The sequence below is a fragment of the Euleptes europaea genome, chromosome 10 (assembly GCF_029931775.1).
Source record: "Euleptes europaea isolate rEulEur1 chromosome 10, rEulEur1.hap1, whole genome shotgun sequence".
In the NCBI taxonomy this organism is placed as follows: Eukaryota; Metazoa; Chordata; class Lepidosauria; order Squamata; family Sphaerodactylidae; genus Euleptes; species Euleptes europaea.
Window position 1 is genome coordinate 33,381,897 of NC_079321.1, and position 144,179 is coordinate 33,526,075.

The 144,179-nt window shown below is 41.3% G+C and overlaps 2 protein-coding genes and 1 non-coding gene across 21 annotated transcripts in view; all 3 read left to right on the top strand.

Moving 5' to 3' along the window:
* MYT1L (myelin transcription factor 1 like) overlaps positions 1-2,432 on the top strand; it is a 175,797-nt gene extending 173,365 nt beyond the window's left edge. For 16 of the 17 annotated variants that reach the window (XM_056856104.1, XM_056856113.1, XM_056856107.1 and 13 more), the window contains 2 exons: positions 897-1,040; positions 1,369-2,432. In XM_056856104.1, coding sequence (XP_056712082.1) covers positions 897-1,040; positions 1,369-1,509 — 285 coding nt within the window. In that variant the 3' untranslated portion in view covers positions 1,510-2,432. Of the gene's footprint in view, positions 1-896; positions 1,041-1,140 lie in introns of all 17 variants that reach the window. The other variant, XM_056856101.1, reaches the window with a different exon arrangement.
* A 9,526-nt stretch (positions 2,433-11,958) lies between these two features.
* PXDN (peroxidasin) lies at positions 11,959-112,699 on the top strand. 3 transcript variants are annotated; one of them, XM_056856563.1, is made up of 23 exons: positions 11,959-12,090; positions 43,953-44,024; positions 48,732-48,803; positions 58,044-58,115; positions 65,996-66,067; positions 67,200-67,271; positions 70,980-71,149; positions 72,283-72,400; positions 72,849-73,018; positions 74,667-74,939; positions 76,940-77,056; positions 78,816-78,974; positions 81,367-81,479; positions 83,296-83,452; positions 84,266-84,374; positions 85,798-85,955; positions 91,448-92,951; positions 95,819-95,953; positions 97,670-97,878; positions 101,131-101,251; positions 107,472-107,604; positions 110,181-110,294; positions 112,205-112,699. In XM_056856563.1, exons 1-23 carry the CDS (start codon positions 12,038-12,040, stop codon positions 112,322-112,324), a joined length of 4,293 nt encoding a protein of 1,430 aa, XP_056712541.1. In that variant the 5' UTR covers positions 11,959-12,037; the 3' UTR covers positions 112,325-112,699. The 3 variants fall into 3 exon arrangements, with proteins under 3 accessions (XP_056712541.1, XP_056712540.1, XP_056712543.1); XM_056856562.1 differs by lacking the exon at positions 58,044-58,115 and having other exon boundaries at positions 11,981-12,090; XM_056856565.1 differs by lacking the exons at positions 101,131-101,251; positions 107,472-107,604; positions 110,181-110,294; positions 112,205-112,699 and having other exon boundaries at positions 11,981-12,090; positions 97,663-97,817.
* On the top strand, positions 79,211-79,282 carry TRNAT-GGU (transfer RNA threonine (anticodon GGU)). Its single transcript has one exon. It is a non-coding gene; the product is annotated as a tRNA-Thr (tRNA).
* Positions 112,700-144,179: the final 31,480 nt, after the last annotated feature.

Here is a 144,179-nt window from a genome sequence, read left to right on the forward strand (position 1 = left end):
CAGCACTCTCATAGGCTCGGCTGAGTGGCTGTTTTTTTCCCTTCAGGGGCAGGACAGCCTCCCATGTGTCACATCCTCCCACCACCCAATTCAGTTGATAAGCCCTGTTTACAAGTTTACAGTGAACAAGTTACAATGAACACAGGTTACATTCAATGCATGTGATTTAACCCCCCATTTATCCAGGTACTGGTCCCCAGTTTTATCTGTAAAGTGAATGTATTCTGAATCTTTCTTACAAAGAGATGTATGAACGTACATGTAGGATATAGGTGCATTAACTGTAACATGTAACTAGGGCTGTAGTGAGGAAGCAGGGTGTTTGGTTGGGGAGAGAAAGGATTGTACTACTTTGGACTGTAAGTGGGGGAAATTACATTTTAAACCTTTCTCTGTAATTACAAAAATTAGGAATAGAAAACTAGCAGAACAGGTGACAGGACAGGGTTGGACTAAAACTTGCTTCCCTGTTGTACTAGTGTTCTGTGTGTGTGTTTTAAGTGCTGTCAAGTCGCTTCCGACTCATGGTGACCCTATGAATGAAAGTCCTCCAAAATGCCCTATCTTTGACAGCCTTGCTCAGATCTTGCAAATTGAAGGCTGTGACTTCCTTTATTGAGTCAATCCATCTCTTGTTGGGTCTTCCTCTTTTCCTGCTGCCCTCAACGTTTCCTAGCATCACTGTCTTTTCCAGTGAAAAGACAGTGTTCTACTTGCAAGTTAATATTTGTATGGGGGCATTCAGAAAACATATATTGAATATACAATCTATAATACTCCAGTCTGCTCCCTGAGGATCCTACCATCTCATTTTCCATTCCTAACATACTGTCCACATTGGTATACATTTCTCGCTTTGTCTTTTATTTCATTGTGCCCTAATCTGTTCCTTTTAGATTACCACAATGGAGAGCAACCTGAAGACAATAGAAGAGGAGAACAAAGTAATTGAACAACAAAATGAATCTCTTCTTCACGAATTGGCCAATTTAAGCCAGTCTTTAATTCATAGTCTAGCTAATATCCAGCTACCACATATGGTAAGTGACTGAGGGCACAAGTTAAGGGATTTGGCAGTCTCCTCCTCTTCCTCATACAGTAGATGTCTTTTTGTTTTTATGTTTATGGCTCCTCAACCAGGTGGAGATTTGCGGTATCAACCCTGCAACCATAAAGATAAATTTAACTTCTAAAAAAGACACGGTGGGCCAGTTCCAAAGTCTCCTGTAAAATTAAGTATGCTCTAACATAGGACTTTTAAAAGTGCTAAAAATGGTGTCAATGTTCTGTCGTAGTATGTTATGCATAAATGAATATACAATTAAGCAAATAGAAGATGTATATGAACTACTATTTAATATCTCGTAGGAACCAATCAATGAACAAAATTTTGATGCTTACGTGACCACTTTGACGGACATGTATACAAATCAAGATCGTTATCAGAGTCCAGAAAATAAAGCCCTACTGGAAAATATAAAGCAGGCTGTGAGAGGAATTCAGGTGTGAACAGCTGCTGTAGTGGTGAAAATCTTACCTTTAAAAAAGGATGCCTCTTGTTTTTTGCTGCTGTAATTTACCAGAAAGTGTTATATATTTCTTTCTGTTTGAAACAGTGTTATGCTTACAAGACTTCATGATGATTTTATGTCTTGCTTTAAAAATAGTAACTGCAGAATAGTTTTTTTAATACATTCACATTTTGTACGTTTTCATATAAGCCGACATAGTGTGATATGCCATGTAATGTTTATAGCTGCTAATGTATGCACATTTTTGAGGTAAATATATTTCTGAAGAGGTAAGCTGATCAAAATAAATAGAGTGTAAATTCTTTTTAATGCTTTAGTGATTAAATGTTTTAGTATTTTGAACTGAAATGAACAAAAAAAATCCCCGCTTTGAATGACAATGTTGCAGTCAGCGGCCACTTTTTAGACACTCTCATTTTGCCTCGTGCTGGAGGATTTTATGGGATTTAAGAAATACATTTTGTGTGCATATTGTTTCATAGCAAGAATTGGTTGCAAAAATGCTTTATTTTTGAACAATGCTTGAAAATATTGTGTGACTTTTGTTTTCAGAGGATGGTATGTGGTGGGGGCAATAAGAGGGTTTTTTGGAATTCCAAGCAAAGGGCATGAATTAGATGTGAGATGTAAAAGGAGTAATTTATTGTAAGACAACATCAAGCCATGGAAACTTGACAGAAGATTCAAAGCAGCTTAAACAGCACTTTTTAATTAACTTCTAAGCATTGCATGGTATGAATATGGGAACTTCCATAATGACAGGAGCTCTTTCAGAGGTGGACAACGTGAAGATTTCAGCTTTTCTTTTCAAATATACTTTGGAGCCAACATCCTCTTATCTCTCCAGGACTCTTAAAAAGTGTCCCTCTGAGTTATCTGTTACAGCAATGTAGTTTATTTATTTTTTCCAGAAAAGCAGTCTTTCCTTCTTAAGACAAAAGGCAATAGTTTACAACATAGATTGCCTTTTTAAAAAAGTTTTTTATTTGGGAATAACCCCAGATGCTTTTCTTCTCAAAAACAGCTACTGACCTGTATCCATTGCTACAATGGCATGCAGCGCAGTTCAGAGTTTGATCCAAACCTTTCACTTTGTTCCCTTTTTTTCACTGTTTAGGTTCTGCCTTTTTTTGTTGGCGTACAATCATTGTTATTGTGGCATTTCCATATGCTATCTATTTGTTCTTCTGTTACCTATTGCAAAAAAAAATGAATGCAATCAAAAATTTTAATGTAACTAAATATACTTTGGCACTTTTTTTGCTTTAAATTGCATCATTTCAAGCTTAAAAACGTATTGTACTTTTTTCAGATTTGATTGTTATTTCTTCAAAAATAACTGCACTATATGTATGCATAAGAACACTTTTTTTCTCGGAACATTTTTGATTTCCATTGAAAGTAGTAATTCAGATGGCGTGTTGTATTTTGTCAGATGTTGAATTAATTTCAATTTGATAGCATATCTTTTCCTTCCATGTCTTGATGTTATGCAGAAAGTACAAAAGTACTTAAAAAATTTTGTTATGAAAAAGATGGGTTTTGTAAAAAAATAATAATAATAATAAAATAAAATATTTTTAGCAGAACAGGACTTACAGGGTCATTGTCCCCACAATGTGCCAGTTGACTATTTGCACTTACCTTGCCCTATATATCCATACGGAGGTGTGCAATTTCTCGTGTCATTAGCTTTGTGACACTAAATTTGAACAAATTAGAGTGGAAGCCGTGATGGCTAATCCAGTAATATTGCTAAGGGGAGACTACAGGGATCTCACAACAAATATTCTGATACAATACTCAACCTCGGTATATATATATATGTATAAATATATGTATATCCCAGCGGCACTTTATACTATTCACTGTACAAAAAGCTTACAGTTTTCCACGAGGACTTTAATAACTAGCTGGGAGAAGATTATGTAATTACTTTGGGGGCTCTGCAGGATCTTCTCTGTATAGTGCCCTCCTTTCTGTTGTGCTATTAGTTGTAGCTGCCATGCTCAGAATTGCCTTTTTGAGAGCTGAAGCAAGGTGCTTGTTGTTCACCTTCTGCCATATATATATTGTACTTTTTGCCCTAGCCTCCTTTTAGGGCTCTCATTGTTCATAATGGCATATGCATTTTTCCACTGCATTGTGTCTGCAGCTTCTTTGCCAATATAGTAACGCTTTCTGTAGAGTAATAGATAGTATCAGTTTTGGATTCTTATTGTTATCACCTATGTACAATGGAAAAGGGATTTTAAGCACAAATCTGCGCTGCTCATCTAATGTTGGTACATAATATCAAATCAAAAGTTATCTGTGACTATTATATAGGGATCACAAAAGTGTCACATATTAGAATGCTGACCTTTTCATCGGAAATTATTGTGAGTCATCAGAGTTTTATTTATTCTAACTTATTCTTCATATTCATTTCTAAGTTTAATTTTAAGTGATCATTTATTAAGACAGAATTTTGTATAAACTACTTATTGTGCTCTCTGTGGAACTGAGGTTTGATTTATTTTTGTACTACACGGCATGGGTTTGTTGACATTTTAATTTTGCTATAAATGTGTGAAATCACAAGTTGCTGTGATAACTTCATTTTTAAATTGTGAAATTTGTACAAATTTTGTCATGCTGGATGTGAACACATCTTACTCTAAATAAATAAATAAATAAAATGTGTTGCCACATTTGTAGCACAGTGGTTCTCTGGTCAGTTGTTACCATTCTTTCTTAAACCCCAAAGTACTGGCAGCTGCATGGAATCAGCTATTGTATACAATGGCAACTTTATTCATCCTTGTTATTCACTGAATTTCCTCACAAGGTTTTCAAGTGTTTCATTACTTAGCTAGAATTAAGTTTCATTCCTGAACTGGCTCATGACCGAGCCAATGTAGAACAGTAAAAAAAAGGTAAAGGGCCCTTGTGCACAACCCATACCTATACAGCTTGGGGTGACATGAGAGGGGCACCCCACAGAGTGAGCCAGCCGAGCCTCTGGATTACTGGCAGTGTTGTCCATTTGGTAACTCCTCTTTCTCCCTTCCCATCAGGAACTGGCGGTCTAGCCAGCATCAACAATCCTTTGCTCATTCCAAATGCCCCCTATTTTTTATTTTGCACTGTAGGTAGTATTAACTCAACTGAAACTCAGAACTGTTTTCCTCAGTGCTATTTCTCACATATCTAATAGTGATAGATGGCCCCACTATGTTGTTAAAAAAAAATCCACAAGGTTTGCAGAAAAAAATACGAAAGGGGAACGATTAAAAGCTGAAAAAGTAAAAAGTTTTTATCTGCACATGCATATATATCACAGGGAGGAAATGAAGTTTGGATGGCATTTAGGGTTTCTGTAGAAATTCAAAGTAGTATCCAGCATAGCATATCCCCTACTAGAAAATGAAGGGAGCTGGAGTAGGGGAAGAAAGAGAGGCCACGAGGACTGTGAGGGGGAAATGGAAAAGTCACAGAGGCTATGAGCGGTGGGGGGTGACATGGAGGCTATAAGGGGAGGGGGGAAGAAGAGACAGGAAGGAAATTGCAGTTGGGGGAAGCAGTAAAGGTAGGTGGGAAGAAGCAAGGGAAACACAGCAGGGAGAGGGAAATGGAGGTCAACAAGAAGGGCAGAGTAAATAGGAGGAAGCAGGGACAAAATGAAAGGTGGAGACAGCATAATTACAGATGTTTACCGAAAACCACACATACACAGAGACATATATAAGGTAGGATGTTTTAGTGAGTGTGAAAGAGAGAAGGAAGCAGGAAAGGGTAAGGATATGGGAAAGAGGAAATCGTGTGGGGAGGGGATACAGAGGAAAGTGAAATATCCCTGCAAGTTCTTGCAGGATCCCCATAGTGCAACTAGGCCCAGCTCAGCTGGCAACATGCAACTGGGCCATAGTTTTCCTAGAAAGAGGTTGTCAAGGAGAAGGAAGGAGGGAAAGCTGAAGATGGGGCATATAAAGGGAGGTGGGTGAGTGGGTGATAAGATAGAAGCAGGAATGGGGTGAAGTTATGGGGGCTTTCAAAAAAAGGAAAGAGGCTATAGTGAGGGAGTAGGAAATGAGATCCCCCCCCCCACATCCTTGGTGGTCCCCTACTTATCATCATCTTATATTCTAATATTGAAGTTGGACAAACCTTTTGGACCAGTAACATACTTTCCGTCTAACCTACCTCACATGATTGTTGTGCGGATTATTTATATACTTCGTTTTGTCCCACCTTTCCCACTGTAGGGAAAGGTGGGATATAAATGAAGTACATAAGTAATAAATATAGCTGAAGAAGGGAAAAAACGAGGTAGGGAAAGGGAAGAGGATATGGCAGTTGCCAGGAAGTTGAAAAGCTAGTATTGTATAGTGGTTAGAGTTTCAGACTAGGATCTGGTAGACCTAGATTTGAATCCTGATTCTTCTGTGGAAACCCACTGGATGACTTTGAGCCAGTGACACACACACTTAGCCAAATCTATCTCACAGGGTTGTTGAGAGGATAAAATGGAGGACGGAAGAATGATGTAGGCTGCTTTGGGTCCCCATTGGGGAGAAATGTAGGATATAAATGCAGTAAATAAATAATAAACATACCGAAGATGGGGGGCAGATAAAAGAAGAGTTGGTTTTTATTTGGCGACCTCTACCATTTAAGGAAGAATCAAACCAGCTTACAATCACCTTACCTTCCCCTCCCCACAACAAACACCCTGTGAGGTAGGTGGGGCTGAGAGAGTGTGACTAGCCCAAGGACTAGCTGGCTTCATGTGGAGGAGTGGAGAAACAAATCCAATTCACCAGATAAGCCTCTGCTGCTCATATTGGAGGAGTGGGGAATCAAACCTGATTCTCCAGATCAGAGTCCACCGCTTCTAACCACAGCTCATAACCACACCATGCTGGTAGGTGGGAAGGAGTAAATGCTGGTGGGTGGGAAGGAGTAAATGAAGTAGAGAAGGATGAGGACATGTTGGTTGTCAGGTAGAGGGAAAGAGGAAATAGTGTGGGGAAGATGATACCGGGAGGGGAGGAATAAGGTGTCCAAGTCCTTGCAGGTTTCCCACTGTACAACTGGGCCCAGACCAGTGACCAGCACCATGTTACTGGATCATAGTTTTCTCGGACAGAAGCTGTCAGGTATAAGGAAGGAAAAACTGAAGACAGGAGGGCAGATAAATATAGGTTGACTGATGGGTGCAAAGGTGAGAAGGAGGCAGGAAAAGTAGAGGCAACATCAGCGGAAGGCCTTGGCCTCTGTCGACTTTCCAGGGCGACTAGTTAGCCGCTGCATGAAAGAGGTTGCTAGAATGGGTGAACCACTGGTCTGATTCTGCAGGGTTCTCTTATGTTCATCAGCAGGAACCGGAAGCTGGAAAATCCCACTCTGGTAAGTCCACAGGTGGTTGGGTACTTGCCTCTGTGTATAGTAACAGACTTCTAGATATGAATCAATACAAAGGAATACCTCTATCCAACTACTCTATGTAACGAAAAAAAATTGTCAGCATTTTAAAATGTCAATTTAATTAATCCTGAGGTTGTATGCAGGTTTCAGAAAATATTGTTTGCTGCCAGAACATACCTGAAGCATATTTTGTCTCATATATTTTATTTCTGAAATGTTGTCCATACAATGGCAACCATGTAAAATTAAAACAGATGTATTTTTAAAGACAGCATTTCTACAGTAACTTTTAAGAGTTGCTAGAAGTAACACCAGCAAGGGGCAGTGTTTGACAAAAATCAAGATGAGGTAGGAATATTTGTAATTAAGACATACTTTCAAGCAGGATGCCTCAGACCTTTTCTTTAACGAGAGCTACTTCAGAGTAATTTTTTTTAAAAAAACAGTTGCTTCCTCTCCCAGCATATTACTAAATTATGTGATGACCTAGAAACAAAACATGGACTCAGATGAGAACCAGAAACAAAACTACTAAGCAGCACAGAGAAAATTCCTATGAAATAAAAGGTTCTTTTTCCCCTTTTGTTTTATTTTTAAGATTAAATCAGATATTTTCACCATCTATATATGACCTACTCTGCAGCAGGCAGTGAGCTACTAGTACTTAATGAACTGTCTGTTGGAGATCTCTACTTTACAGTTTATTACAATACAAAGTATTTTATCCATCCAGCGTGGTATAGTGTTGCAGACTCTAATATGGAGAACCAGGTTCGATTCCCCACTCCTCCACATGAAGCTTGCTGGGTGACCTTGGGCCAGTCACAGTTCTCTCAGAACTCTCTCAGCCCACAGCCAATGGCAAACCACCTCTGAATGTCTTTTGCCTTGAAAACCCTACGGGGTCATCAAGCATGCCTTGACAGCACTTTACACACACACAGCTTTAAATCCATCCTGTATTAACTATTCTTTACTTGCCAGAAATTAGCAACAACTTTACTGGCTTTGAATCAGGTCCTCAACTACAAGGTGGAATAGTTTTTATCTAGCTTAAAAAAAGAAAAACAATGTAGCAACACTTTTATGAACATTGATTAAGGAACACAAAAGGAAACATTCATTAGGATTTCTTTGATTCCAGATTCTTGTGAAACAAGGCATGATATGTAATGCAGTTGTGAAAGGCTGGGGAAATCAGCTTTTGGTTGCTGCAGCATCCTACAAGGAAACCTGACTTTTCCCATGAAATTTACCACAGTGCAAAAAACACACCTTTTTGTTGCTGCAAACATTCACATTGCAAATGCTAACATCAAACTCATTTTGAGATTTAAAATCATACTTCTTGTTTGAGACTGTTGCCCCTGATCACAATGGATTATCAGATCTCCTGTTCAACACTTGTTGGCAGGACCCAAGCATTCCACTACTCTGAAGAATGATCAAACACAAATGAAGGAATAACATAAAACCACTGATTTTCTTTTGAATTGCTCTAGGTTATTTATCACACATTTCCTTGGAAGCAGGACAAAACCCTGCCCTTTATCCAAGGATTCATCATGTTCATTGGCAGGATGCCTATATTTCTGGTACTTAGAAATGCAGTGGAATGTCTTGCTAGTTCTTGCTTAATGACCTCTTTCTCAAACGCAAGTTTAATGTGTGAAAGCGCTAGATTTCCCTACTTTCTGGGGAATCTGGGCAACATCGCTTTGTTCCTTCCCAGCTGAAAGTGGTGAAATTCTAGCTCCTTCAAACTTTCAACTTGCCTTTGAGAAAGAGGTCTGCCAGAGGCATTGCGCAAGAAGGAGGAAGAAATTCCACTGGCCAAAAACATGCCTAGACTGCTGGGGCAGCTCCTTCAGCTCCGGACTGAGCTTTGGCCAGTTGCAGAATAAGCTTCCAGATGCTCTGCAAGATTTTGAATAGCATGCCAACTTTCATAAGTAGCAATCAGCTGATTACTTCCCTTTAAGATTTTCTGCTCTGAAAGCCAAAACTCCTTTTCCCCCTAAAGCTAATGAGATGGAAGCCTGAGCTAATAATTAGCAATAGCAGAATTCTGCTCTCCAGACTTTTCATTCCCTGGTTCACCATTATCTCACCATCTTTCTTGACACAGAGTATCTGGTTTCAGGTCACTGACAAATTTAAAAAATGAGCAAACGTCTCCAGACTCCTTGAAGCTCTTCTAGTTTGCATGATTCACTTTTCTGACCCTTGGCACCCATAGCAATTGGCAAACGTCTATTTCTCTTTGGTCACTGCCTGCAGACATTTAAAATGGCATGTATATCACTAATTGAACACTCTCACTATTTTTCAGCAGTGCACTTACACAAATATTAAGCATTTGCAGCCCTAAATGCTACAGAGCCCAGAGGAAGAAGGGCTCAGGGTGCTACCTAGGGTTGCCAACCTCCAGGTACTAGCTGGAGATTCTTGCTATTACAACTGATCTTCAGCCGATAGAGATCAGTTCACCTGGAGAAAATGGCTGCTTTGACAATTGGACTCTATGGCATTGAAGTCCCTCCCCTCGTCCCACGCTCCTTAGGCTCTGCCCCAAAAATCTCCAGGTATTTCCCATCCCGGAGCTGGCAACCCTAGTGCTACCAATAGTACTAAGCTTTGTGGCATTTATGTAAGCATTACATACACACAGACCTTTCTGATGGGTAATCTGCTAATGGGTTATACAGTTTATCAGCTTCTGAATAAAGTAAATATATGTACATCATTGGTTCTGATGTTGTTTAAGCATTAGGAAGTGTGCAGGTTGGATCCATCTCCCCCCCCCTCAGATCTATGCCCTATGCATCAGTCACACATGAGTTGAGGGTTTCTCTTAGATCCCAGTATGTGGAGAAGGGCTTTCCCTCATGTGCCATTTTCCTGACCTGAAATGGTCCTGAGGGTTGGTGTTTAGCCTGTTGGGGAAACACATAAGTGTACACAGTCGCTACCATTGTGATCGGAGTCAGATACCAACAGGATTAAATCTACAAAGTGCCACTGGACTCCCGTTTTATTGAGGACACCACAGATGTTGAAAAATCTTAAAACTGAAGAACTGTTAGGGTGCCCTCCTCAAGACTTCTAGCCATGTACTGTATAATGTTAAAAGCAATTTTAAAAATCCTACATCCTTGGAAACTTTAGGTTATTTTCCATGAGTCCAAGTTATGTTGTTTTGGAACTAAGAGGCACAAGTGTGTGTGGTGGCAAAACTATACTTTGCTTGGGATGTTAAAAAGCCGTCAACTGCCCCTGGCATTGTTTTGAGGGCTTAAATGTGGGATTTATGGTAGGCATAAAAGTTGGGAGGACATTGATTCATAGGGTCACCATGAGCTGGAAGCGACTTGACAGCACTTCACACACACAAAAGTGTTCAAGGGTGTTTCCCCTTTATTCCTGAATAGCAGGAGCACGTCTAACAGAGAGAAAGAGTATCCGAATCAGAGACTTCCATTTCTGCACGGGAGGTTTTCGCCTACCACTTTTCCCCTCGGAAAGTGAGCCCTCTGCGTGTGAACAAAGAGCCGGAGACATCTCTGGGTTGTGGCAAGAAAGGTGGCGCGTTCAAAAACCCCTGGGGCAGTGGCTCTCAACCCTTTTTTGCTCCGTTCCCCCCTTTTCACCATTGTTAGGAAGAGTAATATATAGTCAGAAAGGGGTTGGGTTGAGCTGAATCATTGTCCTGCAAAAAGTATCAAAGGTAATGTGCTAATCATTGTCCTGTAAGTATCAAGAAAATGTGCTAATGAGTGTGGTATGTTAATGTGGAACCAAGACTACAGTCAACAATAGCCATGCAGATTAGCTTTGGATTTCACACATTAACAGATCACTTCAGGATACAATGGTTCCATATTAACATACCACACCCTCATTAGTACATTATCTGGATACTTACAGGACAATGATTAGCACATTACCTTTGATACTTTTTGCAGGACAATGATTCAGCTCAACCCAACCCCTTTCTGACTATATATTACTCTTCCTACACACTTGACACTGAGAGACACAGTCCTTCAGTGTTACTCCTCTGAAGATGCCTGCCACAGCTGCTGGCGAAACGTCAGGAAAGAAAATACCAAGACCACGGTCACACAGCCCGGATAACCCACAAGAACCAACAATAGCCTCAGTTTAGTCATTTTAGCCTCTAGGGTCAGTTCAGGCTTGATTTGATCTAGAACCCAGTGGTTTGTTTGTTTTGGGCAGTCTCCGGCATCTGTAACACTCTCCTCCAAGAAGTATCTGAAGAAGTGAGCTGTGGCTCAGGAAAGCTCCTACCCTGCCAGAAAACATTTTTGTTAGTCTTTAAGCTGCTACTGGACTCTGGCCCTTTCCTACTCTCCTCCAACACTTTGTTGAGTAGTGGTCCCAATTCTCCCCCTGGAACCCTACCCCCCCCCCCCTTGTTGAGAACCCCTGCCCTAGAGGGCGAGCCCTGAGGTAAATGGAGCTGTTGGGCCGTTTCCCTCAGCCCGGCGCGGGTCAGCAAGGGCAGGGAGGGAAAACAGTTTCTCACTGGTCGTTCTCGCCCCTCCCCCCCCCCCCGCTCCCCAGCGGGCGGGAAAATTAGCGGCGGTTTCCACCGTTGGGTTCTCCTCCGCCCCTCTCGCGCCGGGACTTTCTCCGGGGGGGGGAGGGGGGCGAAACGGGGCTTCTCTGAGCTCAGCCGGCCGCCCTCCTCATGAAGGGGGGGAAAGGCGGAACGGCGGCCCGCGTGCCATTGCTGCGGGCTGGGCGGTCCTCTTCCCCCGTCGCCCACCCCCCTCCCTCCCTCTTTCTCCACCCCCTCCAAGGCCGCGCCGGGGACGGGCTCGCCGGCTCGACCGAGAGCTCAAGCCGAGGAGGCGGAATCTCCTTGCTCGGTCTCCTTGCTCCACGGTGTCTCTCTCCCCAGTCCCCCGGGCGGCATGGCCCGGCGCGAGGTGCCGGGGCTTTGCTTGGGGGTGCTGCTGTGTTGCGGGAGCCTCCTGCCCTTCGCTTCCCCGCAGCCGCCGCCGCCTCCTCAGCGGGGGAGCGTGTGGTGCCCCAGCCGCTGCCTCTGCTTCCGCACCACGGTGCGCTGCATGCACCTCATGCTGGAGAGCGTCCCCGCCGTGGCGCCGCAGACCACCATCCTGTAAGTGGGGGGGGGGGGAGAGAGAGAGAGAGAGAGAGCCACGTCCGCCGCGGGCCAGAGCAGGGGGACGGAGGGCGGACACCTGGCCGGGGCGAAGGGGAGCCAGACCTGCCGGCGCGCTCCTGGGGCTGCAGCCCCCTCCTCCGCTACGGGTGCCTGGGCGGGCCTCCTTCCCTCCTTCCCTCCCTCCGCGAGTTTCTTTGTTAGCACCGCCGCTGAAGTTTGCCTGCAGGCAGCTTGGCCGCGGTCCGCGAACTTGTTAAGCCGGGATGGCTTGGGTAGATCCGTAATTATGAAGTAGGGCTTGAGTCGGTTTTAAATCCAGGGAATTCGGACGAGGTTTACAAAAAAAAAACCCCGACTCTGATATATTTATATATATTTTTGCAATAACCCTGCTTGTGGTTGGAGAAAAGAGCAAGAGTCCAGTAGCACCTTAAAGACTAACAAAAACATTTTCTGGCCGGGTATGAGCAAAGCTCATAACAAAAAAAAATGACTCTGATATATATATATATATATATATATATATATATATATATATATATATATATATATATATATATATATATATATATATATATTTGTAATAACCCTGCTTGTGGTTGTAGAAAAGAGCAAGAGTCCAGTAGCACCTTAAAGACTAACAAAAATATTGTTGTTAGTCTTTAAGGTGCTACTGGACTCTTGCTCTTTTCTACTACTGCAGACAGACTAACCCGGCTACCCACTGTGAATTATCTGCTTGTGGTTGACTCCCGAAGTTCAGTAGCAAAACAGTGCAGCGTGCCTTCGTTTTTTTGGCTCTTGCTGCAGAGTCTTCCAGTGAGATTTCTTTGTTTCCCCGCGGATTGCCCCAACACCTTCGAGACCTTTGTGTGGCTTTGTCCTCTTCAGGAATGCAACCGGTAGCATGAGCTCTGTGTGGGTTTTCCCAACTGGCTGGTCTACCCCAGGCTTCTTTGTTATAGCAGCTTTCCATACAGCTTTGTTATAGCAGCTTTCCATTCATTCTGCACTTCTCTTCAGTTTCCAGGATGTCTGTTGAAAGGTGTTGGGGAATATGTTTAAAATGCGGTGGTATGGGGGGGCAGTATTACTGGTTTTGGTTCTTGTCTCGGTTTTAGGCAGCTAGGGAATATTTTGGATAGGAGATTGTGGGTTTATATGTTTTCTTAAAGGAAATCCTGGATGATTGTGCATGAGTTTGATTCCCCCCCCCCTTTGGTTAACTGCAACCACTTTCAAAAAGGCTTTTAAATATGATCCTTATTAGCAACTTTAGGTGTGGCATACTTCATAAGAAAAAGAGGGTCATTTGGGGATAATTTCTTCTGTGTTTAACTTGTGTAGACATAAAATATACAATAGGGAGCCTGGGTTGAATCAGACCAGTAGAATATAAGCCCCTGATCTTGTAAAGATTTATGCACATGCCACGGTGACATCACTGAAAGCATTCATATTGGGCAGAAGTCTTACAGTGCACGAACTTAAGCAAATATAAGGCACAAGCCCTTGGGTGGTGATCACACCACTTCATTTGTGATCTGAAGCTGCACGTTACTTTGCTTTCTATTCACCAGGTATGTAGAAGTAAAGCATATGCCACAGGGTGCATAATCCCATCACCTGTGTGTCTTTACTCCTGTAGATGTGAACAGTTCCAAGGTATGTTTACTCTTGGATAATCCTTACATAAGTACCTGCTGGGATTTCATACTTGGAAATACTTTTATGTAGCATATGCTTGAAGTATTGTCACAGAAAGATGTCCCAAAGATAATTTGAAATGTGTGTGTGTGTGTGGGGGGGGGGGGATTCAGATTCCTAGAAGCCTCTGTGAAAACTTGTAGGAGCCAGCCCTGAACAGGGCTGAATAAACATTTAAATTTCCATGCAGCCAGGTGCCTTAGATTTTCCATGGTCTGTCTTTTAGCCCTATTTTTTGCTTTATAAAAAAAAACTTTTCAGCTCTCTATTTTTGAGTAAGAAAACCTGTACAAATGTATACCTCTGATATATTTGTGGTATTCACGTTCTTGTATTAAAGTATTTCAACAGTTCTGCTGACTTTTTTTGGTGAGTTATAGAAGTACTCTTGAGGGGGGCATTCTGAGCCTAAACAGATTTACTGAGAAGTCAGTCCACTGGATCTTAATGGGACCTGCTTCCGGGTTAATTGTGCTTAGGATCACAACTTTAATTTTAGAATTCTGTGTGGGTCAGAGCATTAAAATGATTCAGAGACTTTTCAAGGCCCTCAGGAATGGCATGCTTTGTCTTAGACTCCACAGACTACAAAAAAAGTGCAATTATTTTACCATTTACTTTGGCTTGATGTACCACCTTTTGGCAGGATCTGATTGATTAATCCTGCAGAAGTTGTTTAAAAAAATGCACTGACTTGCACAGAGGAAGAGGGTGGTTAATGTTTGTTGCATTGTTTTAAAAAAGTACACTCACAGAGTACTTCTGTATTGATAAATGCGCATTATACCATTTCCTATCATTACTTCCTGCAAAACAACTCTGAATGTAGGTTCGTGTTGTAATTCTCAGTAATGCAAACATATTTTTGAAGATTTGAATTGATATGAGAAGTATTGTGAATCTTAAGAATAAAATATCCAGCAAGTCTTAGCAGGGTTAATGTCATTGCATTGTTACTGCATTGGAAAAAGTAGAAGGCTGCTATAATTGGGGTGAGGGTGGAGTTTCCGCCCCATGATTCCAGTCACATAGGCTTGTGACTCCTGGTTTAGCTGACTGATTTGTAGCTTGGCTATTGATTGATTTCAGTCCTCAGGAACCATCATGATGTGTGTTGTGTGGTCTGAATTATGTGGCTTAATCTTAAAAAGACTGAAGTACAGAAATAGCTGCCTTAGGGAAGGGAGCTGCTCTGTACTTCTTAATAAAAGCTGATTAGCTTTCCTAACGTACAAAGTCCAGTGGTATCCCCATATTTTAGTTAATTGTAGTCTCCAGCAGGAGAGAATGGCCACTTCATATTACCTTGTCACAAAACAATGATTTTCAGAAGTTATTGAGGTACCACATGAAAGGATCCTTCTCACCTGGTGTTTCTTTTGTTTCCATTCTACATGTTACAGACACTTTCAGAAATGTAAAATGCTATTTTTCTTGTTTTACTTGTCTGTAAATATCATCTAAGTGTGGGCTTGTGGTTGCAGAAGTGATCATAGTATGTCTACAAAGGATTGGATCCCTCCAATAACTTCTTCACCTACATGCGGGAGGTGACTTTTGTAAGCCCATTCTCCAGCAGACTCCCCCCCCCCCAATGCTGTTCCTGGGAGCCTCCCCAGGAGAAAGCATTTCAGGGGGCATTTGGGGAGGCAGAGAAGTTGGTCTCTGTTGTTGGAAATCCTTCCACCAGTGGAAATCTTCAGTGAAATCCCAGCCAAAGTTAATAGAGGACATAAAGGACCCATCATTCAAGCATTTGCTTATAGAAAAATATAGTTATATCAAAATACACATCTATTGTATATAGTATATGAAAGATATGAGCTCAAGAATTTTTGGTAATTGTACAATATCTCAGAAGGTAGCAAAACATATATTGTTGGGCTGCAAGGAGGCATTGTTTCCCCACATTGGGGTGGAAATTTACAGAATATAACCAAAATAACTGAAACCTGTGTGAGTTTATGTTTGCTTGCACTGCTATGTAAAAATAAAGAACACCTGGATGCAGATCACCTCATGCATTTTTCAGAAGCCGAGCAAGGAGTGATGTACATAACTGAAGATATTTTTTGCAAGTATGACCTTTTTTGAGGAACGGCAGTTAAAGTGTCTTCTGGTTAAAGTCCTAATTTCACAAGTGGAAAAGTGGCCAAAAGGGAGAGTGAAGAATAACACTGGATGAATGAGCTCTTCTTCCTGCCTCATGTGCAGGGAACCCCAGCATCTGAACTTTCTTCATGTTAGCCTTACGTATGACACGTGTACCCATGCAACACACACAGAAGGGGGGAGTGGGATTGTGCTTGTTAGAGCCAATTTCCACCTGTGTGTGTTTGTTCGAACATCAGGAGTGATATTTTCTGTGCACCTACAAAGGGTACGTAATAGGCTTTGTCCATAAAGGGTGGCAGCGGTTCACGTTGAAGTGAATAGAGCTCTTTGTACGCAGGTAGGTTTTGTGCTGATATTAGTCTGAGTGTGTTTGAACAGGATATTGCTAGTATGCAAAATACCATTCCCATATAAGCACTTTGCCTATATACAAACATATGTATAGCACTGTAGCATGCATAGAATAGAGAACCCAGAAGACTAGGAAATGCCAATACGCCTATTATTACCTAATGGGGATGCCCCCTAGCTTATCTATTACTTGACTTTTCTCTCTGTTGTATTTCTTAGTATAGTATTTCTATTTGTTAATATTATATTTGATTCAAAGTCTGTCCAGTGATCTGTCTTCATAGCTTGACACCATACACAAAGAAATATTGCATTTTCCTAATTTTAGTGAACGAGTGTTTATTGACTTAAAGGTTAGTTATCCTGCTTTCCAGCAATGCTCTTGAAATAGCTCAAAATACAAGCACATACATGATGCGGTTAAAAAGTGTGACATCATAATTGTCATGATGTCAGTGAATTAGCAGAAAGAATTACAAAACTAAAAAAATATATATGTGAATGTTACTAAAAAAAAAGTTCTGCAGTGGGTGAGCCCAATTCAGGAAGGCAAAAAAGTTCTCCTAGATAGGATAGTCATCAGCATCCTTAGAAACATGGACAGCACAGACAAGATGTTGGGTTGGGTCCCATGGAAAGAGTTGGCGGAACTGCACTTCCTCTTTTCTCAAGGCAGTTTTTTTCCCCAAAAGTAAATTATACCAGTGGTTCTCAACCTTTTTCCGACCGTGGCCCCCTTCCGACCTTGTTTTCTTCCTGAGGCCCCCTGTCCTACCGGTAGAAAGGTAGCTATTTAAATGTTTTGTTTGTAAATAGCCAAGGATCAAAGAAGCATAACCAGCCACACAAAATGCACACAGCAGTTTTCACCTGTGGCCGCCTTGGAATATCCTGCCCCCTCCCGGGGGGGGGGCCAAATGGCCCCAGGTTGAGAACCACTGAATTATACCACAGGGTGAAGTGCTGCAGTGACAAGGGGGAATGGTGTCCATCCAGTCACCTCCCTTTCCTTCCTTCACTGACCGAAGCTATGAGTGGAAAGGGGAGGAAAATCGCCTTTTACCTGATTCCCTCTAGTCACTGCAGCCCCCTTTCCTGTGGCACACTTTGCTTGTGTGTCTCTCCCCATAGTTAGAGAGGAGTTTTGGGACAAATGACAGGCAAGCTGAAGAAAGGGAAGATGGGGAAAGATCTGCTTTGCCAACTCTTTCTGTGAACTCTTCCTCTGGATCCAGCCCATTGTTCTGAAAGTCTCCGTGGCATGTACAGTAGCATTAATACATTTGTGTGAGAAAATTCAACAATAAGGCTGCCATCTTAGCTTTTCCTCTTGTACTGTGTCATATACGTATACATAGATAAAGTGCAAGATTGTGTATAACAGGAAAGAACACATGGAAGGAGAAACTGGGATTGGTGAGTACAGCTTTCTGACTTGTGCACATTGATCAGGACTTGTGCACAGACATCTAGGAACATACACCTCAAGGTACATAGACTTTGAATGCTCGATATGTACCCTGTAACAATGAACAGCACAGATTGCACATTCAGAAATCTGTGGGCTTTGGGGTATATCTTCAGAGGTTCTGATCAGCATGTGGAGGTCAGGATGAGGCCAGGGAGCACACGCACATTTTCCTCCTCCACATGATCATTACTGTATGGTTTACATAGGGCTTATGATTGTATGCCCTTCCTATTGATATAAATTTCTTTGGGCCTTTCATCGGGAGGCTTTTGGGGTGGAGCCTGGGGAGGGTGGGGTTTGGGGAGGGTAGGGACTTCAATGTCATAGAATCCCATTGCCAAGGCGGCCATTTTCTCCAGGTTAACTGATCTCTATCGGCTAGAGATAATTTGTAATTGTAGATCTTCAGCTAGTACCTGGAGGTTGGCAACCCTGGAGACACGTTTTCAAAGACACCTTTTTATGTTTTTATTTTTTCTGATGAAGATTTCTTGCTTGCCGTTACTGTCAAAACGCTCTGTGCTTGGATTAATAAGTGGTGGCATTTTTTATGACCTGGTTCCTTTCGGAATGCGTTCCTTGCTGTTGATCGCCAATATTCCAGAAAATGGAACCAGTCTTCTGTAATACATCAGGGCAGGGTGAGTACAGCATGCATCTTTCTTCATATTGCATACTGGAAAAATGGAATTTATTGCTACAGCGCACACACTAACGTGCATTGGAAATACAAGTCTGCTGTGCAGCACAGTGGCATTGTGGAATTGTCTTTTCAGGAAGACCCATCAAAACTTAAACCTATAAAATTTTAGGTGGAAAGTAAAAACTTTGTGTGTGTTTAAGGTCTTTACAGATTATGGTGGCTGGTTTTATGATGATTTTATAATACTGGTATTTTGTTAGTATTGGTTTTAATCTGGTTGTTTTATATATTTTTATTGCATTCTTATACCTTGAAGACATTGTTAGCTGGTCTGGATCACCTTTTTGGGGGGGAAGGAGGGGAGTAGTAAAAACCCTTAAAATAAATGCGATGAAGAATAAAGCCATTCTTTCATGTTGCCTGTCATTTGTGAACCCAATGTAAAAATTTACTAGCAAACTAAGTATGTATGATTATGATGATGCCAAATGAAATCCTTTTAGGATGCACAGGGATGAAGTTATTTTCATCATGTCCCTGCCATGAATTGCCTCTACAGTCCACCATTGCATCTCTTCTACAATAAACTGTTCAGATCATTTCAGTCAACGCTTACTTCTGCTAGAAGGATAGGGTTGCCAGGTCCCTCTTAACCATCAGTGGGAGGTTTTGGGGGTGGAGCCTGAGGAGGGTGCGGTTTGGGAAAGGGAGGGACTTCAATGCCAGAGTCCATTTGCCAGAGCGGCCATTTTCTCCAGGTGAACTGATCTCTATCGGCTGGTGATCAGTTGTAATAGCAGGAGATCTCCAGCTAGTACCTGGAGGTTGGCAACCCTATAGAAGGATCAGTAAAACAACGTAACTATGTTGGCTGAAACTGTGGTTTTTGTTCTTGTTTCGGCATATACAGCCTATTTCATTACTTTGCGTATGGAGGAACCGTTGTTTTAAAATTGTCATCACTGCTTCCCTAACTTCCACCTCATAAAACTATTTTTGGCATTCATGGTTCCATTCTCAGTCAGTTCCATGTCAGAGGTAAAGTATGTCAACATTTCCAGCACATCTGAGGCTTCTTTTAGAAGAAAATAGAGAGACACCATAGACCTGCAACTGCTGAACCCTTTTGGAATACAAAGAGTGGTTATGGGTAACTTACAATGACTATGGGCCTAAAATTCAGTGCACTACAGAGCAGTAGGAGAGCAAATGCTGGCTCAGCTAAAATGGAATGTCTCAAATGTTGGGGGAGAGGATTTGTTCATTCTCATCTGCTGCCAGGTTTGGATTCTTGTTACTGTGAGGCTATTGCTGTTGCTAAGAGCCAGCTGATTTCTTTGAAATGAAAACTGAGCGTTTTAGGATCTAGCAGCTAATGGTTTGGAAACTGGAGAAGTGATACTGTTTCCTGACAGCTGCGGGAATTCTGTTGTTGCCATCATGTACTCTGTTCCCCTATTTTTTCTGACCTCTAAAAATATTTTTATATATAAATAAATGTTGTTGAAAATCCAAGTCCCTAACAGGAGTATGGTGTGAAACTATGTCGACTTGTGAAGTGAAAACCAAGATTATTGCAATGGACTTTTGATGTTTTGTTGTGGGTCTCTGAGCACAAACATTTAAAATAGGTTTACACAAGCAAATGAAGAGGGAATAGTTGCAGCATATCTTATTTCTACACACAGACAAACAAGAGGTTTCCAAGCAAACCATCAGTGCAGTGTGTACAAGTGTAAATGACGAAACTACACAGGACAGATTTGTCTGTTTCAGTGTGTCAGTTGTGGAACTCCTACTGGAAAATTCTAACTCCTGACTGTATCAGTATTGGTATAAAGCCTTTTGTCTTTGTATAGTTAACCATGTCATATTAACTTTCTGTATATTTGCTCTGCTGCAGAGCACATTGTCACTTGGTCTACTGTACAAGGCCTAAAGCAAATGGAAACCCAACTAAGCACAGTTTTAAAGATAACATTCTTATTATTATTAAGTGTCTGACATGGATACATGCGAGGACTATATGAGAGATAAATAATAACACTGTTTCGTTGTAGAATTCTTTGTCCTAAGAGTAGTTTCTATCATAAAATATAGGGAACGGATGCTCTGGGGCTGGTCACTACCACCATAGCACAATCAGCCTGAGTTCTACAACCCAAATCCTATTTCAATGTTTATTGAATGTCCCATCTTGTTGATTGTATTGACTCTCTCTGTATAATCTGCCTTGAGTCCCAGTGAGAAAGGAGGATTATAAATAATGTCAATAAATATAGCCAGGTGCTGCTACAGGTAGGACAGCCACCCTCACACTCGCATCAGAGATCTACCTGTATAAGGGAGTAATCCTAAGCAGATCTTCTTAAGAACATCATAAACATGCTTAGGGTTGCCAGGCCCCTCTTTGCCACTGGCAGGAGGTTTTGGGGGCAGAGCCTGAAGAGGGAGGGGTTTGGGGAGGGGAGGGTCTTCAATGCCATAGTGTCCAATTGCCAAGGCAGCCATTTTCTCCAGGGGAACTGATCTCTATTGGCTGGAGATCAGTTGTAATAGCAAGAGATCTCCAGCCACCACCTGGAGATTGGTAACCCTAGCCATGCTGGATTAGACCAAGGCCCATCAAGTCCTGCAGCCTGTTCACACAGTGGCCAATCAGATGCCTCTAGGAAGCCCACAAACAAGATGACTGTGGCAGCATCTTGCCTGTGTTCCACACCACCTAATATAACAGGCATGCTCCTCTGATACTAGAGAGAATAGGTATGCATCATGACTAGTATTCATTATGACTAGTAGCCATAGATAGCCCTCTCCTCCATGAACATGTCCACTCCCTTCTTAAAGCCTTCCAAGTTGGCGGCCATCACCACATCCTGGGGCAGGGAGTTGCACAATTTAACTATTCTTGAAAGCAAGTCCCATTTAATTCACTGGGGCCTACTCCCGGGAAAGTGTTCTTAGGATGGCAGCCTAACAGAGCTGTATGGCTGAGGAATGGGGCCTCAGTAGGCACTTGCAGGGCCAACTGAGAAAGTGGCTAGGTGCAGTTCTACTCGGAAGAGTCCTCAATGTGGAAAATGGCCTAGAGAGGGTTCCTTGGGCACTCTAGCACTGGAGCCGAACAACACCAGTCACCTGGTGGTTGCTGTCTCCTGCAGTATGTCACATATATAAGAAATGGTGATAACTTAGAACATATTTCCATTAGAACTGTTGTGCTTTTACCTCCTAGAGCGCTGCTTCATACAGTGCTCTGTTCCTAGAAACATATCCACAGCATTTTTGGAGTTAATACTGTACACTTGCCCTTATGTGAAGAACTTGATTTCTTGTTATGTTACTAATTATATATTTTTAAATTAGAGCATGTTGTTTTTCCTCACTTAGCACATCTGGCGTAGAACTGTTGTAAGAATGCCTAACATGTTAGGGATTTCCATTGTGCAGACTGAGGCGAATGGATGAGATCTGTTAATGAACTGGATCTCTGCAAGCCCATGTTTCATCTTGCTTAGATGCCTTTCTGTTTAAATCTGAACTTAAATTATGAAATTTTCACCCCACTTTCCTGCACAGGGCTACTTACAAATATTTAAACAAGAGAAAACATTTAACAATGACAGTTTAAAACTAAAACCATCAACAGCTGTGGATCATGTATGCGGCAGAAGGCTCTGTTCTGACTTATGTACATGCAGTGAACTTTATTACATAGCCGTTCCATCAGAATACAAATACAACCTTGGCCTTTCTCCATAGCTGTTGCCCCAGTTAGGCAGTCTCCGTTTTTAGATGGAATTAGCATTTGAAGACTAAGCTTAATGAGAGGTTTGGGGTACAGAATCTTTTTACCAGCTTTTATGGAGATAATCCTCCTTGGAAAACTCTTAAATAAAGGAATGTTGTTTCTAAGTTTATGGTTTTTTTATTATAGTTGAAATACACACACAGCAACAAAACCACACACCCGATACACACAAGAGCCTAAGAAGTAAAAGGGAAGATGGGTTGGATGCAAGGATGTGAGGGTTGAGGGCGATAATTACCTATCCAGAAGCATGGGACATCCAAATGATAGCAGCGCTGAGAGACAGAGAAACAGACCAGCTTCTCTAGGAAATAAAAGGACCTTACACACAAGTAAGGGGTGGGTGTCAAAAAAAGCACACATTTGAATGGCAAAAAGGCCACATAGCAAAAATGAGCCCTGAGGCTGCATGAGGTAACTGACAAAAACAATGGATTTTGCCAGGACAAAAGGTTTAATTATTTCTCTAGTGGCTGAGATATTAAAGTATGAAAGGGCATGAGGTAATGGCAACATGGAAGAATTGCCTTAGTTTGCCTGATTAAGTACTGGCAATGACTTCAGCATAGAGTTTTTAGATATATGAAAATATCTTCGAGGTTTTCCCAGGGAGGAATGAGTGGACAAGAGATGGCTGGCTTGATTTACTCTGCAAGTGAGATGGGGCTGGAGGGTGAATTAGATATGCAAAAGGAACAACTGCTTAACTGGAACAATTTTTATTATTTGGAATAAACATGGCCACAACTTGAATTGGCAACAATTGGTAAGATGCATTGGTGCCGCATGCAGGCTAAATCAGGGCATCATTCGACCCCAATGCTCCTGATGTTTCCACCTACTCCCAACGAGACTGCTGGAGTAGCTAAAGGATGGCGGTACAAGGGATTTTACCTGGATGTGAGCCACTTGGTGCTTCCCCTTCTACTTGAGAGGAGGCTGTCCTGGACTGCCCCCGAGCTGGACCTGGACTGCCCAAAGTCCCTCCTTTTGATGAAAAACTTGAAACTAATTGTTTTCTAAATAGGCTCTTTTTACTAGATACTTGACTATTTATTTTGTGCATTTTAATCCCACCTTTCAAAGAGCTCATTCTTCCCTCCATTTTATCCTCACAACAACCTTGTGAGGTAGGTTAGACTGAGCCCCAAATTAAAAGAGATGGGTGCCCTGAGTTTGACCTGGGGATGTGCTGCCATTTTAAGAGTGAGTTCCCAACCGAGAATTCTTTTAAACTGCATCTTTGAAGCTTGATTCTAGTCGGGACCACCATAGTGCAGGCGGAGGTGGGAATCCTGCTTTTCCCCCACACAATTTTTCCAACCTGAAGAAGAAAAATTGGTTTTTATATGCCAACTTTCTCTACCACTTAAGAAATAATCAATCCGGCTTACAATCACCTTTCCTTCCTCTCCCCACAACAGACACCCTGTGAGGTAGCTGGGGCTGAGAGAACTCTTAAGAGAGCTGTGACTAGCCCAAGGTCACCCAGCTGGCTTCATGTGTAGAAGTGGGGAAACCAACCCGGTTCACCAGATTAGCATCTGCTGCTCATGAGGAGTGGAGAATCGAGCCCGGTTCTCCAGATTAGAGTCCACTGCTCTTAACCACTACACTACGCTGGCTGTCTAGCCTGGTTCTGGATCATGGTGCCATGGGTGGGTACAAATAAATAGTGCTGTCTAGCCTGGTTCTGGATCAGAAACATTGGCATGGGATAGGCAGGATCCCTTACACACACACACACACACACACACACACACACACTCTCTCTCTCTCTCTCTCTCTCTCTCTCTCTCTCTCTCTCTCTCTCTCTCTCTCTCTCTCTCTCTCCCTCCCTCCCTCCCTCCCTCCCTCCCTCCCTCCCTCCCTCCCTCTCCAGTGGTCCTGACCAGAATCTCCTCTCCCCAGTGCAGTTTAAAGGAGTTCTGGGATGGGAACTTGCTCTTTAAAATGGCAGGTCTGAGGGATGAAGTTGAGATGCCTTGTGTAGTTTGGTCCTGAGAGTGATTGGCTGAAAGTCAGCCACTGAGCTTCCATGGCTGATAGGGGATTTGAACCTTGCCTTGGTCTTCCCACATCCTAGTCCAGTATTATGTAATTGCTATACCATGCTGGTTTATAAAATACTGATAAATCTAGAATACGAGCTTTCAAGCAATAGCTTTTGGTTGCCTTTGAATAAAAAGGAAAAATATGTCTGCATTTTTAAATAGCTATTTAAAAACGAATATATTTCCTCTTTTGTGTGCTGGGTTTTGTGGTACATTTTAATCTGTTCAGCAGGGAGAAAGTCTTTTAATCCCTTAAAAATGCATCTTCCTTTAAGTGGTGAGGCCACAGCTCCATCTGTAATTCGTGTTGTTCAGGCACCAAGCCTCATTCCATGAATAATATCACTTTTATTCTATCCGTCACATAGACAAAATGAATCAAGACACACACACAAGTTGTCCCTCCCAGGCTATGACTTGCACAGCTTGTATTCAGCTACTGCACTTGGGCTGTGCTCCAGAAGCTCTTGAAATCCTCATTCCTTTCCTCAGTATCCAGAAGCTGTCATTTCTCTCTCTTTTTTCAAAAATCCGAACAATACGAAAGATTGTGCAAGGTTACACAGCTGCACCGTCCTGCTCTATCAAAGGCTGTTCCGTTGCACAAGAATGGCAAGAGATTACTCTTTGCATTTTATAATGTAGAGGTTTTTTGTTTTGGATTCAGAAGACTTGAGTATTATCATAGTTGTAATTGTTAATCAGAAGAATGCGCTCAGACCCCATGAATTTAATGGCCTTAAGGCTGTTAACAAATATGTATGAGAGTAGCAAAGCAAAGAAGTCCTGGAAATGACTGACACAGCTGTGGAATTTGCAGCAGTCAACTTTTCCATCTGGCTCTTTTCTGGGGCTAAACATTGTAGATGGATTGGGAGTGGGGATTTTTAATATATATAATATGTGTATGTATACGTATGTATGTGTGTATATATATATGTGTGTGTGTGTGTGTGTGTGTATACACACAGAGTACACATATTGATTGCTCAGTTAAACAGTGATTCAGTATTTTCAGTGTTATTAAAATTCATGTTTCTTGTTCCTGAAGAGGATTCCTAGACATAATAGTTATTATCATGTTTTCTATTATGTGGATGGGGTCTGGTTAAAAAAAAAAAACAACCCTGACATAATACTGCATTATATAATTAAATTTTAAACTATGTCTTGTCCATTTGTTGAATTTTAAGATTTAAGAAATTTAGAAGCATATAGTTAAACGGCAGAAGCATCTTAATTTTAAAACTGGCAATTCCATTTAAATTGTGAACGCTTGCTAGAACAGAGAAAGTGACTGAATAGCACTTAAACATGCCCAGATGATACAGGTGGGAATGTGGGGGCAACAGAGAGGGGTAGATTGTAGGCTATTGTTTCAGTGGCATAAGGGATTATACCACCAATGTGGTTTCTGTGGCATGGAAAAGATTCTGTGGATTGGGTAAGTTGAGGTTTTTTTTAAAAAAAAATCCTCTCCACTTTAGTGGAGAGTGTGTAAACAGCATCCTTTTGTGATTTTGCTGCTCAGGGGTCTGTTTTAATCTGAGGCCAGGACATATTTTCGGACAAAAGGAAATAGATCTGTGATCGTTGTCGAGATTTTTTTTTTTAAAACACTCCTACGCAGGAACTAGCTGTTCCTTTCTGTTCTGCACAGGGATGTTCATTGGGGCCAAAACGCTAGACTTCACAAGTACATGGTTGGGATTTGAACTGGCTGTGGCTGTCCAGGAAAGAAGACTTGGGGCTTTGGTCAACAGCTCAGTGAAAATAGCCAGTTTATGAGCACTAGCAATGAAGAGGGAGAACTCCATCCTCAGTTTTATTGAAAAAGGGATTGAAACTAAAGGATTGCTATCATAATGCTTTCGTTAATTTGTAATGTCTCTGCAATTGGAAAATTATGTACAATACTGATCATTCCTTTCTTTTATAAAAAGATGTCAAACTGGAAAATGCAAAAATTAAAATCATTACCTTTGCTATGTGGAAATATTAAAATATCTGACATTTTATAGTTAGGGGGAAAAGTTGATTGGAAGGGGATAGATGTATATAATAGAATTTTCTTCAGGTGAACTGATCTCTATCGGCTGGAGATCAGTTGTAACAGCAGGAAATCTCCAGCTAGTTCCTGGAGGTTTAGTCAAAACAATTATACACTTGAGCTGCCAATGTGGTATTGGTAAAGAATATTGCAGCTACTATGGCTAAACTATCTCCTGAAAATGCCCTAAATCACAGCTTTGATTGGTTTAATAACCAACCAAAGCTGTGATTTAGGACATTTTTAGGAGATAGAAGTTTAGCCATAGTGGCTGCAATATTCTTTACCAGTACCTGGAGGTTGGCAACCCTATTCGTATTATATGCCCCCTCCAACTTACCTATGATCAGACAGGGCAGGATATTTTCACCATCATCTGGCTAAGAAGTCCTAAAGCACATCTACCTCACTGTTGGCAAACATTAAGAAGCCTGCCAAATCTGGCCCACTAGTTCAGCATCCTGCTTCCGACAATGGTGAGTCCGACATTTCCTTGAAGCCTGCAGGCAGAGCATGACAATAAGCCCTTGTTACAATATGCATTACCTAAAGCTCCAGCCCTGGTCATGGCACCCACACCAGAGACTCCCTGAGCTGTTTGAAACGTTGCATTGCCTGACCCTCCAGCCCTGGTTGTGGCAACCACATCAGAAACTCTATGTACTGTCTAAAGCACCATCAGCCCGTTGCCCTGGGCTAGTGCTCCATTGCAACAACAGGCTGTTCCTGGACAAAGAGACCGGATCGCCTCTGCAGAACCTGCAAAAGAGAAGCCATGATTCCTGATTGTCTCTTGATCCTGTAGAAGCCATTATTGCAAGGCGAAAGCATCACGTCGCCTCCTCCTGATGCTCATTCCCCTCCCTCCTGTATCCTGTTGTATCCTGTGGGAAAACATCCTCAGCTAGCTACATTAAAGGATTCCCCTGCCGCCTCCCTGGAATGTGAAGATTTACAACCTCCGGAGATTCTGTCAAACGTGAGAAGATCCGAATCCGACCATCCCCAGGATGTGTGTAAATCATTGATGCTAGCTTAGATTGCAAATTGTCACTTTACCCAAGTCTTTGATCCCTTTTTTGTTTTAGGAAGGAGCCATCTGGAGAATCTCACTCCCCCGCCCCAGAGAAGGGTATATTTTGCCCTACCCAACAAGGCTCAGGGCAGATCTTTCCCTTCACTCTGCCCTGTCTCCACGAAACTCCCCCCTCCCTTTCGGTGACTTGACTAGGCTCAAGTCTCTGATACACCCCTCCCTCCCCCGCCCCGCTGTATTCTGTCTCCGTACTTCTATGCCACGGATTTTGGAACATCTCCACTTCTAGAGATTGGTAAAGTATCCCCTAATTAATAACTCCCTCAACGTCTCTAGCTTACCTCCTTTGTTTTCATTCCTAGTTTCTTGTATGTATGTATTTACAACATTGAATGAATGAATATACATAAACACCTTTTTAATCTGGAAATCTTTGCTCTGTCTTTATTTGGGAGTCACGGGAAACAACCCTTGTAGACAAAGGGCGATTTCGCTATATAAATACATAGTTACCGATTGCTCAAGCTAATTCCCCATCCAAGGAGCAATTTTGATAACACCCTCCATCACAAAATGGCTGCTTTGGCAATTGGACTCTATGGCATTGAAGTCCCTCCCCTCCCCATGCCCCACTCTCCTCAGGCTCCGCCCCAAAAACCTCCCGCTGGTGGCGAAGAGGGACCTGGCAACCCTAATATAAAGGGGTGTGCTGAGTGATATTCCTCACCATTTGGGTTGGATCCAGTTGATGAGTAAGGAAGGAGTTGGTATAACAGGTATTTCCCTACCTTCACCTGCCTAAGCAGTTTGCGGTTTGATCCGAAGCTCCTCGTGGAGGATTGGGTGGGCCATGTAAGCAACATCTCTTTCACCCTCTGATGGCAGCACCTCCCTGAATGGGTCATAGTTGTAGGCATGTCAATGACATCTTTTTTTATTCAGTTTTTTAAACTTCCCTTGATTGTCTTGGTATAATCAACAGTGAAGGGAAGCATACTTTTAGTAAGGTATTTGGCACTCTTAATAGCAGCCATGTGAATAAGTTCACGAAACCCACTCCCCTACAAAATGCTTTATTTGCCAACATAGTCCTTTTTGAAAAACACATAGCTTCAAAGGGGGGGGGGAGAGAACCTATACTCTTTAAAGCTTACAAAAACTTCCCTTGCTGGTCTCAGGGAAGCCTTTTTTACTAGCCACAGACAAAGACTATTTAAAAGCCTACTTGAAATTTTAAAAAAGGTCTGTGGTAAAATAGAAGCTTAAGGGGAGAGTTATCAAAAGCATGTCCCATATGGGCTGCCTATAACAATTTCAGCACTTGAATTCAATGGGATTAGCTTCTCTGGCAGCACAGTGTAATAAAAGTGGGCAGGCCACCATGGTGATGTTTCATTTCTATAATGTGATCTGATTGCCCAACTGTCCCTGGGTGGAGCTACAACAAACCAAACAGTGATAGCTTCAGTTTTTACTAAACCTTCTCCCTGTCTGCCCAGTGAACCTCTGATCTTTCCTGAATATATTGCAAGAAGGGGAAGGAGTTGAGGATGAAGAGGCATTGAAAATCTTTGCCGTTGCCTATTGAAACTCCTGCCAAAAGTACAAAAAGTGAAACCTCCCAATGTGAGTTTGAAGAGCTGGGGAAGAGGCCAAAGATGCATAGTTACAGGCAGAGGAGGACTGAGAATGGGCTCCAAAGGCAGTTCTGGCAAACGTCTGCAGTGTTTTACAGGCGTTTGAAATATTGGCAGGCATTATTCTCCAATACACCACCAAACTCATGCTGTTTTATGTGTAGTCTACATTTATTTGTTTGCACCTGTGTCCTGTTTTCATAACAAGAAAGGAAACCCTAAAGAATTATCTGGTAACATGAATGACAAATTCTTTCCCTCTCCTAGTTTTCTTGTTTTTTGTTTTGTTTTTTTGGTCTGGAATTGACTGTTCTTTTTCACCATTTGTTATCTGCATAGTGTTGAAGTTGTGTCTGAGCAAGACTGCTATTGTTAAATTAACCAGATCCTTCACAGTACTGAAAAACGTGAACTGCACAAAATCGAAACTGGATAGTATATTATTTGCTAAGGCAGTGAGATAAGTGAAACAAGATGGAAGCAAAGATGTACTTCTTCAATGTTCCAAATAAGAGAAGATGCAAGGAAAGTACTGTTTGATATCTTGTAGCCTGTACAGGCATAATGCACCACAATTGCCTAACCTTTGTTAGTTGACTAGAAGCACACCATCAGCTCACACGCTCTTTCCCTTACTCCTAACTAACCATTCTTCTCAGGCATGTGTGTGATCTTTGTTTAAATGTTACTTATCCACTGATGTTGGTGCTAACCATAGTACCCTTTTCTAAGAATTATTGCAAACCATGGTTTGGAGCTGATAGATTTATGCATGTAGTTTGAAGGGGTAGAGAAATTATGGAAGGGGTAGAGAAAGTGGACAGGGATAACTGTTTCTCCCTCTTCAGTAATACTAGATTTTGGGGTCACCTGAGACATTGGTGAGCAATAGGTTTAGGAAAAACAAAAGGGAAGTAATGAGCAGTGATGCAGGTTTTCATGGAATATATTCAGGAATATTTTGTGATTCAAATTTAAATTAATCTAATTTTTGCTGATGTTATTTAAATAATGTTAGCAAAAGGCAAATAGACTATGTACCAGCACTTGGGTTTGTCTATGCTTCATATCCCACATTTAGCCTTCCTAATATGATTGACTGTAGCACAACACTACCTGACCACTATAGAAAAACGATTTATGAACATGTGGGGGAAAATTTGCCCTGCATCATTCTTGGTGTTTAATTAAATGGTGGAATTTGTTGCCATTGTTTATAGTGATGGTCAATAGCATTGATGACTTTGAAAGGAGTTAGGCTTGTTTTTAGAGGATAAGTTCATCAGTGGTTACTAATCAAGACTAAAGTCCAGAGGAAATACATTTCTGTCCAGAGGAAGTACATTTGTGAATACCTGTGCTAGGAGGAAACATCAGGGGAAGGCTTCCGTCCCCGGTTTGTTCACCTTCCAGGGTAACTAGTTGGCTACTGTGAAAAACAGAATGGTGGATAAGATAGACCACTGGTTTGATCCAGCAGGACTTTCTTATGTTTAGTACATAGTAATGCGGCAAGATATTTTGCTCCAATAATGGAAGGAGGGATAAATTTGCACATCTGTTGGGAGGGGGAGATTGAGGGTAAAATAGTAAAAAAAAAAATTCTTCTGATCTCCTAAGCATGTCAAGAAGATTGGCTGGCATTATGTCTGCACTGGGCCATGTAGCCATGTAAGAGGCTGAATAAAAATAGCTATTTTTAGTCATTGTTGATTTATAAGCATTTGGGGGGAAAATCAAAACTAACCTGTGAGGAACATAGACTAATTGCTAAAATGGAATGATGGAAGGTATAGTGCATTCTCTGAAGATGGTGATCTATGCAGCTGTTTAAAGTTGGATAAATTGATCTGGATACTCCATTAAGATGTCCTTCCAGAGATTTGTTTAGAGATGGATGCTGTCTGAGAGATCGCCAGGCCCCACCTGGAGGTTGGAAACCCTAACTATAAGCCTGTAATGTTAGGAAAGGAAGAAAACCTAACCATATCATGGCTGGCAGGGGTCTCTGCTGATGGCTAAACTGTATTTTCTGGTCAGCTGTCTGTCTCCTGATAAATATTGAAAGGATAAAAGAAAACTGTAAATGGGGTAGGGACAGAATAAATTACTGGACCAGTGCAAACAGAAAACACAATAGGGGATTTGTGGTTTCAGTTCTTATGTTGGTTTATGAATTCTGCCCAGTAAGCATGGTTAAAGCATGGTTTGAATTGGACAAAGTAAACCCTTGATTCAAACCAGAGTAGGAAGCTTTTCAAAGTCTGCTAGGAAGCCTTTTATAGTTAGTTTTGAGAGAAAAGAAAGAGGATAAATTAATTCATCTCATAGTATTTATCCTATGTTTTTATAAACTGAGACTTTTATTGCTCTTTGTAGTACTTAGGAGTTTTATAACTGGTATATTCCAGAAACACAATGATCTGAAAGAATTATAAAAAGCAGGAATGTAGTTAGTGGGAGGATAGTGTGTGTGATAAAATGATGATCACAGTTATGTTAGAAGTAAACCAGACTTAAGAGCCCATTCCTGAAGTGGGGGGGCGAAGCTCCTTAGGAGCCGGTGTGACCCCTCGCCGGCGTAGGTGCCACTTTATCATAGAATATCCCAGCATGGGGCAAACATGCTGGCAACTGGGCGCCGCTGGTCCCTGCCACCAGTGCAGCCATGCCGGCAGTGCTTTCCTAGAAGGGAAAGCCCGCACTGGGGTGGGGGTGGGGTGTTCGCGGGGCATTCCTGGGGGAGGAGCTGCCATTCGGCAGCTTCCTTACCCCTTTCGCTCCAGGAAAGCAGTTCTGCACCACCTTTTTGGGTGGCACAGCCCCATTGGAGGCAATGGGAAAATCAGTGGGCTGGGGGTGGTGGAGGCGGGTATGTTCTGTGCTACTGATGAAAATTCCTTAGAGGAAAAATTAGTTTGGCTCTAACTGTATGATTTCATGTGAGCCAAATAGAATATGTGGAATTAATATCTTTAGTAGTTGGAAATAAACCATGATTGATTCAGTTCATTTACATATCTGGTTGAATTGCCTGAGATTAGCATGGTACTGGACGTAGATGTAAAAGGAATATATATATATATATATATATATATATATATATATATATATATATATATATATATATATATATATATATATATATAATATATATATGAAATTTATTATATTTATAATATATATTATAAATGTTTTGAAGAAGAACTAGCTCTACAGCTACAAAAATTGTTAAATGACATCCCACCAAAAAAAAAAGACAATTATGTTTTTTCTACTACATTTTAACCAAAAGAATACATACCAACTCGGTTTTTAAATCAATGGGCGACAGACTATTCAACAGCAACAATGCAACAGCAAGAGTAAAATCATCAGCAGGGTAGGGATGAGGTGCCCTGACCTGGATGACCCAGACTAGCCTGATATCATCAGATCTTGGAAGTTATGCAGGGTCAGCCCTGGTTAGTACTTGGATGGGAGACCACCAAGGAAGTCTAAGGTTTTGGCAACACTTCCACAGTTTCTAGATTCTTCAGTAGTGTATTAGAAATCCAACACATATCAATTCGTGAATAAGAATTATGTCTCTGTGAATAAAATGTATATCCTTTCTTTGAATTATTTTTTGATCTCCATGCATCTTGAATTTGCAGAAAGTCCATGTTTTGTTTTACTAATTTTGGCAATTGGCCTCCCTTGTGATTCTTTGATCTGTCATTCTTCGGGTTTAATAATGCATTCATATCTCCGACCATAATTATTTCCCCTTCTTGTTCTTCTAAAATAATTTGAAATATTTTTTCAAAAATGTTTTGTCTTCCATTGCTGGGTGCATAGATACACATCAGCATCAAAATTTTACCTTCCGGCAATTGCAGCTTGACTAGAAGGTATCTTCCGTCTGGGTCTTTGATCTCATTTATTATTTGAAGACAGGGATTCCTTACATAAATAAGAACGCCTTTCTTTTTCTCCTTAGCTGAAGCAACAACTGCATGTCCTAATTTTTTGTTTTTTAATAGATGTTCATAAGTTTGTTTGATATGTGTTTCCTGTATACAAATTATATCCGCTCTTTGTTTAATCAATTGATAAAATATTTTGTTTCTTTTTATAGGGGAATTAAGTCCATTTACATTCAGAGAGATTGATTGTAGTTTTCCATCTCAACTTTTAATACGCTGACGCTGATGCCTCACTTGATTTAGATGATTCTCCTCTTTCTGGATCTTTTCTTTGGCGGTCTGGTGTGTCTTTCTTTGTAGGGCTTGATGATCGAGAGTCTTTCTTTTCACCTTCTGCTTGTAAATCTTTCAGTAAGCTATCTGCTTGTTGTTGATTTTTAACTGTTTTTCTTCCTGTCGGGAGAAAAATTTCCAGTCCTGCAGGGATGGTCCAGTGATATCTGATTCCTTTATTCAGTAAAACTTGTATAAGCTGGTTGAACTGGTTGAAAAAACATAATTGTCTGACAACAGTGTCTCCCATCCAGACACTGAACAGACACTTGGTCTGGTTTGTTTCAGGAATACGGTTGTATCATATTCTTGTAAACTGTAGTCTGAGAACCATGTTCCAACAGCAGGTGCAGTGTATCAAAATGGCAGCCTTGAACTGGATTGTGCTTTAGTGGTCTTGCATGTGCATGTACACTTGGGTCAAGATGATTCAGATTTTTGTCGGGTAGTAAGGTGAATCCCAAAGAACTCCTAACTTACTACTGATAAAACTTTAACAGTGCATTGACAAAGCCAAAAAATGCAAAAAAATAGGGACCATGCTTTATATGGGACAGGTACATTGTAAACAGAAATAACTGGGGCATATATCAGGTAGAAAAAGCCATGGATTGTTCTCATTCCAGGAGAGGGAGAGCACAAACGACTTAAATAATAGAATCCAGTACCACTGTGGCAGTGCAAGCCCCACAGAAGTAATGTCAAACTGGAGAATCACAGCAGAACAAATCCCAATGCGGGGGCGGGGAGAGGATGACAGAAAACAACTCTGGCAAATAAAAAAAGTCGTGAAACTGACACACAGACTTGTAATAGATGGAAGCAATAGTGGGCAACCATTATTCATTCAGCAGCCACGTGATATGCTGGCCAGTCTAGTCTAGCTCTACTATGCTGTCTTAACATAACCAACACTCCAGCTTCCTCTGTAGGGCATGCTGGGAGAGATCTCAGCACACCCTTTTTGCATACTTACATTGGCATCTCTCTATCTCCAGTCACCACCTGGGGATTGGCAACCCTGTTTCAAACACCATCTCTGTACCAACTTTGCTCTTTCAGGGATATCTCCATCTAGTCTGAAGATTGCACAAAGAGAGGTCTAATGCCTGTGGAAGGGTGGAGAAAGAAGATGAGCATATGTAGAAGCAGGGAGAAATTTGACAAGCAATAAAAAGGGAAGGAAGACAGCAGTCTCTTGCCTAGTTTGTTGTCCTTGTGAAACTTATAAAAGGAGCTGTACAAAACATGAAAGATGCTTGTATTATTAAATAAAAGAAAATCTAACTGCTGGATTTCAGGGCAGGCACAGTTTAAGGATGAACACAATTCTTATCCCCCTCTCCCCACAGAATTTTTTTTAAAGTGCAAGGCTTATGTTTGCCAAATGTGCAATCACCACTGGATGGTATACTGCAAACTAGTGTTTTAAAGTTCTGACTGAAGCACTGTTTAGATACAGTGGATTAGAAAGTGATCAAAGAGAGCTCATTTGGAAATTTCTCAGTAACCTTTCCTTATTTACAGTTCTGAACAGAATATATTTAATTTGTGTGTGTGTGTGTGTGCTAAAAAGAGAGCTTTTTTGGTGTGTGTTTTGAATGGAGAACCCTGATACTCTGTTTCCAAAATACACCATGAAACTGTAAAACAATCAAGTTGTTTTAAAATCTGCAATGTCCGTGAGTAAAGCGAATAACGGATTTGTGAAGAATCGCTTTTGTATTGACCCCCCCCCCCAGGAAGAGGACAAAGTCAGAAACAAAGGGAAGAAAATATATATCATACCTAAATCTTGGCATATGCATAGGGTTGCCAGCTCCTGGTTGGGAAATACCTGGAGATTGGTGTGGGGGGGATGGAACCTGAGGAGGCAGGGTTTGGGGAGGGGAGGGACTTCAGTAGGGTATAATGCCACACAGCCCACCTTTCAAAGCGTCTTATTTTCTCCAGGTGAACTGATTGCTCTCGCCTGGAGATCAGTTGTAATAGTGGGAGATCTCTAGCCACCACCTGCAGGTTGGCAAACCTATATATGCATAAAGATAAATTTGCCCTCCAGGCAGTTTTTTTAATGGAAGAACAAAGAGTGTCCAAAGAAAACATAAGCTCCTTGATTTACTTAGTTCCAAGATTTTGGAGATATTATATGGAAAATATGTTGGTGCTTTCCAGCTGTCTGTTCCAAAAACTACATGTTTTTCTACATTTTGTGTTTAAATTCCTGGTTGTGCCTAAACTAAGTAGATTAATAATTATGATTTTTCCCTGTTGTTTCGAATGTATATTTTGTCTGTGATCTTTGCATGATTATCCCGCCTACTAAAATGTGATTACTTAAGTTATCCATTTGTGAAATCAGCTTCTTCTAAAGTTATCCATTTGTGAAATCAGCTTCTTCTAAAGCATCCCACACACTATGTTCTGAACAGACATTTTAGCTCGATGTATGTTCAGACTTTCTCAGCTTTCAAGTTTGCCACATGACTGGTGGAAGAACTGAGTATCTGTTAACTGTTCACAGGTAGGGTTGTGAATTCCATGTTAGCAAATTCCTGGGAAGGGAGCTCAACAGGGATGTTATGCTGTAGAACCCACCCTTTAAAGAAGCCATTTTCTCCATGGTGAACTAATCTCTGTAGTCTAGAGATCAGTGGTAATTCGGGGTTTTTTGGCACCTCTGTTCACAAGGCACATTTCCACATGGATATCACTGTAAGCTGTTGGGAGTGGTAGAGGGAATCTTGCATTGGGAGAAGTGTGGCCAGGTGAATAAACTTGAAGGGCATTACTTATTTTGCTAATAATTGAAATTTGGTATACAAAGCAGTGACAATATGATCCTAAGTTACACTCTTCTAAATCTACGGGCTTAGAAGGGGTGTGGCTGTTTAGGAATGCACTGTGATTATTTTTTGTTCGATCACTTTGTTATGCCCTAAGATTCTGTACTATAACAATATGTAGTATGAATGGGTGTATAGAAGGTAGTCCTTTTAGAGAAATTATTTGACAAGCACAGAAGCTGACTTTGCAGTGTAGAACCTGAGTATATTTGAGTATATTAACACAGTGACTTCATTCACCATTAGGGGTCCTAAATCTTTGGAGCAATATGATTGTAGGAAATGTGGTCTATGCATAGAATGAATTACAGCATTTTTTTTAAACACACTGTGATGTAAAGTGTTTCATTATCTTGCTTGCCTTCTGTATCTCCTTATTTATAGCAAGTCGTAATTTTGTGTGCCCCCCCCACCCCGTGTAATCTTTCATTCAGTCAAATAAAGTTTTTTAAAAGCCCTTTAAAAGGGGTTATTTTTAACTACCATCTGACTTTTTTTATTTATGTCACTTATAGTCTACTTCTCTCTGAGGCTGAAAGTGAGGAGGCTGTGCATACTTCCCTTGTTGGCACATTCAACAGCCATGGCGCTGCTACCCAGAATGCCCTTGTTCTTGTAATCACCCACACTCCTATCATGCTGGAGACAAGGACACCATGACCTCAGTGTCTGCGTGGTTTTATGTAGAAGTCAATTATTACAGCACTCTGGTCCCAGACCATTTATGGCTTTTAATGGGTCCATGCCAGCACTAAAATGGCCCATAAAGTAACTGCCATAGATCAAACAAAATAGGTGAAATAGGCCCCTGACCGCTTGCTCCTATTAAAAGGCTTCTGGAAACTTGCCCATATTCTGCACCAACTGCAATTTCTGAATCTCTTCAAAAGCATCTCTATGTAAGTCCAACAGTAATCTCGCCTGGTATCACTAAGGCATGAGTAATCACTGCTGGTTTTGTCCTGTCAATAAGCAACCCACTGAGGACGTTTGTGACAACTTCTGCCATCAGATTGTCCAGTAACAGCCACTGCCAGCTATATCCTTTGCTTCAAACTTGGGTTTTCACAAGATTAACCCAATTTCCTAGGATTGCTAAATCCCTCTTCGCCACTGGCAGGAAGTTTTTGGGGTAGAGCCTGAGGAGGGTGGGGTTTGGGGAGGGGAGGGACTTCAATGCCATAGAGTCCAATTGCCAAAACTGCCATTTTCTCCAGGTGAACTGGTCTCTATCAGTTGTAATAGCAGGAAATCTCCAGCTACTACCTGGTGGTTGTACTCCCAGTGCTAAGCTAGATGTTAACAAACATAAAGTGGGGGAAATAAGAGAGCAAGAATAAAATACTTGAACTTAATTGATGATAAATCTAGAGGAGGTTTAAATTTTCCTGACTTAAATCTTTATTATGAAGCAGCTTGTTTGACATGGGCAAGAGAATGGATTACTCTAAAAAATAAAAAGCTACTTAATTTAGAGGGAAAAGGGAAAGGTTTGGTTGGCATGCATATCTTTTCGACGACAAAATTCTGGCTGACAATTTTTTTAAAAAAACATTTCATTAGAAAAAGCTTACCGTATATACTCAGGTATAAGCCGACCCGAGTATAAGCCGAGGTACCTAATTTCACCCCCAAAATGGGGAAAAATTAGGCACCCGCGTATAAGCCAAGGGGGAAATGCACCCCCTCCCCCCCGCAGGCTTACCTGACTGGGCTCCAGGCGCGTAGGCAGGCAGTGGCGGCGGCGGCGGCCCCCTCCCTATGTGCAGGAGGCCCCGCAGGGTCAGCTGGCAAGTGGGAGGACTGGCCCGGGTGAGGTGGGGGGAAGAAACCGCCACCGGCCAGCAGAAGGTGGGGTGTAGTGGGGGGTGATGAAACCGCCGCCGTACAGAAGGCGCGATCACGCAGAAGGCTCGACAATCGTGCAGAAGGCGCGATCGTGCAAAAGGCGCAATTGGGTGAGGTGGGGGAAAGAAACCGCTGCCGCCGCGCAGAAGGCGCGATTGGGTGGGGTGGGGAAGAAGCCGCCACTGCCGCCGCGCAGAAGGCGCGATCGGGTGGGGTGGGGGATAGAAGGTGGGGCAGCCCGCCCATCAGCTGGCCGGCGGGAGCACGCTGGGAGAGGGCCTGGCAGGCGAATTACCGTATTGACCCGAGTATAAGCCGAGGTGAGTTTTTTAAGCCAAAAATCATGGCTAAAAAACTCAGCTTATACTCGAGTATATACGGTATTTAAAATTTGGGATAAATATAAATTAAATTTTGAAAATAAAATACCACTTTGTACTGATACTATAGATAGGATAAATAGATTAAATATATATCCCACCTCATATAATCTGAAATACAGAGACATACTTTATGTACATAATAAATAAATTATCCTAAAAATTAAAGAAGATATAATTTGTTTCAGCAAAGATTGGTACTTATACAGACAATTTCAGGAATTATTCAAATCAGATTTAAAAAGAGGCATTAACCCTCAAAAATCATGGTTAGAAAAGGAAATAATTGAAAAAGACAAATTTCTATCGAAATTTTATAAATTTCTTCTTATGTTTGCGACAGAGCAGGAAGTAGTAAAAGATACCATGGTGAAATGGGCCCAAGATACAGGGCAAAATATAAATATGTCTCAATGGGAAAAAAGCTGGAATCAAACACAAAAATTCACTCCCTGTATTAGCTTAAAAGAAAATTACTATAAAATGTTTTATAGGTGGCATTATTTGCCAAGAAGACTACATAGGTTTAATAATACAATTCCATCGCACTGCTGGAAATTCAGAAAAAAAGAAGCAAATTATATACACATGTGGTGGGAGTGTAAAAAAGCCAAAAAGTTTTGGTCAATGATTAGTCAAGAATTAAGTAAGATATTAGAAATTAATATTAAAAAGAGTATTCCTTTGTCTTCTGAATATTATTGATAAAACAATATATGCTGACAATATGGTCTTTCTCATGTATGCTACAACAGCAGCAAGAATAACTGTTGCTCAGAAATGGAAGAACAGCAAGGTTCCAAAGAAGGAAGATTGGATCTTTAAACTTTTAGATTACAAAGAGTCCGCTAGATTGACTGCTCTTTATGAGGACAAAGATTTGGACAAGCATGAGTCAACATGGATGCCATTCCAAGACTATGTCAAATTAAAATATGGTATGAAAATATGATTGGACTACATAAATTTATGAGTCTTAAGACAAATATTATTTAGATATTGGTTTATTATGACAGTTTTTTACATTTACAATTGTTTTAATATAGAGTAATTTACAAAATGTGGGACAAAATCGAGACAGAAGAATATCAACCAGAATAAGCTTGGGAAGTCAAAATAAATTGAGTATACATGACTATTTTTTTTGTATAGTTTGAAAGTTTCAGTGAAGAATTTTTGACATGGTTGGATTTTGGATTTCATTGTTTAATTTTGGATTTCAACTGTAACTTAATTTCTTTTCTTTTTTGTATTTCCTCTATTGTTGTATCTTATTAAAGTTAATTAAAAAAACCCAAAGTGGAGCATTGTCACCTAGCAACACATTCTGGGATCATCCCCAGTCTGTGCTCTAAAACCAGACTAAAAATGGATTTAGGTAATTGCTGTCTTCTAGGACTCTGTGAAGCCTCACTGCCACCACACATAACCCCAAAGGGGAATATTTGAGACTGGGCAGAAGTTGTCAAGACAAGATGGATCAAGCTAGAGCTGTTTCAACAGTAGTGTCCCCATAGCCTCTTTCAGCATATTGGGTGCTTTACTTTCCCTTAAGAGACATTAATACCCTTTCTCAAGTCAATTGTTTAGACCTTTTCTGGTAGCTCCAACGAGTCCAGAGGGCCATGGGTTGTGTGTAGTAGGCTTCACTTCTGCAAGGGCCCTGTTCACATCCTCAGGCTGGGCAAGCTGAAAGGTATCCAATTAAACTAGATAAAAGAGAAGCCTAAGGGATACCCAGTTTCCTATTTGCATATAATGGGATAGACATGAGTAATACTTTTCACAAAATGCCTTTCAGATGAGTCATAACAATCTAACAAGGTCTCTTTCAACTTCTGTTGTAGACTAAGTTGTAAAAAGCCTCACATGGAAAAACAGCTGGACAATTTTTGCAGATACAGTTGCATACATTTTTGCAGCACCGCAGAAAAGCCTATAAAATCTAACCAATGTTTGATAACGTTCATCCTGAATGTTCTGCTGCTGTTGTTGTACCTATAACTCACTATGGTAACGACTATAGCTGCCAGCACAAGCCTGGCAACTGGTGGGGGGAGGGGTTCACCATGACATTACGTCAGGATACTGGCAATCACCCCCCATTTCACCCCCATTTTTCTCCTGCTCAGCTGACCAGCAGTGGGAAGGACCTAGGGAAGGGGAGATCTCTCACCCCCAGTGGGAAATGGCAACCCTAGTAGTGATGTATCCATGACAACGAAACTAGCACAAACTAACCCATTATCCTCAGTTTATCTTTTCCCCATCTCTAACAGAGCACTAATATGTGTTACTAAGTGTTACTAAGTGTCTGGGATCAGAAATAATTTGAGAAAGATCTGTAGCTGTTATGGTGGCAGTAAAGCCCCAGATCTGGACCAAGCATCTATTCAGACACAGGCGAAATGAAATAACCCTACGCATCTCATATGACCAGTACCTGTTCACTGGCATGGCATTTGCCATCAGCCATTTAAAATAATTAAAAACCCCTATTACTAAATTTAAAACAGATAAATTATTAACCCAAACTGTTACACTTGGAAATGTCACTAAAATACTTAATAGCTATCATCTGAATTATGTTTTTAACCTATGGAATTGCAGTTTAATTATGCTAATTTGGTGTTAATTTGAACATTTTATAAATTTCTGAAAACAGTAAATTCCAGAAAGTATTAGGCATCTTCATTATGTTTCCTTAACTGAAAGGTTCCTGGGTGTAGGGGTATTCATGCTGAAGGCTGCAATCCTAAGGGCCCTTTCCCATTGAATAACATGGGTCATCTGAGTAGACCATTTTGGGATATCCCAATACACTTAGTAACTTCTCAGCAAGGGGCATTTGCTTAACTCAGAAGAGAACATCTTGAATTTTCTCTCCCCAGTTTTAGGATTAATTGTGTACTAATGTTTTTCTCACATTTGAATTTGGAAAATGCTGTTTAAATGTTCATTCATATATTTTGTTTAAAGCGGAAAGCTGCTGAAGTCCTAGAGGAATCTTTCATGGAATAGTGACTTTACACATTAACATTCCACACAAAGATTGACTTAACAAGCCATAGATAATATCACTGCTGCTGATAACCGAATGCCTGGCTCCCAAAGTATGCTATAACTGCTGCTTTGCCCTCCTCACTTAAGTTGTGGGAAGAGTTTTCATCTCTATGTTAATAGCCCCTTTCTGGGGGTAACATAGTCTACAGTATACTAGTTTGTTTTAATGATGTAACTTGGAACAGTGATCCCTCAACTCCTGTCTCCAAATGCCTCTTTTCTGCCTAAGGTACAATAGCGTCTTTATCATCTGGATTCACAAATAGAACTGTAAAGATCCCATCATAGTTTCAGCAACTTCCACCCCACAATCAGCCTGAACCTGGACCAGTCCACAAATCTGGATCCACTGTCTTGATTGCAACATGTTTCTGTTCTTCATGATTTCAGCGAACACCCAGAGAACTCCACTGTGTATAGCACTTTTTCATTTCTTTGAAAAGCATACACAGCTGAAGGGTTTGCATCAGACATTCTTAAAACTACAAATACCCATCTAGTGAAGCAGGAAGCAGATTGATAAAGCCGGGTGGCTCCTTTGAGTTCTTCTCATTGGTAGAGAAGGAAAGAGTGTTAATTATTAAGAAGCTTTTAAAACAAGACTGGAATTTATTAATCCAAGATGCCAAATTGAAGCTTCCCCCTCTCCATCAGGGAATCAAATACTTAGCTGAATTTGAATTCCTATCCTACCTTTATATGGTGAAGATACCTAAATTAAGACGGTCATATATGCTTGCATTCTGCAATGTGGTATCTACAGCACAGATAAAGGGGCATCTTGCTGGGATTCCTCCAGAACAACACTTTTGCGATTACTCCTTGTCGATGGTTGATTCGTTATTGCATGTTTTGTTCCGAAGACACCATTGCCAGAGTGAAATTTTCTTGCGAAATGGTTGTTAAAATATCCAGCCACTTCTGATACCCATAAATTAAAATTGTTTCTGAGTGGCTTTTGTAAAATGTGTATAGTTGATGTGGCAGATTTTTTTTTCTTTGCTGTTGTTAGCTCTTAAATATTTTCTTGGGGTGTGGCTTATGGGCTGTTAAACCCAAATAAAGTGAAAGTCTGATGGGTAACCAGAAGTAGCTTACTACAAAGCAGGCCTCAACATTTTCTTTCTACTTATATAAAAGACAGGTGGGTGGGGGCATGAGGAATTATTTGGTAGGTGCAATTTGGAAATTCCAGGATTCTCTGATTTCTCAGGGACTGGAGTATGCTGGTTTCTCTCCCTCCTATTTTTTTCTCTTTCACTGATGCTCAATTGTTTTCACTATTATTCCCCTTTTGGAGCATATTTAGTCTGGCTGACTTTTGGATTTTTAAAAATTAATTTACAAAATGTATTTTTATGCATAACTGAGCAGCTTGTAGAGCCCCCTATCTTGATGTAAACATGTTGTGTGGCTTTCATTATTTCAGTGCACAGGGACCAGGTAGCATATTATTCAATATAGTGATGGTATAGTAGAGAAATAGTAATCAAGACCATTATTAGTTAATCTAATGTTAACAGCCAAAATTGAATTGGCACACAAATAGAGACTTCAAGGAGTCATTTAACTGAGCTCTGATTTGAGAAATTTTTTTAAAAATAGTTTAAATATGTAAACACCTTTCACAGGAAGTAAGTTCGTTTACTTACAGTGCAATCCTAATCAGAGTTATATCCTTCTAAATCCATTGATATCAATGGGTATAGAAGGCTATAACTGTTTAGGATCACAGTATTAGGTATTTGGGAGATGAGGGTAGAGAAAATAAGAAAAAAGTGAGGATGTCTTGAGAACTCTTTTTAAGCATATTAGAATATGCATTTTAGTCAGAGTGCTCATCTTAAGACATAATTTGTACCTGTGGTATATTTGTGATTGTTATCTGTGTGTGCAGAGTTTGTGCTGTAGAGTAGTCGTCCCCATTCTGAAGTGGTATGGTCCCAGGAAGACTATACCACCACCACCACCACCCGCAAATGTAGATTATTGCTAAGAAACAGTGTTGGCTGGGCTAAATGAACCTTAGCACTGGTTCATCATAGTAACTATTATGATCCTGGGCAAAATAATGTCATATTTGCCTACACTACCACAAACATTAAGTGGTTTTCAGGTTAATTCTTGGCTGATTTTTAGATTCTTGGGTACATTTTAATTTTGTTTTCACTTTAAGATAAGCTATTGTGACTTTTCACCGTAGATTAACCCTAGTCCTTCAGAGATCACTGTGTTGGAACTAAAAAAAAAAAAAAAAGAGGTGTCTTGTAGTTCATAGCAAAGTTCTGTTTTTTTACTAACAAAGATTGTAATTGATTCTTGTGGGTTATCCGGGCTGTGTAACCGTGGTCTAGGTATTTTCTTTCCTGACGTTTCGCCAGCAGCTGTGGCAGGCATCTTCAGAGGAGTAACACTGTCCTTCAGTGTTGCTCCTCTGAAGATGCCTGCCACAGCTGCTGGCGAAACGTCAGGAAAGAAAATACCTAGACCACGGTTACACAGCCCGGATAACCCACAAGAACCAATGAACTCTGACCGTGAAAGCCTTCGACAAAGATTGTAATTGTTTGAACTAATGCATATACTTTTTCTTCCAACAGGGATTTGCGGTTTAATAGAATTAAAGAAATCCAGCCTGGAGCATTTAGACGTCTTAAAAATCTGAACACACTGTAAGTTCAATTTCATCCTTAAAAAAAGCATTCTTTGCCTTTTGTTTTAAGTATTTCTTGTTTACATACTATATAAGTTATTTACAAAAAGTTATTCTAATGAAGGCTGGTGAAAATTTATCCAATGTTGATTCCAAGTAACTTCCCTGTTCTGCCTGTTTTCCTTTCCTTTTATCCCTTAGAAGCTCCTTGATCAATTGATCTTGAGCAGCATATATCTAGTGTTGGAGGCATATAAGGACTGAAACAAATCTTGCCACTGACAATGTAGACTTGGGGTCCCTGTCGCTTAGTAAAAAAGGCATTATGTCAGTCACAGAGGCATTGGATTTGAATATTAAAAGGGGGAAATATAGTGCGATCGAAGTTCCTCGTAAAAGCGGCATTCCAAAAGGGCATGGGCTAATGTGTCAATAGAGCCAGAAGAGCAAGGGCAGATCCTGTCTGAGTATGGTATATTCAGAATTCTGCCCTGCATTACCATAGAAGGGTTAGCATTCAATCTAGCCAAGCAAAAAGCTCTACAGAGACGAGGAGTTGTCAGATAATATGTATAGGCAGGCAGACCACGTGGAGGGGGTATTCCGAAGAACTGGGATGAACAGAGCACGAAAAGTAGTGCTGTTATAATCGAGCTCTTTAATGCGCTTTTTAATTTTGGCAAAAGCTTCAGTTTTCCCAAGATCTGATAACATATCCTGCGAGACGCCCAGCAACGCCAGTTTCTCATCTAAGATTTTTTGCCATGAGGATTTGAAAGGGTCATGCTTCAGAGAAGCTAGGAACCCCTCAGTGCTAAAGCACAGTTTAAGGTGGAGTTTAAAGGCGGCCAACCACGCCCTAGCTTCAAGTGACATTTGGCCAAACTCGGAACGAAGAGTAACGCCAGCAACACATATAGGGGCATTTAGGAGTTTTCGTAAGAACTGAAGCAGTGGACGATCTATAGATTCATTGATGACTGTAATCCAGATGGCAACACCAAAGAGGATAATTGGGGTAATTTTCAGGTTAAAAACCTGAACAGCCCCTGGAATATATTTGCCACCTTTGGTGTGAAAAAAATTGACAATAGCACCAACCCCAGGTTTAATTTTGTTGGACACTGCTTTTTGATGGGCATTCCAATTTAGGTTATGGGAAAACAGAATGCCAAGGTAAACAAACTCCTTGACTTGGTCAACCTCAAAGCCATCTAATACCCAGCGAAAAAGAGGCATTTTTCTCCTCTTAGTGAAGATCATGATCTTAGATTTATGATGGTTTATTTTAAGACCTTCCCTAGAGCAGTACTCAGAAAAAGTTTGCAAAGATCTTTTCAAACCAATTCTTGTGCGGGACAGGAGAACTGCATCGTCAGCATAGAGTAGAATCGGGGTGGAATGGCTTGCAAGCTTTGGGGGGTGGCAAAACTCTGAGAAATTGGTTGCCATATCATTCAGGTATAGATTAAACAAGAGAGGAGCAAGGAGGCAACCTTGTCTAACTCCCTTGGCCAGTTCAAAAGGCTCGGTTAGTTCTCCTTGGTTGCCACAGCGAACCTGAGCTGTGAGGTCAGTATGAAATTGCTGAATAAGCCATAGTAACCTCCTATCCATAGTAGAATGTGATAGTTTCAACCATAGCCTCTCCCTCGGGATGGTATCAAAAGCTCCCTTAAGATCCATAAAACCCGCATAAAGGGTGCCTGCACGAGGGCGGCCCACAGAGCTCTGCCTGTTTTCAGTTTCTCAGTTCTTTATATGCTTGATACTGTCGAGGAGGTCCGGCCTGCTCTCCAGCAAACTGGTTCTTCCTTGGGTCAAAAGTTGCCAAACTTCCCACTGGGCTTCAGGACTCCCCCTAAAGCACAATGCGGGTAGACTCTGCTACCTTGTCGAGGAGACTCGGTCTGCTCTCCAGCAGGCCGGTTCCTCTTTAGTTCAAAGTCACCAAAGGTTTTCCTAAGAAAACCCAAATCCCTTACTGGGCTCCAGGATTCCCCCTTTGAGCGCAGTATAGATATATTGCCACCAGCTCTCAATTCCAAAAGGTTGGCTTTCCAGGGATGAGCTGAGAGCTACTCTTCCCCAGCCAGTTTCCCAAAAGTCAAAATAAGCAAAAACCGTCCCTGCAGAGTAGAGCTTCTGCTAGGGGAGGCTTATTGCCACAAAACACTAGGGTAGGTGGTTTCACACACACACACACACACTCAGGCACTTGGATTTAGCCCTGAGACCCAAAAAAGGTTTCTCAGACTTCAATATAAAGTCTATAAGTTTATTTAATAAAATGTGCTCGTTACAGAAAGGAAATTATTTGTGAGGCAGATAGCATAAAAACAAGAAATCTTAGCAATCTCTAACTTCACAGTAATTCTTTAAGTTTCAGGCAAAATAGGCAAAGTTTCCAAGAGAGTAACAAATGCAAGGTTTTAGTTGTTTTATAGTTACCAAGAACCAGGTTTTTGGTCCTAACACGCAGAGTGTCAATCCTTCATAGTTGCCAAAAGATGATGATCGCTTGGGGACATGCCAGCATGTCCCCTTCCCAAGCTTCATGATTTTGATTAGAACAGAGTCCATATTTATCTCTCCCATCTCATTGGGTGATGGCCATTTCGCCCAATGAGATGTTGGGGACGCAATAAACTTGTAAGATATTTGGCATGACACCTCTAGGCCTTTTGAAGTTACAGATGTATTTGCATCTCTGCAGCAATGCAAAACATCTGGGCTCCTTCAAGCTTTTGAGATGTCAGGCTTCTAACAGGATTGTCACCAAAAGAACAGATAGCTGATTTACAATAGGAAGGCTTTGAAATGGAGGTGCTTTGAAGTGGAGGTGGCACCCCACACCTTTCCCCCCAAACTGAAGTGGCTTTCCATGGGAAATGGAAATGGTTTCCCACAGGAATGGTTTGTGAGAGAGCTGGTCAAGACATAGTAGGCTGCAGCCCGAACCAAAGTTTGGTGATCAGAAGAAGAGCAAGGTTGCTTTTCTTTACAGATACTTATTGTGTACTTTATAGCCCACACAGAAGACCATAGGTCTTATCTTGGTGGAAAATGTTTTGTTGGTGTTTAAGGCAGGCAAACATAGATTTAAATAATTATCTATAATTTTCCTTACAAAATCTAATAGAACAGAGCTGATTGAAATCAGTCTTGCTTGGTTTTCTTTTTCACAAGAATGCCCATGATTAAATATGTACAGTCTCTTAACATAATATGTACATATCTCTGAACATGAAGCCATAACTAATCTGCTTTAAATATTCCTCTTGTTTAAGAATGTACAATGTGTTTTTGCAATCAGCAAATACCAGTTGATCCACCAGATATTGGCTAATGGTCCATCAGTGGTTCATGATCTGTTTTTGCCATTTCTGAACTAAGACATATTGGGCAATCCTTTGGAGTTAATTTTAATGCCATCTCTTTAGTTCTATAGAGATGTTTGTAAAAAAAAATGCACATCTGCTTCTGAATGTTGCTCATTTGGAGTTTTGGAAATGCACTTATTTGTGGTAGGAAGTTTTCCTCTTCCTGCACCTTCCTCAAATATGTATCATAGAATGCTAAATATTTAAACTAATAATTCAATATAAAATAAAGTGGTTACTGTCGAAGGCTTTCACAGTCAGAGTTCATTGGTTCTTATGGGTTATCCGGGCTGTGTAACCGTGGTCTTGGTATTTTCTTTCCTGACGTTTCGCCAGCAGCTGTGGCAGGCATCTTCAGAGAAATAACACTGAAGGACAGTGTCTCTCAGTGTCAAGTGTGTAGGAAGAGTAATATAATCAGAAAGGGGTTGGGTTGAGCTGAATCATTGTCCTGCAAAAAGTATCAAAGGTAATGTGCTAATCATTGTCCTGTAAATATCAAGATAATGTGCTAATGAGGGTGTGGTATGTTAATATGGAACCATTGTATCCTGAAGTGATCTGTTAATGTGTGAAATCCAAAGCTAATCTGCATGGCTATTGTGGACTGTAGTCTTTGTTAGTCTGGAGGTTTTCAGGACAGGAAGCCAAGCCTTATTCATTCTTAAACTCTTCTTTTCTGTTAAAGTTGTGCTGATGTTTATGAATTTCAGTGGCTTCTCTGTGCAATCTGACAAAATAGTTGGTAGAATTGTCCAGTCTTTCAGTGTCTTGGAATAAGACCCTGTGTCCTGTTTGTGTCAGTCCATGTTCAGCCACTGCTGATTTCTCAGGTTATATTACTCTTCCTACATACTTGACGCTGAGAGACACTGTCCTTCAGTGTTACTCCTCTGAAGATGCCTGCCACAGCTGCTCGCGAAACGTCAGGAAAGAAAATACCAAGACCACGGTTACACAGCCCGGATAACCCACAAGAACCAAAGTGGTTACTGTTTCTGCCTTAGGTTATATGAAGAATTCTTAGACTTCACTCTACATAGTTGAAATTTTCCCCTGTGTTAGATGCTGATTGCTGTTCCCTTCCCAGAGTTTTCTAGCTTGGAATCAGTCAGGACTGTAGGTAGCCTCTTTCTTTAGGTGGAGTTGCTATATTGCCACTGCAGAAATGAATGGAGAATTAGTAATTTATTCAAATAGATTTGTATTTTAGATGTATTTTGATGAACTGCCTGTATTCTGATTTTGGGGCTTGACCTATAAGTTTAGCTATTGTTTTGGGTTGAATTTAAGAAAACGTGCTAAGGGGAAAAAGTAAGTAACAGTTTTCATTTACTTTCTAGACTTCTGAACAACAACCACATCAAAAGAATACCTACTGGAGCATTTGAAGACCTTGAGAATCTAAAATATCTGTAAGTTGATGTGTCATTTTTATCAGAAGTGGATTTGATGTTAATGTCATGGTGTTAGATCCCATGGAGGCAGCATGACTTTCTCATCTGCCTTTGCAGCCCAAGTTGCCCCCCTGCTGTTCCTGGGTGTCCCCTGTCCCATGCAAGCAGCATTTTGGGCTGCAGGGAGAGGAGGGAGGTGAAAAAGTAATGCTGTATGGATGGAAATCCTTCCACATGTGGAAATGTTCAGTGGGATCCAAGCCGTGGTGTGTAAAAAACAAACAAAGCCACCCCCCCTAATTTTTCATCTACAAAGAACATGTACATACAGAAAAAAACACACTGCTGGTACACACTATTCATATCTGTAATGTTCATTTTAGTTCGGCTAGGATTGATAATCAAAACATTTTAATTCCTTAGCTAAATTACTCTGTTGTGGATGTTAAAATATGTCTAGGAACCATTTGATCCGAGACTTGTAAACATCTAATACAGACTCTGTATGGTTAGTATTTAATTTTTAGTGTCACTGCACTAGTCGTTGTTCTAGTATTTGTTTATGTATTCTAAGCTACAGTTTGCTGGTGGTATTTCAGTCAGTTCATTTGGACATGAAAAACACTGAATCATGACCACTGACACTATTACATATGAACAAACTAGGAAAGTAGAGTACTACAAGAATTCTAGACAAGAGTGGGAAAATAATATTTCTCCTGATGATCATTTGGAATATTTGAGAATGTTTTGAGTCCTTTCCTGCAACTATGTTTTCTTTTGCTGGGCAGATGCACAGGGAACCAAGACCATTGCAGACACATCCCCCACATTCCTGCAGCTCATTTGGTACACCCACGACCTCTTCTGCACAAGGGTTCGGGTCTGGGGGAAGGGGCAGGATCTCCAGCCTTTACCAGGCAAAGGGGGATCACCCTTTCATAGAAAATGTTCTTATCATTTCTTCATTATCTTGTTGGGGGAAAGTACCCATGAGACAAACAGGAGCCAAGCATTCACATTCCACCAAGGAGGATGTTGACAAAACTTCTAAGCTTCCCTTTGGGCCAGCGTAGCATCTACCCACTCAGGAGCAGACCTCTGGCCCCACACTCAACTTGACCGACGGCTGATGTAGCATTAGAAATCCCACAACATCCATGGTGGCTAAACCCACTATGTATACCAGGGTGGGAAGAATGGTAGAGAAAGGCACAGTGTAATGGACGTGCCAGAACTAGGGTACCCAGGGTCACCAGTTCAAGCCCTGAATGAGGCTAGCTACCAGACAGTCCCAGGGGAAATCACAGGCATAACGGAAGTTTAGCACCATGAAATAGAATCCCTTGGGACGGGCTCTTATGCTGATTGGTTATCCCACAGAGCAGTCCCCCTATGCATGATATCCCTCTAAGCATTCTGGGGGTTAATTCTTGCCACCTGCTCCTATTAATTCCAACCACCGTCCTGTCCTGTTTCCACACCCTGTCACACAATTCATGACATGAGCCGCTCTCGGAGTAACCTGAGGAGTCTTCCCCATACCCTTATTAGAAGATGATTGTGGAGACAGTGGAGGACACCCCTACCCCCTTCCCAGTGTAAGTCATTTACTGAAGACAGCCAAGGTCAGGAGCAGCTGGTGGGAAACTTTCCCTGTCTACCCAAACTCAGTCAAACAGAGACAGAGCCGCGAAACTGTCCACACATTCGTCAGACATTGAGTTCTGAAAGCAGGACAGGTGAATGGGGTTGTGAAATCTCTTCATTCTAGAAACACTCCAGTGCCTTTGAAAGTTGCACTTGAAGTCTGCAGAATCACAACTGAAGCTGCCCTTGTTGCTGCAAGAGAGGCACAACTGTGCTGATCAAACAACTGCTTAACAGCTTGAAGGAGACAGGCTAGAAGAAGACACTTGGCAACCCCACAGCAGAGCAGCTAGGTGTACACTGGTGATGTTGTTGCTGTTGGATATGTCATAGACGTGGCTGTGAATGGAGTCCATTCTAGCCCCTATCTCTGTTGAACAACTGCCTATATAGATCCAAAAGATGCACAGGAACAATAATGAGCAGTGTTCCGCAGTAACAACAGCAAAAAGCAAAGGGGCTCCAAAGCACTGCTCACGGTTGTCTTGTGGTTGCCTCGGGTCCCCCTCTCCTCTTTGGAGCTCCCACATGGTTGGATACATATGTTGTGGGGGGGGGGGAGTGAAGTATGGCCACTGAGCCGTCATTTAACTACATCTTGTAGGGAGTTGCAGTGGAATTGTGTCAGCATGTCATGCTGGTGCTGCTGCATGGTGTTCTGAGGGGTAGGAAAGGTTAAGATAGAGTGGCTAGTCATCATCCAGGATGGCAGTCGTGCTCCTTGTATTTCCTATTGGCTGATGGTGGGGCATGGTTTACACAGGCAGGAATGACAGGATGGTGATATACTGCTGGCATATCTATTAGTCTTCCCCCCTCTTCTCTTTTCTGCACTATTTACATACTTACAGCTAGCAACTGTTGAGGCAATGCAGAGATTAGGTATGGGGTGCATGGAGATACATTTGCAACTGTCACAGCTCGAGGTGGTGCCCCCCACCTTAACTATGCGCGGGTGCATTTCCTTGTATCCCCGGTTGAAGGTGCAGATACTCCCATTTGGGCTTTGTGTACTTCAAGGGGTCTGAGCAGAAGTTTGTTAGAAATATGCTTCAGCAGTGTTTGTTTTCTTCCTGGGCTTTTTGCTTGATGTGCTCTTACTCTAGAGTTCCTGCCATCAAATCCCTCTGCTTCTGTCTGTCTTGAGGTCAGAGAGATATAACCCCATGCTGCATTGTCTATAATCGGAGATAAAAGGGTCCTGATTGAGATTTATATCATGCTTGGCAGTGCTGTGGTTAGTTTCAGGCTTAGTTGGTATCTTAAGATACATCATGCTTTGGGAGTGTGGCAGGAAGGCAGTTGTATTTTCCTTCTCCATGACTTGTATGAGGATTTTTTCACTCACATAAGAGTTGTTGCTGATGTAATGTTGCAGTGGGCACAGGACCCAGATTGGAAAGTCTTCGGACACCATCCAAGCTTTGTCTCCCCACCCCCCACCCCCATACACACCCGTGATGCTGCCTGCACTGGGGTTACACTGACCCAGTACGCTATCACATCTGCATATCTCAGGATGGCACTGGTACTAGGGCTTAGTCAGTATTCTAGGCCATGTAGAGACATGTTCCTTTAAGTTGCAGTTCTTGAGAATGGTTTGTGAGAGGAAATTCCTGCAGCTCTTACTATTTGAAAAAACTGGAATTGCCAAAGCAGCTGTCAAGTTGAAATGTGGCAGAGGTCTCTGGGTTTCTCTCAGAAATTAATTACAGAGAGATTAGTTTCCACTGAATAAAGGATGTGTACTCTTCATAACAGAAGATCTTAAGTTGGGGGATAAACTTTATTTAATGTGTTATCAGAGGTCTACCTGGTTGAGGGCCCAGTAGAGTGGTGCTGTCTTAATTTTCCAAAGTGAAAAGTTCCAATGGTAGACTATCAGCTTATTCCTGAAGCTCCTTTGGAGCCAGCGTGACCCCGCGCCTGCATAGGTGCCACCTTATCACAGAATCTGCCCCACTTAAGAGTGCAGTCCTGAAGGGGGGGGGGTAGATCCATGGAGGCCAGGAGTGGCGGACCCACATTTCCTCCTCAGAAGCTTCCTGGCCACCGCACACACAAAAAAACCCTTTAATTTTTTTTAAGGGGGAAAAGCCTCATTGAAAAAGAATTGAAAACAGGTGGCGCAGCCCCACTGCTGCTTAGTGGGTGATCCTGGAGCAAAAGGGCTGTGGAAACTGCCTAAAGGCAGCACCACCCCTGGGTATGCCCTGGAAACGCCCCCCCCCCCCTTGCCGGCATGGCTGCGCTGGTAACGGCACCCAGACGCCGGCATGTTTGCACCGGCACAGGTGCCACCTTATTCTGTGATCAGGTGGCACCTATGCTAGCGTGGGGTCATGCCAGCGCCAAAGGAGTTTCGGCCTCCTCCTTCAGGAATGGGCTGATACGTATAAATTGTGGTCCTTAGGTAGAGACGTAGTTCATTACAGAAGGAAAGGAGCAGGAAAGGACCAGCTCTCAGCCCAGCTTGCTGGGAATGAGGGTGGCCTATGAATCGAATGAATGAATGGAAGGAAGGAAGGAAGGAAGGAAGGAAGGAAGGAAGGAAGGAAGGAAGGAAGGAAGGAAGGAAGGAAGGAAGGTAGTTAAAGGCAGGAGATGCAGAGCCAACAAATCTGGAATAGCAGGACCAAAGCAGATTTATTTGCTGTATTTACAGTATTTATGTTATTCTAACTTTCTGTCATCACATCACAGATAGATTGTCATAATCAGGGGATTCTCGACCCAAGAGACTTGCATAGGGCTGTCAGAGAAGCAAAAGAGCAATGGAAGTCATAAGAAATTCCAGCAAGACCATAAGATTCAGTCACCATTCTGGCCTTCCATGCTTGCTAAGAGGCTGAGGCCTCTCTGCTTCCGGACTAAAGAGAACCATCTGTTACCTGGCAATTGTTCTTTACTACATGCTTGTGATGTTATAGGCTGTAGGTAGTCACTAGAAAAAGGAACAATTGTTTGTACTTTTATACCAGGATACAATTTATCAACCTGTATTACAATGATTGCTTTTATTGTGCATTTTAGTTGTTTTATTTTTAGATGGTTTAATTAAGTTTTATAACTGAGATGAGATACATACATAGAAGAATCATATAATTCACAATATTGTACTAAGTGTACATAAAGTATGATCACTAAAATTGATGCACCAGAAAGCAGTACATCTATTCTGATAGAAGAGAGAGACATGCGAAGCCTAGGATTGTATGTTCATTTCCCACACACACACACACACACACATTTGGGTGATGACTTACCCACGGCGGCGGGGTGTGTGTGATTGTACGATCCTTGGCTTTGCAAGGCTCTCTGCAATTTTGAATAGTATTTTGAGTGATTTGATGATATATCAATATTACATCAAAGCTGCAGAAAGAAAAATTAAATACACAATGAGGGAGCCCAGTGGAGGCTTCTTTTTTAGTGAGTTTCAGCAAGTTTGTGTGTACCTGCGTGTGTGTACAACGGAGAATCTCCCTCCTTTTGTGCGATTCTCAGACTCAGAGACGAAAGGAGACCTTGCCTCTATACCGTCTATTCTAGTCAGTTTTAGCAGTGTGTGCGTGATGGAGAATCTCCCTCCTCCCCTTTACTTTTGTGGATGCAATTCTGTACTTCATTTTGAGAGAAGGGTTGTGAAATAAGCCACTCAAAGGGGAAAGGGGCAGGGTGACATTTTTTGAAGAGTAAGCACTACTGCCAATGACAATGCAGTGTTTGAAGGGGCGGGGACTCAAACACGTCCTGATTTCTGCATGTGATTATGCTTTGCTCCTGAGACTCCCAGGACTTTCTTCACAACAAGCAACTACCATGCATAAGCTTTTCCAATCTTGGGATATAAAAGTGTGAGTCAAGAGAGGGACGAACCTGGGACATACTAACCATGCATAAACGACCTCTGTTAGCCCCTATTTACTTTATTAGTTACTCAGAGCACCTGTTCAGAAGCTATGCTACCACACCTGGGTTGCATAACAAGAAATAATTTGGGTCTGGGGTGGGGGTATTTGAAAAACTATCTCCTCCCATATGTTCCTGCCTGGGAATTAAGATCTCAGGGAGAGGCTCATCCAGAGAAACTCATCCAGTGGGTGCACGGGAGAGGGCCTTTTTGGTGGCAGCCTCATGATTATGGAACAACTTCCCCAGGGAGGTGCACCTAGTCCCCTCTCTGTTGATCGTTGAAGACTTTTATTTAGGACTGCATTTGACTGATTTAGTTTTTATTTATTGGCAGGCCAAATTGGAGTTTTAAAATTGTGTCCTTTTATGTGTTTTTATAGTTGTTGTTTTATTTATATTGTTTTTATTGTGTCTTTTATAATCATTTCATTTATATTGTAAGATACTTGGGTTCTGCAACAGAGAAAGGTAGCTTATAAATGTTTTAAACACATAAATAAATAAAATTGGTCATCAGCGTATCGGCAGCACTGGGTGCGAAGCTTCCTCTCCCAGCAATTTAATGTTGATGATAAAAGGCATAAGATAAAACAGACCCCAGAATGCCATGAAGTAAAGCAACGTTATAGAAACATTCTGACATGTAAAAGTGGAAACATTGGAACATGGTACCTTCTACTCCTGTCCCTGCCTGGTGATCCAGAAGGATACCATGCTTGATTCTGTCAAAACGCACTGAGAGATCTACAGTATTCCTAATTTAGAAATTGAAATGGAGCAGTGTTTCTTAAGCGATTAAATCTCCCTAATAAACTGTTGTCCTGAAGTCTCCGTAGAGAACTTTCTGTTCTTCTTTTGTGAATGTACAGGATTGTGAATCATAAGAAAGCAGATCGGTAAGAATGTATGTTTACATTAATGGAAGTACAGTAGTTGTTTATCTTAAAGAGAAAGAAGTGAGAAATTAGTGAAAGTAATGGCTTTGGAGGAAGCAGGCAAAAAGAATGACATTAACATTCAAGTTCTAAACAAGTTAATTTGAAGCTGCTGTTACCAGATTGAGACAAAGAACAATGCAGAGGATAAGGACTTCTTGCTGGGGGTAAAGGGAAGATGACTGGGGAAGGCACTGGCAAACCGCCCCATAAACAAAGTCTGCCTAGGAAATGTCGGGATGTGACGTCACCCCATGGGTCAGAAATGACCCGGTGCTTGCACAGGGGACCTTTACCTTTTAAAGGTGGAATAATAGTAGGATAATTCATAGGATTGTTACTATGATGATGATCAACAACAATAAAACCTTTACAGTTTTCAAGTGTTACGAAAGATAAATCGTAAGTATCCATGATTTTATTAGAAGATCACTGTTTGTACATAGGATTCCATTGGCTGTTCGTAAACACGCATCAGACAAAAATGTTAAAAACCAGTCCTAAAACTTTTCTATTTAGGAGGATTTCATTTAACTCAAAGTCTTGTGTTTTAAGGGAATTCTGAAATATTTCTAGGCTTCTACGAAATAAAGTCATCCCGGAACTTAATTTATTCAGCCTTCCAGAGAAAATAATTGCTTAACTTCAGTGTATGGTTCACTGTAAGGAACATTTTAATAAACTGTAAACATCTTTGCAGTGTTAGAGAGAGAGAGATGGAGATCTCTGTGCAACAAAACAAGCTGTGAATTCCATTTTTTTAAACAAACAAACAAACAGCAAGACAAGGAAAAACAAAAACTAAACTGATTGGAGACCACTGTTTGATGTGCTGGAATACCACTTTTATGCTCATCCAACATACTGTGGCACATTCTCTGTCTCTCATTTATTGAACAATAAATCGTTAGCAAGTAAAGGAAAAGCTTCTGTGGTTTCTGTCATGTTGCCTTCTTTTATGCATTTGGAATAGGACTTTGTGCCTTTTGGCTTATGTTTGGGAGCGTTTACTTCATGCTTAGGAAGAGATTTGCAGTTATTATTGTGATGAAAATAATGTCTGTTAGTACGATAGAACTCTGATGTTTGGGGGTGAGCTTGATAATTTTTTCGCAGTAACACTTCTTATCTTGCTGCTTCTTAACCTACAGCCTCAATAGCTACTTAATCTTAGGGAATGTTTTATGTATGTTGGTCATGTTTTTGTTTGGATCTAAATTTTTGATTCCCTAAAGCTCTGCTCACAACCTGAGTTCGATTAAGGCGGAAGTCAGTTTCAGGTAGCCGGCTCAAGGTTGACTCAGCCTTCCATCCTTCCGAGGTCGGTCAAATGAGTACCCAGCTTGCTGGGGGTAAAGGAAAGATGACTGGGGAAGGCACTGGCAAACCACCCCGCAAACAAAGTCAGCCTAGAAAGCGTCGGAATGTGACATCACCCCATGGGTCAGGAATGACCCGGTGCTTGCACAGGGGACCTTTACCTTTACTTAATGCTTTGGGTAGAAAGCAGCAGAATTGCTTTGGATGAGATAAAATATTTTCTGGATGCTAAATAGCAGCAGAAACCTTGCTGAAATGGATCATAATACATTGTCTCAAACTTACCAGTACTGACTCTGATGGACCAAATACCTGAGACCCTGGAGAGCCACTGCTAGTCTAAGTAGACAATACTGCCCCGATGGACCAGTGGTCTGATTCAGTATGAGGCTGCTTCATGTATTTTGCTATATCCATGTATACTGTCGTGACTACCACCGTGATATGGGTAGGCTTGTCAGGTCCCCCTTTGCCACTGGTGGGAGGTTTTTGGGGCGGAGCCTGAGGAGGGCGGGGTTTGGGGAAAGGAGGGACTTCAATGCCTTAGAGTCCAATTGCCAAAGCTGCCATTTTCCCCAGGTGAACTGATCCCTATCGGCTGGAGATCCGTTGTAATAGCAGGAGATCTCCAGCTTTGAGTTCCCTCTACCACAAGAGCAGACATTAACTGCCTTGAACATATTTTCTGGTGAAGACCTCGGGTTGAAACTGGGCGTTAATCCGGACCCCTGTTATGCACCTTGGACTGTGAAATTTGTATGACCCGAACTTCATATTGTCAGTGCAATCAACAGGATACAACTCCGTGATGCACTTCAACAACAAGGCCCCCAAATGTGGCAACCTTGAAAGGATTACTTATGGACAATGACTCCAAAGACACTGGTTCTAAAAAAGAACGTTTAACTTTTGTATATAGTTCTATTTGTTTAGCTAACATCACTGTATATATTTATTCACTGTATTTGACTACTGCACATAGAATATAGCACTCTTTTTACAGTATGATTTATGTGTTTTGTTGTCTTATGCTGCTGTGTTTATAAGTTTGTAACTAACATTACAGCAGGCTGATTACTTATTTGCCAGTACCTGGAGGCTGGAACCCTAGGTATACCACTGCCTGTGGAGACAACAGTTAATGAATTATGTTTTTGAAATACATTTCCAAAAAGGGCAAACAGACCTGGAAGTAATTTGATCTGTAATTTGAAATCCTACAGGATTTCCAATTTTCATTTTTATCCCAGATAGCAGGACAGACAGATTCTCAAATAAAAGGGTTTTTTTTCCCCTGGTGTGTATGTATACATGTCTTGTTTTGTTGCCTTTTAATGTGTATTTGGAAAACTGTCCTCATCAATGTGTCACTTTAATTCCCACATTAATGTAGGTCTTGTTTGTATATACTAATATTACTGATTGTTTCTTGTTTCAGCTATTTGTACAAGAATGAAATCCAGTCAATTGACAGGCAAGCATTTAAAGGACTTGCCTCTCTAGAACAACTGTAAGTGCCTTTTCTCTTCTGTGCTGTCATTTGCTTGGTTGCCTCAGAGGAAAAGTGCACGTTTTGGTCAACATTTCTTGCCTGCATGCCTTGCATGTCTGCACGGAATGGGTTTTTAGTCCAATGTGGGTTGCACTCATTGGAGCGTAGAAAACATGTATGTCAAATTCTTTCTTTCTGTGTTCATACTGTGTTGTTTACATTTCAAGAATCTCATCTCGCTTTATAATGAAGAGCATGATGATTTAATCCCTTGGCCTTTCATTGAAGTGTGGGTATTAGGTTTCAGTTCTTTTTATTTTTTTGGATGTTCATGGAATTTCTTTTAATCTCAACAAGGTAACCAAGGAGGATCAAAGCTGTGAACTTGATTTCTCTACTTTGAAGGGTTCTGTCTTTCTAATGGTTGCCCTCCTTTAAGCCTCAGGGCTCTTTTATAGCTACCATTTTGAGCTGCCAAATACTGTTTTAGGATTTCCCCCGCACACACACCTCTTGTAGGCTCTTGCTTTTGTTTTGTCTTGTTTTAATATTGATGATTTTTATGTCTGTTGTTTTTATGATGTTATTGTTGTGTTGTTTTTCCTTTGTTGATCTCCAAGCAGCTCTTGGGAGAGGCAGCAAATACGTTGTCTAAATAAATATCAGGTAGAACACTATTCCTGTGAAATGTGTACCTGAAATGAGGAAAACCCCATGTGCTTTCTAACATGATACAGTTCCATGAAGGGAGACCTTCATTTGGCATTTACTGAAAATCAAACTCTTAGCTTTTTTCAAGTCAGTTGTCCTTTAAGAGGGCCATCATTTATTGAAAGTTTTAATTAAACATGACTGTTTGTGCTGAGTTTGTATTTTATATATATTTTAAATGTATTCAGTTGTATCTGTGCCTAAGGGTGCTTTCACACATGCCAAATAATGTACTTTCAATCTACTTTCAATGCACTTTGCAAGTGGATTTTACTGTGTGAAATGTCAAAATCCACTTGCAAATGATCATTAATGTGGATTGAAAGTGCATTAGTCAGCATGTGTAAAAACACCCTAATATTATATTTGCTTATAATCTGTTAAAATAAGTCATAAAAACTAAACAGAGAATCCAAACATATTTCACAGCACATTGGATAGGTTGTGGAGAAATTCCCTCACATAAAACCTTTGTCTGCCCTATACTGATTTCTTTTTTTGGATCACTTCAGAATAATTAAAAAAAATGGTAGTGTCTATTTATGCACTATAAGTTTACTGTGTTGGATGGGCCCGTGGATCCCAGTTGTGGGCAGCAACACCCCTGTGAATTTTATATAAGTACGATGTAATTAACATAGCCACTGTCAATAGGGTGCCCCATCATTTAGTAATTAGAGAGAATATTGTGTGTGTTCAGGGAGGTTTTATTTTAGATTTAGGGTTGCCAACTATGGATTGGAAAATTCCTGGAGATTTGGGGGTGGAGCCTGGGGAGGGCATGGTTTGGGAGGGGCCCCTCAGTGGGATATAATGCAATAGAGACCCACCGTCCAAAGCTGCCATTTTCTTCAGGGGGAACTGATCTCTCTAGCCTGGTGATCCGGTGTAATTCTGGGTGATCTTTAGGTCCCACTTGGGTTGGCAGCCCTATTAAGACAGCATAGTGACTGCCTTTGAATTTCATGAAGAACTACAGAGAGCTCTTGTGTGTGTAAAGTGTCTTCAAGTCGCAGCCGACTTATGGTGACCCCTTTTGGGGTTTTCATGGCAAGAGACTAACAGAGGTGGTTTGCCAGTGCCTTCCTCTGCACAGCAACCCTGGACTTCCTTGGTGGTCTCCCATGCAAATAGTAACCAGGGCTGACCCTGCTTAGCTTCTGAGATCTGACGAGATCAGGCTAGCCTGGGCCATCCAGGTCAGGGCATAGAGAGCTCTTACCAAGACACATTTTGCCTAATCACTAAGGTTTCTGTTTTTTAAAAAATTAATTTCTTCTTACTAGTCACATTCCTAATGTGCTACAACAGCTGCTTCAGTTTTTTATAAGTGCTTCAGAGGTAGCATTGTTATTATGACTATATGATGAAATTCTTTAGCTTAGTAAATGAACAGATTGTTCCGTTGTCCCTGAGTCTCTTTACAAAGTATATGTTATTCCTGTTGTCATTCATTTAAAGAAGGCCTTTAGACCGTCAACCCGATGTTTTGCTCATGTGGATGCCTAGTTGTAAAAGTGAAGACCCATGCATGACATTCTGATGCATGTGAATAAATATTTTTGTTGTTCCAAGCAGAGACAACCACTTATTTCTCTTGAACTTTTGTCCTGGGGTGATGGGAGAACTCTGCTTTTTAAAATTTGCCGGATGATGCTTTCAGATTGCATGTGTAGAATGTAAAAGCAGGAATAAAAGAAGTTTTGCTCCTACATTTCAGGCAGCAGTACAGTTAAAAAGGGAGTGTGCAGCAAACGTTTTCAGTTGATTCTACCTTAGTTTCCTATAGCAGAATGCTTCTTCACTGTACAAAGAATGGTTTAACTTTTGTTAAATGGATAACTTTTGTTATCAGTTACCAACAAAGGTGTTGCCTGTGTTACCTGTGTTCATTGATTATGGCATATTTATTATCTCAAAGTAACTGCGGTGAACACAGAATACTTCTGTCTAGTTTAATGAGGAAGGCCAAGGGATTAAAATGTTCATAGGGCTTGTTTGCAGCATAGCTCAGTAGGGATACAGATTAACTGGCATGCAGTATTATTGGTCATTGGGACCCTCCTCCCTCCTCTCTTTCTACAGCCAAAAATATTGTAAGTCAGGATAGAAGAAGGCAAATTCTGCACAATTCTTCTCCCTCAATGTGCATATTATCTCCTCATGATTTAACTAGGGATGGATGAATATCCTCCTTTACGTTTCTTTTTGTTTCTGTATGTTGTCTTTGTTGAATGCGTTTGGTCTGTTCACGTTATTTGCTGATCTTGGTGTTTTTTACCAAGTTTTTTACACATTAAGCTATACATACATATGCTCTGCTTATTTGTTGATTCACAAATAGTATTACTGGAATAATTCAGAACAAGAAACCAAAAAAAGGTGCAAAAAAGAATTAATGAGTTCAGTTAGTACAATGGAGAAGCAAAACTGAAATGGAGACATTGAACCAGCAAACATGTGAAGTTTGATAATACCTCTAATTGTGAAATGGATTCAGTAGGATATTCTGTTTCAAACAGGACTTTGCCATATCAAAATGATAACATTTTTAATTATTCATTATGACATAGTTTATGATTGCAGTGGTTTGCTATCTTATCAGTGGTAAATTTATAAAAAATAAAAAATGAATAAAAATATAAAATATATAAAATGAAGAATGCAGCTGCCAGTTGACATAAATAAATGTGAAATAAATAGAAAACCAATAAGTCAGTGAGGGCACCTGAGCACATGTCTCCCAGATACCTCGTTTTGTGTTTGCAGGTGATATATTTGTATAGAAAAAAATGATGTATGAGTCCAAATGGTAATCTGAAGTGGAATTCTGCAGACACAAATCTACCACACATTTGTAAGTGAGAACTAGGCCAAGATGTTAAGACAGGAAACCTGAAATTTTAAAGTCTTTGTCGGGTACCCCTGTTCCCTGCCAGCGGCAGGGGAAGATAAGGGGGGGCTGCCAGTGTTGGTGTGATGTCATTTCCAGTTTTGCATCTGTAGTGTCAATGCAGTGTGATCATGTAACTTCTGGTTTTGTGATGGAAGTGACATAGCACCGATGCCAGTGAAACTGGCCCCACCTCTGGTATCTCCTGGCAGGTTGTGGAAGAAAAAAGAGGGGAATGAAACCCAACCTAAAAACACAGGGTACCCGGGGTTGGGTTAGAGGAAAATTTATGTAAGTCTATGTGGAAATATTACAAATATATTTTATTAGAAGTGCTATACAGATTTTAAAATTCTTTAAAAGCATTAAAATGGCACAATGGCCAAACTTAAGGTTGATATCTGTAACCACCAACCCAAACACGTTTCGGCCTCTAGGGCCTTCATCAGTGGTTAGTTAAAACCTTTTCTAAAATCTGCACACATATATAGAAATACAATGATGTGAACCAATACAAATACAAAGTACAAACAGTTTAAAACCCAACCAGGTAAGTGAATATATTGTAAAGTTAATTCTCAATTATTCAAACAGCTGGTATATTGGGTTTTTGTTGTAGTACTGGTTAGTATAAGTCTCTCGTATATTTTGTGTGCAGATATCAATCTGGTGAAGCAATATCTAACTGGTTATCGCATCTCCTGGCAAGAGATCACTTGCATGGAAAAATAAACAGACTGGATATAGTGCTCAACTGTTCTCCCATCCACCACTTCTCTCATACACATTCCCTCCCCAGCCCCTTTTAACTAATATTAAAATCACCTCAAGAATGCACTACTCAGTGGAGGTCCATTTGCATGGCAGAATCAGTGAGCACTGGAGATATTCAGTACTCCCTGTCTGCCTTTCCTCCCCATTCCTGTTATCTCAGTATGTGTGGGTTTGAGAACACAAATTTGCAAAGCCGTTAAGCCCAGACTGTTTTCAGCAAACTTTGATGCTGCTGAATGCTTCTATTTTTTTTAACTATCCTCTTGTACTTTTGGGGGGGGGGTATATCCAAAATCAGAATGTTTCTGCTTTCTTCTTAACACTTCTAAGAACAATATTTCTACTTCAGTTGTTACTATAAATGCACCAAAGTAATTATTTATTTCCAGTCTTGTTACCAAATATTAAAGTGGAAATGCTAGAAATGAAACCCTGGACCTTATCAAATGTAACCTCTACCTCTGAGGTATGATCTCTGTTATAGTTTTCATTGTATATGAACAAAAAGGATTATTAGCGTGTGACATGGAACAACTGAAATGTATAGTTCATCTTGGACACAGTGAATTCTTTCCTATAGTCTACTGTGTGTTTCCCATTATACAGAATGTAAAAAAATCAGAGGTTCTGTTTATGCATGCTGAACATTAATGTAGCATATGGTCATTGGTGGTATTACATATATGTATAAAGTAGAGATTTCTATTTATACATTTGAGCGGAGAGTTTCAGAATACAATGAATAATTGTATTTGTATGTGTCCTGACCTGGATGGCTTGCACTAGCCGGATCTCCTCAGATCTTGGAAGCTAAACAGGATCAGCCCTGGTTACTGTTTGGATGGGAGATCACCAAGGAAGTTTAGGGTCACTACACAGAAGCAGGCAATGGCAAACTGCCTCTGACATCTCTTGCACCTTTAGGGGGTGCCATGAGTTGGCTGCGACAGCACTTTCTAACACCAAACTAGTTTGTAAGCAGGAAGGTCTTGGTTAAGAATTACTGCAGGACAATTTATTTACAGAAGTCTGCTGTAGATAATCATGTTATGTCTGGGGCCCTATGTTGGGTAGATAGGCGGTTTCTCACAGAGCGATCCTAAGGGTCCTTAGGATCGGAGATATGCTGGGGTAAGGGCCAGTTATGCCAGCGCAGGCGTCGGCACCACTGCACCACTCTTCACTGGTATTGTTAGTGGATCGCGGGGCGTGGCCAGAGTTGGTTCACTCCCTAATGCTCTTCAGCCCAGGAATGCCCCCTGACAGAGGTGCAAGGTTGCACCAAAGAAAAAGGCAGCACAGCCCATAGGTAGACATAGAGCAGAAAAAAACAAGTGCCCCCCACTGCTTTTTTTTTACCACAGCACCCCCCCCCAGTTCTAAAAAAACTCCAGCCCCCACAACTCATGAGGTAGGGCGTGCGACATGGGATACTGTCTGACAGGGCAGGAGCCCCAGACCTCCCCACCATCGCCCCCATGCACAAGGAGATTTGGTACTTGGGGTTTGGGCTGGAACAGCTGCCAGGGGAAGTGGCCCATGGTTTCGGCTCTGCACTGCAGCTCAGGCAGTTGCTGGGTTCCCCCTTGGACAGGGCCCTATGAAGGGGCAGTCTGCCCTGTTCCACTAGTATGGGGGGGAAGCAGATGGTATCGTCTGCTAGAATTGTCTTGTCACCAGCATTTGCAATGAATGGTGGAATTTGATGCTAGAAAGGAGGGGAGGGGCCGTTGCTCAGAGGTAGAGCATCTGCTTGGCATGGAGAAGGTCCCAGGCTCAATCCCCGGCATCTCTAGTTAAAGGGACTAGGCCAGTAGGTGATGTTAAAGATCTCTACCTGAGACCATGGAGAGCCTCTGCCGGTCTGAGTAGACAATACTGACTTTGATGGACCAAGGATCTGATTCAGTATAAGGAAGCTTCATGTGAAAACAGTCAGAAATTGAAGATTGCTTCATAAACTCTGTCACATTGCAGGAAACCCAGGTGGTTTCAGTGTGTTCATGGCCCCCCTTGTTGATTAATCCTTGGTGCTAGGATCTTTGGGCACCAGTAGCCATGGATTGGATGGAACCCCCATGGACCTGATAATACCTACCTGTAATACTGCCCCCTGCAAACTATTGCACACACAGACATACCACCAGAGTAAGTTTTAAATGGCCAGCCTGTCCCATAATAATTACAATAATTAGAGGCACAGATCACCCTAAACCTCCAAGGAGGAGGTTTTTACCAGAGAGAGAAGATTGCAAAGCAGAATCTGTGGAACAGAAGTATATTTAATCCAACTATTTATTGGTCCAAATTATCTCTAGATTATCTCCCTTCATGTCATTGGACCCTTATGTCTTCAGGACCACCTCTCCCCCTATGATCTGCCATGATAACTTTGCTCAAATGGGTAGGGCCTTCTGCAGGTGCCACCCTGCAAATGGACAAAATCAACAACTGCCCATACATGTGCATTCTCTGTTGTGGTGCCCGCCCTACGGAATGGCCTGCCTGATAAGGTCAGGAAGGCTCCCACTTCCCTGGTTTTTTGCAAGGTATGCAAAACTAGATCGTTTAGGAGGGCATTTTTCACATGTAATAGAGCTGTACTGAATCTAAATTGTTCAGAAGGATGCCTTGGTAAAGGGAAAGGAACTGTATATACCACTGAGTATAGCACATACTGGCCATTGCTGTAAGTATGATTGTACTATGTAATTTCTGCATTGTTTAATGTGTCACATTAATGCTTATGCTTTGTTACAGATTTGTTTCAGCTGTTTCAGATTTCTGCTTGATTTCAGATTTTTGCAATCCAAATTTTATTGCATTTTTATTTAATGTCCCATCCTGTTGATTGTTTTGATTTATACGATGTAATCCACCATTTCTCAGTGAGAAAGGCAAATTATAAATAACACAGATTTAAAAAGAGCTTTTAAAAAACTATGATACTATTGTTTTTCAACTAATCTAGATATTGTCATTAATTCATAGCAAAATTCTGTACATGTTTACTTAGGAATAAGTATCACTGTGCTCAGTGGGATGGCTTTACAACTTTACGTCCTAGTAAATGTGGATGGTAACATGTCATTAGTAACACAAGATAAAATCCGTTGAATGTATTCAGATGACCAGATTAAGTCACACACTGTCTAATAAAACATAATTTACTAAATATTACTGGATTACTTTAAATGTTGTAGTGAAAGAAACTCTTTAATGTTTAATAAGAACTTATTTTTCCCTAAATATTTACCTTAAATCAATGTTTTACAGATAATAAATAATTGTAGACTTTTTCTGAAATTTCCTGTATTCCTTAGATATTGCATCAGAATTATGCTAGCATGTATAAATCCTATCTGACACGGGAGTTCCAGCATTCTTTGTTATTTTTAAATCTTGGCTGTTGCTTTTCATATAGAGATTGGAAAAGTAGATTTGAAGTGATTTTTGCTTATTTAAAAGAAGTTTTGATAGTTACGCTTCACTAAAAGTGCTCTTTCTAATACCTTTACAGGTATCTGCACTTTAATCAGATTGAAACCTTGGAACCAGAATCATTTACCCATCTTCCCAAACTTGAAAGATTGTAAGTTTTTTAAAAATTTACATCCTCTTAAAACTGTTCTCGGGTGGCAGATTTTTGGCTTACCAGGCAATTTGATTCCTCTACAGTCCATAGAAATGATGAAAGTCCCCATGGTGTTACTTTCTAGTCCAATAGGCAAGCTAAGGACTAAAAGGATCAGTGTAAATGGCAATGTTCAACATAGCAGCTGTGGATCAACCTACCATGCTGTTTGGTGCCTTTTTTTTAATGGTAAACCAGCCACTAAGTAAGCTGCTGGGTGTAGAAAGTATGTTATAAGGCTGCAGTTATATGGGAAAAAGCTCCAGTAGATAAACATACATACGACTGAGCTTTTTATCTTGATTAGTTATATATTTATAGTGCCATCCTAAGCAGAGTCACCCTTCAAAGGCTACTGAGGTCAATGGACTTAGAAAAGTATAACTGCCTTGGATGGTACTATTAGCCGGAAGGTGATTGTAAGCTAGTTTGATTCTTCTGTAAGTAGTAGAGAAAGTCGGCATATAAAAACCAACTTTTCTTTATCGTCTTCTAGTTTGTGAGTGTGTTTTGTGCTTAGGAATGCCAGCTTTGGGTTGGGAAATACCTAGAACTCTTGGGGATGGAGCCTAGGAATAGCAGGGTTTGGTGTGGAGGGGGGAATCTCAGCAGGGTATAATACCATAGCAGCCTCTTTCTCCAGGGGAACTGATCTTGGTTGTCTGCAGATCAGTTGTAATAGCGGGAGATCTTCAGGTGCCGCTTGGAGGTTGGCAGCCCCATTTGTGCCTATTAGTAGGAATTTAGGTCGCTGATGTACAAAAATTGTTGTATATAGAATAAATAATAGTTTTTTCAGTCAGTCTTTATTACAGCCCACAGGCCTTTCAGAAGCAGAGTAAAATTGATAAAAATGCTGCTATAAAATTAATTATCTACATGGAATCTCTCCATACATAATTTGTCCTAATGTATCTAACAGTTTAAAAATCAAAATCTGAGTAAATTATGCACTAGATGTTATCTTGGTCTATATTTTCATAATAGTTTGTTTTTAAAAGAAATAAAGAGGAAGACTACTACTGTGTGTGTGGAGAAGGAAACCTAGTGAAAAGAGAAGTCTTTATTGATAAATTCGATATTTCCACAGATTTTTACATAACAACAGAATATCACATTTAACTCCTGGAACATTTAGTCATTTGGAATCTATGAAAAGACTGTAAGTAAGATTCCCCCCCCTTCCCTTAAAATGTGCATTTCAGTTGTTACCTCACCTTATTTTGCAGTTTTTTATCCTATTGCAAGTATGGGACTCGCAAGGACTTGTGGGAGCATTTCTCCCTCCCCCACTATTTCCACGTTCCCTTCCCTGGCAGCCCCCATAGCCTATCCCCTTTTCCTGCTTCTCTCTCTTCTTCCCACCCACCAGCCAACTCACCTTTATCTGCTCCTCTGTCTTCAACTTTTCCTCCTTCCCTCCTCCTGGCAGCCTCTCCCTGGGAAGACTCTTGCACAAATGTCTGATGCTCGTTGAGCAGGACCCCGTTGCACAGTGGGAAACCTGCAAAGATCTGCAGGGGGGACCTCATTGTCCCCTGTATCTCCCTCCCCACACTATTTCCTCTTTCCCTCTCCCTGACAGTCCCCACATACTCACCTTTCTGTGCTTCCTTCCTTGCTTCCCACCCATCCACCTTTTATCTCCCCCAACTTCAGCTATATTTATTATTTATTTACTTCCTTTATATGTTGCCTTTCTTAACAATGGGGACTCAGTTCTTTACATGGTTTAGTTCTCCTCCATTTTATCCTCACAACAACCCTATAAGGTGGGTTAGGCTGAGAGTGTGCAGCTGGCCGAAAGCCATCCAATGAGTTTCCACAGCAGAGTTGGGATCTGAACTTGGATCTCCCAGATCCTAGTCGGAAACTTGAACCACTACACCACACTGGCTTTTGTGGAGTGGCTGCTGTTGAATAGCAGCAAGCAGCCTTCCTGGGTGAGTCATGCAAGCTGTGTGGTAGAAAGTCACCTGATGATTGCTGTCAGTCCTTGTCCCAATGAGTCCTCCCTCAAAGACCAAAACAGCCCCAGAAAAGACCCTGCCCCCTACTCTTTACTGTCAAAAAACAAGGCTTGAAGGATAGCAGTACTGTTGTGGTTATCTTGCAGTGGCCACTGAGGGCATCTGATTCTTAAATCTCCAAGCACTCCTTTTATCATTTTGGGTTTTTTTAGCACCCCATGATTTTGTGTGTTAAGATTTCAGATTTTTCCTCTGGTTTGTAGAACGATCTAGAGAATCTGCACTTCAACAGTGCAAGCTTATTGTTTTCATAAATGCAGGAAGATAGCATATACATTTAATAAATTATATAAAACTCCATAAGTTGTAAGTCAGTGGTTCTCATTCTGTGGCTTGCAGAGAGCCACATTCACAATGATCAGAAACCAAAAAAAGCCACATTACTCCTGTATGCCACCCTACCAAATACACAAATACAATATGATAAAACTATTAAATACACAACTATAAATCCACGTGATTTCCTGGGCCCTTTACGTCTATCCCTAGCACAGGGTCTGCAGTTCACTCATCCTCTAGTCCCCCTGGTGCTGGATGTTTCAAGATGGGAACCGGCAACCACCTGTCAGCAGTAATCTTCACCAGGCAATGGCTTTTTGCCTGCTTTCCTGGAATTGGCGGTGGGGGTTGCCACATTGAAGAATGGTGCTCAGAAGAGTCACAGGTATATCAAAGAGCCATAGGTTCCTTCTGAGCCCCTGGGTATCACTGCTGTATGTAATTCATATAACCTTTTGACTAATAAACATGACTGCAGCTGTCTTTACCTTTGTTCCCTTTCCCAGCATTGTTTTCTTGTGTCAGTGTAGTGAATCATGGTGGTCTCGGTAGAGCTGACATTGCAACTCATAGTCCCAGTAGTTTAGTAATCCCGCACATCCTGTGTTGATTGCACTCACAAAAATTCTAACAGGAATGAATGCTAACTATTGGTCTGACCTCTTCCGTCCTTATCTTCAGAAAACTGCTTTATCAGTAGAAGGCTGAAACGGTAATCCTTAGTTTTCTGATTTTATCTTGAAGATCACAAACTTCTGACCTGTAGACTAAACAATCAGAGCTTCTTTAATCTTCTTTCCTACTGAATGCTTTGTGTACAAATTCCTTTAATAATTTTATTGTCTTTTGTGGTGGTTTTGAAGGACTGAAGAGGGCATGAATACAGTAAGTTGGACCCAGCCAACTTTCTTATTCATTCTTGCCTAATTGTCTTCTGTACTAAAGGGCCATTCCACATTTTTTTTTATTTTTGGTACGTACAGGTCCCATGATCCGCAGCATGGGCTTCTTTGGTGGTCAAAAGGGGGTCCCTCCTTCCGTTTTTATTAGCAGAAAAGCTGGTTACATTCAACCCAATAGTTTTTGTCACTTGGCTTTTAGGTTTCATATCATTATTGTATTAATTACGTATATAGACTTGCTGGCATATAATCTAACACAGTATAGCATATATCAGAGGTGTTGAACTCATTTGTTTTGAGGGCCAGATATGACATAAATGTCACTTGCATGGGCTCCCCAGCCCAGATTGAGAGTGGGGGGAGTAGCTGCCTTGGCTGGTTCGCGGACCGGATGCTTGACACCCCTGGGGGATATGATATGATATTTAATAATAACCCTTGCTCACTCAGTTAAGAGCTATGGGGTTACACTGGATCCAGCATTGCTGCTGAAGAAGCAAATTAATGCAGTCGCAACCCCCCCACACACACACTTTCTTCCAACTCAGTCTAGCTCACAAGACGACTTCCTACCTTGACACGGCTGATCTGGCCACCTGGATCTGAGCCATGGTAACATCAAGACTAGACTGCTGTAATGCACTCTACATAGTCTTCCCCTTGAAATCAGTTCGGAGACTCCAGTTGGTACAGAATGCCGCAGTTCAGTTATTCTCTGAAGCTACTCAGATCATACATATCACTCCCATTCTGTGATGGCTGTCCATCAGTTACCAGGCTTAATTCAAGGTATTGGCTACCACATACAAAGCCCTTCATGGCTTTGGTTCAACATGTCTGCAGGGCCATCTGTCTCCCTATGCTCCACCATGACAGTTTCACTCATCTAAGCAGGGCCTTCTGCAGGCGCCATCCTGCAAATGGGCAAAATCAACAACTGTCTGTACATTTGCATTCTCTGTTGTGGTCCCCACCTTATGGAATGGCCTGCCTGATGAGGTCAGGAAGGCTCCCACTCTCCTGGCTTTCCATAAACTAAGCCAAACTGAATTCAGAAGGGCTTTTTTATACAGGTAATAGGGCTGTACTGTAATGAAATGGTTCAGGAAAAAATGCTTTGGTAAAGGTACTGCGGACTATACTGCTGTGTACTGTCGCTGTACAATTTGTTTTCCTGTTAATTTGTGTCAGAGATTATTATTGGCTAATTTTTTCATTGTACCATTTCATGGGGAAAATTCATGTGTGCATATGTATGTATATAGATAAGATTATTTTTAAATGTTCAAATTCTCTCAAGTGATTGAGTGTTGACTGAACTGTCAATATCCTTTGTGTTCTGAAAAGCGAATAATACTTTGTTCAGATGTTACATTAGCATTTCCTTTTAAAACCTAAGTTTTAATCACATAAATACTGCCTCATTCAGTGCTTGTTACAAACAATTGAAGAGTCACAGTTGATGCATTGCTGGCACCAATGAAGTTAGTATTTTCTAGATTTTAGTGTGGATTTGCATTCTAAAAAGATCCAAGTATCTCATTATTTATATGCATCCTGTAAGTTTAAGTGATTTTAAATTCTGCTTATTTGTCATGACAATTTAATAAATTAAATACATTAAAATACATTAACAGCAATAGTTTCTTTTTTGCACAGGCGTCTGGATTCAAATGCCCTTCATTGTGACTGTGAAATACTTTGGCTGGCCGACTTGCTGAAGACATACGCTGAGTCTGGTAATGCCCAAGCTGCTGCTACTTGTGAATATCCAAGGAGGATCCAGGGAAGATCAGTAGCCACAATAACCCCAGAAGAACTTAACTGTGGTGAGAATTTTTGTTAAAGATGGAAATCCCTTTTCCTCTGTATTTTTGTTATGGTTTTTTATTGTATGTTTTTGTGGGAAACAGAATGGGATGTACATTTCATAATAAATTGTACTTAATACTGATAAAGCATTTAATATTTTCCTTCGGGTTTTCTCTCCGTTTCTTTCTCTGCTGGCTTCTGTTCCTGTATTTTGCAGTATGAAGGTATGTGAGGCAATAAACCCTAAAATCATGTAATAACCATTTACCAAAAAAAAAATCTCGACTTATGTTAAACCGGTTTTAATATATGTGAATTATTATTTCATCCTGTAATGCTGCGGATATAATGCCAGTATTCTATATCTTATTTTCCTGTATTGTGAGGCAACTAGTAAACGTGCAAAATAGAAATTCTGGGCAACTTTCCAAATATTCCCATGTCCTGTGCTATGAGCGTGCATACATAAAATAATGGAGCTAAAACTAACTGAGAAACATGCAAGATACTTTAAAGCGGTCCAGTGTGACCTTTGACCTACCAAGCCAAATGCAGTTTATCAGTTATGTACTTTGTATTCTCTGGCCTACCAGGGGTTTAGAATCCTGGATTTGCTTCATGCATGATAACTCAAAAACATGGATATTGTCAAGCTCCTGGCAGGTTGCTATATGTCCTTCATTGCTTCATAGGGTTTTTAAAAAAAAATCCTTACAGCTGTTATTAATAGTAATGGGATCCTGTATAAATGGTGCTAAAGGACTTTAGACTTTGTATGCCTTCGAACATGTGGTTCCCCACATACATTTTTGAGAGAAGAGAATCGTGTTAGCAGCTGCCCATTTGCATTACCTTTAAGAAAGACATCTTAAGAAAACTGTGCTGCTTATCCTGCAGTACTTCTTACTGTAAACTCATTTATTTGGCAGGTTCTCTGGAGAGAACTAAATTCTAAATAAATAAATTTTTTAGATGTGAATCAAAATATTATTAATGATATGTTTCATGTGGTTTAAGCGCTGCATTTTTAATTCCAGCATATATAGGAAATTATTTTGTATATAGAAAGACAAAGAGACAAACCGCAGTTTATTTTTAAATCAAAAGTAAGAGACTTTTTTTCTTTTAATATGATTTGTTGATGGCACAGAGAGGCCAAGAATTACATCAGAGCCTCAGGACGTGGATGTTACCTCAGGGAATACCGTTTACTTCACTTGCAGAGCGGAAGGCAATCCCAAACCAGAAATTATTTGGCTTCGAAACAAGTAAGATGGCTTTAGAAAATGGAGTTCCTCTCTATAGTCATACTAGAAATGAGTTACAGAAATGTTTTTGGACCATCCTAAGGTTGCAAGAACTGTTTGTTTGCATGTTTATTTGTACATTTTAGATGGGTAGCCATATTAATCTCAGGCAGGAAATAAAACAGGAGTCCTTAAAGAATAGTACAGTTTATTCCAACACAAGCTTTCATGAGTCAGAGCTCACTTCACCAGATGCATGGAGTATTTATCCATTAGGTGAATATATTTATATTCACATTAGAAGGCGGGGGAATTTCAGAGAAACAATAAAAGAAGATCCACTTCAAACAGCAATTACTCTGAGCAAACTGATTAATGCACTGATTAAAATTACTGTGTTCATATTTGGTAGTATTCAGTATACTTGTAATTTAAAAGTTTTGTTACTATGGGATGTCTTTTTTCTTAGTAACGAGCTTAGTATGAAAGCAGATTCCCGTTTAAATTTGCTTGACGATGGCACGCTGATGATTCAGAACACGCAAGAGACTGACCAAGGCATTTACCAGTGCATGGCAAAAAATGTTGCTGGGGAAGTGAAAACTCAAGAAGTCACCCTGCGCTACTTTGGTTCACCAGGTATGCAGATTTCTGTTAATGCCAAAATTTGGGGGGAAAACTGCTCCTGGTTCCATACCGCTTGCTGAAGGTGTAAAACAGCAGTATATTTATAGTCTGGATGAGGCAGCTTACCCAGAAGCAAAGAGCCTGTCAGGGTTCGACAAGGCCCTTCGGCCCAGCAGCAAGATTCACCTGGGTGGACCAGGTTGGGATCAAGGGCAGCTTTTGCAGTCTGGCCCAAGGAAGCTCAAAGGGTGTGGGAGCAGAAAGCAAGCCTGGGTGAAAGAACTGTGGCTCTCTGGGACCAGGTGTTTTGAGACAAGGCAAGGAACAGAGGAGAATAAGGTGGGGGTTAACTTAAGGTGTGAAACTGGTGCTATAGAAAGGAAGGAAGGGGAATTGGAAGGAAGTTCCTAGGAAGAGGAGAAGAAGGCAGAAGGAGGAGGCAGGGTCATCATGGCTCTTCTTCTTTGTAACACTGTGACCCTGAGGTGGATAAACCATACCTTCAGGGGTCTCTATTACTGAATAAAGAATGTGTCTTAAAGAAGTAGTGACTGGGCTCGTGATATCCAGATCCCATGGGCTCCAGGTATGGTGTTCCTCTGCCTCCCCAGAGGGCGCTACACTGGCTAATGCAGATATAGATCAAAGGTGATCAAACTATTCAAAGTAGCCTGACAAAGGTCATCATTGTAAATAAACTTACAAGTAACATGGAACCTGTAGAACTTTGGCTGTATTAGAGATGACTTTTCACCTTTTCCTATAAAGCAAGTAAACTCAGAGGTCCAGGGGCTAAATGTTCATTTGAAGGCCAACCTCCTTTTCATTGTATCTTGTATTGATTTTTTTGTGTTAGAAGACAGACACATTCATTTGGGGACTTGTGAGACTCTTTGTGGGGGGGATCTCACCTGAATCCTCCCCTTGTTCTGCCTGCCTTCTCAATGCCTGTTGCCCTTTCTGCTGCTGTGCAGGAAATGGGGGTGAGCAGAGGGCAGCAGCAGCTCCTGCTCTCCTATCTGCTACTCACCTGTCTCCACCTATCTGGCTCATACAGTGGTAGTTTCCCCCTCCTCTATCTCTCTCAGTGGGGCTCCTCTGTTTTGGGGGATTTTTGTGGCACTGCCTCTCCGGTAGTGGGGGTGGGGCAACTCCTGCTCTGGCTCCTCCTTCCTCTGCTTGCAGAGGAGAGGAGGCAGTGGCGGCGGTGCCTCCCCCCTCCTCCTGTCTGCCTGCCTAGCTTCCTGTCTGCCAAGGAGAGGCACTGTCACTGGCGAAGTGTGGGCTCTCAGTTCTGTTCAGCTGGCTTCTTTCCCTCCTCTCCCTGAGCTGTCAGTTTACACTGTCTAGGCATGTGCAGACATCATCCCCCCTCTATTTGGGGGGGGGGAGTGGAGGGTTGCCAGCCTCCAGGGACTAGCTGGAGATCTGCTATTATAAATAAATATAGAAAATTAGCAGGATCCATATTGGGTCCTGCCACTGTCTTATCTAGTTATCCTAATTGTACTGCTTCCATTTCATTTTTGGCATTGAACATTAATTTGACGTAGTAATCATAATGCTTAAATTAGTATTAAAGATATTGATTTCACCCAGTCCTTATGGCAAAAGTACTTGTGTTCTTTGACGCTATTCTAGACTTTTCTCTTTTTGACAGCCAGGCCAAGTTTTGTGATTCATCCACAAAACACAGAGGTGCTGGTTGGAGAAAGTGTCACTTTAGAGTGTAGTGCAACTGGCCATCCCCAACCACGTATCACATGGACAAAAGGTGACCGAACTCCACTACCAAATGATCCCCGCATCACCATAACTCCATCAGGAGGGCTTTATATACAAAAAGTGGTTCAGGAAGATGGCGGCGAGTATACATGTTTTGCAACCAACAGCATAGATAACATCCATGCAACTGCATTTATTATTGTGCAAGGTATGTTCCATTCAACAAGTAAAACTGCAAGTTTTATAACCTCTTTAAGCAAAGCAGTGTGATCTTGCATTCAACAGGTTTTGTATTTAGCAAAATAGAAATATCTGCAGTTGATGCTTAACTCCTCAGTTGTTACCACTGTTTCCTCTAGTATGTCATCTTTTTATTATTTATTTTAAAGGTGGATTTTTATTGTTGTTATGTATTTTGAAGTTCTCCCAGGTATCTTTATGTATCATTTTGTCTGTTATTAACAATAAAAAATACACCGATAAAACAGTGCTAAAATTGCCAATGTAGTGTCATTTTAAGGATTTTTTAGTAGGATGGACAAAATTGTGAGTTTTGAACATGCAAGTTTCCAAGTCACTGAATGTTCGTTATCTATGTAAAATTTTCAATTTATTGAGGTTTTCTTCTGCTGTTCATGCTCATAAATTTGTCCAGTTTCATAAAAGTCTAAGTTCTTGCCTTGACTGGGGTTGAACATATTGTCAGTCATCTTTTTGTGGGGGCGGGGAATGGAAACAGTGAATTGCAGCAAATTGGTAGAACCCACTCTACTTAGCTTGCATTCACTTAAGAATGAGGTGGGTGCTTTTGACCAATTCCTCCTACTTGCTTTGGCCCTCCCTGCCATATGCATATTGTTTAGATGAGTCCTCTGATCCTCCGCAGGAGCTTTACAAAAAACAGCTAGGAGAAGTCGTTAGAAATAATTTCTGCAAATTTTCTTCATTCACAGAAACCTTGGATCCAATCCATAGTTACTTTTCAAGGATCTGTAATGGCTGAATACTGAGTATGCCATTGAAAATTTTAATTATAACACTTGTACTCTGCCTTTTAATAATAGAAACCTAGGCTTGAAGGCTGGCAGTACTGTTGTGGTTGGCTAACAATGGCTACTGAGGGCATTCGATTCTTAATGCTTGTGCTGCTTCTTTTTTTGTGGGGGGGGGATTAACCCCCATGTATACATAGTTGTTTTTAATTTCAGATTTTTCTGCAAATCTAGGGCGTTTTTCAGGTATATAAAAAGATCTGTCTTGTCTGTTCATGTCTCCAATCTCTGGATTTAAATATCCACAGATTTGGCCACATTAAGAATTAGATATATTGGCAAGTGGGGACATGCAAGAAAGTTACTTGCAGGGTGCATGCCCCCCTTTGTTTTCCCCCTCTCCCCATTCTGTAACAATCTTCCCCCTCTTTTCTCACCTCCTCCCCTTCTGTCAGTTTTCCCCACCACTATTTCGCTTCTCTTCCCTTCTTTGACAATCTCCCTGCTTTCTTCTCCTCCCCTAATCTGTCAACCTACACCCTCTCTATTTCTCCTCCCTCCTGTTCTCTGACAATCCCCCTCTTTCTCCCTCTCCCCTTGTCTGTCAACCTACCTTCTCACTCTTTTGCCATCATCCCTTCTCCATCAACCTTCCCTTCTCTGACAACTCTCCTCTACTCTAATCTGTCAACCTACCTCCTCTCTTGTTTACCACCACCCCTTCTGTCAGTCTCCCCTAACCCCTCTCTATTTCTTCCCCTCCCTCCTTATCTTGATTTCCTATTGCTAGTGGGAGCCTGCAAAACTAGCAGGAGGGGGAATCCCATCCTCCCCCGTCACCAAGCCCGGCACGACGTCAGGCCTCAGCAGTGAAATACTTGGTTGAATCCACCCCATTGGGTTTCCTTCATGATGCACTGGAAGGTTTTTTTAAAGGATAGTAAACACAATAATCTGAATCCAGATAGCATTGCTGCTTGAGTAAACATTCATGTTGAACCACACCCTGTTTTGGATTATTGCTTTCATTCATTTGTAGCACCTTGCTGCTGTGATGATTATTGACTTGTGCTACTCAGTGTACATGCATAGAGATGGATATCAAAGCTCTAAGGTGCAAATTGCTGGAAGTACCTAGTTAAATGAGTAACAAAAATAATTTCAGGATAAATTATGTGTTCTAATCTATTTAAACCAGTTTTTAATCTTTGTATAGCTGTACCCAAATTCACGGTGACGCCTCAAGACAGCACAGTGATTGAAGGGCAAACTGTTGACTTCCCTTGTGAAGCACAGGGCTATCCACAACCAGTTATTGCATGGACTAAAGGAGGTAAGAGTTTAGACTGGTTTAAATATCTAAACCTTGAAAAATCATATACCTTTTCAGTTTTTCAAGAGATGTATACAACCAATGAAAAATTATATACAATTTTATATTTATTTTTATTGATCGTACAGGCTCGGGTCTAGCCATCCTGAGTCTTTGCAGATCTGGACTTTCTTCTCCTGCAGCAACCAACTTTCTTCTCCTGCAGCAGCCCAGTGTCCCAATATTTTGTTTCTGGGGGTGGTGGGGGTGGTAGTCAGCAGACAATAGAGTAACCTAGAGCGCAAAGTGGGAGTCTGCAGTGGGAGAGGTTAATTGGTAGAAATTGCTACCCCCTCTTCTTAAGATGGAAATACAGTAAAAGCTTTGTTAACCAGCTGATGACACCAAATTATTTAAGATGGTTAAAGCAAAAATGGATTGTGAAGAGCTCCAAAAGGCTCTCCAAACTGGAGGAATGGGCATTAAAATGGCAAATGAGATTCAATGTGAGCAAGTGTAAAGTGATGCATATTGGGGCCATAAATCCCAACTTCATATATACACTGATGGGATCTGTGCTGGCAATGACAGACCAAGAAAGGGATCTGTAGTGGATAACTTGATGAAAATGTGAACCCAGGGTGCGGCTGCTATGAAAAAGGCGAATTTCATGCTGGCCACAATTAGAAAAGGAATAAATAAAATTGCTGCTATCATGCTGCCCTTTAACAAATCTATGGTGAGAGTACACTTGGAATTCTGTGTACAGTTCTGGCCATCACACCTAAAAAAGGATATTGCAGAGCTTGTGAAGGTGCAGAAAAGAGCAACCAAAATGATCAGGGGGCTAGAGCTACTGCCCTTTAAGGAGAGGTTAAAACTCTTACGGCTGTTTAGGAAAAAGGCGGGTAAGGGGAGAGATGATAGAGGTCTATAAAATTATGCATGGAATGGAGAGAGTGGACAGGGAGAAGCTTTTCTCCCTCTCTCTTAATACTAGAACACAGGGTTATCTGCTAAAGCTGAAGGGTGAGAGATTCAAAACAGACAAAAGGAAGCATTTCTTCATACAACACATAGTTAAATTGTGGAACTCCCTGCTCCAGGATGTGGTGATGGCTGCCGACTTGGAAGGCTTTAAGAGGGGAGTGGACATGTTCATGGAGGAGAGGGCTATCCATGGCTACTGGTCATGATGCATACCTATTTTCTCCAGTATCGGAGAAACATGCCTATTGTATTATGTGCTGTGTAACACAGGCAGGATGCTGCTGCTATAGTCGTCTAGTTTGTGGGCTTCCTAGAGGCACCTGGTTTATTTATTTATTCATTCTTTAGACTTCTATCCCGCTCTTCCTGGTCCAAGGCTGGGCTCAGAGTGGCTAACATCTATTAAAATTCATACAACATCAATACATACTCTATAAAATAATTTCAATTCAATAAAAACCAGTGTTATCTGATATTAAAACTAATCTAATTGGTGCCGTTCTACTAATTTCTCCTAATTCCTCCTCCTATTTCAGACTGTCTCGTTGCACCCAGTGCTCTTGCCAATGGCCCATCAAATCCCAGGAGATGCATTTCAGGGAGCACCGTAGGCCATGGAGGGGGAAGGGGGAGAAAGAGAATTTTGTTTCATTAATACAGAATCCAGCGTATAGAAGGTTCCAGTCATGGAACTTCCCTGATTGGTATTGCTCATGAATCTTTAGAAGCAATTTTGTGGGTTGTAATACTGATGTAATATTTCATTTAATAAATATTTGCTGTCTTTCAGGAAGCCAGCTGTCTGTGGATAGAAGGCACTTAGTCTTGTCATCAGGAACCCTGAGGATTTCCAGAGTTGCTTTACATGACCAAGGCCAGTATGAATGTCAGGCTGTAAACATTGTAGGATCTCAAAGAGTTGCCGTACATTTGAGTGTACAGCCTAGAGGTATGTTCAGAAAGACCCAGTTTCTTCTCATTTTTTAAAAAAAGATGGGCTTGGTTTCAATCTTTGTAGAAATTAGTGTGTGTGTGTGTGTGTGTGTATATATATATATATATATATATATATATATATATATATATATATATATATATATATATATATATATTAACGTGACATAAAAATTGGAATTATTGTATTAAGTTTACCCATTTGTTGCAGGTGTTTGATATAATGTGGGAGGGGCTGTGGCTCAGTGGTAGAGCATCTGCTTGGTATGCAGAAGGTCCCAGGTTCAATCCCCGGCATCTCCAGTTTAAGGGACTAGGCAAGTAAAGACCCCGGAGACCCTGGAGAGCCGCTGAGAGCCTGAAAAGCCTGAGACCCTGGAGAGCCGCTGCCGGTCTGAGTAGGCAATACTGACTTTGATGGACCAAGAGTCTGATTCAGTATAAGGCAGCTTCATGTGTTCAACAGGCAGTTTTTGCTTATTATTTTTTAAAAATATTTATTTATTCAATAAAATAGACAACAGCAAAATAAAATAAACAACAACAACAACCATACAGCAATCTTCATAATTTAATATACAATATATATATATATGTAAACTTAAAAAATTTTTTTAACCAAATTTCTATATTACAGCTTATTTCAATATCCTCATTCATATTACCACATCAAATACATAGTTTAGTCCTCTATAAAATAGCTAGACTGTCATCGCAGCACATTGTCCTCTCTCACCCTTGATTATAAGATTTTCCATTTTAGGCAGTTTTTGCTTACTATTGAACCCTTTTTCACCAACTCACATGGTCATGTTTTCCATGCATGGGTTGGTTTAGTTGAGTAAAACAGTGGTGTCTGAAGTATTTCCTTCTGTGTGAATGCTTTCATTCTCAATGCACATGTGATTTTCAAGCAATAGGCTTATTGACTGATATTTAGCATCTCAACTGATCATGTGATTTGAGGTTCATAGCATTGCTGCTGGCTGCTATGATCTTTAACTAGCCATTGGCACAAATGTATAAATGTAGACATTTGTATAGTTGGATCCAAACTTCCATGATACAGAAGGAGCGTAGGGAAGCTAATCCTTTCCCACCTAGCCCTTCTCCTGGCAGTCGCCTGTGCCCACCGAAAAGCTGATGCTGAGGCTCAGAGGAACCCTTCGAAAACATGCCATCTGACACTGTCTCATGAAGGAATGTGCTTCCTTACACTTGTGCAAGAGGAGAAAGGGGATTCAAGCTTACTCTGTTCTCACAATGGTAAAGGGGAGTGGTTTGCCTGATTCAAGTTCATCTTCTTCAGGATGACCACTTAACCCAATCAGTAGTTTTGCAGGAGACAGACGGACACAGAGGGCTACTATGGGAGGGAAATTCTGTTTCTTCAGGCATCTTCCATTGCTGGAAATATGGGGACTAGCAAGTGATGTTCATTTTCTGGGGAAATTTAAATAAACGATGTAAATATTTCAATTATGTTAACAAAAGAAGGTAAATACACCATGTACAAGCACTGGGGTTTGTCCGTACTTCACATCCCACATTTAGCCTGCCTAACATAATTAATTTGTAGCACAGCAACCATGGTAACTATAGATAAACAGACTATATTTACAGATCTGGGACAGAAAATTTTCCACAGGGAAATACAGCATTGAAATCTTTTGGGGGAAAGTTCCATTTTGGAAAATTTTCTACCTCCACATCGGTGGGCTGATCTTATAGATATTAATACTAATACCACATTTCATGAAAAAGAATAAGGAGGAGCTGAAATTATGCATATTTTTTCTCAGTGATATACTTACGAGGAGAACAAAGAGCTGTAGTAGTATCTGCTAGAACATAAATAGTATAGCTTCATATATAAATAGCTACTTTTACTTTCAAAATAAATATAAAAATCTGCCTTTGAGACAGGCTAGGAAAATGAAACATGGCATGTTGATACTTCATGTAAAACAGAAATAATTAATCTTTCTGAATTTTAAAATTTGAATTAAACTTCTTTTTCTACCCTCTGTGAAGAAATTAAAAGCTTCGTGAAGAAGTATGTATGAACTAGGTGTTTCAGACCCTAATTGTTGGAGGCTAGAAAGCTTTCTATGTAATGATTTACATCACTATTATACTCTATGTAAAACTGGCTCAAATTTGTTCAAGTATAATCTAAAGCAATGTCCAGCAATTGTCACAAATGGTAGGAACACTACCAAATAAAAGGTATCTTGACAAGCTGACAACATTTATTTCATGAATTTGAATTTTATCAATTTTCCCAGTCTTTTAAAAATGTTATACATATGAATTTGAATTTTATCAATTTTCCCAGTCTTTTAAAACTGTTATACATATTTGTCATGGCATCTGTTCTACTTTAGTTACTCCTGTGTTTGCAAATGTTCCAAGTGATATGACGGTGGAAGTTGGCACAAATGTGCAGATTCCATGCAGTTCTCAAGGAGAGCCTGAGCCAGTAATAACATGGAATAAGGTAAAACAAACAAAACAAAACCATGTGTTTGTTCCATTTATAATAACAGTGTGTTTCCTACTGACTATTGCTCAATTTTTCAAAGTAGTCAACAACTGCTTCTCCTTTAAAATATTAGATCTGCTCCTGTCAGCCATGTAACTATGGATTGGATCCAGTCAACTGAGAATGGAGCAAATTGATGTAAGGGCTCTGTGCCACATTCTGCTTCTCACTGCCACCCCTCGTTGGCTCCCCAGCTGTCCTGAAGATCAGGGGGTGCTCGGGAACAGCACAGAATAAGGCACAGAGAGCTTAACGCAAGTAGGGAAAATGGCACAAGCTCTTTGGAAAACAGGACATGGGGCTCATGTAAGAGTGTCTGTGAGCTGGTCTTTCTTCTCCGGCTGAAGCCCCCTATACCATATCTCATGCCATTTACAAAGGTAGCCCCACTCTGTGGATGTCTTGGGGGGTGCCAGGGGTAAAAATTACGGGGTGCAATGCAAAGATATTTACTATATCCAATTCCATATGTTATAAATGGCATTCTAAAGGATACCTAACTGGAGTTAGAAATGCCGTTGTTAGCTGTTCTGATAGAAATACTAGATTATTAAAGTATGAGGTAGCCCTGCCAAAAATTCAAAGTACAGGTTACGTAAACACTCCCAGTGATTTCTGATATCAAAACTCATCAATTTAACCAGGAGAAATTGTGTTTCTTTTTACAATTATCATTTGCCCTGTTGATAAGCGTGAAGAAAAACCATCTATTAAGTCTTAACAAAGGAATAGCCATTCCATGGATGGAAACTACAGATGGTTGTTCCAACAGGCAGCTTTTGATATGGGCTCCAGAGAATTGGTGATACTGTTTATAGAGAAGTTGTTCACAACTTCATATGTAATGTGTTCATGGGTGCACAGACATCAAAACTATTTGTTAGCATAATGGGTTGGATCTTAAGAAATGCAAGCACATTTCACTTGCGGAATGGATCTTTTCCATCTCCTGTTTACCTCTCAGAAAGAGTTGGGGCTTCAGTGGAAGGGAGGAAGAATGGAAGCTGTGCATTTGCCAGGGGCGTTTTCTTTCTTGGAACATCAGCTGGACAAATGCAGATTGGACAAATTTTGGTTTCAATCCTAAGGATACTTCTTGGAGTAATGCCCACTGAATTACATGAGACTTACTTCTGCATAGATCTGGTTAGGATTGCTCCCACTGTCAGTCAAAGCTAAGATCCATTTATAGCAAGCTCAGTTCCTGGAGCAGTTATCAGAATTACCACAGTAGGATTTTGGATTGTAATTCTGATTTCCTTATAAAGTGACCAAACAAAGGCTTAGAGCCAATGGAGGATTTCTACTGACACAAGTGTGTGGGTGGGTGGGTGGGTGGGTGTGGGTGGGTGTCACCGATTTGCCCCCTTCTCCAACCCCCCCCTCAAGTTGTTACTGGGGGTCCCCTGTTACTCAAGAGAAGCATTGGGGGGTGTTTTGGTCTGCAGTGGCAGGGAAGAAGCAAATTCGTGCTATGCTGACAGAAATCTCTTCCATCAGTCGAAATCACCAATGTATCCAAGACTGGCTTTTTTGAGAAAAAGGAAGCAAGGGAGTAATCCATTCACACGGAGAGGGGGGGGGATGAGGATGAAATTAGAGCACATAAACCCATGGCTCAGGCACAGATGACCAAACCATGGGTTGCTCATTCTATGTGAACTGAACCATTGCTTCAAAGGGATGTGGCGGGCGTGGGGGAGGAATAGGTGGAGGAACTTGAGAAGCTAGAAAGATTATCACGGTAATTTAATATTCTAACCTTCTGCAGGATGGTGTTCAGGTTACAGAAAGTGGAAAGTTTCATGTGAGCCTCGAGGGATTTCTTACTATTCATGATGTTGGACCAGCAGATGAAGGCCGTTATGAATGTGTTGCCCGGAATACTATTGGATATTCCTCAATTAGTATGGTGCTAAGTGTGAATGGTAAGAGTTATATAGTGAAATGGTGGAAAAAATGGGGCCCAATCTTTACCAAACTCAGGAAATCTTTTAAGGAGATTCACCAGCAGCTATGGTGCTAATTTGGTTCCTCTGCCTTAAGAAACAGCCTCCCCAGAGCTCACAATGATTTTCCATAGACTTCAATGAACTTATGTGAGACTGGAGAATCTCGCAAAGAAAAGCAAGGATACAAACTGAAGGTTTAAATGGTTCCATTGTAATCTAAGGAAATTTTTTACAGGGCGCTGGGAGGGCTGTTTTTCAAGGTAGAGGCACAAAATTTTCAGTGTAGCTGCTGATGACTATCTTTAGAATAACCACTGAGTTTGGTAAAGATTGGGTCAGGTTTTTTTTTTACTTGGGAATATTTTTCAGATTCCCAAGTAAAATGCATGACATGGGGGTCATTTGAGAAACTAAAATGCAAAGCCTCTTTGTCTTTGTGAAACTAGTTGCATCAATTTTTGGACTGCAGCTTACATGTTTTAATAATAAGTTTGTGATTGAGGTATGTCTTTAAAAGTGTGGTATGTTTTCTGACAACCTTATATTCTTTACTAAGTACATAAAATAGCTTCAAATTGCAAAAGAATAGAATTTTCTCGCAGATCAATTTAAATGTTTTGAGAACATATCCAAGACAGCAATAATTTTCAGTTAAAAAAGAAGAAAACCCTCAAGAAACAGTGGTTTTCTGTGTAATTCCAAAATGATGCCATGTCTAGACTTTGCTTATATTGAGTCATTTTGTGTGTGTGTGGTGAATGTTGCAGCTTTTCCTTTGTTTCCTCTCAGTTCCTGATGTCAGTCGAAATGGAGATCCATTTGTAGCAAGCTCGATTGTTGAAGCTATTGCAACTGTTGACAGAGCAATAAATTCAACGCGCACACATTTGTTTGACAGGTATCATGTTCACCAGCAGATTTACTTTCACTATGAAAATTTGTTCGTCCATTACTTTTTCATTTTGTAACTGTAGCTTCAAGAGACATGGCACTATAGTTAATCCTTGTAAACTCTTTATTTGTAAGAAGCATGTCTTACCTTTTCCCAATTGCTTTGGTGTTGGCACATCCAGATATCAGTTGCTTGTCACCTCAGTTAGTAAAGTTACTTGTCACTGAGACATTTCAGTGAATTGAGATATCTCACAGTCTGCTGCCATGGATTCGTGAGTGATTTTAGGATTGCACCAAATGTAGTGTGTCCACATGGAAGCCAAATTACTATTATAATTTTAAAGAAAACAACTATTTATTTCAAATAATCACAGTCTTCTAACCACTTTTGATGCTTACTTGGGTGTGTGTTCTTTGATCTTGGTACCTTGTGATGCTTTAATGAGTCTGTTGCTCATGAAAGCCACTTACACATAAGGCATGAGCCAAAGGACAGTGTCCAAAGGGCTCTTGTCCTTGAGTGTTGTAGCCTGGAGTTTGGAGGAATATCTGCTGGCAGATAGAGAGAGGGAGGGAGGGAGGGAGGGAGGGAGAGGAAGCAACCCTGTATTTGGAGTCCTCTTTCACCTTCTTCTGTTTCTTTCCATTGTATTTTTGTGTTGTAAGCTACTTTGGGAGTAAAGCAGCATATAAATACTCAAATAAATACCATCAGCCAAAAGAGCAACATTTACTTCCATCCTTGGCGTGAGGCCTACAGCTTCCCCATTCCTCCAGCAGTGGCTGTTTCCAGGTGGAAACCACCTGCCAGCCGCAAGCCCCATTGGGCAAGAGCCTTGCCTACTTTCCTGAAACATGGGGTGGATGCCACATTGGCGTACGGTACTCAGAAGAGCCACAGGTGACATGTCAAACAGCCACATGTAGCTCCTGTGCCAGTAAGTGAGTATCACGGCATTAGAAGCGGTTGCTGAAGTTTCCCAGAATTCTGGGGAACTGTGCAGGGCTAATTTCAGAAGTAGCAGCTCAGGAGCCTGGAAGTTCACAACTCTTAACTTTTGGAACCTCCATTTAAACCTGGATTCATCATGTAATCATTTTCTTGTTCGATTTAGTATATTTCAGTCTGCAGTGTATCTGGTAAAAACGTGGGGGGGGGGGCACTTTCCTTTGAGTTATCTTTATGGCTGTGCAACATTATGGAAAGTAGTCAGCAGCTAATAAATATATGTATTTATTTTGGCTTTCAATTTGGGACAAGTAATCAAGGTATGTGTTTACAAATTGCTTAACTGATATTTTAATGAAAGATTTTGAGCCTTATTATCACAGTCTTAATACTATATTTTCAAGGCTGTGACTATTTGGTACTTCTGATTAATTTGTTTATCTTTTTTTTTTTACATTTTCCTTGATATATCTATTAGTCGCCCTCGCTCCCCAAATGATTTGCTAGCATTATTTCGATACCCAAGAGATCCTTACACTATTGAGCAAGCAAGAGCAGGAGAGATATTTGAGAGGACATTACAGCTCATTCAAGAACATGTGCAAGATGGCTTAACGGTTGATCTAAACGGAACAAGTCAGTGCTTTTTCCTTATGCTTTCCAGTGTATTTAAAACATAGTATTAAATGTACTCCAGTGGCCCTTTCTTGAGATAACCCACATACTGTTTTGGCAGAAGAGAAAATAATTCTGAAGTCCACTGACTGGTGCCGTATTTTCCAAACTGTGTTAAAAAGTTGATGAGGGGTTCCAAGTTCAGAAATAGCTGACAAGCTCACCTGAAAGGCACCTTTCCCTATGTGCTATCGTGCACTGGGTCACATTCTGGGGTATGTTCTGAGTTTGTGTAGAATACGTCACATTCTAGGGTCACATTCTGGGGTACGTTTTCAGTTTGCTCACCATGTAAACTGATTGTGTGATCTTAAACACTTTTCAGAACACTTTGCAATGCAAAAAGGGCTGTATGGCAGCAGTTCTTGAAAAGACAATTTTTGCAGAGGAGGTTTAATGACCATAAAAAGTTTGCAAAACATTGGCATGTAGGGATCTCACTTACCTAAACTGCTACTGGTGAACAGAAAAGGGTTTATAAGCAAGCTAAAAGTATTGTTGCAGAAATATGCTTATCATAAACAAACACATGGGAAACGTCTGAAACAGTAGTGAGGGAGCAGCTGCAGGCTTGGCATTTGACAGTAAGAATCTGGAACTTCAGCCTGGATTTACGCTTTGAGCTGCCAAAATCAATCCCCATGAAATTAAATAACAGATTTTTCCATACCCATGGGTTCAACATTTTTGTTGACAGTATACAGCTGGAAGGAGGATGAGGGAAATACTTTGATGTTAATTGAATGTAGCCCCATTTTGGGCTCTGCTGTTATATATGAACTCTTGACATTTCCAACCATAATCATGTTTGTGAAAGATCTGGTAAGTACACCCACGCTATGTGTTAAATTAAAAAAGTGGATATAGATGGTCTTCAGAAATGTGTTTTCTAATCTAACTTTCTAATGTTCTGTGTAGATGGCTTATAATGACATGTATCCTACCATTCCACTGAGCAAAGTTTGAAGGTTTTGTTCAACTTAAGTGGCTCTTCCTGCAATGGAAAAGGCAGTTAAGTTGGAGAAAGGCTCCTTTAGCCAGAGGAATGCCCTCCAGTCTAAGGTAGGAAACATACCAGTCTTTTAACACTTTTAACACTTTGAGGACTGGTCCAGAGATTTGCTACTAAAATGCATATAACTTTTTCCCTGGCATGTAGGCAGCTATTTGAGGGTTAGAGTAACTGTGTCTCAAAACTGCCTAAAGCCTAGTTTGTAGCGACATTTTTAATAACTACTAATAATTACCCTGATGGAACAACCATATTGTCAGGCTGAACATATCGACATAGGCCATGACTACCTCAGTCGTTTATTGATACGGTACATAGCCTTTCCTTTTATCCCTTAGAAGCTCCTTGATCAATTGATCTTGAGCAGCATATATCTAGTGTTGGAGGGATATAAGGATTGAAACAAATCTTGCCACTGACAATGTAGCCTTGGGGTCCCTATCGCTTAGTAAAAAAGGCATTATGTCAGTCACAGAGGCATTGAATTTGTATATTAAAAGGGGGGAAATATAGTGCGATCGAAGTTCCTCGTAAAAGCGGCATTCCAAAAGGGCATGGGCTAATGAGTCAATAGAGGCAGAAGAGCAAGGGCAGATCCTGTCTGAGTATGGTATATTCAGAAATCTGCCCTGCATTACCATAGAAGGGTTAGCATTCAATCTAGCCAAGCAAAAAGCTCTACAAAGACGAGTTGTCATATAATATGTATGGGTAGGCAGGCCACGTGGAGGGGGTATTCTGAAGAACTGGGATGAACAGACGCGACGAGCACGAAAAGTAGTGCTGTTATAATCGAGCTCTTTAATGCGCTTTTTAATTTTGGTAAAAGCTTCAGTTTTCCGAAGATCTAATAACATATCCTGCGAGAAGCCCAACAACGACAGTTTCTCATCTAAGATTTTTTGCCATGAGGATTTAAAAGGGTCATGCTTCAGAGAAGCTAGGAATCCCTCAGTGCTAAAGCACAGTTTAAGGTGTAGTTTAAAGGTGGCCAACCACGCCCTAGCTTCAAGTGACATTTAGCCAAACTCGGAACGAAGAGTAACGCCAGCAACACATCAAGGGGCATTTAGGAGTTTTCGTAAGAACTGAAGCAGTGGACGATCTATAGATTCATTGATGACTGTTATCCAGATGGCAACACCAAAGAGGATAATTGGGTAATTTTCAGATTAAAAACCTGAATAGCCCCTGGAATATATTTGCCACCTTCAGTGTGAAAAAAGTTGACAATAGCACCAGCCCCAGGTTTAATTTTGTTGGACACTGCTTTTGGATGGGCATTCCAATTTAGGTTATGGGAAAAAAGAATGCCAAGGTAAACAAACTCCTTGACTTGATCAACCTCAAAGCCATCTAATACCCAGCGAAAATGAGGCATTTTTCTCCTCTTAGTGAAGATCTTAATCTTAGATTTATGATGGTTTATTTTAAGACCTTCCCTAGAGCAGTACTCAGAAAAAGTTTGCAAAGATCTTTTCAAACCAATTCTTGTGCGGGACAGGAGAACTGCATCGTCAGCATAGAGTAGAATTGGGGTGGGATGACTTGCAAGCTTTGGGGGTGGCAAAACTGAGAAATTGGTTGCCATATCATTCAGGTATAGATTAAACAAGAGAGGAGCAAGGAGGCAACCTTGTCTCACTCCCTTGACCAGTTAAAGGGCTCAGTTAGTTCTCCTTGGTTGCCACAGCGAACCTGAGCTGTGAGTTCAGTATGAAATTGCTGAATAAGCCATAGTAACCTCCTATCCATAGTAGAATTTGATAGTTTCAACCATAGCCTCTCCCTCGGGATGGTATCAAAAGCTCCCTTAAGATCCTTAAAACCTGCATAAAGGGTGCCATTTCGGGGGGAGGAATATTTCTCTGCTAGATGGGAGAGCACTAAACAGTGGTCCGTGACAGACCAACCCCTTCTAAAGCCAATCTGTTCCCAGCCAAGGATGTCATTACTCTCAACCCAGTCCAACAGCCTCTTTAATAAGTAGGAGGAATACAATTTGCCTAAGCAAGACAAAAGGCTGATTGGACGATAACAGCTTGGGTCACAGTTCTGACCCTTTTTAAAGATTGGGACGATAATAGTATGTCTCCAAGATTTTGGAATGGCTCCTGATGCATTAATTTGTGTAAATACAGGAGCAAGAATGTTGGCCCACCATTTACTGTTGACTTTAAAAAGTTCGTAGGGAATTAGATCAGGACCTGGGGGTTTGCCTGAGCATAAGCGATCAATGAGCAGTTTAATTTCATTAGGAGACACATCTGGCCAGGAATTCAACAAAATAGAAGGTGCTACAGGTATAAGTCCCTGGTTTTCCACAGAGTATTAATTTTAATAACTACTAATAATTACCCTGATGGAACAACCATATTGTCAGGCTGAACATATCAACATAGGCCATGACTACCTCAGTCGTTTATTGATACGGTACATAGCCAGACATATACAAAAAACATTAAAACCAGGAATTCCAAGTAGAAAATACACTGGAGACTACATAAAATCCTAAGAGGACATACTATATACATAGATAATAAGGCAGGTAATCCCAACAATTTGCACCTCATTTTGGATGCGGCGGTACAAAATTTAGCAGTGTCGACAGAAACCCCTGGATTTTCATCTGAGAGTAACTTCCTTGCCCTCTCCGACTCTGACTTATCTGAGAGCCTTTTAGTCCAAGGCCGAATAAATTTGCCACGAATCTCTTCATAGCATAGGCCATGACTGCATTTGTAAAGCAATTGTACAATAATCTCTCCAAGGTCTTGTTTCTGGCAGTTACCTGGGCTTGAGTCATACTGCAATGTATTTAGAAGTCATGCTGGAGTTTTAAGTAGGCAGACCTGCTTGGCAGATAGCCAGAGTCTACGGCTACACATGAAAGGAAATAACTTCTGCTGAGAACATTTCTTTTGTTTTGAATTATGGTGGATTTTATTAAAGAACCTTAAAAACTTTTTAACTTCTAACTTTAACTTCTGAACTAGGAAACTGAGAGTGTTAGGTTTGGGAATTTTTAATATTACCATAATGATTTTGCAGTACAAGTTTCTCCACAAAAATACTACTGAAAAGTTTATAGTGAGTCATTTATTGTAATTTTGCATACTGAAAAGCTAGATGCTGGCTGCTTTGACTCACAGGTTTTTAAAAAAATTATAGGAAAGTTTTGTAATATACAGTAGTTTACTGAAACATTAACAGAAGCAAATGAACTGCTTGGTTGCAGTGTAAAAACAGTTTCTAGGATCGTTCCTAATTTTACAACTAAATTAATGCTCTTTGACTATACCATTTGTTATCTTTAGAACATAAGCTAAATAATAACCAGCTGACATTCAGTGAAAAAAAATTCTAGATAATTTCCTACAGATTGTAATCTTTATGTTCCAATTTTGTCAGAAGATTCTGTTCTTTAAGCCATCTAAAGTGTGAACCAGGATGTGTGTGGGGGGTGGGTGGGAGGGGAAGGTTGCTATAAGAGCTAGTGATTCTTCAGTTATGGAACATCCTGCCCTGCCTAAGTAGGTGCATGGCATCCTCTCTTTTGATCTTTAGGAAACAGGTAAAAACATCCTTGTTTCAGTGCATTTTATGTGTTTTAAAATTCAGAACTGCTGTGTTAAACCTTGCCTTTGGATAGTTTTTTTTGTTTTTTTTGTTAATTGGGGATATTGGTTAAGCTGTTGTTTTAGACATAGTTGCAGACTGGTGAAAGAACCTCTGATATAGACCTGTATGTAAGTTAGTCGATAATAACCTGCTATATTTGAGGTGCAATGATTAAACAGAATTTTGCATTTCTTTCTGATGAATAAGCTGTTGATACAGCCCTATGCATGCTTATCTGTGAGTAAGTACGATGGAGTAAAGTGGGAATTAACTCAGAGCAAACTTGCATAGGATTGCACTATAAGTGATGTAATGCCTCTTTGAAATACTAAAGGAAGTATATACTAGGTTACATTTTAATAAATACTGTCCGAAGGACTATTTGTTGTCAGAATGATTATTACAGTAATACAGCAGAACCAAAACAGTCCTCAAAAAGGAAAAAAAAAACTGCTCTTAATTCATAGCACTGCTGATTTAAATTAACCCCTTCCAATTAATTAACTAAAAAATTATTATTTTTATTCAACTTTTATCCTGCCCTTTCCCAGCATAAGCTCGGATCAGGGCGGCTAACAACAATATAAAAATGTACATTTCATCAATATTAAAATATATACAATGCCATCTTAACCAAAGTTCCATCCTTCTAAGACTTCAATATACTTAGAAAGGTGTGACTGCTTTGGAGAGCATTGTAAAGCATTAGTTGTCAGATCCGCACAATTAAACTGATTACAGTGGATAGTTCTAACTCTTGGGGCTTTACTTGAAGTCCTTGGAAAGTATTTAATTTTATTTTCTCTTTCATCTGTTTCAGGCTATCACTATAATGATCTTGTATCTCCACAGTACTTGAACCTGATAGCTAACCTGTCAGGCTGCACAGCTCATAGGCGTGTGAATAACTGTTCAGATATGTGCTATCATCAGAAATACAGGACACATGATGGAACCTGTAATAATCTTCAGCATCCAATGTGGGGAGCCTCTTTGACAGCCTTTGAGCGCCTATTGAAGTCAGTCTATGAAAATGGATTTAATCTACCAAGGGGCGTTGGATCTAACCGACATTATAATGGATACACGCTCCCAATGCCTCGTTTAGTTTCGACTACTTTGATCGGAACTGAAACAATAACCCCTGACAACCAGTTTAGTCACATGTTAATGCAGTGGGGTCAATTCCTGGATCATGACCTTGACTCTACAGTTGCTGCTCTAAGCGAAGCCAGATTTTCTGATGGTCAGCATTGCAGTTCAGTTTGTACGAATGATCCTCCATGTTTCTCCATTATGATCCCACCTAATGATCCTCGAGTCAGAAATGGAGCACGGTGCATGTTTTTTGTGCGTTCAAGTCCAGTGTGTGGAAGTGGCATGACATCACTTCTCATGAATTCTGTTTACCCTCGAGAGCAGATTAACCAGCTGACTTCCTATATCGATGCATCCAATGTATATGGTAGTTCAGACCACGAGGCACAAGAAATCAGAGACCTAGCCAGTCACAGGGGTCTTCTGAGACAGGGCATCGTACAGAGATCTGGAAAGTCTCTTCTTCCATTTGCTACTGGCCCTCCAACAGAATGCATGAGAGATGAAAATGAGAGCCCAATTCCTTGCTTTTTAGCTGGCGATCACCGTGCCAATGAACAGCTGGGGCTCACCAGCATGCACACTCTGTGGTTTAGAGAACACAACAGAATTGCCACAGAATTACTGAAATTGAACCCACACTGGGATGGTGATACAATATATCACGAAACACGCAAGATTGTTGGCGCAGAAATGCAACACATAACATACAGCCACTGGCTGCCTAAGATTTTGGGAGAGGTGGGCTTGAAAATGCTCGGCGAATATGAAGGTTATGATCCCAACGTTAATGCTGGCATAGTTAATGAGTTTGCAACTGCTGCCTTTAGGTTTGGTCACACACTCATCAATCCCATACTGTATCGGCTGGATGAAAACTTTGAAACTATCCCACAAGGCCATATACCTCTTCATAAAGCATTCTTCTCTCCATTTCGGATTGTAAACGAAGGTGGCATTGATCCACTTCTAAGGGGTTTGTTTGGTGTTGCTGGTAAGATGCGTGTGACATCACAGCTGCTTAATACAGAACTGACAGAGAGGCTTTTCTCCATGGCACGGGCAGTTGCTTTAGACCTGGCCGCAATGAATATCCAAAGAGCTAGAGATCACGGAATCCCACCTTACCATGATTTTAGAGTTTACTGTAACCTTTCTTCTGCGCACACGTTTGAAGATTTGAAAAATGAAATTAAGAATCCTGATATCAGAGAGAAACTTAGCAGGTGAGTTCCAGAGAAGGTAATCTTGAATGTTGATTAGATGTTTTAAATGAAGATGAAAATTGCAGTCCAGAATTCCATGTAGCTTCTCATGCACACATGAAGATCCCATATATACTGGCTTCATCTCAGTGAACCCATGCTTGTGTTTTTTGTAAGAGCAGAAGATTGGGTCTGACTGCTAAAATAGTGTATGTAGATCCTGCGGACATGCTGATTAACACACTGGTCTAAAATGCTTGGAAGAGACCCAAATTCCATTCTAAAAAGTTGCATTTGTTTTTCTTATGAAGGTTCACAGAATTCTTGTTCAGTCGCAGTAAAAGCTTTCTTAACGGGCACTCAGGGGAAAATGGGGTTTCCAGTTAATAAAATGGGCCAGATATTCAAGCTTATTACTCTGCTTCATTCCCTACTGAGAGGAATCCGCAGTAACTGAGGCCTATCCCATTGGGATTGCCATAGAGACAGCCTTGCTTGCCTCATAGGGCTCTTTCCTTGAGCCATGGAAACTTCATGTGCAGAAAGCTTGGGAGCCATCCTGTAGAGCTCGCTCCTGACAGCTTGAGGCAGGCTGAAGAGAAAGGAGGCACCTGAGGATGGCATCAGCTGGCAACACTAGCTGCCAGAAGCCCAGGAACGGATGCTGGCATCAAGCTGGCTGGCTGGAAAGGTGGGAGTAGGGGGTACATTTGAAGAAGAAGATTTGGTTTTTATATACTGACTTTCTCTACCACTTAAGGTAGAATCAATTGGCTTGCAATCAGCTTCCCTTCCACTCCCCACAACAGACACCCTGTGAGGTAGTTGGGGCTGAGAGAGCTCTAAGAGAGCTGTGACTAGCCCAAGGTCACCCAGCTGGCTTCATGTGCAGGAGTGGGGAAACCAACCCAGGTCACCAGATTAGCGTCCGCCGTTGATGTGGAGGAGTGGGGAATCAAACCCGGTTCTCCAGATTAGAGTCTACCGCTCCAAACCACCGCTCTTAACCACTACAAAACACTGGCTTTCATTTGCCCAAAGATGCAAGGGTATGGTAGCTGTTGGGGAGGAGTGTGCCCTCTGGTTAACTGAGCTGGATCAAGTGCTGGATAGTAAAGTTTTCACTGTGGAGTTTTATAATGTATGGTTTCAATTATTATGTGTCCCAATGTAAAGAAAAAGGTGTGAATGCAACTGCTACTGTGGTTGAGCTGGCCACTAGTATCCAGCTGTTGGAACAGAGAGCTTTTCACGGTTGGCTTGGAGGCAGATAGCAGTTTACTCATTTCTTTGTAAAGGTTCATTGGGCAGGTACTTCTTAAAACTGCAGCAGCGTTCATTCTGCATCTCTACATGAAGAATAGCTGCCGTTTTGCAAATACAAAGCCCCTACCACGGACTGAGCCTGATTTTGGGATCAGGGTAATAATATGCCACATTTGGGATTGCAATTGCCCATCATTTCTAATGAGTGTAATCCTCAATTTTACATCCCAATGGTAAAACAAAGTAGAAGGTGAGATATAAACAACTCTAAAACTAGATTATTACTATCCTTTTAAGTAAATTATAATTATTTGGCCTGGATTCCCAGAGACCCATGAAGCTAATTCCATGTATTCAACAGAGCTTTAGATTTGTTTTCCTTGAAAGGCAGAGCCCCATGAAACTGGGAAGGAAAGCTTCCAAGGCATTTGTTTTATATGGAATAGTAGGGGAGATTAAGAATTCCATTATCCAAGCACCATGCAGTGAAATTCAGCGCCTTTTAAAATATTGCCCTCAATAACAACAGGCCTAGGAGCTTGGATCCCACAAACCACCAACAGAAAGCTATCCCCCCCCCCCAAGTCATTTCTGATGCTAGGAAAGTTTATTCTTGAGGTAGGGTTGCCAACCTCCAGGTACTAGCTGGAGATCTCCTGCTATTACAACTGATCTCCAGCCAATAGAGGCCAGTTCCCCTGGAGAACATGGCCGCTTTGGCAATTGAAGCCCCTCCCCAAACCCTGCCCTCCTAAGGCTCCACCCCCCAAAACCTCCCATCAGTGGCGAAGAGGGACCTTGCAACCCAAGGGACTTGTGTGTACTAATATCTGCTCTGGTCACGTGTCTGTAGTGGGGAAGGGGGGAAGGGAGCGAGATCACCCTTTTTTGCTTCTTGCATGGGCTGAGCTCCACTCACAGAAGATTTTGCCCCCTTCCCTCTGCAGCCACCCAGCTGGTCTAGCTGTTAGTACATGCAAGGCCCTCAACCACAAGAAAAAACTTTCTAGGATTTGGAAATGGCTCCAGGGAGAAGGAAGGGTAGGGAAGATCATGCAATCCTTTGTTCCCATGAATTCTGGGATCCAGCCTACGGAGTGCAAAATGCAGAGCAAATTTACACTATAATCCCCCTGGACCTGCTAATGCTTAAAATGTTAGGAGTGAGCTTTTTGACTTTATAGAGAATTTTACTGCAGTTGCTGTAGATATCAGGTTATACAAAAACTGCATATTCAATCAATATAATGAGAATAAAATATAGTTCAAACATTAGGAAGCTAGGTCACCTAATTCCGTACATGTGGCGCCACATCTGTGATTAATCACTGGGGAGAAGGGGTCCCTTTAACCAAGTTCAAACCCTCGCTTTTTGTCAGGAAGTGGAAAAAAGGAGGGAGAAAAGAAATGAGCAGTGGAGTTCAAAAATGATTCAAGGTTTGAAAATTGGTGAGCACCAGTTCAAATGAAGTCATATACAATTGGGCAAATGAAGCAATAAAAACTGACTGGAGTTCCGACCTCCAACGGTGTGAAATTTTAGGGGTTTTTTACTATGGCATAATGCTGAATTTATATATTTTTGGTCATCCACTATCCATAATTTATCTTTCCCATGTTAGATTATATGGTTCACCACTGAACATAGATTTGTTTCCTGCTCTTATGGTAGAAGATTTAGTTCCTGGTAGCAGACTGGGGCCTACACTGATGTGTCTCTTGAGTACGCAGTTTAAACGTCTCCGAGATGGAGACAGGTAAGTTTAGTAGAAAATGGAAGCAATTCTTTAACACTGGTAATTTTTGTTGGAGTGAGAGTGACTCAGCATGCTTGGACATTGGAGGGGGAGCGCTGAATGGGATGTTCCTCTTTATCTGAACCTGGGGACTGCCCTCTAACCCCTCCCGCTTCTTTCTTAGTAGCCATTTTGTCTCTCTTTTCCACATGGTCTGCATGGAGGCAGACATTTCTACAGGTCTCTCCTGTAAAAAACAATACAATCATACTTGCACTCACATGACGCTGGATTTGCTAGCTACTTGTATAGGAAAATGTATTCTTTAGATTAGGCAATTTGCTTCTTGGGCTGATTGATTTTACTGCACTCAATATCACGCTTCTGTGACTGGGCAAACTGTGCCATGTTAACCATATATAAAACCCAATAATTTTATCATTGTAATTGCAATCCACTGTGATGGCTGAAGTCTCCAGTGATATTATCCTTAACGAGACGGGTATTTTACGTAGCGTACTATTTGTAGAGGAAGAGAGAAGAGGAGCAACGGGGGGAGACAGATGTGGGACAAGGTTAGCAAATGGGATAGGGGTACCTCAGGTCTGAGCTCTTAGTTTTATGATTAGTGTGTAAAGGATTTGACTGGATGGTCGTGTCCTTCTCTTTCTAATATTATAACCCTTGTCATGCTGTCCCCCCCCCCCATTACTTTGTTTGTTTTGTGTAAATTATGTTGCTTCTAACTTCATGCACAAACATACACCAGCTGGATGTTCAGCATTCTAGGAAAATATCTTCCCACAGGACAAATTAGTCTTTGTTATATGCGCAAGGTGTTGGCACTGAAAATTGTTCATCTGAAAATAATAGAGGAATTAATAAGAAATCTTGATGATATCTTAGAGCCAGTCCACACACGCATGTTCATTACTTCCTGACTTCAGTATCATGCTATGACTAACGTGGGTGAATCAGCCATCAGTGATAAAGCACCATTAATGAAACTTTCATGACGACTCAAACACAATGTTTTCCAATTGATTGCATTCACAGTTGTGGAGTCATCAAGTGATCATGACAAACTAAGTGATGCCAACACATGTGTATGGTAATTTCTGTTACCAGTATGGGACAGCAAGAACATAAAGAGTTGCACGTGTTGTGAGCCTAAGCACCCTTCTTCTTACACGCTGTGGTCCCAATCTGAATTGGCCCCACACACACCTAGGAACAGAGTTCTCAGTAGGGAGCTCAGAGGCTGTGTCTGATATAAAGTCCTTTTGGTAGATCTGGATGTGATAGAAGGACAGTGTGATGGGGTAGTTAGACCCTAAGACAACGTGACTGTATTCTACAAATGCATGAAAAGAGAGTGTTGTAGGTACAAGAAATTATTGCTATTAAAGTAGTGCCCTTCATGAGCACACAGTGCTAAAAGTTAGGTATACCAGAAATGGGCATCTCACTGATCCTATAAACACCTATAGAAGAGTTAGACAGGGCTGCCTTCTTGCTCCTATGCTTTTCATCTTCTATATAAACAACTTGGTTAGTTCTCTTAATGCACCAGAACTCATCCACCTGAACTGCCATTAAAGCAGATAAATGTATTCTTGATTCTATTGAAAACCAATGCTTGTGGACAAAATTTAATCCTCTACTAAGATAGTTTAAAAAAAATTCAATTAAGGGTTGTCTTAAGAATTTATTTTTTTATTTTATGTGAGATTACAGGTTTTGGTATGAGAACCCTGGCGTCTTTAGTCCGCCTCAGTTGACTCAGATCAAGCAGACGTCCCTTGCCAGAATCCTGTGTGACAACAGTGACAACGTAACCAAAGTGCAACGTGATGTTTTCAGAGTAGCTGAGTTCCCACATGGATATGGAAGCTGTGATGAAATTCCTAAAGTGGATCTTAGGATGTGGCAAGATTGCTGTGAAGGTATGTACACAGTAGAGTTATTAAGAACTAACAGTGCGTATCCCACGTAAACTCAAGATATTCCTGTTAAATCTGGTACCTAATCTAACTAAAGACCAACTTTGTATGGGGTTACGTACGATAACTGCTGCTAGAACGACCTTTGCCAGACATTGGAAACAAAAATCGACTCCAAAGATAGAGGAATGGCCGGTTAAAGAAATATATATTTTAATTAAGCTAACAACATATCAGAAAAATAGAGATACAATAAGTTTAGATGAGTTATGGTCACAAACTATAAATAAAATAGAAAATTTTATAAATAAGGGCGAAAAAGGGGAATTTGTTGTGCTTAGTCAGGACGAAACGATAAATATGAAGACAAAGAAATAAGCTGTAGCATAGGAATCCTGTTGTTACCTTATTGTGTATATAGATATATTGTATTTTAAATCATGAGGATTGTCATTTTTTTGCTTCTTTTAGTTGCTGTTATTTTTTATTGTTATCGTTATTGTTGTTCTCCAATAAAATTTTATAAAATAAAACTAACAGAGCATTCCTAAGGAGAGTTACTCCAGTCTAAGCCCATGGGCTTAGACTGGAGTAGCTGTCCTTAGGAATGCACTAAAACTGTTCGAACATTGCTGTTTTGAAGGCATTCTATTAGTCTTCCCACATAAATCCTTTCGAATGTGGTGGACAGAGCACTGGACTTGGACTCAAAAGACCTTTGTTCAAATCTGTGTTCAGCCCAGAAGCTCTCACTTGATGACCATGGGCTGGTTACCATTTTTCAGTCTAACTTGTCTCAAGGTTTCTGTGATGATTAAAAAAAAAAAAAAAAAAACCATCCCTATGTATGCCTCGCCATGCTCCATGGCACACACAAGCCCCCCCCCCAAAAAAAACCCACTGGGATCTAAATTCAATCAATAAAAAAATTTCTTAGCATCCAAGCAGCTCTATAGGAATATAGTGTGTGTGTATTTATATTTAAAATGAATAAATGGTGCAAAATCTTTTCATAATTGGTTGCATCCTGTTCAGGTTGCAGCTCACTGGCGCTCATAATCTCCTTTCCTTCCTTCGAAGCCTTTCAGTGTTCTTGTTATCTTCCAAAGAAGTCAGTGGCTCATATTGTTTGCAGTGATGCTTGTGCTGCTGCAAATGAAATGAAGAATTTTTTTCTTTAAACAGGAAGCAGTCATTGTCCTACTTCCAGTGACATTCCGGTCACCAGTGTCTGGGAAAGGAAGTAGGTTTTGTCCACTTCTCGGCTGTGCCCTGACTGCAGCCATGTCGATCTATTCCAGAAAAGCCATCGGAAGCCCGTTCACTTTTATGAGACAAACTCAGCAAGCCTCATTAAGCAGACAGACATAACTAGTTTATATAACAAAGATAAATGTCCCAGCGTTGCGAACAAACATTTCTCATAATGGTGCAATTAAAATTCCACAGTTTGGTCCGTGTTTATAAAGGCAGGATTTTTTCAGGTCTTATCCTTGCGGCATGTGGTAGCATGCGTCTGTTTCTGTTATCTTTCCTGTTTTCCTTACCCTTAAATATTTTTTCCAGAATAGATGGCAAACCGTTGATGATACTGAAATTTATCTTCTCTTGGGTCCTTGCAGTAACTCTTCTCCATAATAACAAAAACAGAATGCTACAAGTTGGCGAACAGCTTGTACCACAGAATTACTGTCCCAAATGGCAGGGCACTTAGCTCAGTCCTAAGCCCTGGATGTAGGTGCATCGCTGATGCAATGCCAGCCTAGTTTGTTGGCTGTTTCGGCAGAGAGAAGAAATGTCAAAAAGACCCAGCAATAGAATGGCAGCAAGAACAGTCAACTGCATGTACACAAAAAGGCATTCTTGTCATGTCTCCAGTAGTTCATTGGGGAAAAGTCCTTATACGGAAAACACTAGGGGCACTTTCAGACATGCCGAATAATGCACTTTCAATCCACTTTCAGTGCACTTTGAAGCCAGATTTTGCTGTGTGAAATGGCAAAGTCCACTTGCAAACAATTGTTAAAGTGCATTGGAAACGGATTGAAAGTGCATTATTCGGCATGTGTGAAAGTGCCCTAGGTTTAACTATGCTGGTCAAACAACTGTTTATCATCTTGCAATAGTGCACTAGTGCTCCAAGGCAACAGATAGTATGTAGGCTGAGACACTCTCTCATTGTCTGAGATATGAATTTGGGAGTGAATGTTTTGCTAGCAGTAGCAATAATTGGAATGGAGTAACTTGGTTGAGTTACTTTGAACACATGAACCTACAGTATACTTCTTCAGACCATTGGTCCATCAAGGTCAGTATTGTCTGCTCAGACTAGCAGCAGTTCCCCAGGGTCCCAGGCAGAGGTATTTCACATCATCTACTTACCTGGTCTTTTCAACCGGGGAATGCTGGGGATTGAACTTGGGACCTTCTGCTTTCAATGCAGATGCTTTACCACCGAGCTCCTTCCCAACATGTAGGATTACACTGGCACAATGTTACACATTTTAGGATGGGTTTGGGCACAAAAGTGTGCCTGTCTGTCTCTTGTGTGTTCCTTGCACTCAAAGGTACCTATTATTTCTGCTTTGTTTTGTCCCATGATTACTGACAGCTCAATATTTCCCCTTTTCTAATTATGCTCCTAGGACACCCCATCAAACCCCCCCTCCCCAGCAGACAGCACTGTGATGCATCCGGGAGAGGAATTTGTTCAGAACAATGCTTTCAGTCTAAGAATCTTGATAGTCAACACTCCACACAGCAATACATACCTTTATTTTTCCTTTAGTTTTTTATTCTGCCTTCAAGAAGGAAATTACTTTAGGAAAATTCTCCATAGACTTTCCCACAATTGTGAGTTCCCTCATTATTCAACATCACTTCATATTCTCTGCTCAACTTTTCAATTTTTCACTAGTGGTGTACCTATTTATTGTTATCTGGACAATAACGTATGTTTTGGTTCCATACTCTACCTGTTATCACAAATTTTTAACTCTGCATTTATTTATTTATTTATTTTCTTTCTTTCTTTCTTTCTTTCTTTCTTTCTTTCTTTCTTTCTTTCTTTCTTTCTTTCTTTCTTTCTTTCTGAATTTCACACATTATTTTTGATGCTGGGAGAAGGAGGAACTTTTAAAGCCTCCTATAAACTGTTTAAAGCCACCTATAGACTTTTTTTCATCAGCATTGTATATTATTTGGACTTATAACATAAAAGCTGCAAATTTTGTAACTCATCCTTTTCAATTTCAGACTGTAGGACAAGAGGGCAGTTCAATGCATTTTCTTATCATTTCCGAGGAAGACGTTCTCTGGATTATAGTTTTCGTGAAGACAACCCTTCAAAGCATGTGAAAATGTCAAAAGCACCAAGGTACACTTTTTTAATGGCAGTTGTGATGTGTGAGTGAAATAGAGGGAGGGAAATGTAGGGAGGGGCTGTGGCTCAGTGGTAGAGTATCAGCTTTGCATGGAGAAGGTCCCGGGTTCAATCACTGGTACCTCCAGTTAGAACAGGGGTGGAGAACCTTTTTTCTGCCAAGGGCCATTTGGATATTTATAACATCATTCGCTGGCCTTACAAACTTATCAACTTAAAAATTAGCCGACCAAGCCCCAAGCAGGCAGCTGCCCCAGAGGACCCCCACACACACACGGGCAAGCAGGCAGGCATCTAACTGGTGGTGGTGCACTCGCCCACCTGGTGGCACAGGATGGTCTGTTTCACCATCTGGGCGTAGCCGTCTAGCCACACACTGTAGTTGCTCCTGCTCTGCATGGTCGGGGCTGGATTCTACAGCCGGTGGCTGCTGCCGCCGCCTGCAGGGATGAAATGAGGACACATTGGCTAAGAACTCCCCCCCCCCACGCATTCTGGCCCTGCCCCCTTTAACCCCTCCATTGTTGCCTCCTCCACTCACAGCCCTCTTGTAGTACAGAGGGAATACATTTCTCCATAGCCTGGGTGGGAAAGGGTTAACACTGTTTCTTGGGCGGTCCTAGCAGCTCCATAGCTAACGACTCTTCTGCAAGGGGGAAAAAGGTTCCTTTTCTCAGCAAAACAAACTCATATCTGCCTTGAATAGAGACTATTCCTGTCCGCGGGAGGGGGCAGATCACCAGTCTTAGATCCTTCTGAGCTAGAGATCTGCCAGGACCCATGAAGGGCTAGACCAAATGATTTTGTGGGCCTTAAACGTCCCCCAGGCCTGACATTCCCCACCCCTGAGTTAGAAGGACCAGGTAGCAGGTAATGTGAACTACTTCTGCCTGAGACCCTGGTCTCCGATCATCTGACTCTTCCAAAGCACTCAGATTACTGGTTGTGATTAATAAAGCCTTTAACGGCTTGGAAACAGGCCCACTGAAAGACCACCTGCTACAGTATAAAACTGCCCATCTCAGATCCTGTTTCACTTGCCACCACCTATTGAGGTTAGGCAAGTGGGACAAGGACTTTTAGGTGGTACTCTAGTTAAAAAGTAGTTTAAGAAGAAGAAGAGTTGGTTTTTATATGCCGACTTTCTCGACCACTTAAGGGAGACTGAAACCGGCTTACAATCACCTTCCCCTCCCCACAACAGACACCCTGTGAGGTAGGTGGGGCTGAGAGAGCTCTAACAGAGCTGTAACTTGCCCAAGGTCACCCAGCTAGCTTTGGGTGTAGGAGTGGGGAAACTTACAGTTCACCAGATTAGCCTCCGCCACTCATGTGGAGGAGTGGGGAATCAAACCCGGTTCTCCAGATCAGACTCCACCGCTCCAAACCACCTCTCTGAATCACTACACAATGCTGACATTAATTCGTGTAGGTGCCACGTTAAAATATTTATGTTCTCCAAGGCTTTAATGGTTGATTTGTTTGTTAGTGCTTCTGTGCTGGATGAAGTATGTATATTTTATAAAGGATTGTTATACCAGCCTTTTACGTTCCATTTTGAAAGCTATCTTGAGGGCGCTTTCTGAGACAGGAACGCAATATAAATATTATGCATAAATAAAATAGGAAAGCAAACTAGCACTACCATCTGAAATTGTATCTTGCCCTGCAGGGGGAAAATAAACAGTCACCAATGTGTTTTTACTGGAAGTGGCAAAAAGCAGCTTTGATGCAGGGGAAATTGCGTCCTCCTTTCAGATCAAAGGTGCATGTGTGAATGCATCCAGAAGGCAGAGGAGAGGCATTTGGGAAAGACTACTGGTTCTGTCATTTTCCCATCCAGAACAAAGGTGGATGAATGCCGACGCCTCATCCGCATCAAAGACAAAGGGGAGAGGAAGCTGCTGCGGTAGTTTTAAAGGGGAGGATAAGGAAGTAGTTGCAACAGCACTGGAGTGTGGGGTAGAGAGCTGCTTTTGCTTGGAGAGTGACCTTCTGCCCATTCCTGGTGTAGATGACATACCTATACTGTCCTTCTCCATCTCCTTGCTTTTTTTCATGGGCAAGTAGATGAGAGCAATTTGAGAATGCAGATGCATACAATTAAATGTTTTAGTAAGTTGAAGTCTGCTGTTCCAATGTTTTGGTTGACAGAGGATGGCTATGCCTTGGTTATGAGAGTCTGGTGAGTGGGAAAGATGCTTTAAAATGAGTTCCTCGGGAGGCTGTAACTTTCTCTGCTTTGTAAAATAGCCTGAAGCTTGCAAAATTTGTGGTATGATATCATGTTTGGAATTAAGCCAGTGCAAACATTTGCTATTAAGTAAATTCTCTGATCCAGACATCCACCAAGTCCTTAATCTTCATTTGTTTGTATCAGTCAGTAGTATACACTTGCTTTCCACGACAGGAAAAAAGGTGCAGAAGTAAAAAAGGAGTTAAAAAGGCAGCTGTGGTCAGGACTGCCTTTTACCAGGTTCGATTGGTTAGCCAACTGTAGTCTTTCCTGGGCCAAAAAGATCTGTCCACTGTGTTGCATGTCTTGGTTACATCTAGATTAGATCACTACAGTGCACTCTACTGTTACCAAAATCGCCATGCACATGTAGGTGCTGTAACCATAAAAAGTGTCCTCTTGCTATCTCAGAGTAAACACATGTATTACAGGGAATTAAATATATATCCGTGATCATAAACCTACGTATACCAAGATTGACATTCATAACAGCACTCGGAAGAATGAGGGGGAATAAGCTTTTCAAAATAAAAAGAGGTTTTTATTTACTTAACAGAAGAGAACATGAGCTTAAAGGGTTTAAGCAGTTTGCAGTGTAAAATGGCAGTTTACAGAATAGAAAAACAAAAGTGTAAAATAGTTGAAATATTTCTGTACAAAGCTACCTGCCTGTAAGGGGTGGGAGGGAGCTTAACAAAAAAGAAGGGGGAAACCAATGACATGAGCCTATTCCTGAAGGTGATGACGCAGCTCCGGGAGAGAAACTGACCAGGCAGGAGAAAGCACAGCAAAGCAGGTAGAAAAGCAGAGAGGCCAACTGTGAAGCTGAAGTGACTGAATGGATCCCAAACTGGCTATGAATATTGGAGCTGGAAAGTAACTTTTTATAGATTTTTGCCAAGAATGGGAAGGGAAAGGGGTGTTGGCGGTGGGATAGGAGAGTAATAAAAATCGAATCTTTCTGGGAATTGGTAGTCTGAAAAGAAATTCTTTGTTTCCATTGTGGGGCACGGGGTGATAAGAGGCCAGTTTCATAACCGAATAATTAGGTTTTTTATGATGAACAATTAAAATTTTGAATATATCATGACTTTTTTACTTTCCGTCAGTTACAGAGGTTCAAAGTCAAGTTTTTACATTTGTTTTCAGTTATTTTAAGGGTTTTTTTCCCCTGATATCAGAAGGCCTTTTTATCCTTTCTTATTTTCAGTACCCATGATACGAGAAGAATAAATCATTTATTGAAAAATGGTTCCTAATCTACTAAATTTAATGCTAACTTTTAAGACTGTATAGTATAACATAAGAGGAATCCTGACAATGGGTATTGTTTCCTGTATTCAAATGTCAAACGTAAGGCCCAGGGGCTGGATCCAGCCCCTTGAGAGCTCATATCCGGCCCACAAGCCAGCCGAGGCAGCCACCCCGCCATCCCAGTCTGAGCTGTTAGTGTTATTGTTTTAAGCATGTTTGTGTTTTAAGTAAAAATAATATCATTAATTCTATAAAGTTTCTATTTCCGGTACCTGGCATTAAATTTTATGGTGCACGTGGCCCGTCCTGACCAAGTTACATTTATGTCATATTTGGCCTTCATAACAAATGAGTTTGACACCCGTGCTGTGTTCAGTAAAGTTTCTAAGCATAATTCCCAGCTGGTCTCTAAAGCCCTAAACAGCTTGGAGCCGACTGCCTTTCCCATACTGCCCATCATGCCAGTCAACGTCCTCTTCCCAAGTGATGCTCTCTGTACTCCCACCTGCACAAGTGAGGTGGGTGGTAGCCACATATAGGGCTTTTTAGCAGCTGTTCTTGATTATTTGGCGTCCCTAGGGCTGCCGAGCTGTTTTACCCCTGGAATTCCCTGACCTTACAAATGCTGTGGGGGGCTGATCCTACCCAGGACTGCAGCGTGGCAGGGGAAGAGGGGCTCCAGTCTGCCCTCTCTGTGCTGCTGTCCCAAGCAGGATCGGGCCTCCACTGCATTTGTGAAGTGGTGAAGTAGTGTCAGCAGCCCCTTGGGATGGCCTGTCATCTTGTTTGACCCAATGTGGTGACACCTTGCCTTTGGAATGCTCCTTGAGGCTCACCGGGCCTGTGCTATCCGTTAGGTACCAGATAAAATCATTCGTTTTTAATCAGCTTTTTAACTAAAGGGTCTGTTTTTTATCATCTGCTGGTAACCTGAGACCTGTTATGAATATCACTGTAGGCTGCTGAATGTTACTTTATGCTGTTTTTATACCCCTGTGTTGTTTTTATGGCTTGGCTTATTATTTACAATTTGTTTATATTTTTATTATAAGCATACAAACCTTAAAATAACAAAAAAAAATCAGTTTCATAAACCTTTAAAGATGGATGGAAGTAGCCTACCAGTTAAAAAGCGGATCACTTCATAATAATATTAAAGTTGGTCTAATAATAACAGCAATAACAACAACAATAATTTTGTTTTTATTATTTTATTGCATTGTGTTTAAATTGTGAGCTGCATTGAACAGGCTTCTAGAGAGATGCATTTTATAAAAAATAAAGTCTAAGGCAAACCTTTATGTTATGAACAAACATATTGCAGCAGCACTTCATTTAAAGAATCTATCAGTGAACTATAACATTTATCAGTCCCTGCTTCAGTGATTATAACAATTTGAAAATATTTAATTAAACTCCTTGTTTGATATATGAGGCTGCCATCAAATATTTCTGCCACTGTATTTTCTTTCCCTGTTGTACCTCTTTTAAATCCCCTACTGTGTTGCATGAGAATAAAATTATCAGTTCAAGCTTGTACATCATTTTAAATTTACTGGCGAGAACTAATAGTTTGTAGCTGCCATGATGAAGTTATGTTACATTAGTTTTGAGGGCCAAGTGGGGTTCCCCAGAATAAACACAAATTCGTGGGGGGAAATTACTTTAGGGTTTGGGATTTCCTCTTGCTGATTTGAGCATTGAGTTCTGTTCTAGAAAGTGTGTAACCAAGCATTCTTAAGTCTGGTATGTAGTAGTGGTAGAAGCTGATGGGTATGCCTCAGGTTTGCTGGAACTCAGCTTGTCTGCACTGCTGCAGGAGAAATTTGGGATGGATCACTCAACCTCCCCCAATTTCCTTCCATTCTACTGGCCCCATTCCACATGGCTTTTGTACATGCTAGTCCCATGATTCTCAGCATAGCCTTTTCTCATGGCCAAAGAAGATTCCTCTTGCTTTTTTCACCCGCAGAAAAGCTAATTTGATCTAACCCATTGAATCAGCAAAGTGGAGTTCACAGATTACATCTTTATATACAACACCCCTACCATCAAGAACTTGCTTCGAGAACATTTGGGGCTGTTTAATACATTATAAGAATTATCGGTATATATCTGCATTCTGCACAAGCCTGCACCCCTCCAATAGCACAGAAGTATACTCTTTTGTATTTGGGGATTGCATGTGATCAGTATGACTGTATTATGAGGACATAGTCATTACAGTTTCTCTACCATAGTGAAAAACCTGCACGCTATGGAGAAAGTCCATTGCCCCTATAATATTGACATAGGCATCAACGATCTATTAAACAGTTAATGGTTTCACACATCTTGATTAACTTTTTCTGTCCCCCTTTTATTTTATTGTCCTCAAAACCACTGCCATGCTTTGAGAGAAGCTGGGCTTGAGAGGTAGTCACTTACGTAAGGTAATGCAGTGAGTTTCATGGGTGTGGAAGGATCTGAATTCGCTGTTCCTAGTCCAAACTGTAATCACTCCACCATGGTGGCTCTCCTCTGTGGCTGTCTTATACAGTAAGATTGAACCACTCTGTTTTTAGAATTCCAAATTTAAAGCCAAACACAAGCCAATCTGTATTTTTTTAATGTAATTCAGTGTGCTGGCAACACCCGTTATACATACTAACAATCTTTATGGATCCACATTTCTAAATATAACTGGGATGCTTAATATGCTGCTTATTTTTTTTCTTGTTGCAGTTCTACAAGAGAGAACGCACTTTTTAATAACACCGTTTCATCTTTTGATGAGCGTAAAAAAGCAGCTGTGATGAATGACTTCAAAGAATTTGTTGGAGATATGCAAAAGACTATCACAGACCTCAGAAAACAGGTAAATATTAAATTACTCTTGATTTAATGTTAGCCAATATAGAGTAGAATTTTTTTCCAAATAGTATCAATCTGGTAGGTTTTCTGTTTATTATTAATTACTTAATTTTACATTAATGTTACATTGATTTTTGCATTATTCTACTTTGTATTTAAAAGGTTTATTCCTACCATGCTTACTACTTAAAGATTTAGTTTTGCATACTTTGAAGTGATGCACCAATATAATTATATAAACATTAACTTCACAAAATTTCATTCAGGCATGTTATGTTGTTTGAGTTACATTGAGGCAACCTTAAATTAATGAAGCTCTTTACCCAAGCACTCAGAGGCACATAGTCTCCCCTGTCCCTGAAGTACTCAGATAAAATTGAGAATAGAAGGAGAACCTACCTTCCTTCCTTCCTTCCTTCCTTCTTTCCTTCCTTCCCCATCAGATTGAACTGAAAAACCTGAAGGAGGAGGAATACCGTATATACCTGTGTATAAGCCGACCCGCGTATAAGCCGAGGTGCCTAATTTCTCCCCAAAAATGGGGAAAAATTAGGCACCCGCGTATAAGCCGAGGGTCGGCTTATAACCCCCCCCCCCCCCGCAGGCTTACCTGGGCTCCCGGCAGCAAGCGGCGCGGGCCTGGCGGCGGCGGTGGCACAGCCGGGCGAGGGCCGGGGCAGCCTCCCTGCAGCTGCAGAAGGCCGCCCCAGGCCGCTCTCGGCCGCAAGAAGCGGCGGCGCGGCCGGGCGAGGGCCGGGGCAGCCTTCCTGCAGCTGCAGAAGGCCGCCCCAGGCCGCTCTCGACCGCGAGAAGTGGCGGCGCGGCCGGGCGAGGGCCGGGGCAGCCTCCCTGCAGCTGCAGAAGGCCGCCCCAGGCCGCTCTCAGCAGCAGGAAGCGGCGTGGGCCCAGCGGCGGCGGCAGTAAGTTCCCCCCTCCCTCCTCCCCCCTCCCCTCCCCTACCGTATTGACCCGCGTATAAGCCGAGTTCAGCTTTTTCATCCCTTTTGGGGGGCTGAAAAACTCAGCTTATACGCGAGTATATACGGTAGTAGAAAGGAAAATGTGAATTAAGGAGATCAATACTTTAATTCTCTGCCTTCAGCATCCTGGCCAGCCTGTGTTATATGGCAGATTTGTGACTGGATCTTTTTCAGTCAGTTGCAGATGGGAAAGCCTGCCAATTTGTTCAGAGTTTCAGCCAAAAAAAGGGAACATTTTCCCACATACCATTTTCCCCTTTTATTTCCTTCCAGCACTACAGGGCATATGAGACAAGGAGGGAATTTAATTATGATTGGGGAAAATGGTATATGGAAAGAGTTAAATACCCCTGCTGCGTACAAATTGCCAGCCTTCTACAGTTTCAGTAAAACATTAAAATAAATCCTTTTGAAAGAAGGTGGAAACTAAGACCTGCACTTAGCTAGGAATCAGAATGTGGCATACATTCACTGTGGCTTCAGTCCCCCAGAGAATTTCCACATGCGCAAGAGGGTGATTTTCACCAGTTCCTCTCTCCCGTGGGAGACCTCTGACATCTCCCCCTCATGCTGTTTCTAGGGGCCCGCAGTGAGGGAGCAAAGGTGGGGGAGTTGTGCGCTGTGGACAGAAATCCCTTCAATCTGTGGAAAGATTTTGGTTGATCCAAGCCTCTGTTTCCATATGCTGCTAATTTTTAGAAATAGGTGGTTGGTCCCCGTGGATCTGTTCTGCTAGCAGTGGTGCCTCCCCCACCCCATTGCAAGGAGCCCCCCTTTTCCACAGAGGAGGCTCTTGCATCCAGGAAAGCTCTTTGCACTAGGTGTAGGGCTGCCAGGTCCCTCTTCGCTACTGGTGGGAGATTTTGGGGGCAGAGCCTGAAGAGGGCGGGGTTTGGGGAGAGGAGGGACTTCAATGCCATAGAGTCCAATTGACAAAGCGGCCATTTTTCTCCAGGTGATCTGATCTCTATCGGCTGGAGATCAGTTAAATTAGCAGGAGATCTCCTGCTACTACCTGGCAGTTGGCAATCCTAACTGGGTGACAACACCACATTAAAGGAACAGATCCACAGAATCAAACCCATGGTGTGAACACTCTTTTTGTGGTATGTTTGCAAAGCTGAAGAAACGAAGAGACTGTTTTTAAATTTGAGAAAATCTAATTTAAACACAACACCGTTAAGTGCTTTTTCAAGCTATTGGATGATAGAAACTTACTGTGTTCTGAGTTGAAGGTTTGTGAACTATATTTACAATAGATTATAGCATGAGGCCGTTAACCAGAGCTGATACTGTGTAGTTTGATTTTAAGGAAGGAAGTATTACTATAACAATATTATACCTAGTATCTTTGAATATGCACATGCCTTATCCTCAATCTCTTTGGGTGTATTCATAAGCAGAGCTATACCCTTCTTAATCCTTTGAAGTCATTGGGCTGAGAAGGATGTATCTCTGTTTAGGACTGCATTATTAGTAAATTGAACTGTATAGAATTTGTCCAGTTAGAAAAATATATTCCTGCAGCTTCTGACTTACACAAAAAAGGTAATGGAAATACTTTTGGCATAGATGGTAAACAAGGTTTCTCTGTCTTCAGATAAAGAAACTTGAATCACGGCTGAGTACAACTGAATGCACTGATGAAAAAGGTAAATCTTATTCCAGTAATGAAGCCTGGAAAAAAGACCCGTGTACCACATGTGAATGCAAGGTTAGTAAACAGAACATATCCCTTTACTTAGCAGCAAATGGTTTAGCCCTCTACTGTTTTCTCACCCATCCATGTTTATCCAGCCTTTTTTCCAAGGAGGTCAAGGTAGTATGCATGATTTTTCTCCTCCCCTAAAACAACTAGGTGGGTTAGATCAGGCCAAGAGACTGACAGGCTCAAAGTCATAAAGTGAGCTTCATGGCAAGGCAGAATTTGAACCTGTGTCTCACAAATCCTAATCCAACAATTTAACCTCTACACTGCACTGTGTGTTCAATAAAATAAAAAGGAAGCCTGTTCATACAAGAGCGCTATATGAGCATCATCACACAGACAGATCGGCTTACCAAGAACTATTCCTGTCATCCTGACATTAACATCTAGTAGGTTTTAACTTCTGCTTTGGTCCAGTAGTAAACTGATTATATTAAAAATTCTGTTAATAAATGGTTCTCTCCCCCTCCACCCATGCATAGATCCATGACCATAGCTCACAGTAGCCCTGTACACACTTTACACACATTGAAATCAGCATCTGTAGATGGGGTGTAGCGGTGAGTGTGCTGCCCATGTCTCTCCCCCATACCTACTTGCGATTACTAGCTTGTGAACATAGTCTACATGCATAAGGTTGGATGCAGCCAGCATTTTCTCTCTGTCTTGCCCAATTACCCTCCCTAAGACACCTCCTATCCCATATTGCTTTTTTATATACAGATCTTCAGCCTAGACTTTTCATGGGCAAAATGGATCTCTCCTTCCTTCCAGGATGCTGGATGGATCCCACCCATATTCTCCCTCCCTGCTGATGGGAACATTTGAAAAAGTAGAGTCCCCAGTCAAGGGAAGGGAGGCTAGGCATGTTCACATCCTACATGCGTAGACTCTGTGCATACAAGTTGGTGATTGTTCATAGGTGGTAGGCAAGGCCAGTGCATTCGTCCCCATTCTTCCCGTGCATGCATTGATTGTCATCTGTAGAGGGCTGGATACATAGTCATCTGTACCGTTCAGCAAGACTGAAGTGAAGTCCCTGCTATTTGGACTATAGCCTGCAATGGCAGGCCTGAAGCCTTATGAACTCCAGCTGGGTACCCAAGGCTGGGTGGGATAAATAAAATGAAAATATAATTTATTTAAAGCACTATGTCAAGATAAAAATTATTTTTAAAACGTTAAAACAGCACAATGGCATTTCCTTAGGTTGATATCTATAACCACATCCCAGACGCTTTTCAGCCTATTTGGCCTTCCTCGGTGGTCAATTGAAACCTATGTAATATATACATACATATACAGACAATATATATCAGACCAGGCATGTATATAGGTTGTATAATATATTACCAATTATACAAACATCTGGTAAGATTGTATGCGACGCCCGAGCGGTCGGCGTCCAACTTCTTTGAGAGACAGGTGGCGTTCAGCCACCCGAGATTGAGAAATAACAGGTAGGTGAAGGCTGTTCGAGGGTGGAATGTGCTGCCTCGGAGGCTGGCGGAGTCCCCGTCTTTGGAAGTCTTTAAGCAGAGGCTAGATGGCCATCTGTCGGGAGTGCTTTGATTGTGGGATCCTGCATGGCGGGGGGAGGGTTGGGGTCACTGGGGATGTGGGGGGAGGTAGTTGTTAATTTCCCGCATTGTGCAGGGGGTTGGACTAGATGGCCCTGGTGGTCCCTTCCAACTGTATGATTCTAAGATTGTCTCAAGTTGTTATACTGGGCTGCATATGTCTCCCATATAAAATGTGTGCCATTATCAACCTGGTAAACCAATGTCATTGCCTTATGAACTCCAGCCATGACAGTTGACTGCAGAGAGTAGCTACTGACTAATGCAAATGTGAAAGTTCTTATTTGTTAGGTCGTATTTATGTGCTAAGCTATTACTGGTGTTCTCCAAACACAGGTTGGTCAAATCACCTGTTACGTAAAATCGTGTCCACCAAATGATTGTGCTACGCCAGTGAAGCTGGAAGGAGTTTGCTGTCCTGTCTGCTTAAAACAAACTATTAGCAAGAAGCCCTAAGTCTGCTTTGCAGTTGTCATGTTATCAAGTCATTTGGATATCTGCTGATGGCAAATACAGGTAACAGTATGCTTAAAACCACAGCAACAAATCAAGACGTTACAGGACAGCATTCAAGTGATGGTGTAACAGTGTAAGAAAATGTGTAATTTTATTTGCTTGCCCACTGAAAAGCCACAATGAAAAATGTCTTGAAAGGGAACACACAATACACATCAGGATAATTTTGTCTGAAAACTTCTCAGGTTCAACAAACTAAAAACTGGTGCTACTTTTTAAAATAAGCCTTTGTCAAGTGATATGAGGCTCTGAGACTTATTTTTGTATTTTTCGTACACTGGTGGAAGAAAGGTAGGTGCCATTTAATTGGATTAAATGAGGGCCACAACTTTGTTTTTAAAATACAACACGTACTCACTGGCCCTATGCAGAGTACATGGCAGGGCTAGTCATCCCTCCCAAATCGGGATGGAGCTGGTCTAGGATTCTCCTGAGAGTAACATTTTACTTGACAACTCAGCCAGCTGGCTTTCTGTAGCGGTGCCATTTCTGACGGCTGGTGAGGCTGGAGAGTGATCATTCGCTACCAGTTTCTCCTTCTGCTAAACAGTATTGAAGTCCATTTGCCCTACAGTTACTCTTCTTTGTGTCTTAATAGAACACACAGGAGATGGTCAGAAATGTTACATTTAAAACATATATTAATTCCCCACTTGGCCCTGCAACAAGAAATGGCAAAATGTAAAATAAGTCTACAAAGTCTTGAGAGAAAACACCTCTCAGCCATAACAGCAAAACTAGTATAATAAAAGCATCTTTTTTTAGCCAGTTTGCTATTGCAGTGGATGGTTTGGGAGATCCTTTATTGGCTGCACAAATTACTGCCCTGACTACTGCATATTTTTAACTCTTGAATTCATACACTTTCCTGGACCTTGCCTGTTTCAACTGCAATTTTTGTACCTTGTTCTGTGAAACAGTTTTGCTTCTATTGGGCCATTCCACACCACACAGAGCATCCCTAGTAGAAGAGAATAATGCTTCCCAACAAACTGCTCTTATCAGTCAATTTCTAGAAAAATATATACTAGAGCTTGTGTCTGTCTGAAAACACCATTCCCTGATCAAGAACCCCTTTCCCCTAGTCCTTGTTGTATGGGGAGTCTGTGTAGTTACTCAGTGGTAAGGTTATACCCACCTAGAGGCGGTTTAACTTACTCTTTCATCACATGTTCCATGCTTGAGGCTTACTGCTGAAAATACTAGCATGAACTGATCCCTAGAGAGGTGGCATAAACAATGCCATGTCTTCTTTCCTACTTTCCTCAGCCCTTTCCATGTTTAGGCATCCATTATTCTACAATCATTGAGAGATCAAATGTGCCCAGAATTATGCTTCTCTTGGTGTGGCACTGCATCCATTTTTTTTTCGTGGCACAGCGTACAGTATGCCAGTGTAGTGCTGTCTCGAAAATGTGAACGTTAAAACAAATTTGTGCTATCCTGATTTTTTTTAAAAGGTCTGCTTAAATGCAGGGCCCTTTGAAATGAATTGGGGCAGGGGTTGGGATTATACTGAATTAAGGCCTTGGGATAGCAGCAAATGGTATCTACTGATTAATTTTTTAAGAGCCTTGTTGCTATAGACGTGTTCCTGGCTATACTGTGGAATGATTTGTGAGATATCTATCAGACTGAAACCTTTCCACACAGGGATTAGTTGTTCCTTTACACTTTAAAAAAAGTTTTGTTTTTTAAATTTTTACTTAGTACGTGTTTTTTTCCCTTTGTCTCTGTGTCCAATTCATAACAGTTTCTCTCTTGTGAATCTGTGTTCCCAGTTAAGATTTTTTAAGCACTATTGAATGTATGTCTATGTTAACTTGTTTGTTTACTTTTGTATCTTCAATATTGCCTTCTTATAACCAACATGTATTACTAAATTCAGTGAAGGAAAACTCTCATACCTCATTTGACAGACATGTTTTGTTTCATTGATGGTGCTTATCCATAAAACAAGCCTTAATCATGTAAATTCAGCAGTTTTTCATGATAGCCTTAAGCATTTTTAGTTAGGTAAAACTACAGCTGAAGTCACTAACCTAAGAATATAGTAATTAGGATTTAAGAGTTAATACAAACTACAAAAGCCAACTCTTGTACTTTTTCAAAAGATGTACTTAGTTTGTATGATAAACCAAGCGTGCAATTCATTTCCTTTAACAGTATTTTGGTACATCAAATTCCTGGCCTTGATCAGTTTTTCATTTGACAAACGCCTTACAAAAGCCAAGAAACATATGGGTTGGGGGCAGCAACAGCATCTGTAAGTGACTACATTAAACCAAATTATGTAAAGAATGCATACAAGATGACAAAAATATTTCTTAAGTCAATTTTTAAAGCATCCTTGGGACAGAAGTATGTTAAATGTTATACATTATTGTAGGCTTTACACACACACTCTCTCTGTCTGTTCACCAATACATTTCTGTTTTGATGAGAAGCCAAATCATGCCTTGATTTTTGAGGTCATTACTTCATGTGTCTACAAATTTAGTATACTTTCAAAAGGAGGGCAGATACCTTAATTGAACCATGTTGCTAGCTATAGAAAGCCAATTAATTTTTGTAAGTGGTTGATCACCCTTTTAATTCCAGTGCTGTATTGTAAAGAAATCTGCTCAGGTATTTCAGTCATTTTATGATATCTTTGCCATGAAAACATAAGCAGTTGGAAACATACCTCTGGTTTCCCTCTTTTGAAATAAAGCAGATGTCTAATTCATTCAGGTAGTATGTAAAATGATATACATTTCAACATAACTTCTATTTAAACATCTGATTGTACATTGGACTTAGGAAATGAGTCTTATTCCAAAATATAAAAGGAAGTCAAGCATTCTACAATGTTTGCCATTTTCTGCTGATTCAAACTCATTTAATACAACAGTGGCCAATGACTAAATGACCATTTCCTCAATGTTTGTTCAGTTGCAATAGTTCCATATTTATTTACTTTAAAAAAAAAACCTCCTACCAAAAGTGAAACCTTGGTTATTTTGTATTGTAATAAGTAAATCTGCCAAAGAGTTGTTTGCACTGTTATGAATGCTTCTCATTTGCAATAAACAGGCCACATTTTTAAAACAGTCTCGGTTAATTACTTGTACAAATAATTAATTGTTAGTGTGCCAATTATGAAGTTACCCCTTTGATGCAAAGCAATGTCAGCAAGACACGTGGGCAATCACACAGCTACTGATAGAGCAGTTGTGAGGGGTGGGGAATGCTGCTGCTTCATCAATGGACACATGTGTATGAGGGCGAAGGGACACCTCCCTAAGTAATGACTTGGTCATACAAACAGCTGGTAGGTGGGTCTGCCTTTTAAATTGGGGATAGGATCAGATGTCTCTTCCAAAACTTTTGAATTAGTGCTTCACACTATGAGAGCTACCTGGATACACTTTTCACTACAGAGACATCATCAGTCTTATTCACTGTGATTTTGCACACTGAACATCAACTTGCGTAGACATCTGACATAAAGATCTTTATTATACTAATACACCAGAAACTCCATCGTTAACATTTCAGCTGTGAAATATTCCTTTAATATGTAGTCATTTAATAATTTATTACTATGTAAATAAGTATATTATTGCTCTTGATTATTCAAAAGCTTTGGAGCGCATGTTAGGGCTCATAATATACACACTGCGTTGTGTACGCACTGTGTTACTGTGTTATTGGTATCTAGTTTTATTTTGAAATTTACCAGTAGCTGCTGCATTTCCCACCCTAGGCTTATACTCGAGTCAATACGTTTTCCCAGTTTTTTGTGGTAAAATTAGGTGCCTCGGCTTATATTCGGGTCGGCTTATACTCGAGTATATACGGGTAAGTGTTGTTTCTGTTTGGCTCTTTTGCCTGGGCTGTAGCTGACTGCCCTGGCCATATATGTTTATATAACTGAGCAACAAGATAACAGTGAATTTGAGAAAAAGAGCTGCTGGAGTGCTGATTGTACTTGATTACAGAAGGTGATTGCAGCTCATTGTGGAAGCTGATTGTTGTTGATTGGGGAGGGTCTGCTTTGCCTGGGGCTGATTGCTGGCCCCGCTTTCTGCTAGGTGAACCTTCAACTGTGTAGGGCTCCTCCTCTCCAGAGGCGCAAGCTGAAGGGGATCAGGCCTGGGCGTCCTGTAAGAAGCTGGGAAGTTTGTACATCCTCTATGTGTTGTGCTTTTTGCTTCTGCAAGCAGGAAATCTAGTGAGGCAATTCGTCAAGGGAGTTATCAGGGAGGTGCAGGAAAAAATGAACAGCATGGCTGGTGAAGGAATTGAGGCAGTGACATGAAAAGTCTGTTGCATGTTCGTATTCTTACCTAAGGGTAACAGCAATTACAGTTGTAGCAAGGGTAAGTAGGTAGCCCTACAGGAGGAAAATATATACTGGAGGAAAAAAGATTGAAGGCACAATCACAAATGATCCCTATGAGAAAGAAAAATGGGAAGAGCCTGAAGAAGCCAGGGTGGCTCCATAAACAGCTTCCTAGAGATTTGAGAAATAAAAAGACTCATTTAGGAAATGGAAGGAGGGCCTTATAACCAAGGATGAATATAAGCAAATAACCAGTGCTTGTAGGGAGAGTGTTAGAAAAGCTAAAGCTCAGTATTAGCTTAGGCTAGCAAGAGATGCTAAACACAACAAAAAAGGGTTCTTTTGCTATGTTCAAAGTAAAAAAAGAACAAGGACATGGTAGGCCCATTGCAGGGACAGGAAAGTGAAATTGTAACAGGTAAAGAAGACAGGGCAGAACTCAATTCCTACTTTTTCTCAGTTTTCTGTTGTGAGGGAAACAGTGCTCAACATGGCAAAAACAGAACAGGTGATGAGGGAAGGGAGTTGCAGCCTAGGATTGGCATAGGGTAGTACATAAACACCTAGTTTCTTTAAATGAAACTAAGTCCTCAGGACCAGATGAATTGTATCCAAGGATGTTTTTTTAAAAACTCGCAGACATAATTTCTGAGCCTTTATCCTTTATTTTTGAGAATTGTTGGAGAACAGGTAAGGTGCCAGAAAATTGAAGGTGGGCAAAGGTGGTCCCCATCTTCAAAAAGGGGGGGAAGGATGATCCTGGTAACTACTGACTCGTTAGCTTGATGTCTATACCTGGAAATTTTTTAGAACAAATCAAGCAGTAAGTCCTTGAGCTTTTGGAAAGGATGCGATCACAAAGAAACAGCACGGGTTTCTCAAGAACAAGTCATGTCAGACTAATTTCATCTCCTTTTTTTGAGAAAGTTACTACCTTGCTGGATTGGGGGAATGCTGTGGACATCATTTATCTTGATTTAAGTAAGGCTTTTAATAAGTTTCTACATAATATAATTGTTTACTAGTTTGTATTACTGTTAGGAGGATCCATAACTGATTGACAGATCACACCCAAAGAGTGCTTGGTGATGGTTCCTCATCTTGGAGAGGAGTGACAAGCGGAGAGCCTCAGGGATCTGTCCTGGGTCCTGTGTTGCTCAACATCTTTATAATTTATTTGGATTAATTAATTTATTTAATTAATTTTTAATTTATTTGGATGAAGGAAGAGGGGATGCTTATTAAAGTTGCAGATGATGCTAAATTGGAAGGAGTAGCAAATACATTAGAAGACAGAGCCAGGATACAGGATGATCTTGACAGGCTGGAAAACTGGGCTAAAACTAATAAAATGAATTTCAACAGATAAATGTGAAGTTCTGCATTTAGGTCAGAAAAATAAAATGCATAATTATATGATTGCAGGGGGAGACTTGACTTGGCAGTAGTATGAGTGAAAAGGATTTAGGGGTCTTACACCGAACATGAGTCAGCAGTGTGAAGCGGTAGCTAAAAAGGAAAATGTGATTTTGGGCTGTATCGACAGAAGTATACTGTCCAGATCACACAAAATGATGGTATCGCTTTGTTCTAGTTAGACTTCACCTAGATTATTGTGTTTAGTTTGGGGCACCACAGTTTAAGAAGGATGTAGACAAGCTGGAATATGTCCAGAGGAGGGTAACAAAGGTAGTGAGGGATCTGGAGACCAAGTCCTATAAAGAAAGGTTGAAGGAGCTTGGTATATGTAGTCTGGAGAGGTGATATAATAACCATCTTCAAGTACTTGAAGGGCTGTCATATAGAGGATGGTGCTGAGTTGTTTTCTGTTGCTCCAGAAAGTTGGACCAGAACCAACAGACAAATTAAATCAAAAGAGTTTCTTGCTAAACATTAGGAAGAAATTTCTGACAGAGTGGCTCCTCAGTGGAACAGGCATCCTCGGGAGGTGGTGGGTTCTCCTTCTTTGGAAGTGTTTAAGCAGACTAGATGGCTATCTGTCGGCAATGCTGATTTTGTGAACTTAGGCAGTTCAGGAGAGGGAGAGCAGGAAAGGTTGCATCAGTGTTTGGTTCTTGGGGCCCTTTCTTACACGCCCAGGGAAATGCTGATCGCCACTTTGGGTCAGAGAGCAATTTCCCTCCAGGTCAGATTGGCCAAGGATCCTGGAGGTTGCTTTGGCTTTGGCCATCTTCTGGGCATGGAGTAGGGATCGGGGCGGGGGGAGGCAGTTGGGAATTTATTGCATTGTGCTGGGGGTTGGACTAGATGACCCTAGTGGTACCTTCCAACTCTATGATTCTATAAAATACACCACTATTTCAGGTGCAGGATGAGTAGCACAGTGTTAAGCTGCCTTGCTATTAGGTTTTATCAAAGCTTGTTAAATACATTATAATGACTTTTGCACACGAGGGGCTGGCTAATAATATATTAGCTTAAGTACTCCTGAGTGCTTCAGGTAGTTTTCTAAGTAAGTTTAGCTTTATGCGCTGTAATAGGTCTAGCTCCTTTGTGTCCCCCTTGCCTGTTTCCTTATAACATTTGTTCAAATACTGTTCTTCAACCTGGTTTCCTAACCATTTCCTTCCCATTGCCTTCTGTTTGTTCAGCCATGTTTCATTCTAAATATAGGGTATTCTTCTATTCTTCAGAACTACACGTATCTTACTGTCTACATCCATTAAGAGGTCCTAATGTGCTAGTTACAGTGGTACTCACCCCTCCTCACCTTTGCACTCAAGATAGCAATACTTCCTGATCATGCTAATTCACTGTATGTTTATCTTCTCGCCTGCTCCCATATGTCTCAATGATAATAGATCTCTAGTCTGGTAGAGCAATGAACCAGCACATTTTCCTAACACATGAGATGTGTCTTGGGGTATTGCATAAGAACAGATGACAGGATTGCTAAGAGACTAGAAGAAAAATTGCAGTCTGGCTGGATTTTTTTAAAAAGTTATACGCCAGTTATGGCCTCACTAAGTTCTGTTTTGTCCACAGTAGCAACATTTTTAATCTTTCGTTGTACATTTGTGAGGTATGCTTTTATTCGGATCCTTGCTGTTTTCCTGCTTTTTCTTTCATCTCCAGTTTTCCTGTCATGGATAGGGTTGCCAGGTCCCTCTTTGCCACTGGCGGAAGGTTTTGGGGGTGGAGCCTAAGGAGGCCAGGGTTTGGGGAGGGGAGGGACATCAATGCCATAGAGTCCAATTGCCAAAGTGGCCATTTTCTCCACGTGAACAGATCTCTATCGGCTGGAGATCAGTTGTAATAGCAGGAGATCTCCAGCTAGTACCTGGAGGTTGGCAACCCTATGGAAAGACGGTAATTCAGTTTAGGGTTGAGTCTTGCCTTTTGCGACTAGAAGGCAAGACGAAGTGTTGTCTTTATTATTTTCCTGCTTTGGTCTCCTAACCATGTAGAACAACTTTGTATCCATGAGTTGAATGGAAATTCATTAGCTAAGAATTTCCCATTTCTTCTCTTGAGCACTTTCTCTGTCATTGGCAAAGTGGTGAACCTTCAAAAAGTGTCTACAGTGGGATGGCCATTTTGGATGGCTGTGGCTGCTGACTTCTGCACCTACGTGATGGTTGTAAGGTAAGACCTATCCTCAGTGCCAGACGTTCACCAACTAGCTCACTGCAGTTCTGTCTACCTCCATGCTTTCTTGTAGAGGTGTGTCTTATCTGTGCCTGGTTCCATGGGCCACGTCCTGGTAGTCTTGGCACTATCAGTATTGGTTATGCCTCCATTCACTAATACCATGGTCTTGGATCCGAAACCAAAGCAGCAATCTGATTAAGAGGTCAGACTTTTGAAAGCTAAGCATTGGAACCATCCTTCTTTGGAGACTTGGAAGAAGAAAAAGCAGCAGCATCAACCCTACAGTACTTAAGAGGACACTTCTGCCCACCCCACCCCACCCCTATTGATTGCTTCAGGATGCCATTTATTTGTCTCTGCTGTCACAAACCAACAAAGAGAAGTCCTACAATCCTATGTCAAAAAGGGCAAGAGTCCAGTAGCACCTTAAAGACTAACAAAAATATTTTCTGGTAGGTGCTACTGGACTCTTGCCCTTTTTGACTACTGCAAACAGACTAACACGGCTACCCACTGTGAATTATCTACAATCCTATGGTTTACTAGTCCTACAATTTACTGATCTACATAAGGATTATGGAAGTTAATCAGGTCTCATTACCGTTTGATATAACACATTTACATAATACTTCTTGAATCTCTATAGAGGCTGGGAAGAAATGTGTGGTACAGTTAGCTTCACAATTCCCTTCTTACCTTTGTTCTGCACAAAATTAACAGGAACTGCAGCCAATTGGTCCACATTTTTCTCTTCATTATCGTTCCCTTTGTTCTACTTGGCTCCTTTTCTGCATATTTTGAATGATAACCTTGGCCTATTTCACTGCTGGTAAATTGCAGAGATCCTTTTCCTTTGCCTCCCTTTGGAATGTCTGGTTTTCTCATAACATATTTTCCACTTGTCCTAAGAACAGCTTTTTGCTTCAGCTGTTTCCATAGGGATAAGGAAGATTTTCAACAGAATGTTGTAGCATTTTGGCAGGCAGCTGTAAGATCCTGTATAACATGGGTAAGAGTGAGTTATCCACATTGTTAAAGGTAATACCTTTTCAGTTTAGCAAATGTGCATTTCACATTTGGACACTTTGCCAAAATTGACAAGTGCTGCAAAAACACTTCACTAGCTTGTTCTTTCCATCCTGTCTTTGTCAAGATGGTTCACAGAAATACAAGTTCAATATTGTTTTTCTTATGTAGATCTGAAAGCTGAGATTCCCCATAGGATAATTTCTCTTGTCAGCTTTCATGTCTCATGCTGTGCCTCCTAAGATCTACCAGATGTTTACCAGATTTATTCAACTTTCATGCAAATCAACATGCAAGACTGTTCATTTGTTTATCAGGAGCCCAGCACAGAGAAACCCCTTGCTTCAAGTCCCAGTAGATTAAAGTTAACAGAACAAAGAATACGTAGTATTTTTTAAAACAGTCTTTCAGACTTGCTATCCATTCTAAGCACCCAGAATTTTGTTGTTCAACATTTCCCCCCTTTTTACAAGCACAGCCCATTATATCTGTGCTATGCTTATTTTAAGGTGCTACTTAGTTACAGCAATGAGGCAATTTAATTAGAGAAGCCACAGAGAGTTCCTTCACTGTTCTTCAGACCACATGTGACTGCTCAAGGGGCCAGTTCTCTTTAGCCAATTCATCAGTTCTACACAATGATAGCTATTATAAACTATTCAATAGTCTAATACATGCCAAAGGCGCAAATATGCTTTTTTCCTTAAACGAAAGAGAGAATAATTGTTGAATTGCAGCTTGTTCACATCCCACCCACTTTTCCAGTGTGTTCAAATCTCATTGAATTCTATATCTTCTGGTGTGTTTGCTCTCCCTCCCAATTTGGTGTCATCTGCAAATTTAATGAGTAGTCCCTCCACCCTCTCCATTGGCAATTGCTCTTTGAATGCTGTTCTCCAACCAGTTATCTACCTAACTATCCTAGGGTCCAGTCCACAGTCCTCCAATTTACCCATCAGAACATCATAGGGGACCCTGTCAAAAGCTTTACTGAAATCCAGGTAAACAACATCGACAGCATTCCCTCGATCTAGTAAGCTCGTCACTCGATCAAAGAAGGAAACAAGTTTGGTCTGGCAGGTCCTGTTGGAGACAAATCTGTGCTGACTTCTCCGGATCACTAAGTTGTCCTTCAGATGCTCGCAGATTGATCCCTGTAAAATCTGCTCCAATATCTTCCCTGAGACAGAGGTCAGGCTAATTGGCAGTTTCCTGGGTCTTCCCTCCTCCCTTTTTTGAAAATTGGGATAACATTTGCCCTCCTCCAGTCTCGCCACATCTCCCATCCTCCAAGAGGTCTGGAAGATGATGGACAAAGGCTCTGCAAGATCTCCAGAAAGTTCTTTGAGCACTCTCAGGTGCATACCATCTGGCCTGAGGATCTGTACTCATCCAGTGCAGCCATGTTCTTCTCAACCACCTCTCTGTCCATGTCAACTGGCAGCCTGGAAGCCATGTCTTGCTTACTACCATCTCTACATGAGCCCATTTTCTTCTTCAGGGAAAAAACTAAGGCAAAATAGGCAACTGAGCCTTTCTGCTTTTTTTTCTGCCAGAGTTTCTCCATTTTCACCCAAGAATGGGTTTATTGACTCTTGCCTTGTGCTTGCTCCTTGCATATCTGAAGATGCTTTCCTTGTTGGAGCGAGCCTCTCTGGCCAACCTCAGCTCATCAAGGCAAGGCAGACACTGGCTCCCGCCCTTGCCAAGCCCGACACAAGTTGAGGCAGACAGTAGGGGTGTGCGTTCGGCAAAGCTGAACAGAACCCCCACCCCCACAAAATACTGTTATCATTTTTTTTAGGGTCCCCCCCCCCCAAATACAGCATTTTAAAGAGAGCCGATTTCTTTTGGCATGATTCCGGCTGCTTTGGCCCCACTGCCATTAAAAAAGACTAAGAGGGCAGAATTCCCTCTCCCCTCTCCCTCACTTACTGATAGCTGGCCAGGCCAGCACAGAGCTCCAGTGTCCCCGCCCCCAGGCTCCACATGGGGCCTGGAGGTGGAAGCGGCCGCAAAGCTGCATGCCAGGCCCAGCACAGCCAAGTCTGACATGCACATCTGTACCCCACTACCACTGCCTCTGGACTTTACATGGGGCTTGGAGGTGGCAGCCAGCACCACTGGATTCAAGGTAAGTGAGGGGAGGGAGGAAGAGATGGGGAAGGGAAGATAGGTAAAATTCAGATTTGGGTCTAGTGGACCTGAATTTTTTGGGAAGCCAGATATTCTCGATATGGGGGTTCCGGAATATCTGGTCCTTGAGACTGAAATTTGAATTTTACTGGTGTGTTTTTTTGCACACCCATAGCAGACAGTGGTACCCACCTGAGCCCTGCACAAGGCGAAGGAGACAGTGGCACGTGGCCCTGCCAAGCCCTATGCAAGGCATATGGTGGCACCTGGCCCTGTGAGCCCTGGATGAGGCAAGGCAGAAGGCAGTGCCTGACTTGGACCAGCTGAGCCCTCTGTGAGGTGAGGGAGACTGCCTTTTCCTCTCTCCATCCTTCCTTTGGAGAAAGAGCCAGGGTGGGCTGGGGGAGGGGCCCTTTTGCAGTGTTTTCACTCCCAGTCAGCCCCTGCTCACAGGCTTGTTGATGACAAATGGAAGATAGGAGAGTGAAGTAAAGTGCTTTGAGGCCTCCCTGTGGAGAAAACAAGGCTATAAATGAAGAAATAAATATAGCTGAAGATGGGGGAGCTGATAAAAGGACTCAATAGGAGGCTTCAATAAAGATGGCTAAGAAAAAATCCGAACAGATAGATTTATCTTGATTTATTTAAGTGGAAAAGCCAATTATGTCAGTGTGTGTGATAAACCTTCCTTTCTGGCACAACTGGTCCTGGACTTGATTCCAGTTCCAAAACCTCTGTCACCTCATAACCATGGAATCAAAGAGGTAGGAGCTGTTCTTTGAATTTGGGAAGGAAAGATTAAATCAGATGACATATGGCACACATGGATTGAATGAAAGCACAATAAGAGACTAACTTGAGCTATGTATAATAGAGAATGTTGTATGGAATGATGCCATCATTGGAACTGACATCCTACAAGAATAGAACATTCTTCTGACTTTAATTCCCCTCATGATTCCATCTACAGCAATGACTGGGAATGTCAATCTTTTTCTAGTTGCAGAGATAGATCATGTTATACATGCCTATATCTATTCTTTAGAAACTGACTACAGAATGCGCCTAGGAAGCAGTAAGTAGAGACAGTTCTCTCGCAACCAAGAATTCTTCAAGTTCAGAAAGAGAAAGATATTGATACCTGTATTGTGGTCATGAATAGTGGATCAGGAAAGGAAAGTGTTCAGTCTTTGAACAAATGGAAATCCAATTTAACCCTTCCTGAGATGCTACTTTTGGGTATACCAACCCAGTTTCACACAACAAGCACTTGCAGTTTCATACTGAACGATGATTGAGAATGGCTGAGTCACTAAATACAACAGTGACCTGCTCTGTTTCTAACTACAATCCTAACAAGAATTACACTCTTCCAAGCCAATTGATGTAAATGGGATTAGAAGGGTGTGACTCTGTTTAGGTTAGTACTATAAATCTCTGAATAAAGATTTTAGGGTCCTGTACTGTTTTTATTGATTGTACAACATTCTCAAGTACACAAGGATTTTTGGTCATCATGGTAAAGCCCTGGATGAAATCAAACCCAGTTTCACTTTCTCTACAAACAAATTAGCACATTAATAAAACCAGTCAGGAGAGTTGTTCTTTCCTTCTTAAGCATTCCGTCCACAACATCAGTTGCAGTGGAAATGCCACAAGGAAAAAAATAAAGGTTCCCCCACCCTGGCTCTATAGACATCAACTCTTGGAAGACTGTGATGGTCCAGGCTAGCCTGATCTCAGAAGCTAAGCAGGGTTGGCCCTGGTTAGTGCTTGGATGGGAGACCACCAAGGAAGATCAGGGTTTCTATGCAGAAGAAGGCAATGGCAAACCACCTTTGTTAGTCTCCTGCTCTGAAAACCCTAGTGGGTTTTCATAAGTCTTCTGCGACTTGGTGGCACTTTACACACTTTAATCTACATTGCTGAAATAGGTAACGTAATCACATATATTAAGCAGATTTCCTATAAGATCATGAATGGGTTTTCTGTTTCCATATGAAGATAACAATTGTTATGAAGATAACAATTCAATGAACAAATTACAGGAAAGTACAACCTTGATTTTCTAAACCTCACTGTAGAGTGGAAGAGTCAAAAAGAGATTCCAGATCTGCCTGCTATTAAGTTGTTTTTTTTAATGTGCAAGATGAGATGGATGGGTGAATGTCAAATTAATTGCTATTGAATCCGGTTTCCCTACTCTCCATTTGGACAAAGGGGTATTTGTATTTTTTCTATACACTTAGTGACACAGCTTTTATAGAATTAACAGGCCAAGGTTACAGCTGTATGAGGCTGGCAGCCAACACTAGCAGGCACATAGCCTAAAGTAATGCATGAGAGCACAGCTGTCATCCTATACAATGAAGTGATGGATGTATGATGAATGGCTTTGTGTGTCTGCGTGAGGTCTGGAGAGAGGAACAGATAAGGGTATCAAGTAATGTCTTTACAGTGAGGCATGTTTAGAGGGCTGGCTCATTTAAATTATTATGTCATTCAAAAATGAAGTTGGGAGGAAAGGATCAAAACTGCAACCTCTGACACATTCCTGTTTGACCACTTGGAAAACGGAGAGGAATTTAAACTCTTGAGTTACAGGCTGCAACTGTAGCTCTTGATAGGCAAAAGGTTGCCTATTGTCAAGATGCTTATAACAAGACTGTTTTCTAATGCCTTACGAGAAAGCTTGAGGGAGAGAGATGATAATACAGGAGCAAGTTTTCTGGAGAGAAATGTGCAGAGAAATATTGTAACACATTGATTTAAGGAACTAACAATAAAAAGATTTTCCCAAGTAGTCTCCAGCATAGCTCTTAAAACAGTCACAGCAGTTAAATAGTCAGACCCCCCCCCAAACACAGAACAACTAGAACAGACTCGATCATTCAGATGTGCAACAGCAGCACCAACTTGTAGAGATGGTTATATAGCCAGCATGGTTTAGTGGTTAAGAGCGGTGGTTTGGAGCTGTGGACTCTAATCTGGAGAACCGGGTTTTATTCCGCACTCCTCCACATGAGTGGTGGACGCTAATCTGGTAACCAGGTTGGTTTCCCCACTCCTACACATGAAGCCAGCTGGGTGATCTTGGGCTAGTCACATTCTCTCAGCCTCATCTACCTCACAAGGTGTCTGTTGAGGGGAAGGTGAATGTAAGCCAGTTTGATTCTTCCTTAAGTGGTAGAGAACGTCGGAATATGAAAACCAACTCTTCTTCTTCCTCATTACGCTATATTAATTTGCAAGGTCACACACTAATCCCAAATAACTTTTTTTTTGGGGGGGGGACCAATAGCTGTAGATTGTTTCTAAATGGCCCTAAATTGACCAGAATTGCTGGCCTTTAGACCAGAACTCATAATTTGGTTGACAGATGGGAGATATGAAACTGCTGGTAAGACTTCAACAGGAAACCAGCAGACATATAGGTTTCCCTTTCTTATTGGCCCTTCCTCTCTCACCACTCTACCTCCTCTACCGCTCCATCTGGTAAACACCCACTTTTCAGTCTTTTCTCCATGCTATCTGCTTCTGCTCTTTAAAGGAGGAAAGATTGAAGGAGCTGGGCATGTTTAGCCTGAAGAGGAGAAGACTGAGAGGTGATATGATAACCATCTTCAAGTACTTGAAGAGCTGCCATATAGAGGATGGTGCTGAGTTTTTTCTGTTGCCCCAGAAGGTCACACCAGAACCAATGGGTTGAAATTAAATCAAAAGAGTTTCTGTCTAGACATTAGGAGGAATTTTCTAAGTTAGAGCAGTTCCTCAGTGGAACAGGCTTCCTCGGGAGGTGGTAAGCTCTCATTCCCTGGAGGTTTTTAAGCAGAGGCTAGATGGCCATCTGTCAGCAATGCTGATTCTATGACCTTAGGCAGATCATGAGAGGGAGGGCATCTTGGCCATCTTCTGAGCATGGAATAGGGGTCACTGAGGGTGTGTGTGTGTGTGGGGGGGAGGTAGTTGTGAATTTCCTGCATTGGACTAGATGACCTGGTGGTCCCTTTTCACTCTATGATTCTGTGATTCTCCTGCCTGGTAGACCCTGATTCTACTTGGCTTCCCTGCTCCCAACCCCAGCTTCTTACAAACAACACGTAACTCTTACTGTAGGAAGATCTCTCCCATACTAGTTGGTTGCAACGCCTTTCACAAAGCCTGAAATAATTGCTAAAATTCTGTTGTAACCAATTTTCCTTGATGAATTTGCAATTGATCTGGAGTGTTCTGTGCTGCTCCACAGCAGGGCATCTGATACTTGGGTGTGTTTCATTGAGGATAGCCGATGTACAGCCTAATATTTATATAGACTAATTTATTTAGATTAATCTTGCACTTTCTCTCAGCCAAGCAGTTTTTCACATTTCCTGTACAGTGTAGAGAAAACTCAGCTCTTTTGTTTGGAACCTACTTTTTAAAGCTGTCAGTACATTATGTAAATACACAGTGGAAGTGAGAAGCCCCAAATTTGGGGGGGGGTGCCATACTCCTGGAACAGTGCGAGCATTGGGCAACAGCCCCATATTTCCGAAATAGCTGGTGCTGACCAAAAAAGATGGGATAAGCCAAGCACTAGCAATGGGCTAAATTTCTGTTGGAATAACTTTATGGTACAATGTATTGTATTTATAAGTGTCTTCAGACCCAATCAGATTAATTTCCTTTCCTGGAACTGCTGTAATAAAGGATAATGATGTGGTTCCTAAAGGGAAAATATAAGCTTTTATTTTAAAAAAACAAAACACACGCATAATATCCTTTCCAATTTTTATGGATGTAGTCGATGGATAAAGAATGGAGTCAGACAACTATAGAACATGCAGTTATATTGTGGGGCTTTTATGCTTGGTGCTTTCCCTTCATAGTGTTTTGGGCTAGTGTTGGTAAGAAGGGTCAGTTCTTTGGTAGATTCTGTGGTATCAGCACACTGCCTCTGTGGTCCCCAGTTGGCTGGGATCACGTCCCACAAAGAAGCAGCCCTGGCTTGAAAAAGACACTAAGGCCATTTATGCAGGGTCAATTTTGATGCTCACTCAAAGCTCTTTTTAAAAATGTGACCTTTAAAATGCCTATTCATGGTCCTGACACAAAAGGAGAAATTCCACACCCCCACTCGCCTGCTCCTTTATTCCTTCCATTAGCAATCGCCGTTTGCATAGCTAACGTGCGGCTGTGATGTTACATGCTTCCTTGAGGGGATTCTTCAAGGTAGGGGTGGAGTAAACAAAAGTTGCATTAAAGGGTCTCTTAAGAAATGTGAGGCCGGCTTGGTAGTCACTTCCTGAATGACGGTTCAGCATGAAAAGCTCAAAAAAAATATGTGGGGCACTTTAGCCTGGAACGCGCTGCTAATTACCAAGCATAAATGGCCTTAGCCAGCCACCAACAGAGCAGTCAACCACTCAGGGGGAGGGGTAAGCAAATACGGAAGTTCAATTAGCATGTCAGCCATATAGAAAGAACACTACTTTCTGCCCAAAAATGTTCGTGGGAGATTATTTGTGGCAAGTCTGTTTAGGTTGAATAGATGGGAATTAAGTATAAACACCATTAGTATTGGTCTCAAAGCAATATCAGTCCAACATCCCAAAGTACGAGCAAGTTGCTTAAACCAACCCAAAAGCTCTTAGTAACGTCTTCCAATCAGTGTTAATCACTCATCTGCCTCCTATACGCAGGAGTTACAAACTGTTTATTGTAGCTTCTTTCCAGTGCAGGTGGAGTACAACACAAATTTAGCAGTACAGGGCCAAACCACTTGTGATGTCAGAGCCCCATGACTGGAATTCCTCACATATTGTTTAGTCTTGGGGTGGGGCAACATGGATCAGGAACATAGTACCGAGGAATGGGGGTGCAACTCTTCCCCCATGTTGCCTCTCTGATAACTCCCTCCCAACTGGAAAGGAGAAAAAGATCATCCCAATAAGAGTATCCTTCTAAAGTGGTGGTGGAGAAGAAGAGCTGGTTTTTATATGCCAGCTTTCTCTACCACTTAAGGAAGAATCAAACCAGCTTACATTCCCCTTCCCTTCCCCTCCCCACAACAGACACCCTGTGAGGTTAAGTGGGGCTCAGAGAATGTGACTTGCCCGAGGTCACCCAGCTGGCTTCATGTGTAGGAGTGGGGAAACCAACCCGGTTCACCAGATTAGCCTCCACCACTCATGGAGTGGGGAATCAAACCTGGTTCTCCAGATTAGAGTCCACCGCTCCAAACCACTGCTCTTAACCACTACACCATGCTGGCTCACTGAGAGCTCCCCAGTTCAGCAGCCCTGATCCATACTGGGTCTCTCAAAGCCACTTTCGGAGTTCCAGCTGTGGAAATACAGCAGTACATGTAGTTTGATTTTTGGAGTAACTATTAGCCATCAGAAGTCACTACCCAGGATATCATTTTTCACCGCAAAAGCCCTGTTCATACTGAAAGCATGCACAATCCATGTACAGTACACACTTGTTTCTCCTTGATACATAAATTAATTATAATGTACAACTGGACATGTTATTTTAACTCCACATTTATCCAAGAGCTGGTCTCTGGTTTCATTTGTAAAGCGACTGTGCATTGTTTCTTTCTTGCAAACAGATGTATGCACATGTACATGTGTTCACTGTAAAGTGGACAGGGCTAAAGTGAAAAGCCATTACCTAAGGAGAGGGCCATAATCCATCGATGTTGGTTTGTTTTTCACAGCATTTAAATACACTGTACAAACAGGCAGGGTAGGGGAAGTACACAAACCTGCTTTAATTTGAAACGAGATCCTTCCCCCTTCAAACTGGGTTTCTAACTTTGCAGCTGTTCCCTGTAGCTGTAACAGCTGTTGCAGCTTGATCATAAGGTTTGCATCCATGCTGTGAGAAACTTCACCTGCTGATTTCTGCATATCTAGCAGCAGCATAAGATCCGGACAGCCTTTTTTCTTTCCTGGACAGTTGACAACCTTGGTTCCCAGTGTGTTATGCCTTCCCTCTTCTTCCTGTATTCTCTTACATCCTTACCCTGAACCATTCTCTTATACATTAAAAACCTCTTGTGTAGTCAGTTCTCAAGCCAACTGTGTATGAATCTAGCTGCTCAGACTGTTGGATTGATGTGCTAATTTAGTGTTGAACAAACAGCAAGTTTTCCTTTGTTTTTTTTGAACGTAATGCCCATTCCTGAGGTGCTTCACACTTCACACTGAGGTGCTTCACACTCTTATCAAATTCTGATCGTGGGGGGGGGGGGAAGGCACGTGCATGGCCATTTCCTCTGCACGTTTGCACTGTGCCGACTGTGCAACTATGCATCGGAAATGGAGTATCCCTTAGGGGAACACTACAAGATTTATTTGGCGTAGCTGCTTTTTTCATCCCTATGGGAGAAAGGAAATAATATGAGAATTTTGAATGCATACAAATTGGCTTTGACTGTAAGTAATGTACTATCTTGCTATTCATTATGAAATGTGTACCTATAAGGAAATTAAGTTATAAAAAGTTATAAATTTTTGCATACAGAAACGGGGCTGAGGAAGAACAGAAACGATCGTCCCCCTTGCTACTCTTCTATGAAGATTTGTTGCAGTTCATTGTTGGATACTTGTACCTGTATGGGACTGTTTATACCAAATTCCCTCACCATTCTTCCATGAAGATTACTCATAGTGGAACTTTTGAGACTTGTACCCTTTAGGACTGTTAACATAGGATTGTATATAGATTTGTGTGTTGTATGTCATTCACTGCACTTAATACACCTTGTTTTTGTAAACTTGTGATTGATTGATTGAATATCATCATCCTTTCCTGTACTTAGTTCCTTACCTGTGGTAGTAGTACAGAGGTGTTTATTTTGGTTGCTTAACCTCCAGGTAGTAGCTGGAGATCTCCAGCTATTACAACTGATCTCCAGCCATTTTTCTCCAGGTGATCTGATCTCTATCGGCTGGAGATCAGTTGAATTAGCAGGAGATCTCCTGCTACTACCTGGTAGTTGGCAACCCTACTTGCAGCTGCAAGGCTAATTAAGGGTGTGACCTTGATTGGTGGGTGAGGTTACAAGGGATTAGCTTCAGCTAGGGTAGCCAGCTCCAGGTTGGGAAATAACTGGAGATTTTGAGGGCGGAGCCTGAGGAGGGTGGGGTTTGGGGAGGGGAGGGACTTCAATGCCATAGAGTCCAATTGCCAAAGCGGCTATTTTCTCCAGGTGAACTGATCTCTATTGGCTGGAGGTCAGTTGTAATAGCAGGAGATCTCCACCTAGTACCTGGAACTTGGAAACCCTAGCCTCAACATTTTTTTTCTTGATGGCTGTTTTTACTTGGAAGTTTTGACGGTTTTCCTTTGCTTGTTGTAAAACGAGAGCATTTGTTTTTTTGTTTAACTTTCTTTAAAATAAACCTTGATATTTTGTAAAGCTGTGCTTATTGGTGAGTACAATTTACCTCAGAAACAAACCAGAGGCTGGAGAGACAGCCCTTGAGGAAAGGGAAGCTCTCAGTCTTATTAACAAATGAACTGCATCTTGCTCACCTGGAATCTAATGGGGCTGTGGTCAGCATTCAAGGCCAGGGCGTGAGGTTGCTGGTTCATACACTTTGCCTTATGCATTTCTGTGGCTGCCAGGTCATTTTCTCATTCGCCTGCTTTAGAAGTTGGAACTAGACAGAGAGGCACAAGAAAGACTGGAAGGTTTCTTCCCACGCCTAAGTGTGAGAAAAAATGTTTTGCTCAGAGTGAGAGCATTTCTACAATTAATTTTAGCCAAAGGCAGAAAAGAGATGTTAGAGCATTTCTGATAGTTACTAATGGGTATTGTTTGTGTCTGATTTTTATTAGTACATTTCTGACCCACACTCCAGCAGAGTCCTGTTCTTAAATATATAAACCATAACCATTTCACACTGCTCTAATAATAACCATATTTGGAGAATAACAATGTGACTTTAATATTTTTCTCTCTCTTGCCATTGCCACTGAAATATAAGATGTTGCCCCAAGACTGGCATACCAGCCTCTATTTAAGTTGCATCACTGGACAAGTCTACAGACAGCTAGAAGCATGATAGCCTGATTGTGGTTTACATTCCCCCCCCCCCCTTACTGAATAGCAGAATTAAACTTCGGAAGAGCTCTCACTGTTCCCATCTGGTAAAACATTCATGCAGGGTTTCCTCTTCCTTGTTAGGATATCTCCTCAATCTTTTTCCGAACCCCAAGCGTGATCAAACTGGCAAAGGCCTGACTCCAGTTGGCGGTAGGGAGACTCCATTGTTCTACGCTAATTCAACTTTGGCTCTCAGGAACGAGAGAGGTGGACAAAAATAGAAAACATTTTGAGACCCTCAGTACATGTTACAGGAACATGGCTGAAATGGGTAAATCCTGCTTCCTAGCCCAGACCTGGTGATCCTACAACCAGGTGAGCCCCCCCCCCCCCGGTCCATGTTCTTGTTGACTGAAACACTGAACATCTTTAAGAGCCATTAATCATCATGGAGGAATGGGTGGTGGTGGTGAAGAGGTCTGAGAGGAAGAGAAGGAACCCACCACCAGGATTTTCATGATTGCACTTCAGGGTCATCTGTCCTCCCAAGAGAGAAAAGCTCAACCAGAAGGGAACATCTAGGGTTGCCAGGTCTCCCCCAGCCACTGGTGGAGGATGGGTGGGTAGGGTTGCCAGATCCAGGTTGGAAAACCTCTGGAGATTTGGGGAGTGGCTGTGGCTCAGTGGTAGAGCATCTGCTTTGTATGCAGAAAATACCAGGTTCTATCCCCCGGCATCTCTAGTTAAAGGGACAAGGCAAGTAGGTGATGTAAAAGACCTCTGCCTGAGACCTTGGAGAGCCGCTGCCAGTCTAAGTAGTCAGTACTGACTTTGATGGACCAAGTATATGGTCTTTGATGGATTCAGTATAAGGCTGTTTCATGTGTACATGTGTGGGATGGAGCTTGGGGAGGACAGGGACCTCAGTGGGGTACAATGCCATAGAATCCACCCTCCAAAGCATCCATTTTCTTCAGGGGACCTGATTTCTGTAGTCTGGGAGCCAGCGTGGTGTAGTGGTTAAGAGCGGTGGTCTGGAGAGGTGGAGTCTGATCTGGAGAACCGGGTTTGATTCCCCACTCCTCCACATGAGCGGCGGAGGCTAATCTGGTGAACTGGATTTGTTTCCCCACCACTACACATGAAGCCAGCTGGGTGACCTTGGGCTAGTCACACTCTCTCAGCCTCACCTACCTCACAGGGTGTCTGTTGTGTGGAGGGGAAGGGAAGGTGATTGTAAGCTGGTTTGAGTCTCCCTTAAGTGGTAGAGAAAGTCAGCATATAAAAACCAACTCCTCCTCCTCCACTCTGATTCCCTAGAAACAGCTGAAGTGACAATGTGATTTCCACCCTCCAGCTGAGCAGTTCTCTTCCTGCTACCCCTCCCCATTGTGTGGTTCTCCACCATGCAAGCTAATTTATTGGCTCTTGTATTTGTGCTTTTTCTCTCTCTCCTGGAAGTTGTTTGTTACATTCTTCTGTCTTCTCCCCCTCTCGGTGCTCACTTTTGGAAGGCATCTGTGTGGATAATCTTGGCACAACCTGACTATTCATCATATGTTCACATCTAATGCATTTTGCAGTAAGGGAGCTGTCGGAGTATATAACATGTGATTTGCTTCTGGAATGTTTTTCAGGAAATGTCATTTGTTAGGACAATGGTGGGCACTCTGCAAATCTGGAATGCTTTAGTGAATATCTGTTTGTGCAAAACGGGAACTAATCTTGCTTCTTTAATGGGGGCTGGCCCCAAATGTGAATGACTATGCTGAGCCAATAGGACTGGGCAAGGGGATGAATCAAGTCAGATAATGGGGCCTGGTCCAGCAAATGACAGCCTTTGCCCTTTGAGCCACTTTGTTCTTAATCCTGCTGGTCCATAAGACGCATGAAAGTGGGCAAAAGTAATGTCCGGACAATGCAATACTAAAATTGGGGCTTCCCAGTAACATCATTAGACTTGGAAGTCAGTAAGTGCTTGAATGAGTGTGTAAAGTGCCGTCAAGTCGCAGCTGACTTATGGCGACTCCTTTTTGGGTTTTCATGGCAAGAGACTAACAGAGGTGGTTTGCCAGCGCCTTCCTCTGCACAGCAACCCTGGACTTCCTTGGTGGCTTCCCATCCAAATATTAACCAGGGCTGACCCTGCTTAGCTTCTGAGATCTGACGAAATCAGGCTAGCCTGGGCCATCCAGGTCAGGGCAAGTGCTTGAATACTACAGTTAAAACACCTACCATTTACAATCAATATGTAGCAGGTTTTTTTTGCTGATGCCACCTTTAAAAAAAAGTATTCCAGTTAATTTCAGTATTTTAGTTGTGTTACATTGTTTGATTCAGCATAAGCATAGCACTCTTGGCTAGAAACAAAACAAATCAACAGAACGACACCTGAAACTATTTAGTACAAAATCACTTCATTGCTATTCCACGGTTCAAAAGGTGAAATGTAAAGCCCTTTTTACTTTAGAAAACAAAATCTCCATGGACTTGTTTCTGAAGCATACCTGAATAGACATAACTTTTGCTATCAGGTTTCTAGTAGATCGTTTATGGAAGGGCATTCAAGCTTGGTCCCTTTGCAAATTTTCCATAAACATCAAGGGGAGATCATAATGGCAGAATGCTTATGGAAACCCAGGACAGCCAAGACAAATAACTTTGAAAATATTAAAATGGTTGTGGAGGAATCCACAATCCACTGCTACATAAGTGCAGCGCTTTGGGGTAATGGAAGGTTCTGATTTAATACTTTACTTCATTTACTTTAATCATCTGAGCAGTTGTTAATAATATGTACTCAGTACTGTTTAATGTGGATTAATTACCCCTTAATACTCTGTGACTACCCTACTATAATTACAATTAGGATAGTGAGAACAATTGGCAACAGGATGGAATCTTTTCTGCTCTTTTGCTACATTCATGGGGATGAAGGAGAAGTCCTAATGCACATTTTAAACCAGTAGGCAGTTTAGAACCAGTGACCCATTACAACCAGTGCCCCATCAGTCTGTATTCTTGGTATTGTAGAGGAGTTTCAATGGATAGTAAAATTGGTTCTTGTAGGTTATCCGGGCTGTGTAACCGTGGTCTTGGAATTTTCTTTCCTGACGTTTCGCCAGCAACTGTGGCAGGCATCTTCAGAGTAGTAACACTGAAGGACAGTGTCTCTCAGTGTCAAGGGTGTAGGAAGAGTAATATATAGTCAGAAAGGGGTTGGGTTTGAGCTGAGTATTGTCCTGCAAAAGTATTGTCCTGTAAGTATCAAGATAATGTGCTAATGATTATCTTGATACTTACAGGACAATACTTTTGCAGGACAATACTCAGCTCAAACCCAACAACTTTCTGACTATATATTACTCTTCCTACACCCTTGACACTGAGAGACACTGTCCTTCAGTGTTACTACTCTGAAGATGCCTGCCACAGTTGCTGGCGAAACGTCAGGAAAGAAAATTCCAAGACCACGGTTACACAGCCCGGATAACCTACAAGAACCAATGAACTCTGACCGTGAAAGCCTTCGACAATATTTTGATAGTAAAATTATTGAGATGAGTCCCAAAAGGGAGGTGGAGGTGAAGTGCCTATAAACTTCATTTATAGGAAAACATATATTCTTTCATATGTATAAACATTCATAGGTTCATGAGGTGCTATGCTCAAGAATAGAGCATAGCATCAGGCAGATATATTCTACCCACACATGGAAACTTTGGGAACGTTGGCATCCATAACTATAAGAGGCCAGCAGAACACATTGCCTGGTACAGGCTTTCCCCTGTAGAGAAAAACAGTGTCTTACCTTCACTGTTAGGAATGTGAATCACAAGACCAAGTGCTTGCTTAGAGACAGCTTCTACCAATCTGTATATACTATGTTAATTAAAGAAAGGCAGACAACCAATGTTTAGTAAGTCGACGTAATTGGAACATCCCTAACCAGAAGTTATAACTGGGGTAGCAATCCTTTGTTCTGTATGAAGACTGTCCTGCGCATTAGGGCAGTTTTATCCGGTATGTATATTGAGCTCAATAAACTGCTGCTTTGAACTATCAACCTCCCACTGTGTTATATTGATTCGAAATTAACATTATAACACAGGCTTTACAGAGGTGGATTGCACTGATCCCTTCAGAAAAAGCTCTGCTAACTTTGAACTGACCTATGTTCTTATTAGACCTTGCTGTATCTGTAGAGCTATGTCTAGAAACCTCCTGTGCAGATAGACGTTACATGTGTAGGGTTGCCAGGTACCTCTTTGCCACCAGCGGGAAGTTTTGGGGCAGAGCTTGAGGAGGGCGGGCTTTGGAGAGGGGAGGGGCTTCAATGCCATAGAGTCCAATTGCCAAAGCGGCTATTTTCTCCAGCTGAACTGATCACTATTGGCTGGAGATCAGTTCTAATAGCAGGAGATCTCCAGCTACTACCTGGAGGTTGGCAACCCTATTCGCCTGCCTATCAATAAAAGCTGTGCTTGTTTAAGCACAGGTTCAGCTTTTGAATGGGGTATACACAACTTTTGAGCTTTTCCAGGGGCAATAGTCACAAAGGGTTACACTTCTAAAAAAGGCTTGAAGCCTCTGGTCCTTGGTGATCATGGATTCATTAGGAAGACTTGCCAAAGTAGGAGCTTGTTTTTCAGTATGCCATTCTTCAACAGCAAGGAGATTTATGAGAACCTTGCATTTAGCAATTGTTGAAGGGTGATCACCCAATCCTGGCTGTGGTTTCCTCCTCCTCTGCCTCATTCCTATACCTACCTTTATCAGATAAAGTTGTTGTGGCATATGCAATAGCACTAACACATTAGGCTACGTGCATTGTTCTCTAACTTTAATTCTTAAAAATTTTTGAAGAAAGAAATGTGGGCTTGCATCCTAAGCAGTATAAGTGGAGTTCTGCTAGAAGAAAACACCCCTGCCTCCCTCCTCTCACTATAGCCTTCTGTGCGCCCTAAAATTGTTTGTGCCATAAAAGGTTTTGAGAAAAGCTTCATTTAAAAAGTGGGACTTGAACCAAGAGGAGAATAGGTTTTGGCAAAACAAATATACGTTGGCAATAAGGTGAACAAAAAGAGCACTGGAGGAGCAGATTGCTATAAACATTAAGACAAACAATAAACATTTCTTCAAATATATCAGGAGCAGGAAACTGCACAGGGATCACAAGGGAACTGCTTATGGAAGATGGGGGAGATGGCAGAGAAATTGGATGACTTATTTACATCTGTTTTCACTGTGGAAAATGTGAGGTGCATACCCATGCTGGAGCCACTGTTTTCAGGAGTGAGTCAGAAGAACTGAGGGATGAAGTTCAACTTTTTAAAAGGAGTCCAGGGAAGATCCAGGAAATTACAGGCTAGTTAGCCTAATTTCTGTTCCATGTAAACTAGTTCCATCTAAATTCCCAGCCACACCCCACTGTTCTGGACCTGCCCTCCATCACTGCTGATACCTCAAAGTGCTTGCCGAGCATCCCTACCTATTATGATCAGCCCACCCTATCCCTTCCAAACTACCGTAATTATGGCCTAAACAATCCAAAAACCAGGCATATTTAGCCCCTTCCACCCCAACATCATGAAGAAGGCAAAAAAAACGTTTGTGGATTATAACAAATTATACAAGATGGTTAGGGTTGCCAATCTCCAGGTACAAGCTGGAGATCTCATGCTATTACAACTGATCTCCAGCTGATAGAGATCAGTTCACCTGGAGAAAATGGCTGCTTTGGCAATTGGACTCTATGGCACTGAAGTCCCTCCCCTCCCCAAACCCCACTCTCCTCAGGCTCTGCCCCCAAAATCTCCAGGTATTTCTCAGCCCGGAGCTGGCAACCCTAAAGATGGTGAAACCCAAGGCAGATTGTAAAGAGCATCCACAGGAGGATCTCTCTAAATTGTATGGATAGGTGAGTACTGATGGTCTGAGCTGGCAGAAATGAAGAAAAAGAGCTTTTAGGATTGTAGGGGATAGTTCAATGAAAATGTCAATTCAGTGTTCAGTAGTGATGACAAAGTGAGATGCCATGCTAGGAATTATTAGGAAAAAGATTGGAAATAAAATGGTGAATATTGTAATGGGATTCACTGCCAGTGCAGGTAGTGATGGCCTCAAGCATAGATGGCTTTGAAAGGTGATTTGACATTCATGGAGAAGAGGTCTATCAGTGGCTACTAGCCATCGTCACTATAGGAAATCTCCACAATCAGAGGCAGAAAACCTCAGAATACTAGTGCTAGGATGTAGCATCAGGGGAAGGCCTCCGCCTCTGTGCCCTGTTTGTTGGCTAGGGTTGCCAGCTCTGGGTTGGGAAATACCTGGATATTTTGGGGGTGGAGTCTAAGGAGGGTGGGGTTTGGGGAGGGGAGGGACTTCAATGCCATAGAGTCCAATTGCCAAAGCAGCCATTTTCTCCAGGTGAGCTGATCTCTATCGGCTGGAGATCAGTTGTAATAGCGGGAGATCTCCAGCTACTACCTGGAGGTTAGCAGCAAAACAACAGCATAAACGGCCACCAATAAATATCAATGTAGGACAGACCCCCCCCCATCCCAAAAAAGCAACTGTTTTACGTAAGTACTGGCTTGTATTATAACAAATAAAGATTCTGCCACTCACAACATATGCACATTAAGTATGATAAAAACAACTCTTAGATAAGCAAGTCTATTTCTGTACATAAATCTAACAACAGTGAAGATAATAGTCCCAATTAAGCATCTAAAACTTTGGAGGTTTGAAGCCTTATTGTTGGCCCTCCAGGGCAATTGTTGGCCACTGTATGAAATATGATACTGTACTAGATCCATCAAGGCTCTTACGATCTTATACGCCCCAACTGAAAATTCTCCCCAGTTGGTCTAAGCCTCAAGGGGGGGAAAACAGATATTTTTGTCTCCTCTTGGGGTGTAGCACAGGCTCAAGGTATTTCTAATCTGAGAAGTAGAACAGGTGAAGATTTGACCCCCCCCCACCCTCTCCTATGTCACCCCCCTCATCCAGACTGGGCCTTCCCTTGCCTCCTTTCTGCAGTCATGGATCCCCAAGGTAAATTGTGGCTTGGCCCTTAGATTGCAAGTTAACTAGTCATTAATCAACACAATGGATCACTGGACTTTGTTTCTAGAATACAATAACCTTCCTGTAATTTAAAAATTTAAAATCTATTTTAATTTTAAAGGGAATCCATTAGATAGTGGCCATGTTCGCGTAACAGTCTGTTCTTTCTTCCTGACCTTGGCCTCAGCATGTCATCTTATTACCCCTCCCCAAGGCATTTCACATACAAATTAAATCCAGATTATTAAAAAAAACTCCAAACTTTGGCAAAGGCACAATTCATGCATCTGGAGAAAACGGCCCAGAGTTACAATATGTGTTATAAAGAAAGCATTGAGCGAGCTTATTCTGTTTAGACACAAACGATTTAAAAGGATTTGAAGGAATGGTATGGCTCAGTTTTGGCGTTAAACAAATGAAACTAACAGGAAATGCATTGTTTCTCTGTCTCTCTCTCCCACACACACAAGTTTGAGGTTTATAGCAGGAACAGCTGTACATGCCGCTCCTGGTGAAGAGTTATACCACTAGATTAAAATGGAGTCTTGTGACACTTTAAAGAATTGTAATTTAGTCCACCAAACTTTATGCTGGAATACATTGTGTTTAGATTTCCACAAGACTACTGTTTGTTTTTGCTGCAACAGAGTATTGCTACCTTGTGGCATTACCACCACTGGATTAGATTCCAAACCTGATTTGGGGCTAGTACAAATATTAATAAATATATAAACCACCCTTAAGAGAATTATAACAAACCTATCTATTATTGGCAAAAGTAAAATACTTCTTTAAAAAAAATCACTGTTTTAATCCAAGTTAATTTTATATAGCATCAAAATGCAATAAAATAAAATAATTAAGTGGGGCCCAAGCAAACTGTATAAATGATGCAAATAATAAATGCCAAATTTGAACAAAGATATGCTATTTTTTTTTATCATATAGCAAGATGGTACCAATCTCAGGAAAACCTACATGCCATGGAAGTACCTATCTCTGAACATTGTGAAGAGAGACCAGCTTTATATACCATGGAATTAATTACACAGTTTTATATTAAGCAACATTTTAATTTTATTTATTTAAAAAGATTTACATTCTTCCTCTGCAAAATCTCAGGGGGCAAATAAAACTAAGAAAGAAAAATACTCTGCACAAAATTAGAACCATTAATTCATAGCAGCAGCAAGGTTGAATTAAAAGCTTGTGTCTTTGTTTTCTTCACCAACATACAAGCCAAGAATAAGTGGACACTAATGCACTCCTACTGCCAAGAGAAGATCCTCAAGGAGAGCAATCTGGACAGTCCCTTAAGGTTGCACTACCAGTTTGAGATAGCTCCAACTACAGGATATGAAGTGCATTCTTTCTCCAAATGCCAGACTTCTGTTCCTGCTCTATCCCCTCAACTGGAGTTGTATCACCTACTCCAAACTCTGGTGGGCATCCCATTATAAAAGCACAGAGATATTTCCAACTTCCTAGAGGCAAATATCAGGGGTAATGGGTGTTGATGGATTGAAGCTTCACAAATAGGGCTGCCAACCTCCAGGTGGTGGCTGGAGATCTCCCGCTATTGCAACTGATCTCCAGGTGACAGAGATCAGTTCCCCTGGAGAAAATGGCCACTTTGGCAATTGGACTATGGCATTGAAGCCCTTTTCCTCTCCAAACCCTGCCCTCCTCAGGCTCCACCCCCAAAATGTCCAGGTATTTCCCAACCTGGAGCTGCCAACCTTATTCACAAAGCCTTAATCTAGTTCACTAGTCTAGTCCCTTTCAAAGTCATCTAAACTAGCAGCCATTACTACAACAAGCAGCAGTTAAGTCCACAAGTTAATTATGTATTGACTTTTAAGACTTCAAAGTTGTGATATATGTACATATGTGTGCTTCATAATTGATGTCATGTGCAAGCACTCTGTAGTCTGTATTCAGTTTCTAAGTAGCATGTATTCTACGAAATCACCAGAAATATGTTAAAGACTGCAGTCGAAAGCATAGCTTTTGCAAAGGACAGCTTTCATACAAGAACTCTGTGCCACTAAAGTGAATTGCTAACAGATGTGTAACATGAAACACACAAAGAGAGAGAGAGAGAGAAGTTTAAAAAGAAAGCAGAATTGACTTTGGACTATAGGGTGGGTGAGAGGAAACTTAATGACAGCTCTGCCTGCAGAACAAGAAGAGCAACGTAAAAGGTCAGAATGCAGGTTGTATTGCTAACAGAGAAGCAATCTCAAGAGTAGGTCTGTGGATTCTATGATTTTCCATTACTGATCTTAGATTAATTATTCAACTACTTTAAAAGGTCTGTGTACAGGCAGGAAGGCAAAACCGAAGTCCTTTTCTGAAAGATATTAGATTGGGGTCCCCAGCATGGTGCCCATGGATGCCAAGGCCCGCCAAGACCTTTCCTGGTGCCCACCTACTGTTTTTAGAAAGTGGGCAGGGCTGGATGGGGTTTTCATCCAGGAGGGTTTATGATTGACCCATTGGCTATCTGAATGTCTGTGGAGATATTTTTAAAAAATGTTGCTTCAGCAGCAGCTGCCATCTCAGCAAAAGCATATTCACTCTGGGACTGAAGGTAAGCTGTGTGTATGAAATAAAATAATTTTAAACAATTTGTTCATTTTAAAAGGCATCCTGTTAAATAGAATTTCTGCCTTAAATGTTGAAGCTCAAGTTACTATTAAAGTTATGCATAACCTCAGTCCCTGACATTTTGTGGATGGTTTTGCCTTTACAGCAGGTTGGCTCCACCTCTAAGGGCAGCCATTTTGTGGCTGGCTTTACCTTTACAGCAGGTTGGCTCCACCTCTAAGGGCAGCCATTTTGTGGCTGGCTTTACCTCCTGAGGCAGCCATTTTGTGCTTACACCTACTACCCTGTGTCAGAATTTCTAATGTGACCATAGCCTCAAAAACAGCTGGGGACCCTTGTATCTTCCCACCTTTTGCTACATAAGCCATCTAGTTTGTGGGTCTTTTGCTAAGGAAGAAAGTCCACCAACCTTTATACAGAAAGAACATGGCATTATCAAGTGAAACACAGCTGATTTACTACAGAGCATAACAAGGGTTTTCTCTGGGTCGCAGACTATGGACAGGCTGAGGTGTGTTGAGTTTTTGGCTCTCCCTGGGTTTCCTCCTTTGCTCAGTAACAGAGCTCATGCTTTGCATGCAAAAACATCAGGTTTTATGCCCATGAAGGCAACTTTATATGTTCACTCTTCCAAGAATGTTGAAACAATTACAAAATGCCTTAATTAACATGCCCAATATACTAATATTTGATGCAAGTCTCCTTGAGTTGTTCACTTACCCCTTTGGCTTTCAGAGAACAAAGCTTTTTACCAAAAAAAAATAATTGGGAAAGAAAGGCTGCCAGTGGAAGGCTCTGCCACTAGTAGGGTAGATTCGTAGGAGCATACCCAATTACTTCCTATGGCTCATGGCCAGTAAATTTAGTACTGTTACTTAAAATAAAAAGCACATTTTCTGTGTAAATCCTGTAAAGGAGGGCAGTATAATCCCCTTCTATTGTAGACAAGAGAGATGAAGCTGAAAATGAGCACCATGTCTGAGAAAAGCAGATGGCTTAGATCATATTTGAAAAAGGGTTTTCCCAGCTTGCAACTAACATAGTTGATTTGTATTTCAATATATCAAAACTGATCAATCACTGCCAAGGCAGTGTAAGAACGCAATCTTGGAATGATTAGTAGAGTTCATTCTTTAAACTTTTTGAATTACCTTCTGTAATCATTGGTTAACTGCTGAGGCACAAGGTTTTTAGTTCATGCAATCATTTTCCAATCGGCTTCACTAGTTTTGGCTTAAATAATGGGAAATACTTTTCTATTGTGCAATTTATTGCACCCTGAAATGCCTGAGAATGAACGTTGGCAGTGTCTCTTCCAGAAGGATGCCAATAATCCTTTTCTTTCCTTTCCTTTTATCCCTTAGAAGCTCCTTGATCAATTGATCTTGAGCAGCATATATCTAGTGTTGGAGGGATATAAGGACTGAAACAAATCTTGCCACTGACAATGTAGCCTTGGGGTCCCTATCACTTAGTAAAAAAGGCATTATGTCAGTCACAGAGGCATTGGATTTGTATATTAAAAGGGGGGAAATATAGTGCGATCGAAGTTCCTCGCAAAAGCGGCATTCCAAAAGGGCATGGGCCAACGAGTCAAGATGCCAATAATAATAATAAAAAACCAAGGGTGTAAGCCTTGTTAGTCTGTTGTAGCAAAAATGACAAAGTGACCTGTGGGCACCTTTAAAAGCTAGAAAGCCTGGCCAGACTAAAGCCCAGGGAAGAACAGGGTGGCACTGTTCCAGCAGAATAGGAGGGTGGGATGAAGGCCAGAGAGATAGAATAAAAGGAGGGCTCCTGAGTCCTAAATCAGGTCAGGGAAGGTGAGGAGACGCTTAGTCTGGTATTAATGGCTGAGCTCTCTCAGGGAAAAGGGCTGGCTGCAGCAACCTTTGCTGTACCTCGGTTCTGGAGAGGGTTCCCCAGGCCTCAGAACCCAGGTGCGGGCAAAGGTTGCTGCAGCCATGGCGAAT

Excerpts from the sequence above, each read along its gene's own strand:
- PXDN (XM_056856563.1), top strand. The coding sequence starts at position 12,038 with ATGCACCTCATGCTGGAGAGCGTCCCCGCCGTGGCGCCGCAGACCACC. Across the intron at positions 81,480-83,295 it reads CAGTAATAACATGGAATAAG|GATGGTGTTCAGGTTACAGA; the intron begins GTAAAACAAACA and ends AACCTTCTGCAG. Across the intron at positions 83,453-84,265 it reads TATGGTGCTAAGTGTGAATG|TTCCTGATGTCAGTCGAAAT; the intron begins GTAAGAGTTATA and ends GTTTCCTCTCAG.